The following is a 144,179-nucleotide window of genomic DNA, read 5'->3' as shown; positions in this document are numbered from 1 at the left end:
ACCGGGTCACAGGTCAACGGACCGAATCTGGGCCGAAAACCGGCCCATGACCATGTCTACATATGTGGTCGAAGAATTACTTGGTCTATGATTTATTAATAATATTTATGCGCTATGTGTATTTGTATATAGATCTACGGTAATCGTAGGTGTACTCCCTTCGGGTTGTGGAAGCTCATGATCAATTTGTTTACTATCTATGATATTAGTATAATATAATACGAGATAAAAACCGAGAGAAAATGAAACTTCCTGTGTGATCAAACTTGTGATTGTTTGATTTATTATATATATGAAGGTTATGTGTTCTTATGTGAATATTACTGTATTCGGTTCCCTAACATCATTTTCCAGTGAAGAAACTCGCATAATCAAATCCCTAATTGTGTTGCTTGTTCGGGGTTCTGTTTTAACGTCAATAGGAGAAATAGGTTTCTGACCAATATATGGCCTTTTGCTAAATTTCAAGTTTCCAAGATATAAAAAATATTGCAGTGGAAAAAAAATCTACAAGTGGAGCAAAAAAAAAGTGGTCAGAAGGATCTCTAATAATATCAAAGCATTTGAATGCCAAAGTAAAATCTACAAGTGGATGAACATTTGGTAGTTGTAACTGGCGTTGAGTCTCGACAAGTTCTAACATGTCGAAGGATTCACCAATGTCATGTTCCTCCTCCTTACAATTAGTAATTAATTTAGAAAGATAGTACCTGATCTAAACTCTCAAGTTGTTTATCCATCTTTGTTTAGAGGCTGAAATATGCTATTCAGATATGTAATTATCCATAAGTATATGAGCATCCAAAGATAGCAGGTAAGTAGCATTAATGCAGTTCATGGTTCGATGCACATTTTTGTTGTGAGAGATATATAAACAACTTATTTTTTGTTGTACCAAATCAACAAATTTACCGTAAAGCATCTCACAGAAACTCAAAAGAAATAGTGATATGATACAGGAGAAGAAATACTGAATTAATTAAAGTAATCAAATATACTATTCTATTAGCCGTTTTACCTCCTCAACATTACAGACACTATCCATTTCATCTTGGTTGACACTAGATCCTTCAAACAAGGATTCATCATCATCATCATCATCATTATCACACAGGTCAGCAATACAAGAAATTTCTTGAGGACCAACCTAATATAAACAAATATATTACAAAGGGGAAAAAACAAAAAGAAAAATGATATTTTATAAGGCCTGAAGAATAATTATCGTGGGTATCATGCCATTATAGCCAACGTAACTTCTACATCACCATCTCCCACACCTGTGATGATCCCGACCCAAAATAAATCTAAAAACTCAGTTGACATGTCATGAGTAGAAGTGTTTCGGAATGAACCATATAAGTTTGTTTCGGTGGCAGCACACTAAACACTACATCTCCATAATGCTCACCATCTCCAACACACTAGGGTCATCTACGCCAATCAACCATATGACATAGACTATCTAACTTTTTGCATCGACATTTTTTATCACACCAAATTTCTCAACGGAAGCATCACTATCATGAGAATCCTTCTCCACTACATATTGTCTAGCAAGAAATTCATGGTCCCCAACACTATCAATCAGAATTAAAGATGTTGAATCGAGACCATGTTCTATTGTCCCATCGTGCCAGGCAACACCGATTCTCTGCTTCAGATCCATGATTGAAAGAGCACTTTCCGTATCGTCTAATATTTTGTCCCTCGCTGATGACATCTGTCCACAATAATAATAATAATAATAATAATAATAATAATAATAATAATAATAATAATAATAATAATAATAATAATAATAATAATAATAATAATAATAATAATAATAATAATAATAATAATAATAATAACAATAATAATAATAACAATAATAATAATAACAATAATAATAATAACAATAATAATAATAACAATAATAATAATAATAATAATAATAATAATAATAATAATAATAATAATAATAATAATAATAATAATAATAATAATAATAATAATAATAATAATAATAATAATAATAATAATAATAATAATAATAATAATAATAATAATAATAATAATAACAATAATAATAATAACAATAATAATAATAATAATAATAATAATAATAATAATAATAATAACAATAAGAATAATAATAATAAGAATAATAATAATAATAATAATAATAATAATAATAATAATAATAATAATAATAATAATAATAATAATAATAATAATAATAATAATAATAATAATAATAATAATAATAATAATAATAAGAATAATAATACTAATAGTACTAATAGTAATAATAATAATAATACTAATAATAATAATAGTATTAGTACTAATAGTAATAATACTAATCTTATATATAAAAGAAAGAAACGCTAGGGCAACCCTAAGAAACCCTAATGTCATATTTGTAATTTTTTTCAATTTTTATCAACTTTTTATCTCCTTAATATTATTTTAAATATTATTTTCAAATTTTATCATATTTGTATCCCCTAAATATTATTTTTTATTTTTATCAGATTTTTGTCTCCTAAATATTATTTTTTATTTTTATCGATTTTTTATCTCCTAAATATTATTATAAATAATATTTTTTAATTTTATCAAATTTATATCTCCTAACTATAATTTTAAATATAATTTTCAACTTTTAGCAGATTTTTATCTCCTAACTATTATTTTCGAATTTTATCAAATTTATATCTCCTAAATAATATTTTAAATATTTTTTTCGAGTTTTATCATGTTTTTATTAGTTTTTTATCTCTTAAATATTATTTTCGTTTTTTATCAGATTATTGTCTCCTAAATATTATTTTCGATTTTTATCAAATTTTTATCTCCTAAATATTATTTTAAATAATAATTTTGATTTTAATCATATTTTATCTCCTAAATATTATTCTAATTATTATTTTCATATTTTATCAACTTTTATCTCATTAACATTATTTGAAATATTATTTTTGATTTTTTATCAAATTTTTATCTCCTAACTATTATTTTAAATTTTATTTTTGATTTTTATCAGATTTTTATCTCCTAAATATTATTATTTGATTTTTTTATCAAATTTTATCTCCTAAATATTATTTTAAATATTCTTATCGATTTCATCAAATTCTCCTAGATATTATTTATAATAATCTGATTTTCGATTTTTACAGAAAAGGGTAAATAAATCTGATTTTTTCATCCCCAGCGAATTTTGTGACATCGTTTTACAGAATGTCTGCAACATTTGAATTTTATTTCTTCCCTACCTAAGGCTTCTTCTTTTGGTAACCCGACTTTAGATTTTGTTTCTTATCTTCTTCTTCATCCTATTGACTGTGTGGCAATTAGTTTACATCTTTTTCCATCATGGCTTATAGGTAATTTCATTTTGTTAAATTATGTGTTTCATTAATTTATACCAAAGTTTTCAAATTTTATGTATAACAATTATTTCATTTTATATGTTATTGGACATGTTATTAAAATGGATGATTTGAGAAAATTAACCAAAAATGGGCGGAGCCACAAGCTATTGGAAGTCGACCTTCAAGACTTATTGTTTGTATGCGATATTTAATTTATTGTTTATATTTATTTTTGTTTCTTAATTTTGCAATTGTTAATTCCAGTGGCAAAACAGCCTTAAAATGAGGCAGTGGAGAAGGGCTTAGTTCCGATGCAAGATGTATAGATGGTCTTTTACGAAGGTATGTTGTCGATAGTTTAGTTTTGATTATGTTAATTTAGTTATTAAATCTAATTACTTTTAAGCTCAACATGAAAGATATAATTGATGATGTTTTTCCTGGTTCAAATTTTCAATCTACTAGTATTAGCTGATTCAATTCATTAGGAAAATTATTCAACAGTAAAGTTATGTCCTTTTTTTTTGTGTGTAGTATACTTAATAATGTTCCAGTATAATAGAATTTTGATCATACGATACATCAAACATTTGTTTATATTCTTACAACATCAAAACAATGCAATTTGTTGTCCCGTGCATCGCACGGGTACAATTACTAGTAGTACTAATAGTAATAATAGTAATACTAATACTAGTAATAGTAATAATAGTAATAATAATACTAGTAATAGTAATAATAGTAATAATAATACTAGTAATAATAGTAATAGTAATAATAGTAATAGTAATAATAGTAATAGTAATAATAGTAATAATAATAATAATAATAATAATAATAATAATACTAATAATAATAATAATAATAATAATAATAGTAATAGTAATATTAATAATAATAATAATAATAATAATAGTAATAGTAATAATAATAATAATAATATAATAGTAATAATAGTAATAATAGTAATAATAGTAATAGTAATAATAATAATAATAATATAATAGTAATAATAGTAATAATAGTAATACTAATAATAATAATAATAATAATAATAATAATAATAATAATAATAATAATAATAATAATAATAATAATAATAATAATAATAATAATAATAATAATAATAATAATAATAATAATAATAATAATAATAATAATAATAATAATAATAATAATAATAATAATAATAATAATAATAATAATAATAATAATAATAATAATAATAATAATAATAATAATAATAATAATAATAATAATAATAATAATAATAATAATAATAATAATAATAATAATAATAATAATAATAATAATAATAATAATAATAATAATAATAATAATAATAATAATAATAATAATAATAATAATAATAATAATAATAATAATAATAATAATAATAATAATAATAATAATAATAATAATAATAATAATAATAATAATAATAATAATAATAATAATAATAATAATAATAATAATAATAATAATAATAATAATAATAATAATAATAATAATAATAATAATAATAATAATAATAATAATAATAATAATAATAATAATAATAATAATAATAATAATAATAATAATAATAATAATAATAATAATAATAATAATAATAATAATAATAATAATAATAATAATAATAATAATAATAATAATAATAATAATAATAATAATAATAATAATAATAATAATAATAATAATAATAATAATAATAATAATAATAATAATAATAATAATAATAATAATAATAATAATAATAATAATAATAATAATAATAATAATAATAATAATAATAATAATAATAATAATAATAATAATAATAATAATAATAATAATAATAATAATAATAATAATAATAATAATAATAATAATAATAATAATAATAATAATAATAATAATAATAATAATAATAATAATAATAATAATAATAATAATAATAATAATAATAATAATAATAATAATAATAATAATAATAATAATAATAATAATAATAATAATAATAATAATAATAATAATAATAATAATAATAATAATAATAATAATAATAATAATAATAATAATAATAATAATAATAATAATAATAATAATAATAATAATAATAATAATAATAATAATAATAATAATAATAATAATAATAATAATAATAATAATAATAATAATAATAATAATAATAATAATAATAATAATAATAATAATAATAATAATAATAATAATAATAATAATAATAATAATAATAATAATAATAATAATAATAATAATAATAATAATAATAATAATAATAATAATAATAATAATAATAATAATAATAATAATAATAATAATAATAATAATAATAATAATAATAATAATAATAATAATAATAATAATAATAATAATAATAATAATAATAATAATAATAATAATAATAATAATAATAATAATAATAATAATAATAATAATAATAATAATAATAATAATAATAATAATAATAATAATAATAATAATAATAATTCATCACAAGAAAACTGTGTTGAATAATATCACTCTACCAAGATCATAATACCATGGCTCTGATACCATATACAAATTAACAACAAATTAACAGGACCTTTATTTTATTTAACTATAATAAAATTCAAGAATCTTTCTATTAAAACTCTTAATAATGAGTTTGAAAGTGATATGAGTAATAATGATAATTATCAAAACATTGTCCAAGAAGAGATTAATAAACTCTCAAAATATGCTGATAAGCCTACCCAAAGGATGTATTATTATCCTAGGCCTACTCCCCAGGATGTTCTTTTTGAAGAACAAGAGTATATTGTTAATAATTCTTATAGTGGTAAAAATATTTACGAATGGAATATTGATGGTTTTACTGAAAGACAGATTTATAATGTTGTTCATAGGATGCTCATGTATAGCACTATTTGCAAGAATAATACTAATTCTGATAGGGCTATAGCTAATATGATTATAGAAGGTTTCACAGGACAACTTAAAGGTTGGTGGGATAATTATCTTACCCTGAGTAATAAAAGTGATATTTTAAATATGGTTAAAGATGAAAATGGTAGACAGGTTGAAAATTCTGTCTATACTCTAATCATTAATATTATTGAACATTTTACTGGAAGATGGTCTGATAATAGTGATAATCTTAGGACTTTACTCCAGAATCTACGATGCCGAACCCTTACATCTTTTAGGTGGTACAAAGACACTTTTCTTAGTAGGGTTATGGAACTTCCGGAGTCTAAAAGTCCTCACTGGAAATCCAAATTTATTGATGGAACCAGAAAACAATGGTATGGTGGTTTATGAGGGTGAAGAACACAATGAAATATGTTTTAACCGTTTATTTTTCCTTTTGGGTTGTTCTTTTTTTTTTGGGAAAAAAATTCGACAATACTAAAAATCGGTCTGCAAATACCGATTTTTGTTACTAAAGTCGGTAACCACATTCCAATTTTTTTAATAAAAATCGTTACTCAAAAACCGATTTTTGTAGTACAAATTGGCATGACAATACCGATTTGTTTTTGTATTATCGGCATTGTCATGCCCACTTGTACAACAAAAATCGGTTTTTGAGTACCGATTTTATTATCTGTGTTTTTTTAAGACCGTTTACCCATACTTTCGTGCATCAACCTAAGGGATTGATGGAGGATTATTCAAATGAATTATCTAACGAATAAATATTTGAGACACGGAAAACTCTACTCGATTGGATTAAAGGAGTTGGTAGACGCCACCGAATGGTGTTAAACATTTTCGTTTCAAATATTTAAAAAATATCAATTAACCAAATATATGTATTATTTAAAAAAAATCCGAAAAATATCGGTATCCGAAAACCGATTTTGTACTCAATAATCGACATTAAAACGTCGATTTTGACTTGTAAAATCGACGTTGTGTCGCCGATTTGGTTAACAAAAATCGGCATTATGACCCCAATTTTCATGTACAAAATCGGTCTGGGTAAACCGATTTGGGAAACCAACGAAAAACAAACCAATTTCAATCTCAATTTTTTTTTTCCCGAAATCGGCCAAAGCATTGCAACCCAACAAGAAATAAGCATAGATTAATGTTCATTCATACATATTAATTAAGAATCAATGCTCGATTAATGTTTTTGAATTTACAAGCAAAAGTTTAGTAAAAAGGACATCGATGCTCGATTAATGTTTTCGAATTTACAAACAAAAATTTAGTAAAAATGACTTGTTGGTGGTGGTGCCGTGGTGGTAATGGTGCGGTGGGTGGGCTGCTGGTCATCGCCGGTGCGGTGGAAGTCTCGCTGGTCGGCATCGCGGCGGTCTGGCGGCGGCAATCGTGATATTTTTTTTTTTTGGTCTTGAACAAATTAAAAATAGGATTTATTTGTATTTGAGTATTATTTGTGGATAAGGGTATATTTGTCCTCTTTGGTCTTGATGTAATAAAATTAGGTTAATTTACGGGCTTGAACTAATAAATTTCTTTATTTGGGTTTGAACTAATAAAAAAATGAGCTTGCATATAACCGTCGCCTTAATTTTTTTATTAAAAAATGTCTATAGCTGCTAGAATATGCCCTAAAAATAGAGATAAAATTAAAATTAAAAAAAATATCCTACATTTACCGGCCGGTCAGTACTTATCATTTCCCTTATATTTAATAATTAATATATATTTTTTGTATTGTAATATATATATCTATTACTTATGCACTAAGTTTTGCATGCTACGTGTCTCTCTCTTGTAACACAAACATGACAATGATTTTTTTAAATCTTGCACCAAAAGTTTTTTGTATTGTAATATATATCTATTACTTATGCGCTAAGTTTTGCATGCTACGTGTCTCTCTCTTGTAAGATAAACATGATAATGATTTTTTTAAATCTTGCACAAAAAGTTGAAATTCCTCGCCCCAGGGCCCCCCATCTCTTGGTCCGACAAAGATTGATGGTGAAATGTAATTATGGTAACTCAACGGCCCGTTAAGGTAGTGGACCCGGACCTAGTGCCCACAAGGAACCAACCGTCATTGCAGTTGAAATTCCCACACTGCGGCTGCCAGGATTCGATCCTAGGACTTTGCACCAACTTACCACCTCCGGAATCAATTGAGCTCTACACCCATGCGGGCATGATTTTTTTAAATCTTATATAAATAGCCCCAAAGACTAAATGAACATGATTACTTTTGTTTGCATACGCTTATTGTTCAGTTTCTTTTTAGGGTGAATGGCAAAAAGTCCCATCACATGGGACTTAAATGCATTTTAGTTCACAAAAAAAACAGTCTCTCAATTAAACCCATCCCCATGTCTTTAGTCCTCAATAATATAATTCTTATCAATTCCACCCATTATGCTCTAACTTCCTTAATATTACACATTGACCCCGGATTTAAACAAATATATCACATTAACCCCCAAAACTTTTTTTTTCAGCAAATAATTTTTTTTCTGAAATATTTTTTTTCCGGCCAGTTTCCGGCGTTGACTTTTTTTTTTTTTTTTGAAAACTTTTTTTTTTTCTGAAATTTTTTTCCGGCCGGTCAACCACCGTTGACCGCCGGTCTCCGGCGTTGACTTTTTTTTTTTTTTTTCTTTTTTTAGAAAAAAAATATTTTAATTAATATTACTGTTTTGGCTACTAAATTACTGTCTCGGACATTAATATTACTGTTTGGGACAATAATATTATGAATATTATTTTCCCGAACAGTAATATTATTAATATTATTGTCTAAGACAGTTAAATTACTGTTTGAGACAGTAATTTAGCATCTAAGGCAGTAATATTAATAAAAAAAAAAATTTAAGAAAAAAAATAGAAAAAAAACAAAAAATCAATTAACAGTTAAATTACTGTCCCCGACAGTTAAATAACGGCTGGAGACAGTAATTTAGCAACGAATAGAGTAATATTAATTAAAAATACTTTTTTTAAGAATAAAAAAGTCAATTAACAATTAAATTACTGTCCCCGACAGTTAAATAACGGCTGGAGACAGTAATTTAGCAACGAATACAGTAATATTAATTAAAAATATTTTTTTAAGAATAAAAAAGTCAATTAACAGTTAAATAACTGTTGGAGACAGTAATTTAGCAACGAATACAGTAATATTAATTATAATAGTTTTGAAGGAAAAAAAAAGTCAATTAACAGTTAAATTACTGTCTCCGATAGTTAAATAACTGTCGGAGACAGTAATTTAGTAGCCAAGACAGTAATATTAATTAAAATATTTTTTTAAGAAAAAACAAAATTAAAAAAAAAAGTCAACGCCGGAGACCCGGCGGTCAACGACAGTTGACCGGCCGGAAAAAAATTTCAGGAAAAAAAAAGTTTTGTTAAAAAAATAATAATAAATAATAAAAAAAGTCAACGTCGGAGACCGTCGGTCTCCGACGGTCAACGGCGGCGACCGGCGGCGACCAATGGTGGTGGGTCAAAATTGGGGTCAAAATTGGTTAATCGATGAAATTGGGCTAAATTGGGGTGTAAATCATGAAATTGAAGTTGAATTGGGTTTCATTGAAATTGGGTTGGGGTAATTTTGATATATATAAAGAGGTTTTCATTATTTGCAAATAAGTTTGAATGGGGTGGATTTATTTGAAAGACAAAAAAAGTTAGATGTCCCTCTTTTAATTAAGTGCCCTTGTCATGGGCCTATTTGCCATTACCCCTTCTTTTTATGCATACGAAAAAAATTAATTACAAATAGTACTCCACATTTATAATAATTTTCTAGCCCCAAAACAATTTTTAATTTTAGTTTTGACCCCAAACGTAAAACACGAGGGGGTGAAAAGTGTAATTCTCCCGATATAGGTAACGTGTAGAGTAAGCATAAACAGTACCCCCACTTAGATTTCACACACACTGTCCCGAATTCCGATCAGTCCTACATACATTTATTTCCACTCTTGTATGAATGATCACACACTCTTCCCCAAAATTGAAATCTGTAACCAACAATTTTTGTGAAAACCTAGAAGAAGAAGAAGAAAATTAAGCAAAATAAAAATAAAATAAAATAATGGATGCTTCTCCTTCGCCTTCGGCTTCTGGTAATGAAGAAATTGTTCGTTTACCAGAAGCAGTAGAGAGGTGCATAAAGAGAATTCGCGACGAAAAGAATCAGCCACCACTCGCTAAGTCAGCCAGAAAGATGCTGCTACAAATTGGGGAACAATCTTCACTCAGGATACTCTCTACCATTTTATCATCAAATAAACCCATTTACAGCTTCACCGGTTTCGTCTCTCATTTGGTCAACAAAGATAACCCTAATCTTCTCACTACTCACTCTTCCCCCAGGCTTTCGTCGCCTCCCTCCACCTCTACTTCTCCCCACGCGCCACTGTCGAGTAAGTCAAATTTCCATTCCTTCTTCTTTTATTTTTAATTTTTCTTTTTTTTTTTTGTTTATATAAATAAATGTTGATTGGTTACGGTGGCGAGTCGAGGAATTTGTTACACTTTAATTTTCGGGCTTCGGGACAGCGTCCTAGAATTTTTTTTGAGCTTTTTTTTTTTTTTTTTTTGCATGAATTTGAATTTTGGGTGGGTTAATTAATAAAAAAGGGGGATTTTTCTTGCATTAATTTAGATATTGGGTGGGCTAATTAATTAATAAAAATTAGTTGGCTAAATAGATATATAGGTTTAATATAGGGAAAAATTTATCAATTGGGGTGGGCTCCCTTGATTGGTTATGATTTGGACATTTGTTTCTGTAACTTATCTACTCTTTGCCTGATATTTTTGGGGAAAACATTTCCCTGGAATGAATAGAATCAACCATGAATAGGGGTGAAAGTCAGATGGATCGGATCGGAATTAGCTTTTTCGGAAAATTTCCTAGAAATTTTGGTAGTACAAAATCAATTATAATTCCAATTCCAAAATTTTCAAAATCTAAAAAATGATTCCAATTCCAAAAGATCCGGAAATTTTGGAATGATGAAATTTTTTCGGAAATCACCTAAGTTTCAAAATTTTAAAACTTGTCGGAAATTTTCTGAAAATTTCATAATTTTCCAAAAATAAGAACATCCACGTCGATAAAAATAAAACTAATAACTACTAAATTTCAATTAAAAAAATAAATGAAAGTAAACCACATCATAGTATCCAATAAAACTTCTACACAGTTCAAAATCCTAAAACAAAACTTAAATCAAATCACTGTTTCAGAGATAGGAAAAAAAAAACTTAAAAGAAGTATTATATACTATATATTATTTACTGGTGTATTTTTCGGAAAAAAATCGGAATGTTTCGGAATTAATTTTGGAAATTAAATGGGATTAGAAATCGGAAATTCCAATTTTTTTTTTTTTAAATATAACTCCAATTCCAATCCATCGGAAATCGGAATTTCGGAAGTCGGAATGAAAAAAGTTGTTCCAAGATCCGAACATTTCGGATCGGAACCTGCGGAAATTGGAATTTCCGCCGCAACTTGCATCCCTAACCATGAACATGCGAGTTATGCTTTTAGTTACGGTTCTATGGCACCATAGTTCATTGAAATCCTTGCTTCTCAATTAGCACAATTATTGGTTGTTGATTAGTATCTAAATAATTTTATTTGTACTTCTTGATTCCTTCTTCTTTTTCGTGCTCTCGTGAAGTACAAGTTGACTTAAACAAGTCTTTCAGTGTAATGTTGTTACTCATCGAATTTGCATAACACAGGCCTTAAAAGTATCCGTTCACAGCTATCTTTTGAAGATGAAACTCAAGAAAAGACGACCCCTTGCGTCAGAAGTCAACTATCACTTACCGGTCAACATAGAGAGATAGAACATTCTGCCACGATCAGTCAGCAGTTGATGGTCCTGAGCAAACTTGAATACAGGCAGTTATTTTTGGTTCTAAGTTACATCAGGAGGTTAGGTTTACCTTTTCCTGTTCTTTAATGTAGTTTTATTTACGTTATTTGGTTCAAAGTAAAAACAAAACCAATTTTTGCATCGTAGGCAAAAGCTGGAAGCTGTAATTACTCCAGATGGCGCTCGTGATATCTCTAGTATGAAAGGCATTCCTATGGATGTTTTCGAGAGCGAAATTTGGAACAAATATGGCCAGCGTTTCTGTGACAAAGCAGATCGTATACAGGTAAGCAGATCGTATCCAGGTAAGCTGTACAACCTTAATAATTGGTCTTTCCGTTACGGTGCGTTGGGCTCGCATTCTTTTATCAGTTTTACGTTTTACGTTTGTTTTATCAATATTACTGGCTTTGGTAATTAGTTTTCCTTTTTCTATATTTTGTTAAATTTTGTTACATGAATCTATAAATCACCGTGTTATACACACGTAAGGTATATAGTACGACAATTTGTTTTGTGCAGTATCTCGATTGGGATTCAGGGAAAACCCATATCTACTACTGTCATGTTTGCCAAGACGGAGGTTATTATTTCAAGGTCAGTGCTAACCTCAAACTCCATGTACACCATGTACAGTAAAACCTCGATAAATAATAACCTTGCTTAAATAATAGTTTCTTCTGGTTCCGACTCGGTCAAAACCAACTTAATTATTAGTTCGATAATTTAATATTTCGCTAAATCAATAGAACTTTGCTAGTCCCGAATGTATTGGCCTTTTATAATTTCCTTCTCCTGTCCAATTTTTATCAGCTTCCGATTTTTTCAGTAGATTTTCGATAGCAGTGTTTTTTCAACTTTATATTGTTTTGTAGTTTTCCTAGTCCACGGGTTGCGCCTGTTATGATTTCTCGTCAGCTTGATATTTCTCCTTTCTTGTTTTTTGTTTAAGTAGTATAATCATTTTCAGTATCGTTGCCCGTTTGGATAATACAGGGTCCTATTCTGAATAATACGAGAACTCACCTGCAACGGTCGTTAGGAGATGACAACATATTAATAGTCAAGTTTCTAGAAGATGGGGCAGCTTTGACTGGCAATATTGTTAAAGAAGGAATTCATGTTGGCCTTAGGCGCTATCAATTTTTCGGTATTTATTCTACTTCTTTCCGAATTTTCCGAAATTCATGTTATTTCCGAATTTTCCGAAATTCCGCCGTTCCCGACGCATTCCAAAATCGGAATGCATTTTTGAGTTCCGGTTTTTTTGGAACGGAAATCGGAACCTATTTATAACTTCCGAAAAAAGTTAGAAAATTTCCGAAAAAGCCATTTCTAATCCATTACTTCCGATTACCACCCCTACTTTTAAATGAACGAATACAACCGTGTAGTTACAGACTCCTTTTCAGAAACAACGGAAATTCTCCATTGTCAGAAAATAGGTGGTAGCATGAATTGACTCTTTAACTTGTTAACAACATTCAACGACTAACGATATATGTTGTGTTATTGTATAGTATTTAAAGATGAGCGCATAAAAGTGAAGAAAAAACAAATGGAGAAGGAGAAAAAGGCTATTTATTCTGCTGTGAAGTGCTATTTTGTCCGTATCGACTCGATTTCTCCTTATCAAGAAGATTATGTTTTATCAAGAAAAACAATCAATGAAGCAAGGCGGCTGTTTATGCACATACACACTCTCTCGACCATAGAAAAGTACATGGCCAGGTTGAAAAATCAGCACATCATTCCTCTTTAATTATTGGGTATATTACAACCACCGAGGTATGGTCAAATTACGAAAACACCCCTCATGTTTGGATAATTATATTTACCCCTCAACTTCTTACATCTCCACCGTTATGGTGTCAAATTCAACATAATCATCTAGATTTCGTGGAATATTCTCTAGTTTGTACTCGTTTTGTGTAAAAATACAGTTTCTGATGCACCACAATCTGATATATACACGCCAAAAAACACATCCTATGATCATCTAGCTACAATTTCAAAATGTGGAGCTCGAATGGGATAAAACAGGTCCAAAAAGTGAGAATATTCCATATAATCCAGAAGATTCCACTAAATTTGAAACCGTAAGGGTGGACGTGTAAGGAGATTTATAGTTGAGGGTGGGTTGTAATTCCCCTAACAGGGGTGGGGTTTTCGTAATTTGACCATACCTCAGGGGTGGTTGTAATTTACCCTTAACTATAACATCCATTGAATACCCATTGTGAAAATTTTATTTTTTTAACCATTTTGATGTCAACTCAGATTTGCCCTGATCCTATCAAAGACGATAAAGCTTGATCTTAATTTTGCTGCTGTTACAATTGAAAGAATTGAAGATATACCTTTCCAAGTATAATACAGTGTTTTAATCAATATTCTTATTTTAGCTCATTGTAGAAGACACAAAATAATATATGTTATGTTTCTTGTTCCATAATTTTAGGATGAAAATGGCTCTATTGTCTATGATGAAGATGGGAAGCCTATTTTACATACAGATGGAACAGGATATATATCCGAAGACTTAGCAAAGAAGTGTCCGAAAGATTTTACAACCGCGAAATATATCACAAATAATAATTTTGAGGTGAGAAATTTGATTGCTTTTATTAGAATATTTTCGTAGTAGTAATGTTTAATTTTTGACTCTAGATTATCTTCATTTTTTTTTTCTATTTCCAACTCTAGAAATGTAACAGAGTTCCGTTGAATTTGAGCAGATAACCTGTCATAAAAGAGAAGCAGAAGAGAGGAATAAGGAGCCGGTAGTCGTTTAATTATTTCCGCTGTTTGTTAGTGTTAACAGATTTTTGACTTGCTATACTTTATTCTTAAATTGTTAGCTAAAATATCTTATGTTTCGTTACTCTATTCAAGCCATTATTGATGCAGTGCCGTTTGTTCCATGACGGTGTTGCTGTTAAGGGAACTCTTCTTATCAATAAAAAGGTAAACTCATACTTAATTGCAACTTTTTTTTGTATGTCAAGGTTATCGATTTGATGTACGGGTTTATAAGTGTAATTGTATGGCAAGCTAATCTGCGGTAAAAATAATCCATTAGATATAGCAGAAATGAAATTTTCTTAAGTTTAGATTCTGGAATACACATCTTCTTGTAATCAAAATCTTCTTATTGCAAATAAAGTTATTAGGGATGGGAATTTAACCCGCCCAGCCCCAAATTTACCGGGTAATCCCCGCCCCGTTAGCTAATGGAGGGGGGGTTACGGGTTTTAAAAATTTCACCCGTAGCGGGTACGGGTTTTGAACATATGCACCCTTACCCGCTCCGTATCCAACCCATTTATATATTTTTTTAATATCATAAAATACTGATTTTTAAAGATATTTTTATTCAATAAATTATAAATATAAAAAACAAATATATAATTTTTTCCGTGTCCGGGGCGGGGGCGGGTTTAATAAAATCCAACACACGCACCCAAAGGGATTGCCCCGGCCTCTTACCAAACACCACAATGGAAGAGGCTCCAATACCCCACTAGGCTAATCCTTAGTTAGAATTTAAAATACTCATAATTTCTACAAGTGTAGTATAAAAATAGATATAGATATAGATTGATATAGATACTGCGAACATCCAAGATTTACTGTCGTAGTCCAATATATGAATAATTTGTTCATAAATATATGTCAAACATCACGTTCTTGATTTAGATTTTATTAGTCTGACAAAGTAAATTTTAGTTACATCATTAGAAAAATATGAACCAATCTTCAGAGTTCCGGCTTCTAGTTTCTCTTTATCCCTCCCGTATGATAGTTATATAATAATAATATGAGTTGTAGGATGATCAGCCGGTTTCAGTAAGAGCTGAGTTGTCGCTAATGGGAAGCATTAAAATTAGTTTTCCGTTTCTTGCATTAGTGATTCAGTGTTTGCTTAACACCAAGACCACTTTAGCTTAAACCAGGAACCATTCAAGTTAGACCTTCCATGATTAAAGTTGACAAGGACCCGACATTGCCAAACAACGAAACCTTTAACTCACTGGAGATCGTCGCCATTAGGTATCTTCCATTATAATTCACTCTTCCCAAATTTTCTTGCATTAGATCTTTCTTTATTCTGACATCCATATGCTAATAATGCATGTGCTTTTTTGCTATAATAAATTATATTAACATATTTTATTTTTTTGTGATTGAGTAATGAGTTTTTAGTAAAACGGAGTCGTTTAGCACCTCGATGTAAAGAAAAAGATAAATTATTTTTTAATAATTTTGTCAATATTCAAAAGTTGATTTTAAATATAACACCAACGGAATTTAATGAAAATATATATTCTTAAAGAGTAATATGTTACAAATATGTATATAAGAATTCTTTTGAAAAACTTTTTGTCTTGCTTCTCGCGTTACTAGTGCTGTTGTTTCGAGACTTGTCCACATTCTATGCAACTAACACATAAAATGAGCTCATGAAAAAAAAATACAGTGAATGCATCCAATTTCTTCCCTTTGGGCAACATTTACTAACTCCGGGCTTCGTATTTCAGTCATAGACCAGGCAGAAACAATCTTTCCAAATATTTGATTTCTCTTCTGAGCTATGGAGGAGTTCCTCGACAATTCTTTCTCGATTTGCTGACAAATGCTTTGGACGAGGCTCGACATGTCTTCTCCAATAAACGAGCAGCTCTCAGAGGTATTTTAATTGTCACTATCAGCACCCTACCGTTAATTTCTTAAAAGTTGATGCTTCCTAATATGGTCCTAAAACTTTCCAACAAACAACTGTTATACCCACTAGATTCCGGCTCCGCTTTCTTCTTTTCTTAGAGGGTGTTTGGCTAAGTTTATGAGATGTTAAAAGGAGCTTATAAGATGTTTTAGAGCTTATAAGTTCTTCCAAAGTGTTTGGTAAATTTTTTTAAAAAAAGATCTTATTTTTTCTTTAATATAAGCGTTGGAGAGCAAATAAGATCTTTTTAAAAAAGTACTTCTACCCCACCTTTTTTATTGAGGTATGGTCAATTTACGAAAAAAACCCTCTTGTTTGGATAATTACATCTACCCCTCAACTATGATTTTTTCTTACCACCCTTATGGTGTCAAATTCAACATAATCATTTAGATTTCGTGGAATGTGCTCTAGTTTGTACTCGTTTTGTGTAAAAATACAGTTTTTGATGCACCACAATTTGATATATACAAACCAAAAAACACATCATTCTTCAAAATGTGGAGTTCGAATGGGATAAAGCGGGTACAAAAGTAATAATATTCCATATAATCTCGAAGATTCCACTAAATTTGAAACCACAAGGGTGGACGTGTAAGAAGATTTATAGTTGAGGGGTGGTTGTAATTACCCAAACAAGAGGGGTTTTTTGTAATTTAACCACATCTTAGGGGTGGTTGTAATTTACCGTTTTATTTAAGATCTTATAATGAGTAAAAATAAGAAATAAGCTCATTTATCCAAACACTTAAAAAATTAATTTAAAAAATAAGATGTAACAGCTTAGCCAAACGAGCCCTTAGCATAGCTTATATAAGTGTACTTAAATACGTACTTGTTCTTGCAGTTGCTTCGAACAATGATGGACTAGATTTTGGTTTTATGGCACAGAGAATGATTTCTTCCGGGATACCTCTTAACGAACCGTATCTCCAGCTTTGTCTGTCGAACTTAGAAAGTGGCGAGAGAACTAAACTAAAGGAAGCAAGGATACCAGTTGGTGACAGCTTTTACCTTATGGGGACAGCTGATCCTACCGGTCTATTAAATAACGACGAAGTCTGTGTAATCCTGTATGTATATAACTACCATGAAGAAGTTTTTATCGAGTGTCTACAAAAAATTACAATTTTGCCATGCTTAAATCTTGTTGATTGCTTCCTTTTTTTTGGATGTGCAGTGCGAACGGTCAAGTTTCGGGGAAGGTATTGGTGTACCGGAATCCCGGGATGCATTTTGGAGATATTCACATTATGGAGGCTGTTTATGTTAATGAAATGGAAGAGTTTATTGGCGATGCGAAATACGGTATTTTCTTTTCGACCAAAGGCTGCCAGTCAGCTGCTTACGAGATGGCGACTGGGGATTTTGATGGTGACATGTACTGGGTTTCAAGAAACACCGAGGTTTGCATCTACAGCGTTTTCAGTTCATTAACCGATAGAATTATATATATATATATATATATATATATATATATATATATATATATATATATATATATATATATATATATATATACACTTTGCACCCGTGAAGTATAGCCTATGTAACACTTACCCCCTAAAGTATCATTTCTTACACTTACCCCACTCAAAATCAATTATTTTATATTTTAAAATTTAAAAACTAATAAACATAACAATCTAATAATTATTGGATCATAAAAAGTTGAGAAGTAACTAAAAAAATAAATTATTGGAAAAAAATAAAAAGTAATATATATTGTATAATAATGAATGGAAATATAATTTCTGAAATTAATGAACTAAAATATATTTGAATACTTAAGATTACTATTAGTTATTTATTGATTTCTTAAAATTTATCGATATGAATATATTTTATTACTTGTTCCAATAATAATTAGATGTTATTTATTAAATATGTACCCACCCAACGCAAGATAACATTTTTCAATAGATATTTTTATTTGTATAATTTAATTATTCGTTAGTTATTTCTTTAAATAAAAAAGAAAATTTTAATGGATTAGGATTTAAAATACAAATTATATATATATATATATATATATATATATATATATATATATATATATATATATATATATATATATATATATATATATATATATTAATTACAAGCACTTGTCACGAATTTCAGCTTTTGAAATATTTCAAATCAAATGAACCATGGAGCCGAGTTTACTCAATACCAGATTCAGAGAAGAGAAATCCGCAGAAGCTTTCGGACTTGGAGTTGGAACACGAACTTTTTCAACTACTCCTACAAGCTAGGAGACCAAGGTACTCTCTATTAGTAATTTTGGTCATGTATTGTAGTAACTCGTATGATGTATGCTTGTTCTAACATTAGTATTTTTTACTTGCCAGCTTCGGCATGTCAACAGCAGCCGATAGCTGGCTCACATTTATGGATCGTCTGTTGACTTTAGGTGACGATCGTGCCACTGAAAAAGATTCTTTGAAGAGAAAGATTATTCAATTGATCGACATCTACTACGATGCACTCGACGCACCTAAAAGTGGAAAAAAGGTAATTTTCGTCTATGCGTTCAATTTTGTTAGAGTGGTACTATTTCCACCTCCAAAGTATCTCAATTCACCACCAAAAATATATAAAATTTCATAAATACCCTCAAATTTATAATCCACCACCCTTCCTTATATTCGCTTAATCCTTACATGTTCTAGTTTATTTATATTTCTATTTTATTTTTTTAACTTTTTTATTTTTTTTTAATTCCTGCTCTTTTTTACCTTGGGAAATATTTTTCTCTGTCGAAAGTATTATTCACTTAAGGTGGAGAGGGTGAGATTTTGCGGTAAAAATTCCAATGGAAATTGTGAGGGTTTTTTTTTATAAATATTTTAATTAGTTTAGTGGTGGACGGTTTATAAATTTGTTAAAAATATAGATGAAAGTAGAAGAAATGGGTAAAATGAGACATACATTTAATTTGGTGGTGAAATAAGATATTTTAAGGGTGGAAATAGCACTGTCTTTTGTTATATATGAGATTTATTTTCTTAATATTGACCCCTCTTCCATTCTCCATATGCTACTGTTTTTTGCACGACTACAGTTATTTAGTTAGTTATGTGTGCACTTTATACATAGTTTTTCAAAAAAGGGCAAATTACAGTCACCCCCCGAGGTATGGCCAAATTACGAAAAAACCCTTTTGTTTGGATAATTACAACCACCCCCTCCTTTTACATATTTTTACATAAAATTTATGTAATTCGGTTATTTACCGAAGCAAATCGTGTATTCAGTTCGGTAAACGGTATGAAATGTTGGCGTACTGAAATTTCGGTTCGGTTTTACCGATTTAATATCCCTAAATTTGGAAGGGTTTTTACATAGTTGAGGGGGGTGCCCGTAATTACCCAAACATCATAACTCAGGGTGGCCGTAATTTGCCCTTAAAAAAAATACAAATAATTTTATGTGGTGTTCCATCAGATTGATTTCACTGGATTATATAAGATGATGTTAGAAATTGTGTCATCGGTTGTAGGAAAATTGTGACTGCTTTCATAAGGCTTGTCGAGCTCCAATTTTGTACGGATACATCAAATAGTCGCATTTAAATATTGGCAACGTGCTTCACTTATATGATATTTCTTTTTTTTTTTTCTTTTTCGTGGCAAACAGGTCGAAGTTCCGAACGAGTTGAGAGCTGAGATGTTTCCGCATCACATGGAAAAGGGAATCAACTTTAGCTATCACTCGTCCTCTATATTGGGTCAAATATACGATCGAGTGAAGGCATTTAAAAATGAGTCTGAGCTGACAAAAGGTCAATCTCTCTTGAACACATACAATTGTGTGAAGATATTACCCAATACCTTAGGATGTATATTTTCAAGGGCAAATTACGGCCACCCCTGAGTTATGGTCAAATTACGAAAATCCCTTTTGGGTAATTACAGCCACTCCTTACTTCTCAACTATGTATTATCTTACGAAAAGACCCCTCCAGAAGTAAATTTAGGGATGTTAATTCCGTAAAACCGAACTGAAATCCCGGTACGCCAACATTTCATATAGTTTACCGAACTAAATATACGATTAGATTCGGTAAATAACCTAATTACATAAATTTTATGTAAAAATATTTAAAAGGAGGGGGTGGCTGTAATTACCCAAACAAAGAGGTTTTTTTTCGTAATTTGGCCATACCTCAGGGGACTGGCCGTAATTTGCCCTATTTTCAATGATTGCATATTATCCTGGACAATAGAATCCTAACCAATTCAATCGATAAACGAGGCCCAAGTATATAGATACATTTAGCTGGGGGTGCTAACTCGATTGTTTTTCAATTTGTGCAGAAATCTGGAAATTGCCATGCTTTGATACTCCAATTCCCGAGATGTATATCACCGATTGGAAAGATAGGTACGAAAACTACCGCAAAGAAATGACGCAAATCCTACAATCCAGCTACGAATCAAAAAACGATGCCGCGGCCGACTTGATCAAAAAGTACAAGCAGGTAAGGAACTTCTGTGTCGAAAAAAATAAATAAATAAATATATATATATATAATCCTGACCTTTTTCATAAATATTTAAAAACAGAGTTATTTTTCTTAACGAGCTTGAAAATTAATAAAATAATGCAGTTGTTGTACGATGCTCCTGACATGGAAGAAAGCGCGAAGGATACCGAAGTGATATACAAGGAAGCGATTGCTATATATCACGTTACGTACGATTATGCAACGAGTCATGGTGTTGAGAAATGCAGTTTTGCATGGAGAGTTGCAGGTTCCGCACTATGTAACCTGTATGCATGGTCGTTTGCCGGTCCCAGACGGAAGCCGTTAACTATCTCACAAAGTGTTCTTCGGGAACTGTTGAACTAGGAAGCCCGGTTGTATCTTATTAATAAAAGTAAGGTTGTTCTGGTGAAACCCTAGGGTTTTTTTCCCGCTCATTTTATGGCTATATTTGTTATTTAATTATTTTTTTACTTTTATTTTTTGTCATTTAATTATTTTTTACTTTTATTATTTTATTATTATAATTTTCATTTAATTAAAGTAAGGTTGTTCTGGTGAAACCCTAGGGTTTTTTTCCCGCTCATTTTATGGCTATATTTGTTATTTAATTATTTTTTTACTTTTATTTTTTGTCATTTAATTATTTTTTACTTTTATTATTTTATTATTACAATTTTCATTTAATTAGTTCTAAGCTTTAATGTGTCTAATATTTTTTCGTTGTTTATTGTTTTACCTCTTCTTCCCCATGACTTCCACTTTTCATCTCTCTCCTCTCCCACTTCATCTCCTTCACGATTCTCTCCCACCCACCCCCACCCCCCTCCCCCCCCCCCCCCCCCCCTTTTTTTTTTTTTTTTTTTTTCTTTACTTCTTTACAAATCTAGCATCTATATCCATATTCTTCATTTTTGTGTAAACTCCCCCTTTCATTATTTCACAATTTCTTCTTATTAATAAAAGTAAGGTTGTTCTGGTGAAACCCTAGGGTTTTTTTGCCGCTCATTTTATGGCTATATTTGTTATTTAATTATTTTTTTACTTTTATTTTTTGTCATTTAATTATTTTTTACTTTTATTATTTTATTATTATAATTTTCATTTAATTAAAGTAAGGTTGTTCTGGTGAAACCCTAGGGTTTTTTTCCCGCTCATTTTATGGCTATATTTGTTATTTAATTATTTTTTTACTTTTATTTTTTGTCATTTAATTATTTTTTACTTTTATTATTTTATTATTACAATTTTCATTTAATTAGTTCTAAGCTTTAATGTGTCTAATATTTTTTCGTTGTTTATTGTTTTACCTCTTCTTCCCCATGACTTCCACTTTTCATCTCTCTCCTCTCCCACTTCATCTCCTTCACGATTCTCTCCCACCCCCCCACCCCCCCCCCCCCCCCCCCCCCCCCCCCCCCCCCCCCCCTTTTTTTTTTTTTTTTTTTCTTTACTTCTTTACAAATCTAGCATCTATATCCATATTCTTCATTTTTGTGTAAACTCCCCCTTTCATTATTTCACAATTTCTTCTTTCCCAAATTTGGCAACCCACCATTCTTATTCCACCACCACCACCGGATCCGGCCAACCCCAACCAACTCCGCCAAAATCTGCGCAAATCCAGCCACACATAACTAATCCCACGGCGATTTGTGCTCCACCCACTCCACTTCATCTTACGGCTCTTCATACTCCGAATTATCCACATCTTTTCTTTACACCGAATCTATGTATCCATCTTCAAGTCAAGTTCTCTTAATTTCTCCAGATTTCTACCCCAAATCTACATCTCTCTAAAATCCTACCCGCCTCTCCTACTTCTTTTCTCATATTTTTCTCCCTAAATCTAACTATGTATACATATTTTGAATCTCTTCAATCTCAAATTTTATGGATTTAATTCGATCCAATAAATTTCATCCGTTTTTTCTCAATTTTATGTGATTTGTCGAAACGGGATATGATGAATGTGTTAATGTTTATATATCTGGAGTTTTCCGGAGGTTTGTTTAGTTTTTTATTTTTCTCCATTCTAAAAACAATAGGGGCAGAGATCGTTCCACTGCGCTAGATATCATCTCCATTCGTCGGATAATTTAGATTCAATATTTTTTTGAACATTTTTTTGTGTTCTTTATCAGAATACAATTCCTTTTTTTTAATATTTTTTGCCGGATTAATGTACAATTCCTCTTTCTTTGTTTGATTCTTCCAAAGTATTAGATTAATTCCTTTATATATATATATATATATATATATATATATATATATATATATATATATATATATATATATATTATATATTTTTTTTGTTCTTTATAATAATTCTTTTTATAATAATTTTTTTTTTAATCTTATTAATCAAAGTAAGGCTGCTCATGTTAAACCCTAGGAAATTTTTCCCATTGATATATAGTCACAATTTTCATTTATTTATTTTATTTTATTTAATATAATCAAGGTTAATAAATCCACTAACCACGTATCTTATTAATAAAAGTAAGGTTACTCCCGCTATATATTATAATTGTCATTTATTTAATTAACTAATTTTATTGTTTTATTATATTTATTATAATCAAGTATAATAAGTCTGTCTAGACTTGATGGCCCCAAATCTACATATATTTTCTTACTAAAATTATCATTTTACTTAATATTAATTTGATGGAAAATTATTTAATTGTTTAGATAAACATTTGGTTCTTATTTTATTAATAAAAATAATATTTTCCCACTAAATTTGTCGTTTTACTTAATATTAATTTGATGGGAAAATTATTTATTTTTTTAGAAAAACATTTGGTTCTTACCACTCATTTGATAGTTATAAATTATAATTGTCATTTATTTGATTAATTAATTTTATTGTTATACTATATTTAATATAATCAAGTTTAATAAATCCGTTTAGTATCCAGACTTTTTCGCCCCAATTTTACTTATCTTTTCCCACCAAAATAGTCATTTTTACTTAATATTAATTTGATGGAAAAATTATTTAATTGTTTAGAAAAATATTTGGTTCTTATCTTATTAATAAAAGTAAAATTGCTCCTGATAAACTCTTAAAATTTAATGGCATCATTGATTTACAGTAAATTTACTGAGGCCTATTATGGGTGATAAAGAAGAATATTCGTTAAACTTCAACATTAATTGAGATAAGATAAATATACAACCATATTACATAAAAAATATAAAGTTAAATTAATAAATATGGCAAAAAAAATTTATGGATGAGGGATTATCATGAATATATATAGCAAAATATCAAAATGAATTGAAACTTAATTTTGTCGTTTAAATTGAACTTTACTTTTTATTAATTTTACTTCAATCCCGTGCATCGCACGGGCCAAAAATCTAGTATATATAATATGGAGGTAATTGTACGTATTAGGTCAATATAGTAATATGTATTGATTATTATCATGTAGTAGGATGAAATCCTAGTTGTAAAAATTATTATGTAATATTGAAGAATTGAAGCATTGTAGTTCTCATTTGTTGTGCTATATTCCTAGAATTTGCTAATCTGCAAGGTCTGTTGTATAAAAGTATGTCTATAATTCATATAATGTGTCTGTTTAATTGAAAGGGGGAAAGGGGCAGCTAAAACAAATACTTGTTTTTTCTCAATTCAATACACCTAGTTTAATATTATATTTTAGGGTAAATTATAACCACCACTGGTCAATTTACGAAAAAATCCCTCTTGTTTGGATAATTACATCTACTCACCTAAATTCAATATAATAATCTAGATTTTTTGTGGAATGTGCTCTAGTTTGTACTCGTTTTGTGTAAAAATACAGTTTCTGATGCACCACAATCTGATATATACAAGCCAAAAAACACATCTTATGATCATCGTGATTCAAAATGTGGAGTTTGAATGAGATAAAACGGGTACAAAAGTGATATATTCCACATAATCTTGAAAATTCCACTTAATTTGACACCGCAAGGGTGGACGTGTAAGAAGATTTATAGTTGAGGGGTGGTTGTAATTACCCAAACAGGAGGGGTTTTTTTGTAATTTGACCATACCTCAGGGGTGGTTGTAATTTACCCTATATTTCATCAAAGTTTTTAATTTTTTTTTTTGGATTAATACCGGAAAAAGAAAATTTTAATAGCAAAGTTCTAAAATACTCCTCATCAAACAAAATACAATTTATACAAACAATTTTTTCTTTTTCCTACTTCAAGACCAAAATTAGATTTTTTTTTTCTTTCTGTTTTTCTCCCTGAACCCGTTCAACCCTAGCCGCCACCACCGCCGAGCTCTGCCGTTGCTCCGCCATGCCCGGAGTAGAAAGTAAGTTTCCTCTTCTTTCCTCTTGCTATTTGGTAGTTTTGAACAATGAATTATTGTCTTTTGTGTATGGGTGCTTCTAATTTGGTCGTTTGAGCGTGTTTGTGAAATGAATTGTCGAAATGTTGATTTCGCCATGTGAGTGGCATTTTTTTTTTTGGAAAATTCGACACATGCCTATCGTTTTTTTTCTCTTTTTTTTTGTGGAAAAATCGACACAACCATGTCGTTTATCCATGAAAAACAACACATGCCTATCGTTTTTATGCAAGAAACGACGTGCTTGTGTCAATTTATCCAAAAAAAGAACATAAATTGTTAAAATGTGGTAAGTTGGAGGACATATTTCATGGATGAAAAAGTTTGAGGACATAAATCGTTTTAGTGGTAAAATTTAGTGACATAAACTGTAATTTTCCCGGAGAAACGCTATATACTTTTGACAAGATAATTATGGTTTTGGTCCTCCAAGTTTGCACATTTTTCACTTTTGGTTCGGCCCCATTTACCGTTGTCAACAAAATACACTCTAATGATGCCACATTTTGACACATTGAGTCACTCCATCTGTTTGGCCGTCAACAAGTAATGATCAACGGATGAATTAGGGTAGAATTTGGGATTTATCTTTGAAATTTTTTGAAATAAGACCCCTGTATTATTTCAAAACTTTCTAAAAAGTCATAAAATTTCATCCAATCCTAATTTAACCTCTTAACCAAATTTTACTACATATTTTACATCAATTTTTGTACGCCGATAATTTATTTATTGTTTTATTATTTTTTTTTTCCGGCGTTAGACTTTCTTATTAATTGGGTTAACTTTTTTTTTTTTCCTTATTTTTTTACATTGTTGAGGAGGAGTGGGAATAAAGATAATTTAAAAAAAAAAATCAAAGTTGATAACTAGCGGATAAAGTAATTTCATAAAGAAAATCAAAAAGAAAAAGTCAACAACATATGGGAAAAAGGTTTAGAAACACGTCAAAAAAAAAAAAATATCAATGGACGGTGTTGACCAAAAAAAAAACCGTTGTACTAGAGTGGTTGTTTTCTTTCCAAATTATTCAGATGCTTAATTCATGTGTTTCATAACTTTTTGGGAATATATTTGGGATGGGCAGGTGGTTCCACAAAGAGAAATTTGATTGGAAGAAATTAGGGATTTGTAGAAAATTGTTCTTTGGTCCCAAACAGGGGCGGAACCAGGATTAGAAAGTAGGGGGGGCGGACTAAAATTTTAGGGTTCGGGGCAGCGCCCCGAAAAAAAAAATTTAGGTTCACAATATTGCCCTAAATGGATTCGTGGCACCGTCTCATATTATTTTTAGAGACATTGATATAAAAAAATCAAAGATCGATAAGTAAATATTCATAAATTTTATTTAAAGTAGTACAAGTTTTAACCATTTTATTTTATATTTTTATAATCAATATGATATATATATATATATCTATAATTTATATAAAATTATGGAGAATAAACAAAAAAATTAAGGGTTAAGACACATATTTACAAAACATTTGGGGGGCCAAAAGTAATATTCAAAAAATATAATGCCAAAATAGCTAAAAAAAAAATTTTGGGGGGTCAACTCACCCCCCCCCCCCCCCCCCCCCCCCTGTAGCACCGCCTATGGTCCCAAACATTTTAACAAAACTTTGTTAGCAGTTTGAAATTTTAATATTACGATGCTAGACATTGTTTTATTGTGTTATGTAGTAGTGGCTATTAGTGAGAACCCCTCTAGTATTTTTTTAATAAAGATAGGTCCAGCCCCATTTCTTTTATTAGTGATAGGTCCAATTTTTTTTAACTCTCAAATTTACCCTTCTTTACTATTTTATCTCCACTATTTTAATATCATTTTTTTCTTTTAATTATAATATTTGTTTCTCAAATTTACCCTTCCTTACTATTCTCTCTCCACTACTTTAGTATCATTTTTTTTATTTTAATTATAATATTCGTTTATTTATTTAAAAACTAATACTTTTAAAAAATATCCTTTTTCCAATTTTATTATTTTTATTTTCCAGATTTTTGTTTTCATATCGATTATAAAATTCTGAAAACAGCTATAAAATTTTCGGAATCAACTATTCCCGAAATCAACTATTTCCGAAAACAACTATTTCCTAAATCAACTATTTCCGAAATCAACTATTTCCTGAATTAACTATAGGTTACTGAAAACAACTACATCTTTTGTTCGTTTATTTCTCGAACCAACAATCACAAAAAATAGTTATTTTTAATAGCACGTTTACTAAAATTATATCAACTACAAATTAACGAAAATGAACCATACAAAATTGAAATCAACTAAAAAATTATCAAATCAACTTTAAAATTATCGAAACCAACTATAAAAATCGAAAACAACTATAATTTATCTAAATCAACTATAAAATAAAAAATCTCAATTTAAGAGAAATTATAATCAACTATAGTTGAATCCAGATTCTCGACATTACAGTCGCATATCCATCGAGAAAGGGCTATTTCTCCACCGACCATGTGTTGAATCCGAAAGTTGTGAGGGTGATTTGTTCCATCGCCGCCGTCTCAACCACTCCCCAACTTCTACATGCCAATCACTCGCATGTGAAGAAATGACGCAAATCCCTTGCGTCAACTGCCAATTATCACTCTGCCTAAAATGGTTTCAGAGAAAATTAATATAAAAAATCAACTACACTCCACAATATATCGAAAATCAACTACAAACCACATTATTATCGAAAATCATGAATACAGATCTGAACCGAATCTGAAAATTCGATCTAGGGAAAAGATGGGATGAATTAACAGCTTTGCTCCTATGAGTTCTCGAAACATAAGTTGTCGGTGTTTTTTATTACCGGTTTCATCCTCGGGCTGAATGAATCGGCAAGAGCCGCGACTCGAGGCAATCGGAGAGCGATTGTTGCCTACTGAATGACGGCTTTTGGTATTTGGAGAGACTCGAAAAGAGTAAAGAATTAACGAGGGCACCGTCGGGCGGTGACGACGGCGGTGGACGGAGGGCAGCGACGGCGGTGGTGGACGGAGGGTGGCAGTGGGCATATGAGATCTGGTTTGGGGTTGGGGATAGAAACGAGAGAGAGGTAGTGGCTGCTGGAGAGAAAAGGGAGATGAATAAGAGAAATAGGGTTTGGTGATTTTATATAATAATTAAGGGTAATATAGGCACACCACTTATAATTTTAATTTATGTTAAATTAAAATATAAAATAAGGGGGGTTCTCACTAATATGTAAAATGAGGATATATCCATCCTAATATAATCAAATGTATTGGGGGGTTTTCACTAATTATCCCTATATAGTAATAATAATGTGTTTATCGGAAAAAAAATCAAGAGAAAAAAAAAGTCAACACCATTAAACGACAATTCAAAATCGTCGGTGAACGACGGCAAAGAAAATATTTAAAAAAAAAAAGTGGGATAATTACAGTTTAGATCCCTATATTATACACCATTTTTGAGTTTGGTCCTTCAACCTTTTCTGGCACGAAATTGCTTCTCAGATAACCAGTTTTTTTACAATTTTCGTCCATTGTCAGAAATTGGTGTTAGTTTGGACAGAAAAGTCACGTGCAAGGCACGTGACAATGCACACTAACCCCTTAATTTTACCTATATTGTTAATTTAACCTCAATACACTTTATTCTTACAATTTCATCCAAATAAAATTAAATTCGAAAAATGTACTAAAAATGTGAAATGACAAAAATACCATAGGAGGGTTTCTAGGAATTAGTACATTATACTTGAAGCAATTGTAAATACGAGATCCAGAAGCAAGGTAGACCCAACAAGATGAAGCCTCTCCATTGGTCTGCCCCGACAAACAACCACAAAAATCCGAAATTAAAATTAACCATCCACCCACTTGCAAAGTGGATTTGATTCTCGGAGAATCAAAACGCAATCTTCGAAGATGGGAAATTGTTTGGGTTTTGGTAATTTGAAGATGGAAAAAATGGATATTTATTATGTAGAAGAGGAATCATAGATTTGTTGTAGGGAGATGTGAGAGAAATAGAGAGAGAGAGAGACAATGAGGTGTCGTCTAACTCATCTTCCAGCTCAATTTTGACTGCCACATGTATATCACGTGTGGCGCACATGACAATTCCGTCTAAATTCACTGTGAAACTTGACGGTCGAACCAAAAGTGTCGACAATGGTAAGTTTGAGAACTAAATTCGTGGTGGCGAAATGTTTTGAGGACTAAAATCGTTTTAGGTTACAAGTATAAGGACGAAAAGTGTAACTATCCCAAATTTTAGGGGTTTTTAGAAAGTATTGAAATAATGCACGGGTCTTATTGCAAAATTTCAAAGAAAAAACCGTAATTCATCCTTTGACCGTTACTTGTTGACGGTCACAAACAGACGGAGGGACTCAATGTGTCACAATATGGCAACAATAGAGTGTAATTTATTGACGACGATAAATGAGGGACCAAAGGTGAAAGTGCAAACTTGAGGGACCAAAACTGTAATTATCCTTACTTTTGACTATAATAAGGTTCATAAGTACAAATATGGGCAAAATACACTATGTTTTTCTAAATACAGTAGCCGATCTTATTGATCAACAGACTGGAGAATGGAACCTCCTGGTTATTAACTCCTTTTTTTTGGATCGTTGATCGGCACCGTATTTTAACGGTTCCGATTGGAGGGGTTTCTACCAAAGACAAACTCGTGTGGTCTCTCTTGTCAACGGGATTGTTCACGGTGCGATGTTGTTACCTCACGATAATGGAATCGAGCCGTAACCCGCCTAACGGAACCTCGAGCGGTTTACCAATCAACAATTGGAAACAAATCTGGCATTTTGACATCCCACCGAAAATCAAGATTTTCTTGTGGCGCGCCTGCTCTAACTCTCTTCCGACAAACATGGAACTTTATCGGCGGAGAATCTCCACATCTCCTCTCTGCCGAAATTGTGGCAATAAAATTGACTCTACTCTACATGTCGGCGGGATGCATGGGTGTGAATCACATATGGGAGAGTGCACCTTTTCACGTTATGCCTGTAGCCGAGAATTTGTCGTTTTGGAATTGGCTTGATATTCTCAAGCGGGAACTGGATACGGAAAAATTGCACCTCGCCATCGTCGTTTGTTGAAAATTGTGGGAACGTAGGAATAAGATTATTCACCAAGAAGATTTCATTAATCTGGAGGACATGGTTGGGTGGTGCGCAGCGTATCTCCGGACATATGGCGACGCCCAATTACATAATATCAATGTCCGGCGGCCGGAATTCTCGCAAACATGGCTGCCGCCGCCTAGTGGGGTTCTTAAACTCAATGTAGATGCGGCCTTCCCACCAAACTCAGAATTTCACCGTGTCTCCTTATTGATAGCTCGAAATGCAACAGGAACATGTGTATGGTGGCAAGTCCGACGAGTACTGGGCATGGTTGAGCCCATCTGAACGTGAGGCCCATGCCATTCTTCAAGCTCTACGCACAGCTAAATTTCGGCAATGGAATGCTATCACGGTGGAAAGTTACTGTCTTCCAGTGATAAAAGCTCTTCAGAAACGGGAACCTAGTTTGCAGTCATATGGGGCCATCGTATACGAATGTTTTTCTTATTTGAGTTGTTTTTCGTTTTGCACCTTTTCGTTTGTAAAGAGACAAGGCAATAGCCTCGCTCATTGTCTAGCTTCGTCTTCATCTTTGGACTCCATGGAAGGAATTAGCCTTCCCACTATTTTGGCCGAGAGTGCCCGATGATATCCTTGTTTTCTCCTAAAAAGAAAAAGTACAAATATGGGCAAAATATAGTTTTGGTCCCTTAAGTTTGCACCGATTTCACATTTGGTCCACATGTTCACAAAAAACACATTTGGTCCCCTATGTTTCAAAATTTCAATACTTTTAGTCATTTCCATTAGTTTCCCGTTAAAACTAATGGAATTAAGCGTGTGCCCATAACTGCCTTAACTGACGGAGTAACGGTAAATTGACAAAAAAGACCAAAAGTGTTAAATTATTGAAACATTAGAGACCAAATGTGTTTTTTGTGAACATGGGGATCAAATATAAAATCGGTGCAAACTCGAGGGATGAAAACTGTAATTTCACGTACAAATATAATTAAACATTTAAGTAATTTTGCGGGGTCATTAGCAATACACCCCTCCTATAGATAAAATATAGTGATATGTCCATACCATAATTCTTCCTTTGTGAAAACCCCCTAAAATATTTATTTCCAATCTTACCCTTATACCACCCATTACGTTTTTTTTTTATAATAATTATCTAGTATTAACAAAATTCCTATTAATAAGGCAACTAAATCCCACGTTTTTTTTATAATAATTATCTACTATTTACAAAATTCCTATTAATGAGGACCTAAATCCCACTAATTAGGATTAATTAGTATAATTTATCTCAATTATTCCTTTTTTTCTCTCTTTCTATAATAACAATTTAATTCCTAAAAACCTGCTTCCAAATTCTTAAAAAATTGCTACCATATCAAAAAAAAAAATATTTCGGACTTTATTTTTTTTATTTTTTATTTTTATATTATTTTCGGACTTTATTTAGCCATTTTTTATTTATTTTATTTTAATATTTTTTAATAAAAATATATATTTTTTTTAATTTTTTTTAAACAAAAAATTGAAAAAAAAATTCTCCACAGGTTTGCAACGCCGAATATGACTATAATTGAATATGACTACTATATGTGACTATATTAATTGTAGTCATATTTTTCTTTATATTGTTGTTTTTTATATTTTGAACTTAAAAATTCCGATTATATGGCATAGTCATGTTTACCAAATCATATAAAACAACGAAGATTTCCTATTGTTTACGAAAACAATCCAATCAATATCCACACAAAAAATCATTTGAATCTACTTACTAGAAGTCAACTTGAAAACGAGAAGATAAATTATATTCAACAATAGTCAAATTCGAATATGACTACAGTCATATTCGAAAAATACATAAATATGACTATAGTCATATTCGAATATGACTATAGTCATGTTACTGCTGCTATTCAGATCTGGAAAAAATAATCGAAAAGTACATAAATAAAGATAGAAAAATAACGAGAGAGAGGGATGGGAGTCGAAGACAACGGCGGGGGCGGTGGTGAAGGAAAGAGAGTGAAAGAGGCGACTACGGTGGTGGTGGAGGCATCTGGAAAAAAAACTGAGAAAACGAGAAAGATAACGAAAAATAGAGAAAAAGCCTTACATGGAAACAAAGGATGAGGCGGCGGTAACGAGCGGCGACGGTGGTGGTGGTGTACAAATCTATATGTGGAGACGATGGTGGTGTAAAGAGAGAGAAATCGATAGAGACAACGAACACGAGAAATTGATAAATCACTAACCGAGTGAATCAGCAATAGTCATATTCGAACCAGACTATAGTCACGTTGATGCTTCTGCTCCAGATCTGGAGAAAAAAAAATCGAAAATAACGAAAGAGAAGGAGGGGGATGCGACGACAACGACGGCGAGTGAAAGAGAGAGTGGGGAACAAACAAGAAATTCATAAAATCACTAATCGAGTGAATCAACAATAGTCATAATTATTAACAGAACAGTGAGAATATGACTATTATGTGACTACTCTGTAAATCGAAATAAAATGAAATCAGATACAACTCGGACGACACAAACCCCATACATTTTGCTCCGAACAAAACAAACGTTCGTAAATTGCGAACCAAATATTATAATCCATAGGCTAAATTAAAAAAAAAAAAAAAAAAACCAATTCCAAACAATTTCTTTTCACGCAACTCTTCTTCAACACCATGCACATAGCTCCTCTTCCACGTGGATTTTTAGAGCACTTATTTATGCAATACATAAATAAGCACAAACACCGTTAACTTTAATTCACACCTTCAAAAGTATACACACAGTTACATATACATATAGACAATAAGATTAGGAAAAAAAACAGTGATCCAATTTTCGGTGATCGGATCTTCTAATCGAAACAATATTCTCCAGTCTCAGGTCCAAAAAAGAAAAAAAAAAAAAAAAGAGGAGATGAGAAGAGATTGAGAACGTGAGAGAGAGGGAGAGTGAAAGAGTGAAAAAAATTATATCACGTTAAAAACCTAATCATATAAGGGCACTTTAGTCTTATCAAGTATGGTTAGGGGTGTCTCACTAATTAAGAATGAAACTTGGGTGTAGGCAAAAGTCTTTAAGGGTGCATTTGGATGGAGGGATTTGGGGGAGGGATTTCAAATCCATAACAACAAATCACTCGGACTTGTTTGGATTGAGGGATTTGGAGATGGATTTCAAATCCCCACCCTCCCTTTTAGTTGATTTTGGAGCAATAGTGATGGATTTCAAATGACTCCGAAATTGGAGTCATTTCAAATCCATTTCCCAAATCAAATCCCTCCCCAAATCCCTCCATCCAAATGGACCCTAATAGTCAATTGGATTTAGTTCAAAATATTTTCCATTTGAGGGGGCTATTGCATATTTCCCCTTAAAATAAATCAAAATTTTATGGGTGTAGTTTTAGGAAAACTGAAAATATTACGAAAATTAAAATTTCATCGATAATTGGAATTTCACTTATATATATATATATATATATATATATATATATATATATATATATATATATATATATATATATATATATATATATATATATTTCCAAAAAAAATATCAAAAATCGAAGTTTTTGAAAATCTGAAGAAAAAAAAAATCATTGTTCCAAAATTTCTTATTGAAATAAGCGAAAATTGGAAATTCCATCTCATCATTCACCCCTAATTCAAATGTTTCAAATTATAACTCACATGGGCGGAAAACCTATTTCTTCTAAAAAAAAACAATAAATAAAAAATTAAGGACACTATTTTCCTTCTTTTATTCCCGCCAAACTTTAAGAAAGAGTTTTCATGATTTTGGAAATAAGGGCGCGCGCCAAAAAAGAGAGTCCTTTGTAGCATCTACTTCTTCATCATTGGTTGAAATTAAATTTTGCATCTCTCTACTAGGTTTTGGTTTCTCTCTCCTGTCCGTCTCTTCTCTCTCTCTCTCTACTAGGTTTTGGGTTATAAAGTTCAGCCTTCAGGTGTGTGTGTGTGTGTGTGTGTATTTTTAGCAAGGTGAGAGAGAAGATGAAGTAGCATATAAATTGTATGTTGATGAAAAAGGAAGAAGAGTAATTTCACCTCCTCAGGTTCTTCGTTTCATCTCTTTTTCCTTCTCTTTTTTTTTCCATAGAGATTTATGTTTCGTTACATGATCAGTATGGTTCACATTAGTCGTTGATCTATCAAGAAAACCATAAATAAAAAGTTTCAAAATTCACCGAAAGAATCAGGTTGTTACATTTTTTGTTTTTTGTTTTTGTTTTTGTTGGCAAATAGTAATACATAAATATCAACGCTTTTCACATGTTATGCAGCTCGTTGTTTATCATGTTTCATCGAATATGTTTTTCGTGTTTTCTGTTTTGGTATGTAAAAATATTAAGTTTGGTTTGTGGGAGCAGTTTGTAGTGCCGTTCCAGTTCCATTGCAATATTGCGATGATTTCGCATTTGGAACGGACAAGTTTTGAGAAATCTAGCAATATAATAATAAAATAAATTCTTTTTCAAATTAAAATATTAAAATGAGTATTATACTTTTTTCTAAAAATATTATAATGAATGACTTATATGTAACATATAAGTTTCTAAAACAATGTTTACAAATTTCAGCAAATAAGTATTTATAAAATTCATATAAAAGGCTAAAGCTATAGAATTATGCTAATTGATACAAATTTATAATTAAAGTATTTATAATAATTCAATATTTTTATAAATTTTATGTATCTTATACATATTTTTTGATATATGAATATATATAAAATAATACGTTTGTTGCGGAGACCATTATTCCAGATAAAATGTAACATCACTGGGATTTAGCGGCCGTAACGGACACATTTTAATTAAAATGCTAAAAATATATTTAAAATTATAATAAGTTACTGGGGGCCGGGGATTGGTCGGGGTTGGACAATTATCGACCAATTACCTACCTGATCAGACCAACTGATTTTGCTAAATATTGAAAACCATTACAGACCCGACCTTTATGGGTTGGATAATGGTTGACAACAATTTTGTCGGGTAAACATTGGGTCCGTTGTTTGGTATTATCGACCATCTATTTATTGATTTATTTTTTAATTTTAAGTGATTTTTCAGAAGATATTCAAAATTTTGCGAAAGTTTTATGTTGCAAAAATTGTAACTTTAATTTTTTTAATTTAACTTATACAAACAGTAAATATATAGTAAAGAATATGAAATAATAAAATAGAAATATTACAAAGAGGTTTATAAATTTATGTTTTCAGTTTTTGAGTTTTGACTTATTTTATATATATTTATTGAACATTAAGTAAATAAGAATTACAATTAAATATTTATAATAAATTTTTATTATTAAAAAACTCGGCATGCTGATATTACTCGACTAACCGACTAAATATGAAACCATTGACTAACCTATTTATATATGGATCGGTTAAAATTACCGGTCCAATAAAACAATTATCGGCTAAAAAAAGTGGATTGAAAGTGGGTTAGGTTAACCGATAAAACCCACTCGCTCAACCCTAAAGTTAGTAATATTGTAATTGTAATATAATAATTTACAAAACAATATTACAATAAAAAAAACAATGTTATATCAATGTTACAACAATCCCCTTAAAACTTATAAATTTGCAAAAGGTGAAAAAAATGCAGAAAATTCCAATTTAGTGGTTAAAGTGTAAGTTCTGAATACATCTCTTTTATTTTAATAGAAATCATAAAATTTAGGGACTAAGTTGAAATATTTGAAAACTTAAGTGAAATCAGAACTAATATAAAATCGTCTGCCGCCACCAGCCCTAATTATTCCATTTCTGCCCGGCTGATAAACCGTTTCTTTTAGATTTTAGAACACGCCACAGCCGCTATATTGCCGGAACTTTGTCGCCGGCGGCCGGCGTTCCGGTGAACCGTGGACTTTGTAGTATTATCGGCGACAAAATAAAAACACGCTATTGAGTTGTGAAAATTTAAATAATATTTATTCTTAGGGTGATATTGATCGTATGAATTGTGAATAATTCCAAGAAATTCCGATAGATTTGCGAATTGTTTATTTTTTAATGTTTCGATTTGTGAAATTCTGATCAGAAAACGAAAAATGGCTATTTTTCCGCAAAGGAGATGGCGCGTGGGGTTGACGCTGGTCAAAACACCATCATTTGAGTCTTCTTTGCCTGAAACAAAGTTTTTATCTAAACAACCTTTGCTTCATGAGAAATTAAAGGCCTCGAGTTTCCGTATAGCCTCCTTAAAAATCGGAGATTGGCGTAGGGTTTCGGTTCACGACGGACATTTGGTCGCCAAATTGTACTACGCCAAGCAGCAAATAATATGGGAGATTCTCGAGGGCCCGTTGAAGCAGAAGATGCAAATACAGTGGAACGATATTACCTCTATTCATGCCGTCATGCATCCGAATCAGCCCGGGATTTTGAAAATCGAGGTCGATTTCTTTTTACAGCATTTAATTAATTTTTTCTGAAAAAAAAAATTGTTTTTTCATCATGTTGCCGATTTGTGCAGTTGGATAAGCCGCCTTTGTTCTTCAATGAAACGAATCCTCAGGCGAGAAAGCATACCATTTGGCTACGGGGTGATGATTTCACCGGCGGTAATGCCACTACTTGGAGGTATATATATATATGTACATACATACATATATACATTCAAACATCTATAAATTAATACAGTCCGGGACTAACAAAATTCTATTAATTTAGCGAAATATTAAATTATCGAACTAATATTTTAGTTGGTTTTTACCGAGTCGGGACCAGAAGAAACTATTATTTAAGCGAGGTTATTAATATGTCGAGATTCTACTGTATATATATTTGTTTGGTGTTTCGTTTTTCTTTCGTCGTCAATTAATATATGTGAGATTGTTCGTTCGGGTTAGTTTTTGATTCAATGTTTTGTTTTGTTGTTTTCGATTAATTGATTAGGACACATAGTGTGTGTTTTCCACCGGGAGTACTTGAGATACACTACGAAAAGCTCTTACAATGTCATAAGAAGCTCGTTGATTTGAGTCGAAAACCGTTCCCAAGCCATGATAGTCCTATTTTCAGATCAGAAGACTTGCAGTGCTTTGCAATTTCAAGATCGCATTTCAATTGCAACGAGTTTCAGCCGCGGGCGCACTATACTTATCCTGCACCACATCCGCAGGCGCACTATACTTATCCCGCACCACCAAGCGGAGGACCTCCTCATATTTGCCCAAATCTAGCTGCAACTGGTATGTATGTATATATCAAAGTTAAAGCCACAATTTAATATCCATTTCAATTAATTGTAATATAATAGAATAAATCAAATTTAAGTAATTAGAGAACTTAATAGATAAACAAATTTGTAATATTATAAATCATTGAAACCACATATAATTAGATATTAATGTCATATGCATGTAGAATCTGGATATTTGATTTACATAAATCGACCTCAAAATACCAATTCGAAATCGTAAGTTGCGGTTGACCAAAGTCAAAATCAAATGACGTTGTATCACTGTTTCTTGATTTTGTAACAGCTAACCTCCAATGCACAAACACGGGAGCAAGAAACCATGAATTGGACGACGAAATAGCTCCCCTAACGGAAGAGCAACTGGAAATCATGTCTGCGTTCTTGAATCCCGACAGCAACGACAATCCTAATCGTAATATTATTAATCAATCGCAAATGATTGATTACTGTACGGATGGTTTCGACAGTCTCGTTCCACAATCTTCCAACCGGCTGTCTCGCAGTGACGACATTGCAACGGCACTTGCGAAGCTGGACAGCTTTGTCAAATTTATGTCTGGCTCGTCCGATAGTCACGCTTACGCAGATGGAGCTCCATTTCAGAATCAACAACACCCGTTGCCCGACAATGATCTGACGCGTATCGTAAATTACCATCTCTACCAAAATCAGCGCGTCTTTTCGGATAGCGCAGCTCTAGTTCCAGATTCTCGTTTCTTGCCCGGTAATAATAATAGTAATCAGACTGCTTACGGACCTTCGTTTCAGAACCAACATCCGATGCTCGACAATGATCTGACGACGCCTCTTATTAATCATCATCTCTACGGAAATCAAAACGTCATTTCGGATAATCCGATGGCTCATGTAAATCATCAACACGTCATTTCGGATAATCCGATGGCTCATGTAAATCATCAACACGTCATTTTGGATAATCCGATGGCTCATGTAAATCATCAACACGTCATTTCTGATAATCCGATGGCTCATGAAAATCATCAACACGTCTTTTCGGATAACCTGATGGCTCATGTAAATCATCAACACGTCTTTTCGGATAACCTGATGGCTCATGTAAATCATCAACACGTCTTTTCGGATAATCCGATGGCTCATGAAAATCATCAACACGTCTTTTCGGATAATCTGATGGCTCATGTAAATCATCAACACGTCGTTCTGGATAATGATCTGACTGCTGCTGTAGATCGTCTTTTGTATGACGACGACGGAAATTTGTTCCCTGATGATCTCGATTTCAGCCCTGGAAATCTGTAAGTAAGATCCAAATACGCTGGTGCATGGAAATCGTTATCCTCTACTCAAAAGTGTTTATGAAAATAGATTTCCAATATATATATATATATATATATATATATATATATATATATATATATATATATATATATATTATTGTGATGACTAGTTTTTAGCTTTTAGTTTGATGTTTTTTTTATATTGCATAGACCATTGATAATTTGTTATGGTTTATTATTCCATTGACTGAATGTTTTACTATTCCTAATTAATGCTTGAATTCTCATAATATTTCTTGGAATAATTAATGTTTTTTGATCTAGATTAATTCTTTTGGGATATTCGCATACTCGCATCTAATTGCAAATTATAAATTCACTTTTAGATCTGTACGTTAAAAGTTGTTGTGTTGTTTTATAAATTGATTATTGAAACTTTGTATTTATAATTAGATTTATTTGGATTATATTTGATTGGTTAAAACATCACTTTCCTTTATTTAAAAAAAAAATCCTAATAATTTTATTTTGAAAAATCCCAATAAAATTGAAGTTCACCCTAATTTGTATCTAGAATTATATGTTTCAGTTCAGATATATCGAAGTAAAACAACTTTTGGGTCAAAACTCAAAATATTAAAGACATTCTGCTACTGATTTTTTTTTTGGTGACTAAAATTTATTTAGTATAATCAATTTCTTCACAAAATACTACTGATTCATAAATTATTAACATAATTAACAGAAATATTTTAGATTAGGTAGATGTACTTATGATCCAATTGTGGGAATCATTACAGTTTTAGTCTTCACACTTTACATCAAAATTGATATTAGTCCCCATATTATTTTTGTCACGATTTTGGTCTTCACATTTTACATATGTTGCCTCATTTTTCGACATCGTTCCGCTGTCTAAACCTAAGGTTAGTTTGGATGAAAAAGAAACAAAAAAAATTGATGTAAAATAGGTTTCTCGTGTAACTATGAGGTAATATACCAAGGCCTCTAAGATTATGCAAGATATGACTAAATAATCTAATGAAACTTAATTGTTTTATTGGACATTAGAAGGTCCAACAAAAAAATATGCTTAGAAGGTAAGATAAGTCATGATAACACAATATTTGCCGGTCGACCCGACAAGTTATTCGGATACCAAAAGTCAAACAAAGTCCAACTATTTAGTTAGTCATGGCTAATCTTCCAAACCAAACGAGGCCTAAGTAAAATGATTTGTTGAAAAGTGAATATTTTTAGCTTAAACGAAGAAAATACCTTTACCTCAAAAAACGTAAAGATAATTGATAGTTTGATACTTGCACCTAAAATGATTTTGTGATGCAGTTCAAATGTCGATTAAGCAACCCAAGAGTTTGTAAGCCCACAAGTGAAGAGAATGCCGAGAGAGTCACTGCCATGCTGGTAATCAATGGGTCGCCCAACAGTCTTTGAGCCCAAGTGAAGAGAATGCCGAGAGTCACTGTCATGCGTCTGAGGTAGTCAAAGGGTCGGCTCGACTCATTAATCTACAAAACAATTGAAAACACTAAATGACATGTCGGGGTGGCCCGCCATTATCCTCCGACGCTCAAGTTAAAAAACTATCACAATATATAAAATAATATTAATTAATAGGCTAAATAGCGCGTACCTTATTATGTGGATGATGACACATATGTATAAGTGGAGCATAATGTGGTTTTCTTTTTGTAAACCAGTGTGGGACACAATAAACATTAGGTTTCTTCTCATATGTTTATCAAAGCTTTTAATCAAGAGCATTTGTTGGGTTTTTCTGATTAATTAGCTTCTTGGGTTAAAGCCCAACTAGTTACATCATTTTGGTTTTCACAATTTCTTTTTTATCACGATAGTCCTTAAACTGCCACTTTTTACACTTCCCTTTTTGTCGTCAAATTTTTGGTTGAAATGGATGGATTAGTCACGGGAGGTGCATGTGCAAGCGTGGAAATTGGAATGGAATTTTTGAAGTCCTCCAATTCCGATTCGAAAATATCCAAATTTGAAACCGTATTTTTCAATCTGATTTCCGAGCTTTTGATTTCCGATTCTTTCAAATTTATTTGGAACGGAATTGGAATGGTATATAAAATTACCGGAAATTCTGATTTCTGGTCCAATTTTAGTTCCGAATAATTATATGTTTTTTCGTAATATATAATACTCCATCCTTCCCATTTTATTTGTCGTTTTGAGCTCATGCACACGTATTAAGAAAATCAACAAATGTGCATGTATTCTAGAAAAATCATAATAAAATTACTAAAAACCCACTCTTACTAGTTGCTTCATCATTAATTCTCTAAATAGTAAGACAAATTTGAGAAAACACAATAAATGTTCCATTGGAATTATAAAATGACAATCATTTACTCCCTTCTCTCTCTTGGGCCCAACCTATTATCCCTTCCCTCTCTCTTTTGGGCCCAACTCATTCTCCCTTCTCTCTCTCATTGGGCCCAACCCACTCTACCTCTTTCTTTCGTGGGCACCCGCCCCAACTCAAGAAGGGGTTAAAGAGAGGGGGCTGACATAAAAGAAAGGGGACTTTCGGCTGACGACAAAAAACGGGAGAGACGAATCAGAGAGAAAACACACACACACACACATACACCCTACACACACACACACCCTACAAACACACATAAACCAGAAGAAATGCACACACACCATAAACATACTCACACAATAGTAATTTAATTGATGCGGCCAAATTGGCCCAATCACCACCCAAAGTCGGGTATGTGACCTTGTATGATGTTCTACCTTTCGGACGCGTGAACATGATAGATCCATTGACGAGATCAACCCGTGCGGAACATTCTGAATTCATTCGAACTGTCGCATAACATGATCAGGAATATACAACTCTACGACCCACATGTACTGGATCATACCATGATAAAGCATACGCGGGATGCTCTCATGTATACCCAAACCATACGACAGCCAATCGACCTAAACAGTTAAAATATTGGTTATTTATCGCATAATTCAAATAAATCGTAAAAATATTTGTACATAAATAAATAAATAAGTAACTTACATCATCACGCTCATATTGTCGAGTATCCCTCGAACATATTGCACCGTGCACATTTTTTTGTGCGCCTTCCACCGGCTGCATCAAAGCTAGAACTCACGATACCGTGGATTCTCCTCCTTCGAACAAAACTCTAGAAAGTACTTGCACTGCGAAAAGAATAAGTTAAGAAAATTAAAATACATAAACAATAGAAAAAAATAATTAAAACAATTAAAAAAAACTAGATAGTGTACTTCAATTTACCTGGAACAGTTTAGTATACGCATGGCCACGGGTCGGGTCGGGTCCGGGTCCAGATCCGACCTGCTGGATCTGGGTCCAACATTTTGGGGACCCGAAACCGACCCGTGATGAGGCGGGCCTGGTCCGGGTCGAGTCCACTCGGGTCCGGATCCAAACCGGATTTTTTTTTGTTTTGTTAATAGTAAATTACAATAAAGAAAACAAAACGTAAATTGAAACTTGAAAGCACTTGAGCTTAACTTTAAATTCACAATTACCAAAAACAATATATTAAATTTTATTATTTTTTAAGGTTTGATTCAAAATTATCTACTATTTGATTCTTACAATTTTTACAAATTGAGTTTTATTATTTTTTTATAATAAAAATCAATTAAAAAGATACTATTTAACTTATATTATGAATAGTTAATTTCATTAATACGTTATTGTCAGTAGTTGAGCTTAATCAATTTAAATCCTTGAATAAAGCTTACGGATTGAAAGAACTTGAGCTTAACCGATTCAAATCTTACGATTAAAAGATTTATTCTTACGATTTTTACAAATTATAGGTTAATCGATTTAATTAATTGAAATGAGTTATAATCTATTTTTTTAAATAAACATCTTATTTTATAAGTGAAAATAATAATTGAGAGATTTTTTAAAATTTAAAATAATTCAAAATTCAATCTTTCTTTTAAATTACACCGGATGAACCATAATTCTTTATATTTTTCAAAATTAAATATATATGCATTTGTTATTAGTGGAGATTTTAATATTAATAATAGTGAATATGAAAATTAATAATTTATTAAACATTAGCTATACAATTATTATAATGATTTTGTGTTAATTGCAAATACCACCCCTGTGTTATCTCTAATTGTCAAATACCCCCATGGAGAAAAAACTCACCAACACCCCCTTGTGTTATCAAAGTCAGAGCATCGAGACCCCTAGAGGCAAATCGTGTCACTCACTCGCGGATTGTGCGATTTTTAATAGTATTTTTAGGGTGAAATGTCATAAATACCCCTTTATAAAATAAAAAATAACATTGTTGGTTAAATTATGAATAACCTAAATTTATAGGACCAAATTGTAATTTTCAGAATTCAAAATAATAATTTGACAAATATTATATGTCATTAAAAAAAAAAAGAAAAAAAAAAGAAAAGAAAGAAAAATTACTGTCTTCTTCCCGATCCCGATCCCCACCCCCAAACCCCAACCCCAACCTACAGTTCAACAACATCACCAACTCGGCCCGTGGCCGTGTCTAGTGTGGTGCACTCGGACAAGCTCTTCGACTGCATTCGGCTGCATATCCCCAGTTCAATGTACAAATAGGCTAGGTTTGTTGAACCCCACGAATAGGTGCCGACATTCTCAAGTCCGGCATCCTCGAGCATGTGCATGTACCACGACTTAACTCGATCACATGTATTATCGCGGAATAAAATCAACCCGATAAGAAACGTCAGATAGATATGCACCCGGCGTCGGCTGGTCTGCTCGGGCATAAAAAACTGTTGTTGTAGCATCCACCATGTGGGGCAACCCCTCTTCCGTACATCATCCACCTCGTCCACGCCGAGGCCCGTAATCTCAGCTAAGGCATGTACATAGTGAGCACGCTTTGTATCCTCCTTGAACTTAGGAGCGACCACCCGTCCCTCCATCGGAGAACCCAATATCATTTGAACATCGTGGACAGTGATAGTCATCTCTCCCCACGGCATATGTGAAGTTGTTCGTTTCAGGCTATCACCGCTCCACGAACGCGTACAACGACGGACCATCAATGCCGAAACGAAGGAGCATGCTAAGGGAGATAAGCCGGTCAACTGCAAAAACTGAGTGTCCTCGGTCACATCTTTGCTTGGCCAAATCTTCTGCTATTTTGTAGTGCGTGATCTTGTTTAGGGAGTTGATGCGGGACTCCACTCTTCCAAACGGACGCTCCTGCAATTGGTCATTTAGTACTAAATTCATATAAAAACAGTAACTAACTTGCGATACGTCTCAAATGTATGCCGTTATGTGCGACTTGAAACTCAGAATCAATGAGTGATCAAACGGGCAACCCAACAATGGACATGTTAACACATGCGGATCTAACGATGCACGATCTTGACTACCACGAGGTACATTAACATCCATCTCCGTAACGGGCTCCGTCACCTCCTCCTGAAAATGGGAAGGACCGACATCAGCATCGGCATGAGCAGCCGACTCCCCAGCTCCTGCAACTCTCTTGGCAGTTCTCCGTAGTCGCCCCGATATAGTCATAGGCTCTCGTTCCCGGTGCTCAGCCTCAGAAGCAGCTGCTTGCATAAGGGCCTTCGACTTGTCTGCCATATGTGGAATAAGACATTACACAAATTAATTTAACATATAAATAATAATAAGTAATTACAAAAAAAAAAAAAAAAAAAAGGGTGCTATTTCGTGTAAAATTTCACGAAACAAAAGCTCTGTTTTGTGTAAATCTACACAAAATGGGGTATATGTAAATAAATTATCTATTTCATGCAACTAAGCACGAAGCAGAGTGTATTTCGAAATTATTGGTTCATTTCGTGTAGTTCTACACGAAACAAAAGCTTACGTTTCGTGTAGATCTACACAAACTGTACCTATAATTTCAAAATATACTCTATTTCGTGCTACAAAATACGAAACAAACCCTGTATGTCGTGCTTTGTAGCACGTTTTATTATTTGATCGATCCAACAAAAAATTTAAACTAATCGATGGAATTAGTAAATTAAACAGCAATAAAAAGTTAAATTTACGTAATAAAGTAATTTTTTATGTGAAATTGTTGTCGAAATTGCTCGTTAATTTTCGAGAGTTTGGATAGGGTTTGAGAGGATTTTGTATTTTTTTAATAAAAATTGCAAATGAATTATTTCAGACTGTAAGAGCATGTACAATGGACTAGCTAAAAATCCCTCTCCAAACAGTAGGGTCCACATGCCACATACTCATTTTCATTCACTTTAATCACCTCTCTAAAAATGGGTCACATATTTCTCACTCTCCAAATTAAAATTACTCCAACGAGTATATTTTGTTGCTCTCCAAAATACTCTCCAAATATTAAACTATAATAAAATATTCGTTGTTAATATAAAAAAATACATATTAAATTTTCAAGATTTTATGTTTAATTAATAAAATTGATATAATTAACTTGACTTTGAAATTAAGCTAGTTTACGTAAAAAATTACTGTGTAATCATGTTCTGATTTATGTTACTTTATTTTATTTTTATTTTTTATTTTCTATAATATATAAAAACTAATTAATAATATGAAAATTTAACAACTAATATAAAATTGACATAAATATTGATAACAAAAAGGATTGCATAAGAGTTGAATAACATTGTTGGAACGTCTCTCCAACTAATAGAAGAAATCAATAAAAATTACGAGAAAGCTAGTAAACTAATAATTAGGTCCCGTAAACGTTGACTTATTTTTCCGTGCACAACTTATGATATCTCTTTGTTGTTTCATGATCCAAGCTTGTTGTTCAAAAATCCAAATTTTACCTTCATTTGTAGGAGCTGAATTGGGATCCATCATCATTATTTCTTTCTCAAATTGGTTTTGTTCTTGTTCTTTTATTGCTTCAATTTAATTTTACTCGGCGCTTGTAACTTTTGTTGTTCTATTGCATGTTTTCTATTCCCTTCCTCTTGAAACCGACTTGATGTTTCTTTTCTCATATTAGAAAACTCTTCTGCGAATAAGTCTATGGAATTAAAAGTTTTCTTTTTTTTAGCACTTTTCGCACATTTGTTACCAGGTGGACGTGCTAGACCAGTTGAAGTATTATTAGATACTCCATCTTCATCGTCAAGACTAATTGACGTTGGAGTCCCGCTAGGTGTGGATTGCTCACTTGACGGAGTCTCGTCATTGGAGGAATCTCCAATATCATCTTCATCCAAATTAATATATGCCCTCTTTTTTTGAGACATCCTTTTCTTCTTCTCTTGTACATCATTGATATATGATTGTACCATTTTGGTGTGTCTTTTAGAATAAACCAACAAGTCTCCCACTTAAAAATATGGTTCTCTTTCTTGTAATATAATTGTTTTGTTGTTAAGATTCAAATAATTTATTTAAATAACATCTACATATATACATATATATATAAATATAAATATATATAAAAGCTATTGTAACATAATTTTATATTTACTTACATTATCTTCTGCACTCTGTCCACTTATTGGAGCTCGTTCAATCATATTGACATATCCAGAAAATTTAGTGACGTTTAATTGAAGGGTTGACCACCGATTCATTAGCCCACATGAGGGTCTACCCGGATCGTCTTTTAGAATTTTTACAAATTGCGCGCCAATTTGATCCCACAACTTACCACTTCGTTGATTCATACCAACTGTTGGATCTTCTGAAATATGTAACCAGACTTTGCATAAAGCTTCATCTTCTTTCACACTCCAGTTTGGTTGTCTAGCTCTTTGCGCGCATCCTCTAGAACTCTTCTTACCTGATGTATTTGGAGTATGCATTTGCTGTTGCGTTGGAATCTGAGATGAACCTGCAAAAATGAAAAGATTGTATGCAAACTGAGAAAATGGTTGAAATTGCGAATTCATGGAATGAGGAGTAAATTTTTGAGAATCATTTTGTAGTGGTGGCTAAGAATTATATTGTGGATTAATATTAGGATTGAAATTATTGTACGGATCCATAATATCACTGTAAAATGAAGGTGAATTGGTGAGTTATAACATCAATATATGACTATTATTTATAGTGGAGCAAAACTATATTTGCACTTCCCCAAAACAATATCATAATATATTTAATTTCTTCTTGTCATGTCTTTTCCTTCGATAGATTTTTCATGGCACCCTTTCCGAAATAAAGTATTATAATAGTTTCTTAACGTTTTGCTAAAAAAAAAATCAACTGTTTGATGGCACATCTTGTCATCTGAAGATATTAGTCCTGCACTTTTCTCAAAAAATAATATCATAACATTTTTTTTCAAATCTTGTTAGCTGGTTAGATTACCCATGGCACAATTCGCGAAAAACAATATCATAACATTTTTGTAAAAGAAAAAAAAAATTGTTCGATGAAATATCTTATCATCTGAAGAGACTATTCATGGCCCTTATCTCAAAAAATCAATATCAAAATTATTTAGCTAAAAGAAAACGGAAATGGACGAATAGATTATTCATGGCATTTTTTCCTAAAATACAACATCTTAACATTTTGCTAAAGAAAAAGAAATGATTGATTGATGGTATATCTTATCTTCTGAAAAAATTATTCAGGACACTTTCTTATATCCTGTGTAACAATATACTATCACCCATAACCTACATTTTTTCCAAGAAATAATTCACATGTAATCTTATCACCCCACAAATATTTTGAATCACATATTTGTGTATAAATAGTTTCTTCCTTTGACACAAATATACCAACTCACAAAATATACAAATTACATTTTTCATACCACAAATTTATATGGATTCATCATCTGAATGGTTTCCACAAGATGAGTTAAAATATTTTCAATCATCAAGTTCTTCATCCACATCTTCAGAGAATGAAGAGCTTCTTTCCATTCGTATCGTGAAAGAGACTCAAGAGATGCTTAATTTTATTCCTCGAATATATCAAGCACACGCAGAACAATCATCGCAACGACGATATAGTAATCGTGACCGTGAAAGAAATCACCAACAATTGTGGGATGATTATTTTTCTGATAATTGTACCTATCATGATGATTATGTTTCCAGACGTTTTAGGATGCGCAAAGAGTTATTGTTTTGTGTCTTGAATGATGTTCAAAATCATAACTCATACTTCATCCAAACAAAAGATGTATGTGGCCGCCTTGGCCTATCATCTATTCAAAAAATAACTGTTGCACTTCGTATACTTGCTTATGGGTTGTCTGCAGATAATGGTGATGAATATCTAAAGATTGGAGTGACAACTGCAATAATGAGCTTAAAGACTTTTTGTTCCTCGATAATTGAATTGTACGAGGAACAATACATGCGATCGCCAAATCAACACGATATTGTACGTTTACTTTAAGAAAGTGAATCACGAGTATTTCCAGGTATGCTTGGTTCTTTAGATTGTATGCATTGGGAGTGAAAAATTGTCCAACTGGTTGGCACGGCACACACAGATGTCACCATCACAAACCAACTCTAATTTTAGAAACAGTTGCATCACATGAGCTTTGGATGTGGTATTCATTTTTTGGCATGGCGGGTGCAAATAATGATACTAATGTCTTAGATCATTCGCCATTATTCGACAAATTTATATATGGAAGAATGCATCCAATAAATTATACAGTTAATGAGCATTCTTATACAATGGATATTACCTAACCGATGGTATTTTCCCAAAATATGCAACTCTCATTCAAACCATTCCTTATCCGACCACTGCAAAAGAAAAAATATTTGCTACAAAACAAGAGGATGTCCGAAAAGATGCAGAACGTGCATTTGGTGTTTTACAAATCAGGTGGAGCATAACACAAGGACCCGTATGATATTGGTCAAAAGAAAATCTCTGCTAGATAATGAAAACTTGCATTATCCTTCATAATATGATTATAGAAGATGAACAGGAAACAGAATACGACTTATGGGAACCTTTACCTGAAGATAATATTTCTCCTCCCGAATATGGTCGAGATCCATCAATTCTTGCGTCTTACATTTCAGCACGTCTTGGTGTTAAGTGTATATTTTTACACTTTATCGTACCTTTTTATTTGAGCTTTTGGTGTGTTTTAACGATAATTGGTGCTTAAAAAGTTGATTTATTGTATTTTAGGTACAAATTGAAGAATTGGAAAAGTATGGGGTCAAAACTGTAATTTTGGCAAAAATATGGGTCAAAAGTGAAAATATCAAAATTCAGAAGATTTAAAGCTCGGACCCCGTCCCAGTTTTAGTGCAAATTGTGGGACCCCCGTCCGAGACTCCGAAGTTGCGCAGTAAAGGGATTTTAATTGCACAAGGAAACTGCCTTCTTCCCCAAGTTCTTCACCCTATATAAGACCAAACCAAGCACACAATTGATGATCTTTTTTGACGAAATTGGACACCAAAAAACGCGAGGAACGAAGATCAACGAAGACTCAAGCATAGTTTTTCTTATTTAATTTATTTATTTTATTTTCTTTATCATAAGAATCACGAGTAGCTAAGTCTTTATTTCTAGGATTTTATTTGGAACCCTATGTGGGATTTATGAACCCTTTTCTATGATTTTATGCAAGTTTTAATTCCGGATTATTTCTTCTACTTGTTTTATTAAGTGCATGAACTTGATCAACTTATGTGCTTTTATGTTATTGTTAATCGCATGAATCGGAAGATCGGGTTAATAATTAGAACTGTGGTAGAAGAGCCTTTGTGGTATTAACATAGGAATATAGTTAATCTCTTAGGTAGCCATTATTGAGATTTATGCTTAATGCTGTGTTCTAGAATTAATTGCATAGGAATATAGTAATTGAATCTAGAGTATTAGAATCGTAATACACGCGGAAGCGGGTTATGATTATTTTAGCATATCAGGTTAATAATCCGGGTTAATTGCTTGCATAATTGAAGGAATTGGGGGAGTAATAATCACACATAGGGGGAAGAATAAAATCCTAGGCTTGTCTACTTTGATTAATCTTCGTGTTTAAATTGCTTTCTTGTTTTTATCTTTTTAATTGCTTTAATTTAGTTAATCTTTTCCAAATTCGACTGTGTAAGGTGGGCTTGAAAACAATTGGTAGAATTTAGCGTCTAGGATTAGATAATTAAATATTCCCTGTGGGTTCGATATCCGGACTTTTAGTCCACTATATTACTTGTACGATACGTGCACTTGCGTGTAGGTTTTCGACCAACAAGTTTTTGGCGCCGTTGCCGGGGAATATTTTAATTATTTATTTTATTCTAGCTCTAAATTTGAACAATTTTCACGATTCACCCAAATTAATTTTTTTAATATATTTTTTTTTTTCTTTTCTTTGGTTACATGTCAGGTTACAATTTTCGCGCACCTCAAACGGGATATGAATGGCTTCCGTCTGGCGAATACCTCCAAAATACCTATGATATGCCGTCACTTTGTTCAATATGTGGTGGAGATCATTACACTAACCAATGTTGGTATGCACCGAAAGCGAATAATTTCATAGATAACACCAACGGCGGTTATTGGAACACATACACCAACACGCCACGAGAACCCACTGTTCAGGAGTGTTATTTGAACTCCGTCCTTGAAGAATTTATGAAATCCACTCAAGCATCTATCCGAAGACTGGAGATACAGTTAGAAGAATTCAAGCGCCAGAGGTCTCTTGAAAATATTTCAGACGATATCGAAAATGGTTGCAACAAAGAAAATCCGTCTGAAACTTGTAGTGAGAAAAATTCTTTAGACCTAGAAAATAGTGTCGATGAGAGGGAAAAAGAAATTACGAAGACGCTTAAGGATGATGAATATGAGAATGCAATCGAGCTAAACTACAAAGATGTCTCGGAACAAGAGAAGAAGGAGATGGATGTGGTTAGTGCAAATATTCAAATTGCGGATCTTATCATTGTTCCTGACGTGGCTTTGAAGGCATCAATAGAGGTTGATGAGAAGACGAATGTGTTTGAAGTGGAGGTTATACGCGGACGTGAGGTTTTTGTGTACCAATTTGAGGGAGCGGGTGATGAAGATCCCATCTTGGCTTCGTACCGATTGATTACAACCAAGAAAGATTACAAGTTAAAGTGGACCCTGACATATTGCAGTTATATCCCTATATCGGTTGCAATTGAAGTGACAAAGCTCATGGATGGATGCGCAATCTACAAGGCTTTGGATTGGACATAACAATTTCAAGAAGCAAAGTCCGGCTGAAGACTTTAAACTTAGCGCTTCTCGGGAGGCAACCCGAGCTTTACTGTTTTTTATATTTTTCTTTAATTTTATGTTTTATTTTTATTTTCATAGGCATGCATTCTAATTAATTTATTTGATTTCTTATTTTTAAGGTCGGAATTGCGATCGGGACGGTCATCCGAGAGACAGAGAGGGCATCTTCGCAAGAGGAAAATCAAATTGCTTTCCCACAAATTCTCACACCCCGAAGACATCGACTCCGACTAAATCAGGTGTTTTCTATCCTTAAACTTTGAGCTAATTTCGTTGAGGGCAACGAAAATTTTAAGTTTGGGGGTGAAAAACATGCTTATTTTTTTAGTTTGCATGCATTAGGTTTTATTTGTTTTTAGTGTTTTTCTCGTTTTTCCGGAGCATAAAAAAAAAAAATTGCTTGAGTCGAATGCATCGATGATTTATGATGATGAGAGATGATCAATGTTTGATGATGAGATTGCTTGTTTTGTGTGATAAGGATTTGATGTTTATTTAGCTTTCGATTCAACGGGACTTAGAAGCGAATTATTGCTAGGAATCACATTTTGTGCATTGCTTTGGTTGAATGTTTTGTATTTTAAATTTGGAATTAATTTGTGCTAGATCATGCTATGTTATGTTTTAAGACTCACCTTAGGAAATTTATGATACGAAGTATTGAGTAGTGAGTGATTTGGGATATGATTTGGGCCTTCTTTGAACCGTTTGAGCCTTTCAAGCCGACTTTTTTATCGAAATTATCCTTAGAACCTTGTTTTGAGCCTCGGAGAAAAGGTGTTCTTTCTTTTAGTCAATGTGTGAGGTAGAATTGGTGGAGATTCTTGAAAATTACCCCTTGGAGTTCGGTCGAAAATTTTATAAGGTCCTTCTTCTTCGAAAAAAAAAAAAGAAAAAAAAAACGAAAAGAACACAAATATGTAACACCCCACCTTTCCAAAACCCGAAAAACCCTAAAACCCGGGACTAATATTCCTAACTCGAAAACCCTTAGGAAATATTATTACGTGATTATATGCATTACGTGGATTTAAGTATGTTTCTTACGTGAATAATTACGTGCGCTATTATATATGTGATTTATATGATTTAAATTTCCGTAAATTAAAATACTATGAAATTTCGTGAATTACGGGGTTTATGTGAATAATTGCGTATTCTTATTTATTTGATAAATTATTTGAAACTTGGTAAATTATTTGAATTGTATACATATAAATACACGTACATACATGCATGCATACGTGTACATACATATATACTTGCATTATACATTTGAATATATATATATATATATATATATATATATATATATATATATGTCCGAAATTGTGTGTGTGTGTTCGGATGTGTGTGTGTGTGTTAAGATGCAAGTTGTGATTTAAATTAAATAAATAAATTATGTGTAATTAGGCATGCACTTACACTTGGCAAATGCTAATCATTTTAGCTAAGCCTACACTCTACCTTCATTAGTAAGATGAAGAGACACCTTCATCTCTTTTCCTTCCAACACCTCCATACTTACTTGTCTTCCTCTCCTCCTTCCACCGAAGCCATCACCACCATCATCGGCCCCCCTCTCTCCACCTCATTTCTCATTTTCAAAGAAACCCCAAAATAAAAATGAAGGTTCCTTATTTAACTCTTGCCATAGACTACTCCAAAAACACCATCAAAACCACTTGCCTCCTTACGGGAGATCACAACTCCTCCCTCCTTGAAGCTCACACCATCTCCTTCACAATCAAGGTGGCTTGGTTGGACTTTGGTGCTTGAAAGCTTTCCTCCCTTTCGGCTATTTTCTTTCTTCGATTTTAAGGTAAGAAATTTCGATTTCTTGCTGCAATTAAGGGACATCAATAGTATTGAAAAGATTTTCATGAAATTTTAAAAGATTGGGGAAGATTTCGAAAATTTATGAGTTTTTGAAGAAAAATGGAAAAATGAGTGTTCTTGTTAAATTCTTGTTCTTGCATGCATCATCTGTGTTGATAGTGGTTAGATACAGCATATATTGGCCAAAAGCCTCAAAAATTTCAGATTTCAAAAAGGGATTTTCAAGAAAATGAGATTTTTAACTTTTTGTGGTTGCATGTGTAGATCTTCGAAAGTTTGGGCCAAATCTGTAATTTTTGTAAAGTCTGTCCGAAAAATGTTTTCAGAACTGTTTTCCAGCATTTCTTGAACTAAAATTTCGGATTTAAAGAATTTTTGTAAGAAAAAGTTGAGTTTGAAATTCTAGTAGGCTTGCATGTGTAGATCTAGAAATTTTGGGGCAAATTATGTAATTTCCGAAATTTCTGCATAAAGTGACTTTTCAACTTCGATTTCTGCATCTAATAAAATATAATTTCAGATTGTTAGGGGTTTTTCATGAAAAAGTGGAATTTGAACTTTTAGTGTGGTTGCATGTATAAATTTCGAAACTTTTGGGTCAAAACTGCAATTTCCGAAAATCTCTCATTTTTAAAGTTTGGATCTGTTTTTCAGCAAGTATTAGATAGGAAAAATTTTTATTTAATAAGTTTTTAAATCAATTAGAGTTATATTAGAGTTTTGGATTTTTAAATTGAAAAAGGGATTTTCCTAGTGTTTAATTCCAAAAAAATTCGAAACTTTGTAGAACTTAAAAATAATTTCAGAATCTGAGAATTGAGTCAGTTAGGAGTTCTAGGATTTAATTTGAGAGTTTTTGGAATTAGTTTGCTAATATTTCGAAATTAGGACAATTTGCATACCATTTAACATGTTTTGTGCTTTAATGTTTATGTTCTTGATTGAATGGTGATGAGTGATGAACTTTGGTATTTTGGTACTTTAATTGCTGTTGGATGTGTTTAATGGCTGTGGGAAATTGATTGAAATGGATTATTACCTAGATGTGGTAATAAGTCCATTAAATGAAGGTAAAAAGGTATTTGTTCTTGAGCTTGCTTTGATGAGTAATTAGTAATGTTTAATGTGTTGAATGTGCACGTGTGTGTGCTGAAAATGTGTGAAGGTGTGTGCTGATTGTGCATGGTGTGTGTGTCGTGTGTGGTTGTGTGTGTGAAGTTGGGATTTTTGCCTAAATTACAAATATGTGGTAAATTGTGATAATTGTGTAAATTTGTGGTACTTGATTGATATTTGTGATGTCATGTGTGGCTTATAGCATTATTTCGAAAAGTTGCATTAAATGATTTTTTTTGAAAGATTAATGGAATATCGGGTAATAAACAACTCGGATATAGTGGGCCGGTATCCAACTAGGATGATGTGGTAGTGGTTTGATTCCACTTAGTGAAAACGGGCTCGTAACAGGTTTATTATCCGGTACAGAAATTAATCTTTCACGGATCCGATTAACCGAAAAATGTGTTTTTCATGATTTTCACAAAAAGGGCATTCTAGACATTTTGCATAATTACGTGATCTTATTAAATGATGTGTTTTCGCGAGATATGTGATTTGACCGATTGCCTTGTGTTGTTGTGCGAAACGTGGGTAAGAACGGGTATACAGTATTGTATATTACATATATAACGTATTTCCAAAGTTTGATAATACTCGGATTTCTTACTGAGCTTCATAGCTCATATAGATGTCTTTTAATTGCAGGTAGTAGTAATCCTCAACCGGGATGGATCGAGTAGCGGATCGAGGTCTTGCCCGGGATTTTGGAAGACGTACGAGGACCTATGAACGATGCTAGACTTTTGGTTATTTTCTTTTGGTGGTGTAACCCTAAACCGTAATATTTCCCTTTTCGTACTTTTGAACTCATTTTCGTTATGAATCGTACTTAATTCCTACTTTAATATAGTAAGTTTCGTAATTTGCTATTCTCATGCCTTCGTTAGAAATTTTCGAATTATTCACCAAAATAACCCTTTCGAACTCTGATTTATTCTCGAACCGAAAATCGATAGTGATCTTGTAGCACTCGAACGAAACCTCCCCTCGAAACTTATTTCCAAACCAAGCTTTGTATTCGGCTAAAGTAACCTAAGCAAGTTTTCGAAAATGCAAAGTCTTCAATACCCAAAAGAATATATTTTTTTTATAATTGCATTTTCACCCCATTCCAATGTTTCAAAAATTACAAAGAGATCCTTTGCTTCCGCTAGTTTAATGAATATTCCGATAAACCGGTTCGATTTATCGCCCGTCTAGAAGGGGGGTGCTACAAAATATCTATGCTTCTATATATATATAAAAGGAAAAAAAACAAAAAAAAAAGAGAGAAAAAGAAAAAGAAGAAGAGACTAGAAGGGAGAATTAAGGACTAGTTGTTGAATTATCTTTAAAAACTCGATCCCTTGCCTCAAAAGCAAAAGTGGAGACTTTTGAATTTTGAGAATCGAGTTTACTAAAGTTCGTAGAGGTGAATTCATTGTTTCAAACGCCTATCTTCCAAATTTTGGCGTAATCACCTAAATTCAAGAAAAATAGCCACATATACCCATACTTCCTACCCCGAACCAAAGAGCCTAACAATTGAAAGCCACAAAGCCCCAATGATCCCAATAGCTTAATGTTCGATATTAGTAGAGTAGAATAATTTGGTGAGTATTTGGAGTCAAGCATATGCATGTAAGTATAAATTCTTTCTATCTTTAATTTGCAAATATTGGATGCTTTAAGCAATTGTATGAATTGTGGTTTTTGGTAATGATGAGTGACTAAGTGTTGTTGAATTTTGAGCTTGCGAATGCCTAAGAATTGTCATTATAAGTACAAGTTCTGAAAACGTGAAGTTGATCATTGATCTATGTGATGAGATGTTATCGTTGAGTTATTTGCTTACTGGTAGATTTTGCTTGAGGACAAACAAAAGTTCAAGTTTGGGGGTGTGTTAAGTGTATATTTTTACACTTTATCGTACCTTTTTATTTGAGCTTTTAGTGTGTTTTAACGATAATTGGTGCTTAAAAAGTTGATTTATTGTATTTTAGGTACAAATTGAAGAATTGGAAAAGTATGGGGTCAAAACTGCAATTTTGGCAAAAATATGGGTCAAAAGTGAAAATATCAAAATTCAGAAGATTTAAAGCTCGGACCCCGTCCCAGTTTTAGTGCAAATTGTGGGACCCCCGTCCGAGACTCCGAAGTTGCGCAGTAAAGGAATTTTAATTGCACAAGGAAACTGCCTTCTTCCCCAAGTTCTTCACCCTATATAAGACCAAACCAAGCACACAATTGAGGATCTTTTTTGACGAAATTGGACACCAAAAAACGCGAGGAACGAAGATCAACGAAGACTCAAGCATAGTTTTTCTTATTTAATTTATTTATTTTATTTTCTTTATCATAAGAATCACGAGTAGCTAAGTCTTTATTTCTAGGATTTTATTTGGAACACTATGTGGGATTTATGAACCCTTTTCTATGATTTTATGCAAGTTTTAATTCCGGATTATTTCTTCTACTTGTTTTATTAAGTGCATGAACTTGATCAACTTATGTGATTTTATGTTATTGTTAATCGCATAAATCGGAAGATCAGGTTAATAATTAGAACTGTGGTAGAAGAGCCTTTGTGGTATTAACATAGGAATATAGTTAATCTCTTAGGTAGCCATTATTGAGATTTATGCTTAATGTTGTGTTCTAGAATTAATTGCATAGGAATATAGTAATTGAATCTAGAGTATTAGAATCGTAATACACGCGGAAGCGGGTTATGATTATTTTAGCATCTCAGGTTATTAATCCGGGTTAATTGCTTGCATAATTGAAGGAATTGGGGGAGTAATAATCACATAGGGGGAAGAATAAAATCCTAGGTTTGTCTACTTTGATTAATCTTCGTGTTTAAATTGCTTTCTTGTTTTTATCTTTTTAATTGCTTTAATTTAGTTTAATTTAGTTAATCTTTTCCAAATTCGACTGTGTAGGGTGGGCTTGAAAACAATTGGTAGAATTTAGCGTCTAGGATTAGATAATTAAATATTCCATGTGGGTTCGATATCCGGACTTTTAGTCCACTATATTACTTGTACGATACGTGCACTTGCATGTAGGTTTTCGACCAACACTTCGTCGAATTCGCAATCGGGGAACTAATGAAGTCTTGCGATCCGATCTTAAGAATCATTTATAGAGTATCTTTGGAGATGAGGAGGGTTAAATAATATTATTTTTCTGTGTTGTTTTATTTTCGTATTTGAGTTGTAATTTCTTTATTTTTGTAATTTTGTATCGTAGTTTATATTGGGGAAAATTACAGTTTATGTTCCTAAACTTTACCACTAAAACGATTTATGTCCCCAAACATTTCAATCCACGAAATATGTCCTCAGCCACTTTTGATCACTTTATGTTCTGTCATTAACGTCGGCAGCTAACTTCGACGGAAATTGCACGCGTGGCTCACGTGACGTCTATGTGGCCGTTTAATGTGACGTGGAATAATATATTGAATATTAAATATTGACGTGGCACAATAATATACTAATTTCCTCTAACTCATTCTCACAAATCCCAAATCACGTTTCATTCCCATAAACCCTAATTTTCCCACACTTCACAATTTGAATCACCTCAACCCATTCCCAAATTTTCAATCCAATCTGCATTCTTGCTCTAACCCATACTAAAATCGAAGTCATAAACCCATAAAAAAATTCAAACATTCTCACATTTGAAGAGTTTTTTCCTTCTCAGAAACTACTCTGCTTTGGGTGACTTCTGGAGAAGAAAATGTCAAGAAGGAGTGAATCCAGCCTTCAGTGGACTCCAAACTACAGTAAGTATCCTTAACTTTTTAGCTATGTTGTTAAATTATGTGAAAATGTGATTTTTGTTTTGTCTAATTTCTGTTTTTTTTTTTTTTGTTTTGTTTTGTTTTGTTTTTTTTTTTGTTTTTTTGTTTTTTTTGTTTTTTTTGTTTTTTATTTTTTTATTTTTTTTTTGCTTCCTCAAACACCTTAGTTGAAATGGGTGAACCTACATGTTTTAGCATAAAATTTTTTATGGTTGAATTATGAGGCATGAACCAACTAGAACATATATAGGAGGGCAGGTAGAATGCTTTGATTTTTTGGATATTGACCAATTTGGTATATTAGATATGTGGGATTTTGTAAATACTTTAGGGTACACTGAGAAGGGAAGTTTCAAATTTTGACTAAAACATGTGAATTGTTTTGGGCCAATTGAAACCGATGTTGATGTTCTTAGCATAGCTGACTGTATTCCTTCAAACTTTGAAGTTAAGATGTTCATTGAAAAGGTTAATAACTAAGAGGGGGGGTACTGAATCTGTCATAAACGATGAAATTGGGATAGATGAAACTGGGGTAGAGTTAAGTGATGAGGGTGATGACAATGAAGATGGTGACATTTTTTATGAGTCTGAGTATGATATGTAGGATGATGATAAGCTATTTGAAGCTTATGTTGATCCTGAAGCTGAGTTTGGTGGTTTAGACAAGGGCAAGGGTAAGATAGATGAGGGTAGTGAATTCATAAGTGGTGGGATGTTTGATAAGCTATATAATGAAGAAGGGGAGGAAAAACTTGTTGCTAGTGATGATGACTTTGTCAGTGGTGGTAGTGATGAAGAAAGTGTTGGAGTGAAATACCCTAAGTTCAATCCTAGGACTGAAAAAATAAATCCATAACTTAAACTAGGATTAATTTTCAGTAGCAGGGATGAGGCTAAGTTTGCCATTGAGAGTCATTGCTTTAGGAGAGGTATGATGATAAAATTTCAGAAGGTTGACAAGATTAGGTTGAGGGCAGTTTGTAAAAAAGATGGATGTGAGTGGTTTTCTTATGTGGGAAAAATGCAGGGGGATGGTGCTTGGCAAATTAAGAGCTATAATCCAAATCATAACAAATTCTCTTGGAATTATAACAACACAAGCATTAAATCGGGATGGATTGGGAAGACTTTTGTGAAAAAATTGAAAGAAAATCCAAAATTGGGTACAAGTGAATTTAGAAATGAAGTTTGTACCACCTTAAAGGCCAATGTATCTAGATCACAGGCCTATAGGGCAAAGCAAAAGGCCCTGAAACTGATTCAGGGGACTTTAGAGGAACAATTTAGCAAAATAAGGGATTATTGTCAAGAGTTAGATATGAGAATGCAATTGAATGATGAAAACAGGTTTAAAAGATTTTATATGTGTTTTAATGCATGTAAAATTGGGTTTAGGAATGGCTGCAGACCAGTGGTTGGGGTAGATGGATGTTGGTTAAAGGGTAATCAGGGGGTCAGTTGCTTAGTGCAGTTGGATTACATCCAAACAATAACATCTATCCAATTGCATATGCAATAGTTGAGAGTGAGACAAAGGAGAGTTGGATGTGGTTTTTGAATATGCTGAATATTGATCTCAACTTTAGTGAAAATGGACACACATGGACATTCATGTGTGACAAGCAAAAGGGCTTGATTCCAGCCTTTGAAACCTTGTTCCCAACTGCTGAAAATAAGTACTGTGTGAGGCATCTTCACAGTAACATGAAAAGGGATGGTTTCACTGGATTGGCCGTTAAATCAGCATTATGGGCTGCAACAAGGGCAACTAGAGTTGAGGAATTTTAGAAGAGAATGCAAGAGTTGAAGGAGATAGATGAAAATGCCTATATTTGGCTAGCCAAAAAACCTCCACAAAACTGGTCTAGGTCTCATTTCACTAACTATCCCAAGTGTGATATTTTGTTGAATAATATGTGTTAGTGTTTCAATAGCTTCATACTGGATGCAAGAGAAAAACCAATTATTTCTTTGCTTGAATCTATTAGAAACATTTTGATGACAAGAATTCAGATAAATAGAGAAAAAACACTTAAGTGGGATGGTCCTCTTTGTCCTAAGATTAAGCAAGTGTTGGTAAAGACAATGAAAGAAGCTGGAGAGTGCATTCCAATAAGGTCAGATGAGTGGAATTTCCAAATTATGGGACCTTCAACTCAGCACAGTGTTGATGTAAGAGAGAGGAGATGCAGCTGTAGGAAATGGGATCTCACTGGAATCCCTTGTAAACATGCATGTTCTGCTATCTGGTGCAGAAATGAAGATCCTGAGTCTTATGTGCACAATTGTTACAAAGTGGAGACCTATCTGAAATGCTATGAAACTCCTATATTTCCTTTAAATGGACCTGAATTGTGGCCTGCCAGTACAATAGAGCCTCCATTACCACCCAATTACACTGAGAAAGTAGGTAGGCCTCAAAGAATTAGGAGGAGAGAAGCAGATGAGCCACCTGTTGCAAAAAATCCTCATAGGCTGGTTGGAGTTAAAAGATCAAACAAGTGCAGAACATGTGGAGGCACAAACCACAACTCTAAAACATGCAAAAAGAGGAAGTTTTCACAGGTTCAAGAAGGGAGCAAGGGTGCTGGTATGAGTGCTGAGCAAGGAAACCAAAGGAATGAAGTTGAAGCTTCAACTCAAGCTTCAGTTTCAACTCCACAAGTACCACAACCACCAATTCACATTGCAAAAAATAAAGAAAAATTACAGGTTTATAATTGTATTATTTTTTTTTTTAATTTCATTATCTCAATGTATATAATATACATATATAAAATTTCAGTTATGCAAGCTATTTGTTCAAAATTGCAGTTTAGAAGACCTCAGAAGAAAATGACAATAATAGGCAGAAGGAACATAATTGGATCCTTTAAGGTATTTAAATTAATATTTTCATAATTATGTTTTTTAATAAATATTTATATTAATTTATTTTTATTTGTATTAATTACAACCAAGTCAATCTTCTCCAACAATCCAGGCTCCAATAATTGTAAAAGGAGGTGTTAATTTCATAACACTATCCAATTTAGCATCATCAGTAACCAATCAACTTAAGGGAAACTCAGGCTCTGAAATTGGTGCAAGTTCTTCTTAGTCAGCCTATGCATCCATCACAAATTCCAAGGCATCTTCCAAGTCAGTAGTTGCTTCCAAGTTAGCACCTGTTTCTAAGTCAGCCCCTGGTTCCAAGTCAGCCTCCAAGATGAAGAAGTGATCAAGTTTGAACAAGATTGTACTTTTGTTATTTTGTATGTTTGTTAGCTAGTTTGATGTTTGTTTGAATGTTTGAATGTTGAATATTTGGTTGTTTAATGTTTGATGGTTTGTTAGGATTTGAACACAGTTGGTTTATATGAGATGTTTTGTATGAGATGTTTTGATTTGTTTGGATTTGAACACAGTTGGTTTGTATGGGATGTTTGATGACTCTTTTAAGTTATTGAATGTTTGATATTTGAATTTCTATTTGAATTTCAAGTTAATGAATAAGCTTCTGTTTTTGAATGATGTATATCTAAGTTCTATAATTGATCAATACATACAAGGTACTTGATAGAAACCAACCAACATAATAACTAGCAAATGAAATGACTAATACAAGAGTCACTACCAAATTCACCAAATTCAAGAATTATTGGAAATTCAAGAATTATTTCCAAATTACCAAATTCACCATTACAAGAACTTCTAACAACTGAAAATTGATCATTCAAGAACTACTACCAAATTCACCAAATTCAAGAACTACAACCAAATTACCAAATCCACCATTACAAGAACTCCTAACAACTGAAAATTAACCATAAACAAAACATTACAAACAACATCCACATACAAACAAAACATTACATAGACCCCCTTTCTATGCCAATTTTCATGACATATATGGCAATGAACAGAAGTATGACCATAAAGACTCCAACTTGCAACTTCATCCTCTTATTGTATATTGCAATCAAACCCTCCAGTTTCTTGGCTCTTTTCTGAATAATCCTTCTTTCATTTGCAAGTTCACCTTCTAGCTTGTTCAATTTTTCTTTTTTCTCTTTGTAACAAGCCACTTCACGTTCAACTTGGTTCAATATTCCTTCTTTCTCTTTGAAGCAAGCTAATTCACCCTCTAGTTTGTTCACTTTCCTAAGCAGTCCGGGGATAATCATCTTGGATCTACCACATATTTCAGGATCCAACCACTTGAATACACCACAATAGGTTGATTTCTGTAACGAATACCAAAACTTGAATCAAAAGAACGCATTTTACCCAATAATTTGGGCAAGCTTGAAATAACAAATCCAATATACAGTAATGATCAAATAAAAGGAAAGCATTTTACCCCATAATTTGGGCAAGCTTGGTATCTTCTCGCTGGATTGTCTGGCGTCCATGACGTAATCACTGGCAAACGAAATCCACATTTACAATTGATTGTGTAAAATGTTGAATGAGCGTCAGAGCTCGTTGAGGATGAGCTCCGACAGCCATAATTAGATCCTTTACTCATATTTTATGCTCCATCGAAAACATTGCGGTGAAATCAACACTACAAGTACACTAATTACCAAAATCGAAAATTGTTCAAAGATAACAACTTTGAGGAAACTTACCAAATTGAAAATTGTTTTGCAATTGTGACGCTTTAACTACTCAGACATTCAAAAACTTGAGAAGACAATTCTGCTATTTTCGAATTTCACCTCAATTGAAGGATTCGAAATGGGGTTTTAGAGCTTGGATTTACGGGTTAATTGGGGATATGGAGAATTAGGGATTTTAGAATAGAAATAGGGGAGGAGAATGACGTGTCGCTCCACATCACGTTTCGTCGGCCAAATAGGCACTGGGTGTTGAACAGCTCGACATTTAACGGCCACATAGACGTCACGTGAGCCACGCGTGCAATTTCCGTCGAAGTTAGCTGCCGACGTTAACGGCAGAACATAAAGTGATCAAAAGTGGCAAGTTTGAGGACATATTTCGTGGATTGAAATGTTTGGGGACATAAATCATTTTAGTGGTAAGTTAGGGACATAAACTGTAATTTCCCCTTTATATTGTAATAGGTTATATTCATGTTCAATTTCAAGTTACTTTGATTTTATTATTATTGATTAAAATTTGTTGAAATACTTAATTATTATTAGAAAAATAATTACGAATATGAAATTAACAAATAACATAAAATTGAATTTTATTTATTAAATATATTGTTTTTCGTTTATTTGCTTCGATAAGAAAAAAAAATTAAATTTAAATTTAATTAGTATTTAAAATTTATAATATTTCACTTATCATTTAAATATATAAATAAATTAAAGTTAAAAAAATAGATCTAGAAGAATAGATAAATGATACAAACAAATATTGGTAAAAAATGGACCAAATGAAACAGGAATAAAAATAAGCTGCAATTTTTTTAGAGCAGGGGTGTGAATGAGCCGAGCTCGCCTGTTTTGGCAGGCTCGAGCTCGAGTTCATTATGTCGAGCTCAAGCTCGAGTCCATTTTGCCGAGCTCCAGCTTGAGTCCAAGCTCATTTTCTTTTTTTGTTTTTTTTGAACAATTAATTTTTTATGATTAAAAATTACTTAAATTATAATAAAAATGTCTCAAAATGAAGAATAAACTGTGTACTTATATATATATATATATATATATATATATATATATATATATATATATATATATATATATATATATATATATATATTTTAATATTTATATGTTCTTTTTATATTATTTCTATAATATTTTTTATTATTATACACTATTTAAAAATATATATACATTGGAAAAAAAATACGGTTCACGAGTCGGCTTGTGAGCTCACGAACAACTAAAAAAAGTTCGAGCTCAAAAAACTCAAGTTTGAGTTTTTTTCAAGCCGACTTATCGAGCTCACGATTCGGCTCTGCTCGCTTACCACCCCTACATTAGAGTGAAGAGAAATTTATAGTGAGGGGTCAAGTTCTACCTTGTTCATCTACATCTAATTCCATATATGAACTTGAAGGTAGCAAACTAGCAATTATGCCTCATCGTATATTCTATACTTAGAGTATTTTTTGGGGGGTTTTATGAGAACGTCTCGACCACCAACCTTTATTAATTTAGGTTTAGGTGTTCTTTCCATTTCAAATTAACATGTATTACAGACGAAGGCAAACCTAATATTTACAAAAAGATTACCCTTAACCCAATTCTTAAATGTAAAACTCTAATTTAACTCTAATTTCACCTATGACTCAAAAAATTCAATTTTGACTTTTTTATTTAGGGGTTTTTTTTTTTTTTTTTGCTGAAAACTCTTTTTGTTTCCATGGAGACCGCATTGATATTTTTTGGGAAAAAAATGATTTTTTTTTGTCGCCGCTTATTAGCGGTCAATGCAGGTCTTTGGCGAAAAAAAACAATTTCAGAAAAAGAAATTCAAAAAAACAAAAAAGGTCAACTCCGGAGACCCAGTGTGGATCGCCGGTAAAAGGCGGAAAATAAATTTTACAAAAAAATATCATCAAAAATAATTGGCGAAATTGTGTTAAATTGAGGTTAAATTGGAGTTAACGGAATGAAATGAGAGTATATTGAAATTTACAAAATAATAAAATAATTAGTTACATTGGTGTTAAATGGATGAAATTGAAGTATATTAAAATTTGAAAGATCATTTAGTCTTTTATACAAAGGCTTATTTGAAATTGTTTGTAAATTTGAAAAATAATAATAATAATAATAATAACACCAAGATCCAATTTTTTTTTTTTCATTTTCTACGGCATTTTTAGATCAGAAAAAACTGCAGCCAACCAATTAATATAAGCATAGCCAAATTTTATGAAAAATAAAAAATAAAGCAATTCTTCTCTTCATTTATTATTGAAAAAAAAAAGAAGTTAATAAGGTATGAGCATCTTTAATGGAAGATCAATCAGTCGCTACATCGATGTAGTTCGTGTATCAATGAATGAGGCTACCTCTCCTCTCGACATAACTTAATAGTATACATATTGCGCAATGCAAAATATATCGTACTTAGATGCCGAAGTAAAAAAAATTAAAACTAACAAATTATAAATTTATGGAGGGAGGTGTGTGTATTACTGTGCCTTGTCCGTACAGTCGAAAGCCAAATCATAAATCTGACTGTAGTCGTCGACAAAATGAACCTCGATGCCTTCCTTGACATTAGGTGCAAGCTCGTCGAAATCTCTCCTGTTTGCTGAAGGAAATATTATTGTCTTCACATCACTCCGTCGAGCAGCAATTGTCTTTTCCTTCACCTGATTATTATTACACGAAAACCAAATGTATGATGGATCAGATGGGATTCACGATGTTAACTGCATAATTGTCATTCATAACATAATTTAAATTATTATAAAAAAAATAAAAAAATAAAAAATAAAATAAATAAAAGGGTGCCTGCCTGGCTGTGATGGATCAACGAAAACAGTTAGTAAAATACAGAATAATTTACATGCATTTTCACTTTTCCTCATTCAAAAATCTTTGATCCAATCACAGCCCTAGTATGCACAGATACAGGTAACAAAACCTGAACAACTATTTTGCTAGGTAATAAATAATACATCATACAGAAAATGCAGTTAGCCACAAAAAATAAGAAAAAAAAAAAAAAAAAGGTAAAGCATAGACAATGATGACTTAATAGAGTATTTGGCTAAGCTTATAAGCTTTTAAAAACAACTTATAAGATGGTTAAGAGCTTATAAGCTCTTCTAGAGTGGTGTTTTTTTCCAAAATGATTTTAAGTATTAAAAAATAAGCTATTTGAAGAGCTTAAATGATCTTTTTTTTAAAGTACCTATACCCCAATAAAGAACTTAATAACAGTAAAAATAACTTATAAGCTTATTACCCAAAAACCCTTAAAAATTATTCTAAAAATAATATATAACAGCTTATACAGCTTATTAGATGTAATAGCCTACCCGTTGTTTAAAATAAGTTTAGCCAAATGGGCTCTAAATCATGCGCCACAATCACTCAACTTGATTTCAAGACGAAACAAACAAAACAAAGCGATATAGTAAATACAGAATAGCCAAACGCGCCCTAATAAAGTCAAAGTTAGATTCACATACCCCGCCGATAGGAAGAATCTTTCTAGTCAAAGTGACTTCACCGGTCATAGCAAGGTCCTTCTTAACAGGCTTATTCATAGCAAGAGACAACAAAGAAGTGATCATTGTGCAACCAGCACTCGGACCATCTTTAGGAGTAGCACCTGCAGGTACATGAAGATGAACCTTTGTATTCGCAAAGTAAAGATTCTCGGGATCTTTATCGAGCAATATTGCTCTCGCAACCGTGTGAGCAATCTGAGCACTTTCTTTCATTACGTCTCCGAGTTGTCCGGTTAGATTAAGTGCCCCTTTGCCTTCGCCTTGTTCGATTTGAGATGTCTCTATGTACAGCGTGGACCCACCCATTGCTGTCCAAGCAAGACCCATTACTACTCCAATTGGAGTCTGTTCGTATATCCGATCTGCGTGGAAAACTGGCTTTCCGACGAAATCAACAAGGTTCGATGAGTCGACCAAAACCTTCTCCACTTTTTCGGCTTCTTTTTCCACGATTTTCTCTGCTTCTACCATTTCCTGCAAAGACGGCATTCACAGTACAGATATAAAAACTCAGTCAATATGGTACTGTAGAAATATTCGTATAAAAATTACTCCCATGTTACTTTTAAGTGTCTCTTAAGCCGTAAAAAAAAACACCCATGTTAATGAAAAATTAATGAAGTTATAAAGAGAATAGGAAAAGCCACAAAGGGTAATTTTGTAAAATAAGAACTTTTTCCTATCTAAAATCGAAGTTATTTAATAATTTTATTAATTGGTGCATCAACCTTAAACGACACTTGCACAAAAAAAAAAAAAAAAGAAAACAGGAGGGAGTAGAAGATTACAAGTAGGAATTGATAATTCTGTAAGCTGGTTCAATTCATAAGGTACAAAGCTAAGGCTATTCAACATTACTTGGAGACAAAATAGATTACTTATAATATCAGATAAGCAAATAAGATGGATCATATGTATGATATATTTGGAATAGAAGAAGTTGGAACCTTATTAGATGAGTCCACTATTTCAGCTTCCATAGCAGACTCGTTTACATCGGTACTACCCTCTAATGATTCGGCTTCTGCTCCTTCAATCAAACTTCCATCGGACACAGAATTTGATTCCGCCTTTACCTCATCAAACAGGGGCCCAATATATCCTCCTTGTCGCACAAGTTGTAGAGCAATCTGTCAATGTTCATAAGAGATGCTTAGTAAATGTAACAATAACTAACACTAGAGTCACTGTCTATGACTTTCAAAGATGTTTACGTTCAGCTCAAGTCTTTGTGGCACCCTAATAAACCAAAACTAAGTGAGTACCTTTCGATATATCTTCTCAATTTGCTTTTGAAGATTTCGAACTCCTGCCTCTCTGCAATAATTTTCTATTAAAGCAAGAAGAGCTGAATCTGTGACCTCAACCTGGACCAAAAAAGTAATGGAAACGATTAAGTGATCTCTGCAGAGAAGGCACGTATGTGAACATGCATCAACAATGTATCAACAGTATGCATATTTTTGCAAGTTATTTGCGTGATAAATCAGCTGAAAAAGCACAATGGCATTCGGTTAATAAAAACTCAAAGTTAAACTAACCCAGAACATGAGAAGAGAACTTCAATATGAAACTCGTTAACTCGGCCAGCGGATTTTATGACACTTAAACTTACTTTAACAAATCTAATCTACCATTTTTCCAAACTCCAAAATACCTTTTTGTGCATTACAACAGATTTTCCACCATATCTTTTGTCTACTACGAAATTTTGTAAACTAACAGCAATGGGTTTCAGGCGTATGAAAAAATGTAGTTGTAAGTTCTAAACACTGAGAATATTCAAGAAGTACGCGCATGTGTCTGCTCGGGCACGTGCATTGCTTACGCGCGTGTGTTGTGTGTGTGTGAGAGAGAGAGAAACAGAATGAGGGAGTTAGGGAGGTAAAAAAACCTGTTCAGGCTTGATACCACATGCTTCTCGAGTGGTTTTCTCTAAGTAATCTCTGGCGATGTGCATTTTCTCGTCAGTAATATACCCAGCAATGGAGATCACCTCCATTCTGTCCAAAAGGGGGTTTGGTATCATTTCAATTACATTTGCTGTACATACAAACAAAACCTGCAGGATAGTGTAAGAAAATTCAATGACCTTGAAAATGCAACTTGCAACATTTGCTGTATTGAATTTTCAGAAAATGTAATTTAAAAATGACCGTGGTTAGGTCTTATCACGCCTCAAATCACATCCAATACCCACATCATAGATAGCTTAGTCACAAGATTCTAAAATTTCAGCAAAAATGAGCATTTAATTGATTTCCTATTCTCCATTGTGCACAGACCGAGTATCCGACATTATTTTCCATTCGTTTTTTCCTATTTGCTAAAATGAGAAGAACCATGTCTGATTATTTCTCATTATTTAGGCATGTGGTTAAAATGGGAGATATATTTTACATCACAGAAAGGTCATAAGATAATCCAGGCCTTTTAAGCAGAGAATAGTTTGCAATGAAAAGTTGGAATATTCACAGACAAACATTAGCAATTAGATATCTAAGAGACGACGTAAAATTGCAGTGCTTAGACATGGTGCTGAGTATTTTTTTTCTCCAAAACTTGTGAATGCATAATAGCAAAAACCCATAAATGTATCTCCCCGATAACCAAACTAACAAAATATTTCATAAATATATTTTTATAACCCCAAGGAAAATATAATTTCATTTGTGTAACACACGCTAACCTTGGACAAATCAATTGGAACATCAAGGTAATGGTCTAGAAAATTAGCATTCTGCTCAGGGTCAAGAAGTTCCAGCATTGCACTAGCAGGATCACCAGCATGCCCCCTTCCCAACTGCCACAAGATATATACGTGCATTATTATAAGTAATAAACATGTCGAATACAGGTTCATCAACAATCCAACTAAATATAGTAATAGAATAAATACCTTGTCGATTTCATCAATCAGAACAAGCGGGTTAGCTGTTCCCACACTTTTTAAACATTGCACCATCTTTCCTGGCATGGCACCAATATAGGTTCGGCGATGCCCCTAAAATATTTATAAAAACTAAATTAGTAAAAAAGAAAAAAAAAAAAAAAGAAGATTCATAATCAATCTAATTGTTTCAAGAGTTACTCACCTTGATTTCAGCGACATCAGATAAACCTCCCACGGAGAACCGGTAAAATTTACGGTTTAAGGCACGAGCAATGGAACGACCAATACTTGTTTTTCCCACTCCAGGAGGACCAGAGAGGCATATGATTTTACCTGTAAGTAATTGAATAAAAAATAACCAAGAAGTTCAATACTCTACAGCATAAGTTCAGATTTTGATTTTGCATTTTTTAGGGGTGGTAGAGGTGACTGACTATATTTCACTTCTTTTATATTCCTAATGAAACCTAAATACAGTTTCCTTTTCTATTTCACTTGTTTTATATTTCTTGATTTTTTACTGGAGAAATTTGTATCTGAAATTGGTCAAATAATGCAACTTCTTTTCTATGCCTAAGTGAAATTGGTCATGCAACTTTATTAACTACAGGTAAACAAATACAACTGAAATTTTCATACACTAGGACAAAAAACTTAATAAGATCTGATGATAAAATAAATACAAAAAAAATATCAAGGCGACCAATTTTCCATGTAATCGGCCATAACATCTTCATAGAGGATAAAAATAAAGTAAATGAGTCTCACATAAATGAACATAGTTTTATCTAGGACTATATATGTTGAATATTGATTTTAGTGATGAAAAGCAGAAGGGAAGCAAAATCATTAAGTTGTATGGTATTGTTTGAAGTCAGGAAATCTTTTCTTAAAGTTCCCCTCACCCAAATTCCAAGATCCAAGTATATCTCAAGAAAACTTGGGACTGGATTCACAGGAAAACTATAATAACCTAGATGAAAGTAGCTGAATGAACGTTAATAAACTGCTAAACTATAAAAAAGAAGAAAGAAAATTTAAGAATTGTCAAACCTTGTGATGTTCCTCTCAGCTTCCCTACTGCTATGAACTCCAATATCCTTTCCTTAACATCCGTCAGTCCATAATGGTCTTCATCTAAAATCTTTTGTGCTTGAATTACATCAAAATTCTCATCGCTGAACAATAAGAAACGAAATAAATAACGAGTTTCAAACAAGGAAAATTCCAGAAGTCATTGAAAATGCCAGCAAGGATAACGAGAATAGCAATCTTAGATGTATACCATTTGCAAACACACGAAATCAAAATAGTATTTCTAGTCAAATTGCTGTCTTATTTGCATTTATTTAAAACCAGAAAGAAATACGCATTGGTCTCCAAAATGCTTCAACTAAATTCAACTATATACATTTTCTTCCCGTAGAGAAGTGATCTTTAAGAAAAAATTAAAGAAAATAGAGCTATTTGGCACTTGATAAATACAACCATGAAGCACAACAAGGCAAAACATGCTTCAGTTCAATATTTACACATACTTCAGTTCAATATTTACAGATTTTTTCAGCCACAACAGTTGCAAGGGAAAGTTTTCATGAGCCAATCATTAGCATTTTAATCCAAAGAATCAGTACCAGAAAGATGGCACACCTGTCATCATACTAATTTCACTGAAATTGGTATTCCAATTATCATTAAGCATCATGTCAGTAAAAAACTCGGAACTAATTCAAACAGCACAAGAATGCATCTGAGTTTTGGATACTTTCAGAGGGGCATGGAGGAAAAATGTTAAAAATGCAGCAGTAACCATATGATATGATAATTGAACTACAAACCTGTATTCTCCCCAAGGCAATGCAGTCAACCAATCAAGATAATTACGTGTGACATTAAACTCGCTCGAACTGGCTTCCAACAGTTGTAATTTTGTCAGTTCTTCTTCTATGACTTGCAAAACATGAGGTGGGATTTTCTCTTTCTTTGGATCTAGCCTTTCTCTGAACTTTGCTGTAGTGAAAAAGTAAAGAGTTTTATTATATGCATATACTAATGATTATTTCTAAGATTTTCAAAATCCAATGATTAACCCAAATACACTCTCACATTCACAAACACTGTGCATAAGAATCATATGATCATATAAAATCTATATTCTACATCAGCTAAAAATGTCCAACCAAATACTATACAAGTAAGAGCACCATAATGGGGACTAAAAACGAAAGAGTAGATCTTCAGGTAGCTAACTGTTATCAATTAAGTTCCTTAGCCATTCTCTACACAGAGAATGCAATATTTACCAAGAGCCCAATGTACCTATTCCCACCTATAACCCTCAAGCCTGTACGGCAGTCGTCAACCAACGAACCCAAAGATATAAAGCAGCATACACTACAGATCTAAAGCTAGCTTGTGTGTAAAAAATAAATGATAAGCATCTTAACAGACATGCTTATATCATCATGATATCTCAAAATAGAACGAAAAAATGACATTCTCCCCCTTAGATCAGTTTCAATTATGTCGCATCATTTTTTAAATAATAATATTTCATTGCAGAAAAATAAGAGAGATTACAAGGAAAACAAGAAGTACTAGAATGCACATAAATTACTTCCCAATCTCTTTCCAAGTCAAACGTAGACCTTCAAATAGTCCTAATCTCTGACACCAAAGAAAGGCAAGGTGGTGATCTGTCACTGTATGTCGGCTTCCTAAAGACAATACTTTCTTTCTACCCAGATACAGCACAGCGACTCAGTGATTTTTATTTTTGTTTTTTATTATTTTATTTTTTGGGGGGTGTGGGGGCTTAGATCCCTTTAAACCGCATCAAGAGGGTCTATTGGCAAGTCAAAAACTCTCTATGAAAATGCAACTGAAGAAAAAGGAAAAAGATATCCATGACTCTCCTTGTGATATTTACGTATGACAGGTCACGATACTTGGACGGTGTGATCCTCAATGTCACTAGATTGTCTATTATTTAACACACCTAAGAAATAAAAGCTCAGTGAAACAAGATCTATATAAAAGCAAGAGAATAAGGCTTCACCAAGTAGTGGGAAAACAAGGTTAACTACTCTATGTTAGATTATTTCATACATGTAATGTATGGAGCACCCAAATTCCGATTAATACTTAAGCAGGTTTCAAATGTAATACATTTATATCACACACCTTCTGCAGTAGACAGAAGGGCAGTCAGAGAAGGGACTAGCACAACATACAGACATTGACTGAATCAACTCTAAGTACAAATAAAATTGACGAAAGAGAATGAACCTGAAAGAGCAGTTTTGTCATCAGTCTCTAATCCCAGTTCCTGCATAAAACATATTCGGAATAAGTTATCCCTAAATCAAGCATCTAGCATATCAGACGCTGATTCAAGCAGAAACTATATAAAGAGATCTATGAAGTTCAAGTAAGAGGAACTGATAATGACTCAGATTCTTCTAGTAATTACATGCAAAGAGGTCAATGAAATTCAAGTAACATAACTGAAAACGACTCAGACTCTACTAATAAATTCATGCCTTCTTTATGGCCTTAAGCTGTTCATTCAACAAGTAGCGGCGCTGCTCCCCACTTATCTTCTCTTCAATGGCCTTGGCTATAGATTCCTGGATACAGCAAAAAACAGGGAAAACTGATAAATAAAATAAATAAATAGTAAAGAGGATATCATGATTCTTGAATTGAATTATCCATCAGTTTGTACCTGGATCTTGCTAATCTCCATCTCTTTCTTCACTAACTCCAAGGTAAGTTTTAGTCGTTTATGCACCTGAATTAGGAGATTCGATAGCATGAGAAATGTGAAGCTAAACTTTTATGCATGAAATACAGAAAAACATAAGCGCAAACATGACAATACAACATAGGCTCGGATACTAATTATTTTTCTTTTTCTTCAACATTTTGAGCAGATAACAAAAGAGCAAGCTTTTGCCCGAAGAGTGTCAGGGTGGGGAGGGTAGTATTAGGTCAAGGGTTCTATTCCTTTTGGGTTTGGTTGTACGCCATTTATAAGACAAAAAACAATTAAAAAAAGAGCAAGCTTTTAGTATCGGTTACACAAGAAATGTACTTTAAGATCTTCCTCAGATAATACACTTTTAAGAGGTGAGACTTTTTTGTCTATTACTACGTTGAACACGACATCCATCAAATAGACTGCAGAGCAGTGACACGTTATTCAAACCGATTACTTTTACAAAATGCATTAAGGTTGTTCCAGACACCAGACAAAAGAAATGTACCGTAACTGTGGAAGTTTTTGTTTTCCATATTCAATTATAAATAGGCTGACACATTGAAGTTACTCTAGTAACCAATAGATCATAAAACAACAAAAATAATTCGATATCTAGTGTTAATTCTCAAGAAGGCGATATATGGGTTAGACAGTGTGTTATATAATCTACTTACATCTAATTCTTCAAGCACTTGCTGGCACTGTGACTTATTTGCACCTGATATCGCTGCTCCAAAATCTGCCACTCTTGGATAAGTAAAATCACCTATATGCTGCAGGTATTGCAAGTTAGGACATAAAATGAATCATAATCCTCACTTTTAGTTTAATGCAGTTAAATCAAGCCATAAAGTCGCCAATTACATTAAGCATAGAGCATTCATGTTATTACAAATGTTAATCTAATGACTTCCAAGTATTAAACTAAAATGTTTCAGCTACAAATCTACAAGAAACAAATATCTCAACACAATTTTTCATGTGATCATATTAACATTACATCAGATCTTTTAAAACCATAAATCAATTTGGCCAAGTATAGTAAAAGCAAGGACTAAATATTATTTAAGATGAACTAGGGCATGCAAGTTCCATATGAATATGTGTATGATAACTTCCACTTTATCATGAACTAGATTGATAACAAATCTAAACTGCTTCAGAAATAATTACCTAACAGCACCATTCTAAATGTACAAGAAAAAAAGGCTGAATTCTAGTTACCGAAAAATCATACCTGAGTATAAGTTTGTGCATGATCTCGCCAGAGTGGACTTGTTTTCAAAACATCTCTCAGAGTGGATATAACTTCAAAAGATGTAGCCTTGAGAATGTCATCGTCCTTATCAAATGATTTTTCCTGAAAGATACGTCAAAAAATCTATCACCTAAACTGGACTTGTAAGTTCTACAATAGCATTCAAATCAGAATAGAACATATACCTTGAGATGATCAACCTTGACTGTAAGAGGATCTTCACTGACCTGCATAAAACAAATAACTTAAATGAGCAAAGTTTGTACGTATGCAAATAATAACTTAGCATAATAAGTCCAGCTCCAACTCTAATACATAACGTGTATGTAAATACACAAATGAAAAATAAATTGTCGCGGGCCCAACAAGATAATATTGATATTTACAAGATTTATTAGTGCATGAGATAATGTATCCCTAATAATTTTACTGAAAAACGAGAAAAGATGAAAACACAGTACCACTCACCATCTCTGTGATTCGAAGTCTTCTGTGACCAATGAGGACAACCTGATCTCCTTGGATGCTTGTAATCTATGTCATGAAGACAGCTTTATCAATTCACAACATTTATTATACAGCTAGGAATTCTTACAACAGCTTGACCTATATATGTATATATATAAAAAAAAAAAAAAAAAAAAAAAAAAAAAAAGGATAAGACATTACCTGAGCTAATGTACCAACATCGTGAAGGCGATTCAGTAAATCTTTTCCTTTGAGGTCATATACATTCTTCTCAGAATCTGAACCTTCAGTCCCTTCCTCCTCTTTAATAAGGAAGGCACCAGTATAGGGGGCTTGCCTTTTCCTACTCTCTACCAAAGCTGCTAACAGTTTCGGGTCCTACAAAAGCAATCTAAAGTTATCTCTTTCGTCTAAGAAGAGAAGAGTATATTTTTACCTAACAGCGAACTGAAGACCCTAGTAATTTAACGTCAGAGAAGATTTGGAAAGAAAGGGAAATGCATATAACAGTCAACTTTATCAGGGTGGCTAATTCTCCTAAATAAATCGATAAAGGATTTTAACCTTCAACACCTTTTGAACATGTCATGCCAGATTGTAAGGCTGTGGTAATACTATTTGTAATAATAAAGCACCACGAGCTCAATAAAGAACAATAGAGATAAGAGACATAAAAAATTAGCAATTACAAATTTTCAGTGTTGAGATTAGAATTCATTTACTGATTCCATTAAAGATAACTGGTACATGCATTTGACCATGTTTAGACATTTATCAGTACCAAAGATTGGATGCAGAGAAATATATAACAGAATAAATCCAATTACAGTGCAGCCATGTGGTAATACTCCAATGCCCACAAAGACAAATATAGGAGTTGTGCAACAATATAAAAACAAGTATACGACCAGAAGCAACCATACCTTGACATATATGGGCATATAGAATCCAGGAAATAGTGGTCTATGTGGCAGTGGCAGTGCTATAACCTGCACAATAAACAAAAATCTGCATTGTTGTATAACTATCAGAATAATGTGGAACAAATAACTACAATTCGGGAAACAATGGTCGATTGGGCAGCGGCAGAGCTATAACCTGCACAACGGGAAAAGAAAAAAAAGAAAAAAAATGCATGGTGGTATAACTATAAGGACAAGTTCTTTGAACAAACAACTAGAAGTGAAAATTGTTCTTTCAATTTATACCATTCATAAAATTAATATAATGTTACATAAAAGGGAGACTTGATAAAGCTGCTCAGGGATTAACTTTACAACTTCTACCCAAGTAACTTTACCACTTACGCCTTCTCCTCCCAAAACAATGCACTAACCCTTGTCAACAAACTAAAAGAAGATTTTTATCGAAGTAGAACAATGGTTTTTACACTGACTGAATAACATAGCTAAAATATGTACATAGACAAATCAGACAAGTCCTAGCAATGAATTCCGTGCATAATATCCTAAAACAAATCCAAAAACTTCTTCTAGCATAGCTCACACAGCCACATGTCAGACACAAGCAAATTCAAAGAAGTTGAACCAGGTTGCATTCGGTTCCACTTGTTCAACTGCTGAAGTTAAGTTGTATGCAGAAAGAGTAGAACTTAAGAAATACTAAAGGATCTAATCCGTTAACTTGTTAAACATCCTATCAGTAAACGATTAAATATAACATTCTACCAGTAATAAACAATTACATATAACAACCACACCTTACTTAAAGTTTACCAGTCATTTGAATAGAAAAAACAAATGGCAAAAATCTTGCACAAATAGTTACTTTCTATACCAAATTTATCAATTGGAACGCAGTTAGATATGAATGTGTAAGCATAAAGCAAAGAAAAATCAAATAAAATGGTTTTAGGTCACTTAATTGCAATAAAATCACACACCAGACTGATTTTTTTTTTTCCTCACATGAAGTATCAATTCTAATGCAATGAAGACACCTGAATTCCAATAGAAAAAACCTACCGTCAAACAATCTTCCGGTCTAACTACGGTGGTTACAATAGCCGAAGACTTGGATTCCGCCGCCTCTTCACCCGAATCGACCCGTTTCGCTTCCAACCCGGCAGTATCAACAGGGTCGGATCCATCGGTGGAGTCGGAGCAGAAGAACCGCCGGAAAAGGTAGGGGCTTCTCCTATTTTGACCTCGAAGAACGCGGAGGAGTGGGGATGCGGGCTCTCCGGCGGGCACGTGCCGGCGGAGTTGAGCCCCGAACGCGGCGTGCGCACTGCACCTGGTGGTGAGGGCCTTCAACATGGGGAATTAATTGAGGGAGGCGGGGGATTTTGAATGAATTGGGGGTATTCTGTTGGGGGTGATGCTGGGCTGGGGTTTCAGAGATGGGGGCAAATTTGAACCGCCATTGTAGAGTGATGAGAAACCTTTTTTTTTTATGCTTGGGGAAGAAGCAGCAGTAGGAATTTTATGAGTTTCTTTTATTTTCTTATTTATATATTTTGTTTAAGCCCTCCATAAACCCTTGGCCTTTTATTCTGTTGACGAAACTACCCTTGAATTTTTTTTACTTTTCACAAGTTAAAAAAAAAAAAACAATTAGGTGGTTCTAATTAAAATTTGAAATTATTTTTTTCCCCTACGTTGTGATGTTTGGCGCAAGTTAAACTTGAACTATTAGCATATAAAATTAAATTGTTAGTTTTTTTTAAGATATCTAATTTTTTTTTTTTTTTGAGAAAAAGTTATCTAATTTACTAAAGTGATCTTTGGATATTATGATGACAAGGATGAAAATGTCAAATATTTTTTAAATTTCGATGGTGTTTGCAAAAACTTTTGAACCAATTTTTACTTCTATTTCTCCAAAAATAAGTTACTACATATAATCTCAACAGTACGGATGGGGTAGCTTTTATGGTTTAAAATCCTTTCGGTAAAAAATACCAATGGTATTTGAAATGTATACTCTTATTGGTTTTATCTAAAAATTATTATTGATATTTTAAATATTTCACCAAAATAAGCTAAAAATTAGAGTTAATTTGCAAACACCTACAACTTATTAAAATACAGTTTAAAGTTAATTCTTCTAAAGATATGGAAACATCCCAACTTTGAATAAGTTTTTACTTTCATTTTTTTACCATAATCTCTAACTTCTACCTAAACAAAAACTTTTGCAGTCACCCCTTAGTTACACAAGTGTTATTAAATTAGAGATGTACCTCCAATGGTGCTTCTTAAACTATACGGCTTAGAATGTTTATTTTAGAAAGGTATAAGCAGAACTAGCATTTGTAAACATTAAAAAACTGATATTGAGCCGGGAAAAAAATAATTATCAATTGTCCAATTTTTTTTGTAAATACTCTTTAAATGTGAAATTTCGTTGATGACATAGTACTCATTGCGAATGATGTGCGAATAAAAGCATTGTTATCTACGCGTTCCTTGCTTGATCAACTTTTTGATTGCGATCTTAAGTTGAATGCACTCTTCAGTGGTATACCCTTTGTCCTTGTGGAAATGGCAATAGCGATCGGACTTATGTCGTTTTGCGTTGGCATGCGTAGGTCGTGGAGGCTTTGCTTAAACCTTCTGTTCTATGACCTGAAGGATTTCAGTTAGAGGGGCGTTGAGTTGAGGGAACGCCCATAGGAAGAAAAGGATTGGCCTCGAGATGTCGGTGGTGGCCGTCGATCATCCCGTCGTCAGGTGTCGGGGCGATCATCTTCTCTCTTCCTCTTGGAAGGAGCGAGGGACGAGGCCTCCTCAACGCACACATGTTTCTCAGCTGGGCTTAATAGCTCCACTAGAGTGGCAAGAGGTCTTCCTGCGATAGATTCTTTGAATCTACTTTGCTTCAAATTTTGCTACATGGTTCCCGATAGCATCCTCTCCCATGTTGGGAACTTCATAAACTCCCTCCACAGACCGTTATATGTAACTGTGAAGCGCTTCGCCTTCTCTCTGGGTGATGGTGAAGAGATATTTGGGAGTTTTAGCGTACTTCTTGTTGATGGCAACTTGGTTGGTGATGCGATCCGAGAGTCGGGAGAAAGCTTCGATTGATCCTGTCGGGAGGGAATTGAACCAACTTAAAGCTCGTTTGAAGAGCGTTGTGCGGAAAATTTTGCAAAGTGCTGCATCAGTGGAGCCATGTAGTTATGCCATGGCGTAGAATTTTTCAATGTATTTATGTGGATCACTAGTTCCATCGAATTGTCGTAGACCCGAGGCCTTTACCCCTGGGGGCAATATCTCATTGAGTATGGCAACAATGAAGGGACTGCGCCTTACTGGAGCCATGGCTACTCCACCACTAGGGTTGCCTATGTGGGAACAGGATTCGAGCGGGATACTCGATTGTTAACTTCATCATCTCCACAATTGCGTGGAGGAGCTCGCTGAAGAGAGGCATTGCCCATTGGAGGTGAACGTGCGCGCTGTTGATCGGGCTATGCCCCTCGTCAATGAGTGGACTGAAGTTGATGTCGATGACGAACTTATTCGAGGTTCATTGTCTTGTGGTGATGGTTGTGCCACGGGTGCGGTTATAGGAGGAGCGCTGGCTTCCGTTGTGGCAATGTATTGGGCCACTGCTTCAGCAATAGCACGAGTAGAAGCTTCCGTAATCATACATTGAAGGGCCTCCTCGGTTATCTGAACCGTTCGAGGAGCAGGGAGTTGCTAGGGATTTATCTGGACAGTTGAATCAAAGATGAGTGTTGCTCAGAAGGATTATAAGCTGTTGTTCAGTAGACACCAAGTGTATAGGGATTTACAGTTTGAAAACAATGCTGAGAGTGATTGCAGATTGACCTTGATTTAATTGATGAAGTGTAAACTGAATTGAAAATGCCTCCAGTAAGTGTATGCTGAATTGTAAAATAAGATGATTTTGACTACATGATTTTGACTTATTGTATATTTTTGCAGGCTGAAAACAATGATGTGAATAAAATGCAAAATGAGAGTGAAGTGCAGATTGAAAGCAATGTTGAGATTGAAGAGAATGCTCCAACTAAAAGAACATGCAAGAAGAACAATCACAACCACCTACAAAAGTGCCCAACAAGAGTCTGGGGATACCCAAAGCAAGAATACCAAGGAGACCATTTTTTTTCTCAAAGAATGCAAAAGACAAAGCCCCAAGTACACTTGGAAGCAGTCAACAATCACAGCCACCTGTTCAATCAAAAAATGCAAGTGACAAAGGCAAGGCTGTAGTTGGAAGCACTCAACAATCAAGAAATTCAAATGTTACAGATAAGAGTGCAGTTGGAAGCAATTTCAAGCACTCAACAATCTTGTCAAGTAGCCAACAGTCTTATCCATTGACTCATTTTCAGCCCATGAAGGCAATGATGATAGACATATACAACAAGAAGCTCACAATGCCAAGCACCCAGCAATCAAACACCTAAACCAAAAAATATCCATTGATTTTGTCTGATTTGTTTTTTTGAATTAAACTTGCTTTTTGTGGATCCACTAGGTGGATGAAACTTGCATCGTTTGGATTAAACTTGTGTTATTTTGTAGTCATCATGATTTGTGGAATTTTTGTATGGATTAAACTTGTGTTATTTTGTATGGATTAAACTTGTTTTCCTCTATTAAATTATGTTGATGTTTCTGAATTGAGTACATAGCAACACAAAGAAGTCAATTTTTTTAAGAACAAAACAAACATACAAATAGAGTGCTCAATTTGACAACTAAATTTCATTAATTCATTATAAACAACCATTACATCAAAACTAACCATTTTCTAACAGAACAACAGAGTACTCCAAACACTTTTTAAGCTTCATTGTTTATTAAAATAACATAACAACCCAAATACATAACCACTATATCACTTTACAGAAAAACAGTACACAATCAACGATGAAACAAACATTCCAACCCACAACCATTTTTTTCATTTCTTGTTTCTTCTTCAGGTCCTCTTCAAGCTTGTTGATCCTACGAAGCAAACCAGGTGATATGCCTAATTGGGCCAACCCAATGGGCCTACAATTTCTTTACCTACTGGGCTACGAGCCCAATATCGAAGACTAATATCACCGAGGCCCAAACACCTTCAAGTAAGGTTTGGGCCCAACAAAGCAAACCCAACCCAATAAACGACATATAAATAGATGTTTTACTCATTTTATTAAGGTACGTCCTATTATCTGAGCAATACTACTAATGGTATTCTCTGGACTATTTCTATGATCAGCACGTCTGACTTGAGCGTCGGAGGGGTTTCCGCCGGATCAACCCCCGGCTTAGCTTATGTGTTCTATGATCGCAGGTACCTCAGGATCATCAAGTTGTCAAGCTACTGATCTGCTTTGCTCTCCCAGTTCGCTTTCTACACCACCCTAGGTGAGCTAGTAATTAGCATCATCACCAGGTATGATCTGACGAGCTCTTTCACACATAAGTGGATCAATCCAAGCAAAATAGTAACAACCCCCAACTTGCTAAAAAAAGAGAACAAATTCAGAAGAAAAAAGAATGAATATAGTTGACTTGCGAAATCAAAATCAGAAGAAAAAAGAAGAAACTTTACCTGATATTTTTCACACGTGGAGTATCTCCTTCCTAGGTTGAGGTCAGTCCATGAAGTTTTCATGGTTAGCTTTCTTCCACAGTGGTATGTCAAATCCATTGAAGAATTGAGAGTCAAATCGCGTGCGAGAAGGGGGAAAAGGGGGAAGAAGGGAGATGCAGGTTCTTAATTTAGGGCAAAATTGTGTTAAAAGAGGGGGGGGGGGGGGGGGGGGGGGGGAGAGAATTGAAGGGAAAATAAGAAGAAGAATTAGCGGGAGATAGAAAAGGGGGGTTGAGGGGAAAATACTAATTTACCCCAACTATATTCACGTGCAAGGCACGTGATTTTGATTCCGGTCAGAAATGGCCAAAAATGGACTAAATCGGTGTTAAAAATACGTAAGTTCAGGTATGCCCGTGCAACTTTTTTCCGTTCAGGGAGTAAAGCGCAAAAACGTCCAAAATTTAGGGGATTTTTGGCAGTTAACCCTTTTATATATTGGTAAAATAAAATGTAAAGTGATAATAAATCTAAATATTTCAAAATATTAAATATAGTATTAATTGCGATTTCATTATTATTAAATAATATTAAATAAATTATTAACAAATTTACTATAATAAAATTTGAAAAATATAAAGAAACGTGGTTCAATACCCCAAACATCTATCATTAATTATATAATATTGAAAATATTCATCAACTCCACTATTGAAAAATATAAAGAATGCTCAATTAAATATAGACAAATACATAACTTAATACAAGCTCGCTTACTTTATTAAATCGATAGTGTGAAAAATCTGAATAATAAATAAAATAATATGTTTATTTAGAAAAAAAATAGATTATAACTCATTCCAATTAGTTTTCCTATTTTAAAATAAAAATATATACACAAAATATTATATTGTGATTTTTTTCTTTTAATATTTTATTTAATCAAATAGTAAGATTTGAATTGATTAAGCTCAAATCATTTCAATTAGTAAACACTATTCAAATGTTTGAATCGATTAAACTTAAATAGTGACAAAAACATATTAATTAAAGTAACTATTTATAATTAAAGTTTAATATCTTTTTAAGTCATTTTTATCATAAAAAATAATAAATTTAATTCATAACATAAGTAAGAATCAAATCGTAAATCGTAAGATTTTATCAAAGCATAAGATTTGAACCAATTAAGCTCAAGTCCTTTTCATTCGTAAATATTATTCAAAGATTTAAAAGCTCAACTATTGACAATAACATTTAAATCCAATTAACTATTATTAATTAAAGTGTAACATATTTTTAATTCAATTTTATCATAAAAAAATCAAAAATAAATCCTAAAATACGTAAGAATCAAATCATAAGATTTAATAAAAGCGTATGATTTGAATCAATTAAGCGCAAGTTCTTTTAATTTGTAAATATTATTCAAAGATTCGAATGGATTAAGTTCAACCATTGACAAGAACGTATTAATCGAGTTAAGTATTTATAAATAAACTCTAATATAATTTTAATTCAATTTTAACAAAAAGATAAAAATAATTTTAATTTATAAAAATTGTAAGAATCAAATCGTAAATCGTAAGATTTAATCTAACCGTAATATTTGAATCGATTAAGTGTTACAATTTAGGATTTAATTCTTACGTTTTTTTTTTTTGAATTAACTTTTATTATTTTCCTATAATAAAATTCAATAAAACAAGATACTAAACTTTAACTTTACATAGTTAATTCTATTACTACGCTCTTGTAAATTGTTGAGCTTAACAGTACCAATTCAAATCATTGAATATTGTTTACAAATTGAAAGACTTGAGCTCAATCGATTCAAATCTTTGAATATTGTTTTCGAATTGAAATAACTTGACCTTAATTGATTCAAATCTTAAGATTTACGATTTGATTCAAACTTCATATTATTATTAAATTCATTTTTTAAATTACACGAGTTAATATGCAATTTTTTATTTTTTAAAATTTATTATATATAGATTTGTTAATAGTGGAAATTTTTAATATATAATAATAATTATATGAGATTCATAATTTATTTACCATTATTTATAGAAGTAGTATAATCATTATACATTGTAGTTTTAATATATATGCTATATGCCCTCGCCCCATGGCCCCTATGCCTTTACCCAACAAGTATTTGTTTGATGGAGGAATATAAATTCATGGTGACTCAACGGTCCGTTTGGGTAGCGGACCTGGACCTGGTGCCTACAAGGAACCAAACCTCACTGGAATTGAAATTCTCACACTACGGCTGCCAGGATTCGATCCTAGGACTGTGTACCAACTTACCACCACAGAACCAATTGAGCTATACACATGCGGGCTAATTTGCAATAATTATCCATGCTTTAAAAGGTCACACGTTCGAATGCAACAATATACATTTTTGGATGAGTGGTTTAATGATTTTCGAAATAATGGTATGATCGACTTTCACGAATTCAGTAGTAAATAGATTTCAAATCTATAAAAATACAAGGGGTACAAAAGTTATTTCGCATAAAATTTATTATTTATATTTTTAATATAAATATTTGTTATAAGACTTGTTTAGGAAAATACATAAATCATTAAAAATTCAATTATGTTGTTGGGACTAGCTCGATTCTAGAGGCATGTCTCATGTGAGTTGTGTTGCGGGGATCGCATCATAGAAGGTACATATTTTACAACCAGTGAATAAAGAAATGCATGAATGAACGATGCAACTTTGTCCCGTCCCCTAAAAAATGGCACTAAAAACAATTTGAGAGTGGACATAGAAAATCAAGAAACAACTGACTCTCTCCTTTGCCAACACACACTATTTGACACCATCTATATATATAGGGGCGACTAAAATTAATACCAACTTTTTTCACTTTAATACCACCAAGTTTAATACCATATTTTATAGAAATTTTTACATTTTTTTCTTGGATTAATACCATAAATAAGTTTTTTAATAGCAAAGTACTCAAATACCCTCATTAAACAAAATACAACTTGTACAAAAAATGTTTGTTTTCCTCTTTCAATACCAAAATTAAAAAACTCTCTTCTTCTCCCACAAACCCAAACCCTCTCTTCTTCTCCATCTTCTTACAAACCCTTCAAAAAATCTCAAAATTCAAAAAAATCAAAACCTCACAAAACTTATAAAATGCAGTCACAAGATAATAAAATGGTAGTTTACATGGAAGGAGAACCCATTAAAGTATGTATTCATACATTTTTCGAGCATCAAAGTCGATATTTTATTTTTTTGAAATCCGCCTACAATTTTCATCACATACATGTCGAATTTTTGGTCATTTTTTTACACCAAGTTGTCGAAAATTTTATTTAAAAAAAAAAAAACCAAATTCGCCACATACACGTCGAAATTTCTCAAAATTTGGACATTTATGTGTCGAAAAAACATTGCTGCAATTTTTTTTTAAGCAGCAGTGTTTTTTTGACACATACATGACGAAATTATAAGAAATTGCGACATGTATGTGGCGATTTTTTTTTTAATAAAAATTTCGCCAAATTGGTATCAAATTGACAAAAACTTCACCTTATATGTCGAAAGCAGTAGTCGGGTTTAAAAAAAACTTCAAAATCGACTTTGAAGCTCAAAAAAGACATGGGTACATATCTTAACGGGTTCTCCCTTGCAGTAAACTACCATTTTGTTGTCATTTAACTCCGTTTTGCTAGTTGTGTGAAGTTTTGATTTCTTTACTTTTGAGTTTTTTAGAAGGGTTTATTGTGAGGGAGAAGAAGGAGGAGGTGAGGGGTTTGTGAAGAAGGAGAGGGTTTTGTGTGTTGGTATTGAAAAAAGAAAAAACAAATTTTTAATGTTTTTGTGGCATCGATTTTCATTAACAGTATTTATGTCATTAAGTGAAAAAAATTTGGTATTAATTTTAACTGTCCCCATATATATATATATATATATATATATATATATATATATATATATATATATATATATATATATATAATATTATCACGTGGCAAACATATATATGCACTTCGAATTCTACTTTCACAGATTGTTGAGAATATGGTTTGCGTGAAGAAATCGATCCTCTTGTCCGAAAAATCTGCGAATTGCACGACAAAATCTTAAAGCTCGAAAGCATTCCATATATTTTAATATCATATTAATTTGAATTTATTTTAACTCCTTGCAAATATAGTATATTTATACTGATGTTTGACAATTCGAATTCAAATTAATATATCAATTTTAATATATTATCAAATTTATATTATTGAAAAAAGGTCTGTGCATAGAATACCAATATATAATGGTATATTGCATTGAAAGACAACAAGTTGATATGGCCGAGTTGGTCTAAGGCGCCAGATTAAGGTTCTGGTCCGAAAGGGCGTGGGTTCGAATCCCACTGTCAACATTTATGTTTTTGTTTTTTTTCTAGTATATTTTTAAAAGGGCAAATTGCACATGACCCCCTATAAATTTATATTTTTCGCACTTTACCCCTCAAAATTTTAAAAAGTGAATGCTCCCCTTGAAAATGTTTTTCTTGTTTCACATTGCCCCATAGCAAAACTCCGATTGTTTGCATATGACCCTCTATAAATTTATATTTTTCGCCCTTTACCCCTCAAAATTTAAAAAAGTGAATGCTCCCCTTGAAAGGGCAAATTGCACATGACCCCCTATAAATTTATATTTTTCGCACTTTACCCCTCAAAATTTTAAAAAGTGAATGCTCCCCTTGAAAATGTTTTTCTTGTTTCACACTGCTCCCATAGCAAAACTTCGATTGTTTGCACATGACTCCCTATAAATTTATATTTTTCGCACTTTACCCCTCAAAATTTTAAAAAGTGAATGCTCCACTTGAAAATGTTTTTCTTGTTTCACATTGCCCCCATAGCAAAACTCTGATTTTTTTTTTCTAGTATATTTTTAAAAGGGCAAATTGCACATAAACCCCTATAAATTTATAATTTTCGCACTTTACTCCCTCAAAATTTTAAAAAGTGAATGCTCCCTCGTGAAAATGTTTTTCTTGTTTCACATTGCCCCCATAGCAAAACTCCGATTGCTTATTCATCGGAATTGAATATCTTTGTTGCAAGTTGCCCCTTTAAATGTAATTTTTGTTACACATTGTGTTTTTTTCCTACTATATTTTTAAAAGGGCAAATTGCACATGACCCCCTATAAATTTATAATTTCGCACTTTACCCCCTCAAAACTTAAAAAAGTGAATGCTCCCCTTGAAAATATTTTTCTTGTTTCACATTGCCCCCATAGCAAAACTCCGATTGCTTATTCATCGGAATTGAGTATTTTTGTTCAAGTTGCCCCTTTAAATGTAATTTTTGTTACACATTGTTTTTTTTTCCTAATATATTTTTAAAAGGGCAAATTGCACATGACCCTCTATAAATTTATAATTTTTGTACTTTACCCCCTCAAAATTTAAAAAAGTGAATGCTCCCCTAGAAAATGTTTTTCTTGTTTCACATTGCCCCCATAGCAAAACTCCGATTGCTTTTTCATCAGAATTGAGTATTTTTGTTGCAAGTTGCCCCTTTAAATGTAAATTTGTTACACATTGCCCCTTAAAAACTCCGCTTCTTTGCACGTTGAGCTCTTAAAATGTTAGTTTTGTTGCACAATGCCCTCTAGAAAATGGTTTTTGGGGCAAAGTGCAACCAAAATAATATTTCAAAGGGGGATACCTCTTTTTTAAATTTTTAGGAGGGAAAGTATGAGGGGAATATCTATTTTTTAAATTTTTAGGCGGAAAGTATTGAATTGAGGAGAGTTTTGATGGTTCTGTAGAGAAACAGTTACAAACAGTTTGCAGACTCTATTCTAGAGAGTATGTTGAGAGAGAGAGAGGAGCATTTGCTGATGTTTCCTTTTCTTTTTTTTTCTTTGTTTTTATAACTTTTTTCTTAATTTTTTTAATGATTTGTTGATTTAATTTTTTATGGTATTTTTATAGTGTAAAAACTGAAATATTATCGACCAATTAGTAAAATACACACACACACACACACACACACACACATATATATATATATATATATATATATATATATATATATATATATATATATATTATTAGCGTATCTATCTATATTATACTTATTATTATTCTTATTTATTAGGTTACCTTGTATATTAGGTTTTCTTGTATATTAGGTTACCTTGTGTAGTAGGTTAGGGTTTCCTACATGTACCTATATATATGATTAATATACGTAAGAGATATCATTCTCTCTTTTCTCCAAATATATTTCTCCTATATGGTATCAGACACTAGGTTAACCTAGCCATCACCACCTCTTCTTCTCTTTTTCTGCATAGCCGTGCCCTACCCCCTTCTTCTCCATGGCCGGCGAATCTTCATCTTCTTCTCCCTCCACCGCCCCTCTCAATCCTTTTCACCTTGCTCACGCCATCTCTAATATCAAATCCCTTATCCCCGTTACTCTAGATCTAAAAAATCCTAATTATCAAAAGTGGAGCCACTTTTTCACGATTACCGTCGGTCGTTTCTGCATCTCCGATCTTCTCCATGGCAAACCTCGACCGGATTCGATTTCCGCCGACGAATGGCAGCGCGCCGACTATCTCCTCCAATCTTGGATCTACGGCACCATCTCCGACGATCTATCCAGCATGGTTCTCTCAAAAACCTCCACCGCCAGTGATCTATGGAACGCCATCTCTTCTCTCTTCACCGATAACGAAGACTATCGAGCCATTCAACTTGAAGAAAAATTCAAGTCCCTCAAGAAAGGCGCTCTCTCCATTCACGATTATTGCCAAATAATCAAGACCACGGCGGACAGCTTGGCCGATGTCGGAAATCCAATCTCCGACAAACAACTCGTTCTACAAACCCTACACGGCCTTCCAAAAAATTAAGGGACCGTCGCCAATCTCATCTCCTTTCAAAATCCCCTTCCCACCTTTCTACAGACTCGTTCGCTCCTTCAGATGGAAGAAACAAGAATTTCTGAACCGGAGCAGATCGCTGCTGTTTTCTACGCCTCCAACGCGAACTGTCCATCCAACAGTTGCAACAGTTCCTGCAACAGTTCCCGCGGAGGTAGTTCTTCGCGCTATCAGCGCGGGGGTGGCCGATCCAACCGTCGCGGAGGTCGCAGCACTAACCGTCACCCCATGCAGCACTACGGCTATCATAGTGCTCATGGCGCATCTCAACTTTGGCGCGCACCTTACCCACAACAGTCAATTCTGGGATCCGCTCAAAATACATCGGGCCACCCAGCGGCTCAAGCCTACTTTAATGGACCACCTGAACCCTACACCGGTCACTCGGCTCCTACTCAGGCTCATCCGCAGCAGCAACCGTGCCACAGCTCCAGCAGTTCCATCAACAATTGCAACAGTTCCTGCAACTGTGCCAGCGTGGTGGATCTCGCAAACCGTTTGAATACGGTGACACTTCAGCAGCCTACCGAGTCAAGTGGTTCATGGACAGCGGGGCGACCTCTCATATGGCACCACACTCAGGTAATTTCAATTTTGTTTTTAATCCTGGCAGTAAATTCCCCAAACATGTCGTCGTCGGTAATGGTTCCACCCTCCCCATAACCCACATAGGCCACACAATTCTTCCCACCACTCCTTTCCGCCTCACAAATGTCTATGTCACACCCAATATCGTCAAACACCTTATATCTGTTCGAAAGTTCACCCGTGATAACTCATGTTCGGTTGAATTTGATCCGTTTGGTTTTTCTGTGAAGGATCTTCGGAGTCGAGTCGAGATTTTCAGATGCAATAGCTCCGGTGACCTATATCCATTTAGCGTCCCTCCCCCCACCTCACCTTCCGCTGCTTTCCTCACTGTCGCAACACCTTCGTCTCGCACTCTTTGGCATCGGCGTCTAGGCCATCCCGGAAAACACGTCATGTCTCGTTTATTTTCTAGCACTTTTCTTTCCCATAATAAAGACCCTAGGGAGTCTCTTTGTAATGCCTGTCAATTAGGCAAGCATTTTCGTCTACCATTTTTTTCTCAAAACTCTACTACTGTTGCTCCATTTCAAATTAGTCATGCTGATTTATGGACTTCTCCGGTTTCTAGTTTTACGGGTTTCAAATATTATCTTGTGTTATTTGATGATTTTACCCATTATTTATGGACTTTTCCCCTTCGAAATAAATCTGATGCTTTTACAACCTTTGTCAATTTTCATACACTTCTCAAAACTCAATTCCAACATCCCCTGAAAGCCTTACAAAGTGATAATGGTCGTGAATTAAAAAATACGGATTTTCAAAACTACTTCACTAAACACGGCATCCTAAATCGTTTTTCGTGTCCCCACACCTCCCCTCAAAATGGACACGCAGAACGAATGATCCGCACTATAACTAACATGATTCGATCCCTCATCTTTCAAGCCCATCTTCCTCCTACTTATTGGGTCGAAGCCCTTCATATGGCCACACACCTACTCAATATCTTACCTACCAAAACCACACAAAACCGGACTCCTCACGAAGCTCTTTACCTCATCAAACCTACATACTCTCATCTTCGAGTATTCGGCTGTCTCTGTTATCCCAACCTCACCGCCACCACACCACATAAACTCGCCCCCCGTTCTACTCCTTGTGTCTATCTCGGTCACCCTTCCTCTCACAAAGGCTATCGTTGCCTTGATAGATCCACTGGCCGGATCATAATTTCTCGTCATGTTATCTTCGACGAAACTAACTTTCCTTTTGCTGAGTCCACTCCCCCCAAAAACACACTTCCCCCTTCTGCCTTGGACGAAAACACACCCTCCCTGTTCCTCCTCCCTCAGACTTCGTCTAACTGTTGCAACAGTTGCCCCAACTGTTCCAATAGTGAACCACCCTGTTCCAACAGTCCGTCCAACAGTCCTATAACACAGCCAACACCTATTTCTTCTGCAGCACCACCTGTCGACCACAACCAGCTCACAACCCCTTCTTCTACTCCCCCACCTCCCCCACCTCCCATTGCTCACCCTATGGTGACTCGCAGTAAAGTGGGCATCCACAAACCCAAAGTCCATTTCTCTCTCGTTGCATCCTCTACCTCTCCCATTCCCACCAACTATCGCCAAGCTCTTCTTGACCAAAACTGGCGAAACGCCATGATTGAGGAATATACTGTTTTAATTAAAAACAATACTTGGAATGTTGTGCCCCGCCCCCCGTCCACTAATGTTATTTCTGGTAAGTGGATATACAAACAGAAACTCAAGTCCGATGGCTCCCTTGAGCGATACAAAGCACGGTGGGTTGTTCGTGGGTTTCACCAGCAGGCTGGCATCGACTTTGACGAGACTTTCAGCCCAGTTGTCAAACCAGCCACTGTTCGAACATGGCCAATCCACCAGCTTGACGTGAAAAATGCCTTCTTACATGGCAATCTCTCTGAAACTGTCTACTGCGAGCAACCTCCCGGATTCGTCGATCCATCTCGCCCCACTCACGTGTGTCGTCTCAACAAAGCACTCTACGGCCTCAAGCAGGCACCACGTGCTTGGTACAAGCGTTTTGCATCTCACATTACTACCATGGGGTTCAGAGAATGCAAGTCCGACACTTCACTCTTTGTGTACTGTCGCAACAGTTCACGCGACTGTCGCAGCAGTTCACGCGACTGTCGCAACAGTTCATGCGCCTACCTTCTGCTGTATGTCGATGACATTGTACTTACGGCCTCCACACCAGAATTGCTCCGCTCTATCATCGCTGCCCTTAATCAAGAGTTCGCAATGAAGGATCTTGGCGATCTTCACTATTTTCTCGGCATCTCAGTCACTCGCTCGTCGAATGGGCTATTTCTCTCTCAACGCAAGTACGCGGACGAGATCCTAGAGCGTGCACACATGGCTTCATGCAACCCTTGTCTTACGCCGGCTGACACAAAGAGCAAGTTGTCTTCGACCACTGGACCCCCCGTTGCTGACCCTACTCTTTATCGCAGCCTTGCCGGTGCACTGCAATACCTCACGTTTACTCGTCCTGACATCTGCTATGTTGTGCAACAAATATGTCTATTCATGCATGATCCGAGGGAACCTCATATGGCTGCTCTCAAGCGTATCCTTCGCTACATTCGTGGGACTCTCGATCACGGCCTTCAGCTCTCCCCCAATCCAGACCTCTCCCTTATCGCTTACTCCGACGCCGATTGGGGTGGCTGCCCTGACACTCGTCGTTCGACATCGGGCTATTGTGTTTTCCTCGGCAACAACCTCATCTCTTGGTCCTCCAAACGACAGGTCACTACCTCTCGATCGAGTGCGGAGGCCGAATACCGAGCTGTCGCAAATGCCGTCGCCGAAACGACTTGGTTACGCAACCTACTTTCTGAGTTGCTCTGCCCACTTTCGAAAGCCACTATTGTCTACTGTGACAACGTCAGTGCCGTCTACCTATCGAGCAATCCTATTCAACACTCTCGTACGAAACATGTGGAGATCGATATCCATTTTGTCCGAGACAAAGTTGCTTTGGGCCACGTTCGAGTCCTTCACGTCCCATCCGCCTACCAGTTTGCCGGTATCTTCACGAAAGGACTCCCTACTCAACTGTTCCAACAGTTTGTCTCCAGTCTCCACGTCCTCTCCTTTCCCGTTTCGACTGCGGGGGTGTATTAGCGTATCTATCTATATTATACCTATTATTATTCTTATTTATTAGGTTATCTTGTATATTAGGTTTCCTTGTAGGTTACCTTGTGTAGTAGGTTAGGGTTTCCTACATGTACCTATATATATGATTAATATACGTAAGAGATATCATTCTCTCTTTTCTCCAAATATATTTCTCATATATATATATATATATATATATATATATATATATATATATATATATATATATATATATATATATATATATATATATATATATATATATATATATATATATATATATATATATATATATATTATAGGACATATTGAGGGGTAAAAACAACAAATTATAAAAAAAATCAATTATAAGTAAGATATTCAACATGCCACATCATCATCAATTACTAACAAACTGTAAACGGGGGTCATTTTATTACGTTTCGTAGTGTAAGGGGGTGTTTGTGACAAATCTTATAGTTCACAGATGCAAACTGTATTTTCCCTCATTTAAAATTTAAAACTATACTAACTTACTAAGTGTACAGTACTCAATTAAAAACCAAAGGACTTTTTCTTATGTGATTACTTAATTTAATATCACAATCGGAGATCTCTAGAAATACATTTTTTTTAAATGAAATTTTAATATACAATTAATTGAGAATAAAAAAAGATGTTGTAAAATTCAAAAAAATTGTTACAAACTTTATCCTTACCTTTAGGTTTTTTTTTTTTTTTTTTTTATTTTTTTTTTTATGTTGAAATTGTATATATGTATTTGATTTAATTTAATTTTTTTTTATATATAAATAAAATACTTTTGCATAAATCCCTCTAACATAGAAGAAAACATGCACCAAAACTCCTTGTGCTACTAAAGCATTGCATGGAATCCCCTCAATACTTAAGGGTGTTAAATTTTAAAGGAATAGGGGATTCCATACAAGATAAAATTAAACATAGAGAGATTCTATGCAATAAAAACAATACAGAGAATTTAGTGCAGGTTTTCCGTAACAAAGGGGTTTTATGCAGTTTAGATATGAACAATGGAAATGTATTTAATCGAATAGAAATGCATGAATGAACGATGCAACTTTGTCCCGCCCCCCAAAATTAGCATTAAAAGCAACTCAAGAGTGACCACTATTTAACACCATCTATTCTCACATTATAACATATACATTTCTAAATCTACCTCATACAGAATGGTTTGCGTGAGAGAAATTGATCCTCTTGTCCGAAAAATCTGCGAATTGCATGACAAAATCTCAAAGCTCGAAAACCTCAGCCCTTCGAAAGAAGTCGACTCTTCTTCACGCAGCTCGTGACCACATGCATCCCGCCGCACCCCATCGGTGTCACCAAACTCTGCACCAAAATCCAACGCATCAGAAACAACCTCATTCTCCTCTGCGGCAAAGCGGAATCTCTCCTCGAGAAACACTACTCAACTATCCTAATATCCCTCGAAAACCCCATAGCCAACCACCTCCACTTATTCCCTTAATACTCCAACTACCTCAAACTCTCCCAACTCGAATTCAACCTCCTCACCCGCCACCTCAACCCGAATTCAAGCCCGAACCGTTTAGCTTTCGTGGGCTCCGGCCCACTCCTTCTCACCTCCATCATCTTAGCCACGTACCACCTCAAATCCGCTATTTTCCACAACTACGACATCGACCGATCCGCAAACTCCGTGGCCGAGAAGCTCGTCAGTTTGAATCCCGACTTGTCAGAAAGGATGGTGTTCCACACGAAAGATATCATGGGCACTAATTCCGATGAGTTGAGGCAGTACGAGGTTGTCTTTCTGGCGGCGCTTGTAGGGATGGAGAGTGACGAGAAGGTGCGCGTGATCGAGCACTTGTCAGTGAATATGGCGGATGGAGCTATTCTAGTGGTGAGGAGCGCAAAGGGTGCCCGTGCTTTTCCTTATCCGGTCATGGGGCCCGATTGTCTACGTGGGTATGAGGTTCTCTCGGTTTACCATGCGACCGATGATGTCATCAATTCGGTTGTTGTTGCAAGAAAGTGTCGGGAATTTAGCGGCGAGAATATTAATCAAGGGTTCGATATACTCTCAGCGAGATGAATATAATATGATTGAAGAGTTGGCTTGTGACCATTATCTTTGCTAAAAGTACGAATAAAAATCGGAGATTCTGATGATCATATCTAAATAATGTGTAAAATAAAAAAAATAAAAAAATAAAATATTGGGCAATTCATTGCCAGAAGCTTGTTAGAATTAGTTGGTATCTAAATGGTGTTTGATATGCCTAATTATTGGGCCAACCCAATGGGCCTACAATTTCTTTACCTACTGGGCTATGAGCCCAATATCGAAGACCAATATCACCGAGGCCCAAACACCTTCAAGTAAGGCTTGGGCCCAACAAAGCAAACCCAACCCAATAAACGACATATAAATAGAGGTTTTACTCATTTTATTAAGGTACGTCCTATTAACTGAGCAATACTACAATACGTATTCTCTGGACTATTTCTATGATCAGCACGTCTGACTTGAGCGTTGGAGGGGTTTCCGCCGGATCAACCCCCGGCGTAGTTCACGTGTGTTCATTTCGCAGGTACCTCAGGATCATCAAGTTGTCAAGCTACTGATCTGCTTTGCTCTCCCAGTTCATTTTCTACACTACCCCAGGTGATCTAAGTAATTAGCATCATCATTTTGGCGCCGTCTGTGGGAACGATGCAAACCAGATCACGTAGCCAACAAGATCCTCCTGAGGCGTCTGCTCGGAGAGAAAATGACACAGCTAACGACCTCCCACCTCGTGGAGGCTCTGGCCTGCCACCTCCTCCACATCCCATGGATCCGCCTCGCGAGGTTCAGGCGATCCCCCTCGGGACCCACCACTCGCCGATCCACCACTCCCTACTCCTCAAATGGTTCAAATAACCGAGGATGCGCTTCAACACATGATAGCAGAAGCTTCAACTCGCGCTGCCACAGAGGCCGTGACCCAATATATCGCCACGATGGGAGCAGATGCTCCCAACGCGATACCAGCACCTGCTCCACATGTGGAGCCCCCTATAGCACCACCGCCATCGACTCCCTGGGGGCTTACATAGCCACCTATGGCACCACCGCCATCGACTCCCTGGGGGCTTACATAGCCACCTATGGCACCACCGCCATCGACTCCCTGGGGGATTACATCTGCCCCCAAAATATTTCGCTCGCCAAGGGTTATCGACTCCCTTTGGGCTTACATCGCCCCCAAAATATTTCGTTCGCCAAGGGTTATCTACTCCCTGGGGGCTTACATATTCCCCCAAAATATTTCGCTCGCCAAGGGTTATCGACTCCCTGGGGCTTACATCGCCCCCAAAATATTTCGTTCGCCAAGGGTTATCGACTCCTTGGAGGCTTACATCTGCCCCCAAAATATTTCGTTCGCCAAGGGTTATCGACTCCCTGGGGGTTCACATCGCCCCCAAAACATTTCATTCGTCATAGCAGGAGCCAACGCTCCTCCTCGTGAGGCCCCACTGGGTCCTCAACATGATCAATTTCTACTTACTTCTCGAACGCTTCAGATAACCGAAGAAGACCTTCAGCGTATGATCACGGAAGATTCAACTCGTGCTGCCACTGAATCAGTGGCACCATATATCGCCAAGGTGGGGCGGCATCTCACCCCAGTGGTTCGTGATCGCCTCATCCTAACTGGGGGGCTATCCCATCCTAAAGTTGGGCATCTCATCTCAAGGGTGGTACATCCACTTACCTTTCAACCCCAAGGGGTTTCACATCCCACCAAGTGTTTCAAAAGGGTCTGACGCGCACGCACGAACCAATGGCACAACCGTGCGCATCAACCTCAGACCATAGGTCTCGAGCGCCTCATCCTACAGTGGGCAGTTATCCCCATCCTAAGGTTGGGCATCACCCTTACCTTTCAACCCTAAGTGGGTTCACATCACTTCTCAAGAAACGAGTATAATCTCCCTACTTAAAAAATAGAACATCCCCAAGGGGGTGCACATCCCATCTCAAGGAACGAGGATAATCTCCCTACTAAAAAAATAGAACATCCCCAAGGGGGTGCATATCCCATCTCAAGGAACGAGGATAATCTCCCTATTCAAAAAATAGAACATCCCCAAGGGGGTGAATATCAGCCAAGCCGCGCGCGCGCGGCTCCATTCAAAAAAAAAAAAAAAAAAAAGGGTACAGGAGGCGCGCGTGCACAGCACGCGCGCGTGGCATAGACGCGCGCGCGTGCACTGCACGCGCGACAGCAAAAAAAAAAAAAAAAGACAGAAGGCGCGCGTGCACTGCACGCGCGCCAGCAGCAAAAAAAGAAAAAAAAAAAAAAGGCGCGCGCCTTCCCATGCACGCGCGCGCGCCTCCCAAGGCAACCTTGGAGCGCGCGCTCCCATTTAATTGGGCACAACTTTTACTACACTCCACCAAATTGAGCGTAGATTTCACCCCGCTTCACCAAATCGCGCGAGAATTTCAACGCGCTCAACCAAATTGCGCGAGCTCTCCCGCACGCCTCACCATAACGCGCACGCTCTCACACGGATAAATACAAATTATTATTTCTCCACACCACGCCAGCAATTAACGGTACACCACAACACCGATCTACATTCGACACGATCCGGTACTCTTTTCAACGTGGCTCCCACATCCTCTCGAGAGTGGGGGGCTTGCGAGACAACTCCCACGAGGAGCCAACTCGCTCAATAATACAACCCGCAGCGAGACAACTGTTAGAGTAGGTGACCAACAAGCCAACATGTGGCTGTGGTCTTTCGTATTTATTATTGTAATAAACGAACCTTTATTCGTATTAATGATAAAACACCTTGGCATTCTATATCTTTGTCCCTTTGTCACAAGCATAGATATAGTCCTTACAGTTATTACAAGTACTAGTAATTGATCGTTAGGATCGTGAGATATTTACTTAAGTATTATAACTGTTAAACGTGTTCCTAGTCGAAGGGTTACGCCACTAATGAGGATATCGGCCTTTCCCATTAAGACTAGCACTTAGTGTATGTGTACTGCATCTCATCAGTAAACGGTATTGTGATATCGGCATGCATAAGTGGGTGCTCGTAAGTAGACGAGTTCACTGAACTCCCTCACCCTAGAAATCTCTAAGTGGTTCCCAATAATCGAGTAGAGATATCTATGGTATAATTGTACACCATTAGTCCTTATGACCTAGACATCACCGTGACTTCACTAGAGGACCAGCTGTATCGTGACCTGTCCCTGAGTTCCACCGAGGACCATCCCAAGGGCCAGTGTTCGTGCAGTCCGAAATCTAGTGAGAGGTCTGTGCATTGTAGTCGGGGATTCGATCGCTAGAATAGTCTTGGATGTCCTGTGTGTTCTGAAAGTTTGTAATCATTCTAAGTCTCTGGCCAGAGCTGACTAAGTGATGATTAGAGAATTCGATTCTCTAAGTCATGCACGTGTCGATTACAACACTTGGAACGATCGCACCGTCATCGAACATATAAAGAGGTCTCGATGAACCAATGCCTCTAGTTCGATCAGGACATATGCATCGAAGGGACCGTACTGTACGTTAACTATATCTGAAGGTTCTTGCAGGCACTTCATTTGTATCTAGGGAATCATGACGCGTAGTTGCTAGACGCCAATCTTGATTCGTTGGGTGATTAAGGTGAAACGAGCTTCATCTTAATCGTAACTCTAAGGGACGAGTTTTGACCACAAAGAGTTGTGGGCCCACGGCTAGCTTACACCTGAACCATCGAGGGTCACACTGCTCGTGCACATGAGATCTTTGAATAAACGGTCAGAGATAAAATAGTTTATCTTTGCATAATTGGAAGTCAATGCGATTGAGTCCAACATTCGTAATTTGGAATTACGAATGAGAATAAGAAAAGGAAAAGAATAGGCGAGCGTTGTAGTGGACTTTCTAAATCGGGAAGTTTCCAAATTTAGAAAGTGCACTGAACTAGGGTTTCCACTTTTAGAAAGTTGGAAAATGAGAATTGACACTCGTAATGACGAGGACTTTATAATGATTCCGAAAATGTAATCGTTGCAATTTTTCGGTCATTGGATTGAGAGAAACGAGCGAGTAAAAGTACTAGCGAACTTAAGCTCTTGGGCCCGGTCCAACTTAAGCCCGCTAGGGTTTTATGCAAGACACTATAAATACAAGATTTATAGGTCCTGCACACACAAGTGAAAACCCTAACCCTAGCAGCCGTTACCTCTCTCTCTCTCGCCCTCTCTCCCGCGGCCGTCACCGGCGCCGTCGCTGGAACTTCACCGGAATCGGCCGTTCATCGGTCGATCGCTTCGGTAGTTTCTTTCCTTCTCTTTTTCTTCCGTTTTTCTAACTATTACGTGTCTAGTGCCACGTGTTTAGTAGATCAAAGTATACGAGGTGAAATCCGAGAGGAGGAAGATCGAAGATCGAAGAATCGAGGAGCAGCGCACAAGCCGAAGCCGCACGCTACCCCACGCGCCGCCCCGGAAGACCGCGCGTGAGATTCACGCGCCGCCGTGGCCGTCTTGCCGCTGCTGCCGCTGCACCGCTGCTGCCCCGGATTGTACGGATTGGTTTCCGTAGCAATCTCGACTTGCTTAGCGTTCCTACCTCACGCTTCAAGAGGTAAACACACGAACTCAATGTTCTTGATTCGTTTACGTTTAAACACTATATATTCATGTTTGCTTTCGTATGATTTTATGTGATTATGTGTAATCGTGTTAATCATTGCGAGCATGTTATTTGGTTTAAACGCGAGCATGTTAATTGATTTAAATTCGGTTAAATAAATTAGCATGTATGTTGTTATTTAATTTCGCTGGAAGCGCAAAGGTACGCAATTAATTGATTTATATTATCGGGCATGTGCTTATGTGATTTAAAACTCGTTTAATTCGCATAAAATTTTTTGTTTTCCACTACGTATGCGTGCCCGAAACCCAACAACAACTCCCACGAGGAGACAACTCGCTCGGTCCTACAACCCCTTACAAAGCAACTCCCACGAGGAGTTAACCCCCTCTAGTCTCAAAACTACAGCGAGATAACTCCCACGAGGAGTCCACTCGCTCAACCCTACAACCCGTTGCGAGGCAACTCCCACGAGGAGCCAACTCCCTCAGGTCTACGAAACCATATCGAGATACCTTCCACGTGGAGACCACTCGATCCGTCCTATAGCCCGTTGTGGGACAACTCCCACGAGGAGCTAACCCCCTCTAGTCTCAAAACTACAGCGAGATAACTCCCACGAAGAGTCCACTTGCTCTATTCCACAACCCGTTGCGAGACAACTCCCACGAGGAGCCACCTCGCTCGGCACTACAAATCCGTTGCAAGGCAACTCCCACGAAGAGCTACCTCGCTCGGTAATAGGACTCGCCGCGAAACAACTCCCACGAGGAGACAACTCGCTCAGAGCGACCTCGATACGCAAGCTCCTCAGTCGCGCGTCATCCAATGCTTCTACAACTTCGTTGCGAGACAACTCCCATGAGGAGACAACTCGCCCGAAATTCAATATATAATCGCAAGCTCAAGATAGCACGATTACGACCCTAGAAACACTTAGAAATATTATGGGAATCTATATAGCCTGGCCAGCTTGATTACTCAAATTCATCTACTTGTTTTCGATGGGTCCTTCATTAAAACGTGGCCACGGTCCAAACATACTTACGACCCACGAGGTCTAACAAAGGGCACGATCCCCATATAAAAATCTTGAGAGCCTGATCCCCTCCTCAAGTACATCACGCAGAAGGTTATATGTAAACACATACAAGCAACGCGTCAAAACATTGAAAATGTCGAAAAATAACAACTCCCACGAGGAGAATACTAGCTCCGTGCTACTACATTATCGTGAGACAACTTTCACGAGGACGTAACTCGATCAACTCGATTACCCCAGAGACAACTCCCACGAGGAGATTACTTGATCCGTGCTACTACATTATCGCGAGACAACTCCCACGAGGCGATAACTCGATCAACACTATTACCCCGCGACAAGACAACTCCGACGAGGAGATAATTCGCTACTACATCGTCGCGGGACAAAACCGACGACTCAATTAACTTATATCGCGACAACTTTGTCGCGCTATGCGCCAACGCGCATTCACACCCCTCCGACACACGCTCCAACGCGTTTTCGCATACCATTAGGCCATACGCCAACGATCGACTTCTACAATTTTTACTCTCGACACGATCTGAGACCCATCACAACATGGCCCCCACATCGACTCGAGAGTGGGGGGCTTAATGATATGCCTGATTGGGCCAACCCAATGGGCCTACAATTTCTTTACCTACTGGGCTACGAGCCCAATATCGAAGACCAATATCACCGAGGCCCAAACACCTTCAAGTAAGGCTTGGGCCCAACAAAGCAAACCCAACCCAATAAACGACATATAAATAGAGGTTTTACTCATTTTATTAAGGTACGTCCCATTAACTGAGCAATACTACAATACGTATTCTCTGGACTATTTCTATGATCAGCACGTCTGACTTGAGCGTCGGAGGGGTTTTCGCCGGATCAACCCCCGGCGTAGTTCACGTGTGTTCATTTCGCAGGTACCTCAGGATCATCAAGTTGTCAAGCTACTGATCTGCTTTGCTCTCCCAGTTCGTTTTCTACACTACCCCAGGTGATCTAAGTAATTAGCATCATCAGTGTTGTATTTTTTTCTTTTAATTTTTATTGTTTTGCTTTACTTTCTAAATCATGTTGTGTTTCGGTATGCATTTGGTTTATGCATGTCTTATTACTTATGCTACATGAATTTGTCTGTGATTCATTCTTCCTTGCTCCGAGAAATTTGTTTACCGAACTGAATATACAATTTGGTTCGGTAAATAACTGAATTACATAAATTTTATGTAAATATATTTAAAAGGAGGGGTGACTATAATTATACAAACATGAGGGTACCTGAAATTCCTTCAGCAATTTCGGATAAACGTACCCATAAGTGCTATAATTTGTTTTTTCAAACTTTTGAGTATATTTACCTGACTGAAGGAGGAGTTCTCGGTTAATGTACTCAAAATTCGATATTTTATGCGAGAAAAAAAAAAGAACTAAAAATATCAAAATATTAGGTGGACCTACAAAAACTAATTAGTGTTACGAAATGCACATATACCTCGCTAATTAGGCTATCTCCAACAGTGGTTTAAAACACGATTGTCTACATCGATAATATAAGAGGTGAATCGTGTTGTACAACACCACTTATAACCTCACACTTAAACAAAATTGTTTATATTTTACACGATTATCATATTTTATTTATTTTACAAAAATTTAGTTTTAAATTAGATTTTTTAACAACTATATTTCAACAAGCTAACTCAAACGACCATATTGTAACGACCATTTAACAAAAATATTCAAAATAATAGTATTATTAATAAAAAAAATAATATTTTAAAAGGCTAAATTCCAAAAACTTATAAATTCCAAACAATTTCAAACACACATATATATATATATATATATATATATATATATATATATATATATATATATATATATATATATATATATATATATATATATATATATATAGACACACACACCCAATTTGTTAAATTGTAACTTTGGTTTCTCAAATTTGAGAAATGAAAGTTCAAATTAAACAAGTTTTGCATTTTCCCGTTTTGTCTATTTTTTGGCCAAGAAAAGACAATCCTAAGTTTTGTCGACATCTCGGAGTTTGCATAACGTACAAGAAAGTGCAGTTTTATTTTATTTATTTTATTTTTTTGAGTAAATTCAAGTCCATTACAAGGGGAAGTAGGGGAGGGGGGACTCGAACCCTAAACCGTTACCCTATTGGTAAAGGCTAGGTACCAAGTCTCCTAATGAGGGTTGGTAGAGAAAGTGCAATTTTATTCGAAGAGATAATTATTTATTTATAAAACAAGGCCTACTTTGTTGCGGCAGTTATATCCACACATATCTTCCAATAATTCTTTTGTTTTTAGCTGTGAGAGTGAAATGAGATTTCTCTACATTTTGGAGAAAGACCCAAAAGGTAACCATCACATATTCAGTCATCTTTCAATTAGCTAAAAAGACTGTTTTCATGCCCGTTTTCGTAGTTACCACTTACCACTAATTTAACAGCAGATATTGAATATACAAACTCATTTGTTTACGTCATTATTAAGATTTAAGTTTTGATGCTTCACCTTGAGGTTCCCATGAAAGAAAATTGTAGACACAACTGAATTGACGAAGAAATATTAAAAAAAAAATGACATGGATGGTTATGTTTATAGTTTTATTGCAAAAACGTCCTAGTGTAATCTCTAATTGCGGGGGAAACCCGTGTTAAAAAAACTGACAAGGACCCCTCTATGAGGTATAGTCAAAGGCGAAAAAGCCGTGACAGCTTATCGCGTGTTGCACACTCGAATTTTGCAACTGGGAACGTATTCTTTGACATAAAAGGATTGAATTGTGCTTTATCACAAATTTTTAAAAAAAAAAACGATCCATCTCCAAATATATTATATGCCCCAAAGTGAAGTTTTTAAAATTTTGACTCAAGTCCCTTGCATCTTCAGAAAAACCCTCTCCTACATCACACCCAAAACCACCGGATCGTGGGCAACTCAAAAAACTCTGAACTCGCTGCTCAACTCTCTTACCACCACGGCTCCGCCGCACACCTCACCACCTCCCCTACCGTCTACGACCACTCTCCTTCCACCATGTCCCCGTCGATCCCACCAAAACACTCGCCCCCTTTCCTCCGTTCCATCTCTCCTGAGGAACGTTGTTGGTGATTTTCCACATATGCAAGTGCACGTATCGTCGTTAACAAGTAGTAAAGTGGCCCCGTGAGAGTCGGGATATCATACCCATGGGGAAAAAAATATTTTCTACTTCTAAATATCTAAACTGTCACTATTTATCTTTATCCAAGCAATAAAATTGATTTTTCGGATTACTAATCCTAAAATTTAACCGTATAAAATAATTAAATAATAAAACTCAAATAATGTGGGATTTGATCAAATTGGGAAAATCTTATGATCTCGTCTTTCCCCCATATCTGTACTTGTTGGAATGAAAACCTCGAATCATCAAAGCTAATGAATTAATTTATTAACCAATAGTACAAGATTAATTATAAACACCATTCACAATATATTATAATCCTAACATGCATAACCAATCTACGATATCAATCCTCATTAAGAGAGTTGGGACTAGCATTACCAATATAGTAAAAGTATAGGGTTCGAGACTCCCCCTCCCCTACTTACTCTTGTAATGGACTTGAATTTACTCAAAAAAGGAAAAAAAAAAAAAAAAATAAACAAAACAAAACAAAACCAATCTATGATACATCTATGCAAATCGATTAAAACATGCAGCATAAAGCATAAAGAATAAATATAAATTCCGATTGCAGTTACTCAAGGAATAAATATATATTTTTATCATAAATTCATGCCAAGAACACCAACTAAATGTATATTTATATCCTATACTCATGCCAGGAACACCAATTAATTAGATGAAATTAACTCGAGAGCTCTTCTACCCACATTTATAAATAATTAAAGCAATTGGTCAATCACTTCAATAAAACAATATCACAAATTGATCAAGTTCATGAATAAATTAATCCCAATGTGAATAAATAAATAATTCATAAAACTTGAATGATAGATAAACTTTATCAAACAAATCCCACGTAGGGTTCTAACGAAATTCGAGATTATGAGTTTAACTACTCATGTTGTTCAAAGAAAATAAAAATGATAAAGATAAATGGTTTCAGGAAAAAAAACAAAAAAAAAAAAAGAAAAAGAAAAAGGAATAAAAGAGGAACTATGATGAAGAATCGTTAAATATTTCTCGTTGTTTTCCATGCTCATAAAGTTTCATAGTTTTCTGAGTAGAACTGAAACATAAAGCCTATTTTGAAAGTTCAAATCATAACATATAATTATGAATCCGAAAAGCGTTACACGCAGTGGCGAATCCAGGATTTTTGCCAAAAAAAAAGGGATGAGGAATCGAATCTGAGACCTATTAATGGATGAAGAATATCTTTACCACCTCAACCAATAGCCTTTTATGCGAACTTATGTATAACATTACTATTTGTTTAAAATCAAGGGTGTGCAACTGCACACCCTAGTACATAACCAGATCCGCCACTGGTTACACGCACAGCAGTTAGACCGATATCGATACTCTTAATTAAGAAGTAGGTTGAATAGTATTGAGTGTACATTTTACACTCAATTTATAATTTCTTACGAGATTTTTTGTGGAATTTTATCGATATAATGGTGCTTATGTTTATGTTTATATATATATATATATATATATATATATATATATATATATATATATATATATATATATATATATATATATATATAGTGATTGATTTATCGTATTTTAGGTACAATCTGAAGATTTGGGAGTTTCGAGGATGAAACGAGCAAAAATGGGTCAAAACCGAGCAATAAAGAAACAAAACATGTCGGAGGCTCATAATTGGCTTGAGCCAGCCGTGTGAGATTTGACCTATTTCTGACATGGCCGTGAAAAATGCTGAATTTAGCAGAAAGCTTCAAAATCTGAGACGGGAGTGTGAGATTTGTACTGATTCTCACGTGGCCGAACATGCGAAAGAGCAGTTTTAGAGTTTTAATTTCACAAGGAAACCCAGATTTTCTACCAAGTTGGACCACCTATTTAAATGCAAATACAACCACGAATTAGACACTTCATTACACAATGTAGGATTTTGTTGGAACCTTGTGTGGTGATTTTGTACTTATTTTACTAATATTAAGCAAGTTTAATTCCCTAATTATTTCTTCTTTCTAATCTATTTAGTGCATGAATCTGGCCAATTTATGTTGCTATGTGTTATTGTTAAAATTGAGTCGACAGATCGTTTTAATAATTAGAACATGGAAAGAAGAGTCTTCGAGTAGTTTCCACCGGATTAGTGTATTAATTGTATATGGTGTCGTAGACTACAGATACCACCTTAGGTAGCCGTTTGCGAGACTTGTTAGTTACTGTTTTGTTGATAATTGGTTTGCATAGATATATAGTGAGCTGTTATGAATAATAGACTTATAATACAGGAGACAGCGGGTTGAAAGTAACTGAGCGTCTCGGGTTAATTATCAGAAGTTTAATTTGCATAATAGATGTTTAATTGGATGAAGAATTATTGCACAGGGGGAAGATAAAATTCTAGGTATTTTTAATTGATATTTTCATGTGTTTATTTGCTTTCGTATTTAGTTTAATATTTTGGATCGTAAAATCTTGACAAACTTGCATATGTTGGATTAAAATCATGGGTCCATTTGATATACACCCCTCATATGGAAAATATATAGGGATAGGTCCACCCCTAAAAATCTTCCTTTGAGATAACCCCCTAGAGAGGCAAAAGTACAATTGAGCCCTTATTTGTAATTTTCGCCCAACTGCATTCAGCATTTTCACCTACTGCATTTATCATTTTGGACCTGCATTTCGTATTTTATACTGCATATATCATCATTTTTATTTTTAATTATTTTTTTATTATTGTATATATATTATACTTTTTTTATTATCATTGTATTTTTTTATAAAATATTTTTTTTAATATTTTGATTTTTTTTAATTTTTCAATTTTTTTAATTTTTTCGATTTTGTTAATTTTTTTTAATTTTTTAATTTTTTTTAATTTTTAATTTTGATTTTTTTTTTTTTTAATTCAAATTTTGGTAAAATTACTGAACTGAAAGTATACTACACATGACTACAGTTTGCTACAAGTTCAATAGTCCTGTATAGTTAGTTATATGTAGAGATGTACTGTCTTTTTACCCCAAAATTCATATACACCAACAAAAAAATTCACAATTTATCTTGATATTATAAATCAACTAACAAACAAAAAATGAAAAAATACAATCACATGCATATATATTCTTCAAACATGAACAAGTATTACTGTACATTAAAAACCTATAGCATACATATAACTGTATGTTACTACAAGTGACTATAGTTATTTACAAATTCTATAGTTATATATAATGACATAAAGTCTCGATTACTGTAGCATGAATCCAACTTCACAAAGGCACTTCATCGAATCTTATTCTCTGCATGTCATAAAATTATAATAATAGTAAAACCTGCGACAAAAAAACACGAGTTAAATTGCAAAATGGAACATGCGAGTTAGATTACATGAAAAATACAAAAAAACATGATTTTTTTTTGTTGATAAATTTACTGAACTGAAATCGACTACAAATGACTATAGTATACTACAAGTCCTATAGTCATTTATATGTAGCCATGACTATACGTGACTACATATGACTGACTATATATGACTGTATATGACTAAATATAACTGTATATTTACCTGACTCAAATCACCCATGTAAGTAACCACTACTGGTTAAATTTCTATTACAGACAAACAAAGCTCTCACACATTAGGCATTTCAAATCATCTTCAAATAAATACAAAAAATAAATTACATATGATTTATAATAAAAAAATCAAATTACATGAAAAATACAAAAAAAAAACATGATTTTTTTTTTGTTGATAAATTTACTGAACTAAAATCAACTACAAATGACTATATTATACTACAAGTCATATATATAGTCATGTATAGTTACATGTAGTCATGACTATACATGACTACATGTGACTGACTATATATGACTGTATATGACTAAATATAACTCTATATTCACCTGATTCAAATCACCCATGTAAGTAACCACTATTGGTTAAATTTTCATTACAGACAAACAAAGCTCTCACACTTTAGGCATTTTGAATCATCTTCAAATAAATACAAAAAACAAATTACATATGATTTATAATAAAAAAATCAAATTAATCCAAAGAAAAATATTTTAATATTAATTGTCACAGATCTTAAAAAACATAGTAGATCTGGTTTTTTTTTTTTTTTTTTATATATAAATGAAGTAAATATATACAATCGAACACCACCAATTCCAGATCTGAAATTCACCATTAAATCTGACTACACATCACAATTTAAATTTTTTGAATTCAGTTGGTTTTTATAAAAAAAAATTAAAAAAATTAGGTGAAATAGTGATAAGAATTCATACCTTAAAAAAATAAATTAAAAATGGTGTGGCATTCATAAATTAAAAAGTGAAGTGAATGGTTTAGTACCGAGTTCAAAGCGGTGGGAGGAGCAACGACGACCGGCACAAGGCCATGGCGGCGCAAGGCTTTGGTGGCAAAGCAGCGGAGCAGGTGCGGAGCAGCGGAGCACGGCGGAGCAGCGGAAAACGACGGAGCACGACGGAGCAGCGGAAAACGACGGAGCTCGGCGGAGCGACGGAGCGGCGGAGCAACGGAGAAGGCGGTGCGACGGAGAAGGCGGGGAAGTGAAGAAACGGAGAAGCGGAGAAGGCGGGGAAGCGGAGCGAAGAGAGAGAAGAGAACAAAAATTTTGAAAGAGAGAGAAGAGAGAAAACGTTGGAAGAGGGAGAGAGAAGAGAAAGCGGCTGGGAGAATGAAGAGAGAAATTAACGTGAGTTGGTGAGGGTTAGGGTTTTAAATTGTAACTAAAAGGTCAAAACTGGAATTTCAATTTGTCTAGGGGGTCTATCAAATTAAGATTAGAATTTGAGTTTTTAACTAGGAAAGAAACATTCATAGGACCTATCCCTAGATATTTTCAAAACTAGGGGGTTATCCCTCATTTCCCCTAAAATCATTGTTGCTAGAAATTAGTACTTAGGATTAGATAATTTAAGTATTCCCTGTGGGATCGACATCCGACTCTACAGAGTCCTATTCACTCAACATCTCTGCGCCCGAACGTCTATATCAATTCTTTTTGGTTTACATTTACAATATTACAACTAAAAAAAGTTTACATTATGCTACTCGACTGTCCCTTGCAAATCATTAAGTTCTTTTCCTTTACTTTCACTTTCCATTTGAATTACATGTGCTATTTTCTCATTCTATTTACATGTGCTATTTTCTCATTCTATTTGTTCCTATCAAGAATTAGAATTCCCCTATACTATATAGGATTCGAGTTCTTTTCAATGCTGTCTTTGTCTAACCTCCGTGGTTCTTTTTAAACTTCCTTTCACTTTTACTACTTGTTTGTGATTCGTGCACTTGCGTGTTAGTATTTATACCAACAAATTGCAAAGCAACATAATTAGATTAAGAAATAAGAACAACAAGATCCACATTGAACTATTCTTCGATTCACAAACTCGACTTCAACCTTATGCATGGGGTTCCAAATTAAGTATACCTACAAACATACAACACCTATATGAATCATTGAGGTCTACATGAGAACCATGAAGTATAGCAAATATACATAGCATTTAATCTAACCTGATTAATTTCTTCAACTTGAAAATTCTCGAAACCTTTAAACCAACGAGGAAGTTGTAAACCACATCACTATGTGAAACTTCATAAGAAAAAAATTGCGATAACTGAATGGGGTAGTGGTTATGATAATTGATCATAGATTTAGATTTAGAGAAAATAAAATTTTTTTTACCTTCTCATTCTATGATGGATTCACCGGTTTGTTGGTGAACATCAAAAACAGACGTGATTACATCTCATCTGCGCTTTTTTGTTTTAAAATAAAGTTTTGTTGAGATGGGAATGAATATATAAGCGATGGATGGTAGTTTTACGAATGCATTGGTTACTTATAAAATACTATTGACTATAGTGTTTACAATTTCATTACCTAGACCTTACCTCTGATAGATCATGAACCAGTGAGTTGGCTATTGATCTTTTGGTGCCGTGAGAAGGTGAATTTTTCGAATCAACAATATTTCGATTCAAACAATCGGTACAAATTAAAATCAATATGCTTAAAGAATGAAATAAAAGAAGATAAGGATGTATATCAATCAATAAAACATTGTGACGAAAAATTGCTAATTTCCATGAATTAGACCAATTCACAACAACTATTAATTCAAAAACAAAAAAAAAAAAAAAAAAAAAAAAAGAGAAAAGAAACAAATAAAAATCTTGAAGAAGATGAATCAAACTGATTTATGTATTAAAAGACAGAATCCAAATGGCATAACGTTGGACCTCCGGTCATAATCCCTTTCGTCGCGTTCGGCAAGAAATCGACCGTCATATTGTTGCACGTAACGTCTAGCCTATGATCATGATGGTACATAACCTGTAACCTCACCTTGAAATCCAACCGAGGTAGATTAGTAGTGTAATTATGCAACAATGTATTTACAGTTGCATTAAATAAAACAGGGACTAAATCCCGATATTTCCCGGCTTTAAAAACAGTTCCGGTCCAATTCTGCGTCACGCACATAAAAAAAACACTGATTTCTCTGATCTCTTGGTTTGTATAATCCAACATGCTCTCTGAGTCGTCAATCGAAAACCCTAAATTCCACTCCGATGCAGTTATTACGACAGCATGGGAAGAATCATTGGATCCGAGGTTGTCGAATAAAGAAACCGAAACGGATTCCACGTTGAATTTGGGATATTCGCTCTTCATGTTTGAGATTAGGAGAAAAAGTAATATAAGAATATTAAAGCCAAGTAACCCGCAACAGATTTCAACCCCTAAATCATTGTCGGTGGGCGAGCAACAGCGCCGCCGTTCAGGAGCTGGTGGCTGTATTTCAGCGGCGGCGGCGGCGGGGTGGACTTTTGCCGCCGAGGGCAGACCGAAGCGTACTCCGTAGGGTTTTGGTTGACTCATCGTAGCAGCGTAGGGGTTTGTTTGTTTTGTTTACGACAAAACTTGGCAGCGTAAGTTTGTGTCAGTATATATATAAGGAATTTAGATTTACGAATCGTAACGAATATACGATTAGGAAAATAGTATCCCTATCCATTCCCACTTATTATTTCGAATCATATCAAAATAATTTTTATTTATACAAAAAATTTCGATTTAATTTTTTGGACTTTAAGTTGGACAAATAGCTTACGTCGTTGATAGAGAAATATTTAATGGGGTAATTTGCTATAGGTCCTTCTGTAGTAGATTTTTGTGTATAAATCCAACCAATAAATTTCTATTTTTATTAAGTTTATTGTTTTTTGTCAAAAATACCCCTAACAATATATGGGAAAAAAAACCCAAAATAAAAGCCTATTTTTATAAAACTTTTTAGTTCTGATTTATATTCAAAAGATCCGTAATCAACTCTTCCGCAAAATCCCCATAATCCCAAAACCCCCGAAATTTTCAATTCTCTCCCAAAAAACCACCGCAATCTACTAACGCTCCCGGAATTCGCTGCAAATTGCGAACCCTAGCTACGAATTTAACCCATAAACCGTCTGTTGTTTGCGAACCCAAAAACTGTTTGTTGTTTGCTAACCCAGAAATCGTTTAATGTTGCTTTAATTTTCGTTCTTTATTTGGTGTTAAAGAGGATTGTATCTACGTTTTGATGTTCGATTTTTCAATTGCCTCATAACACCAACAACGAAGGACCTCAATAGCAAAAAAATGGTGCAAAAGCATAAAAGGCTTGGTGAGTATTTTTGCATTTATACCAGATATTTTACAAGAAACAATGTTATAGGTTTTTTCAGTGTTTTTTGTTTTGTTTTTCCGATGTTTTTGAGGTCTGAATGTTGAGTTCTTGTGTTGAAACGTATTATTTATGATAATTGGGTTTGTAGATTATTGTAGTATGTAACGTTTAGGAAGTAATGCTAGTTGTTCTGTAATTCGATACAGATTCGTAACTACAGTTTGCACTTTGTATTTCTTGATTGTAATTGAAGTTGTTATTTGTTGTTTGTAAATGGCAGTTTATGTTTGCATTTGATTTGCTTGTGTGATGCATTTTGTTTGCTATTAGTTTGGTCTGAAATTTATTGTATCAAACATGAGATGGACATTTTAGAAAAAAATCTCTTCATTTTGTTACCTGTAAAGCAAAAAGTACTTGTTTGCAACTTCAATTTGCACTTTGCAAGTATTTGTAAGGCCAATTCTTGTTTGCACGGGTCATGTTCTTGTGTTATGCATTATATTGATGTCGTTTTGGTATGCATTTTTTTGTAGTCCTTATACTATGGGCATTTACATTAATTTTTTTTGTTGTTTCTACATGTTCGTAAGAAGTACATGTTTTCAGTTTGCACTTTGCAGTTATTGTTTTGAAATTGCAGTTATTGTTTAATGTTTGCAATGACATTTCTTGTTTGATATTCAATTTTATGTTTGCAATTGATAAATTGTTGTTGAAGTTTGCAATTTATTGTATGTAATTTATTATATTCAATTGTTGTTCTAATTATTTTTCTTTTATTGTGCATTCAACAGTCACATCAAAAAAAAGGAACATGTCACAAAATTGTTGTTTAACATCATCCAAAAAAAGGAACACGTCATTATTTTTATGATGTTGTTTTTCTTGATGTTCTTATGATATTCATGTTGCTTTTGTTTGTATTATGGATTTTGTGGGTATTCATTTGGTCTGCATTTTATTGTAGCATGCACTATTATTGAAGTTTGAATAGTTTATGCATTTTTGCTAGTTGTTTTGTTATTGTTCCTTGCATTTTGTTTGCTACGTAGTAAACTATTTTTTTTTTGGCAATGTGGTTTGAGAGTTGCATTTAGTGTTGCTTATTTGTACCGCATTGCATTTTGCATTCTAAATTTGCAAATTGATGTATACTTGTTTTTAAGTTAACTTGGTGTGTTGTATTTGTTCATTCAACAGTCACTTCGAAAGGAGAGGATAGGGAAGTAAATAAGTCGTCTTCAAAAAGGAAAACCAAGATTGAATCAACTCGAGGTTGCATACCAGCAGCCATCGAATAAAATTGTAGAAGAAGTGACAAAACATAGAGAATTTGAAACAAAAATATTAATCAAATCATTTTTTGGTTAATTACACCATTACAATTTTCAATTTGTTGTTTTTAGATTGTTGTTTCACATTGTACAATTATTTTACAATTTAACTTTCAGTTAGAACTTGTAATTTGCAATTTTCTATTTTATGTTGTAAATTTATTTGTTGTTCAATTTTTGTTTTTGTTAATGTTTGTAGAAGTAAAACCTGTTAAAAAATGCAATGTCGTCTAATACATATGAAATGAGAATTAAAATCCAAAATATATGATCACAAGAAAGTTATGATTGAAGATTGCGAATAAGATACTTTTGGAAACAAAATTAAAGATTTTTTTTACAAGAAATGAAGAATATTTTTTTACAATAGTTAGAGAGAGAGAGAGAGAGAGAGAGAGAGAGAGAGAGAGAGAGAGATAAGAGTATGACGCGTGGGGAGAGAGAAAGGAGGGATGACCGTGTGAGAGAGGAGAAAGAGAGAGATGGGGGAGTGATTTGTGAGATTTGTTCCCTCAATTTCCAAAATAACTATTTATATATAAATATTAATTGAGGGTATTTGTGTCTATATACTAATAATTTATTTTAATTTCTATTAATTTTATTGATCTAGGACATATGTCTATATTCATCTAATAGAATGGATCTCTATCTATATAAGTCCATAATAAGGGGTGTCTAGCTAATTTCCCTATATCTAATACTAATTTAGAACAACTAAGGTACATATTTAGTTGATATTTCGTTAATTGTCCAAAAAATTTAAGGCACTTTACAAATAAGTCCAACAATGGGTACTTATTCATAAAGGGGTCAAGACAATAATTTTTTTTACAAAAAAATCCACACATGGTCCAGAGGTTTGTAAAAGACTAAAATAGCCCGTCACACTTTAATATGCTCCAATTTCATCCTTTAAATTTAATATAACCTCAATTTGACCCCAAATTTCACAAATTATTCAATTTTGACCCAAAACACAATTTTACGGACAATTTCGTCCGTCACCGCCGTTGAACGTCAGTCTCCAGCGTTGACTTTTTCTTTTTTTTTTTTTCTTCCTGGTTTTTCTGTCACCGGTTTCTGGCGTTGACTAGAAAAAAAATTCGAAAAAGTCAACACCAGAAATCGGCGGCCGAAAAAAAAAATTCAAAAAGTCAACGCCGGAAATTGGCGGCAAAAAAGTAATCTCTCAATTTTTTTTAAAAAAAGTCAAAATTGGATATTTGTAGTCAAAATTGATTAAATTGGGGTTACAATTAAGAATTAAGGGTAATTTTGTCATATACATTAATTTTTCCTTTATTTATAATACATATTAAATGGATATGCTTATTGGCGAAAGAGATATAGCCCCTGAACCTAGAATAATAAAGATGATTGGTCAGGGGCTTATGCACAGACATCCCAAAATTTAAATCCAACGCAAAATAAATTTAAGAAGAAAGGTGATAAGGATGTACGGATCCTTGATGCTGGTATCTAGCCCCCTATGCACATTAATTAGATGAAAGTCGAATTAGGGATGATTTAGGTTTGATCAAGCATGTATCTCTAACACGGAAAGAGCCGACACACGATGAAGAGGCGTTGTCACCACATGCAACGCAATTACCTCTGACTGTCATGAATGAAACAGACCTGGGGATCATCAATCTAATGACCAAGGTAGAATTGCTCAAGCAGATAGAGAAGACCGAACACCAAGAGCACATAATCGGCGAACTCACAACTTCTCTACAAGAAAGACCACCAGATGCAAAAAGTGAAGAATCAGAAGATCAACTTGACAGAAATGCCGCCATCGTCGAGTTTATTGAAAATATTTAACCCACGTGCAGCTGTACCCAATGTAATATTAAGGATTGATGACATGACAAACGTCTCATGCTATTGTCCTAGTTCCTTTTTTTTTAGCTCTAAAACAAAAGTGGTACAACTTAGTTTCTAAGTGTAACAAAATATTATAGTTTGCGACTTATTATATATCGTTTTATATTGTTTCGATCAATTATATTTGTTACCATAATTCAACTCCAATTTCATGATTTACACCACAATTTCATAAATTAACTTTTCAACAATTACTTTTTGGGATAGTAATATTAGTAATACTAGTTAGTACCACGTGCAATGCACGTGATTCTTGCTATTTTAGTCAATGATTTATACTATTTAAGATTTAATTGATAAAAATTGCACATTATTAATTGCTTTACAAATTAAAAAAAAAAAAGTTATGTATGATGAATTTTATGTAAAATAAGTTGCTAATTATTGTGTAATATGAATGATCAAATAAAATATTGTAACAAAATTCAATAAAATATTAAATGTTTAGCCACTAATATAATCTTTGTATGGGTTCTTGTCCACGTTTATAGTTAGAATGATCTTGTTTTTCTTAACTCTTATGTATACGATAGAAAATTTCTAGATATGAATAAATTAATAAGTTTAAATAACAAAAAAAAAGAAGAAAAAAAGAAAAAAAATATAATTAAAAAAAACAAACGTGAAAAAAAAATTCAAAGTTGGACGTGTTTAGTGTGGAGGAAAAAAAACAATAAAAAAAGAAAAACAAAATAATTAAAAAAACGTGTCCTATAAAAAAAAGAGTAAATTTAGTGCTGGAAAAGAAAAAAAAAAAGAAAAAAGAAAAAGGAAAATATTTTTTTAAAACAAACGAAAGAAAAACGTAAAAAAAATTGATTGTGTTTAGTGGGGAAGGGAAATAAAAAGAAGAAGAAAAAAAAGAAAAAAAAAATAATTAAAAAAAAAAGAATCGAAATGCGTTCTATAAAAAAAGGAAGAAAAAACAAATAATTTTGAATGTGCTATAAAAAAGAAGAAAATGAAGGAAACAAATATTTCCCAAAAATATTTAAAAATACTCATTTTAGGGTTTCGGGACAAACCTTTCTTTTATATATAAAGATAAAGATTTAATTATAATATGTTTAAATTTTCTTTAATGCTACCCGTGCATCGTACTGGAAAAATTGCTAGTGTTTATAAAATGGATTCTACATATGAGTGGAAATCGGATGGAGTGTATCGGAAATGGTTTTTTTGGAAAATTTTCTTTTTTTTTCGGAAGTAAAAAATGGGTTTCAATTTCCGTTCAAAATTTTGGAATGCAAAAATTCATTAATATTTCGGAGTACCTCGGAATCGGCGAAATATCGGAACTTTCGGAAATTACATTAATTTATAATTTTTTATTCCAAACTCGGACATATTTGAAATTCTCACAATATTTTTCTATACTTTTCTAAATTTTGCAAGAGAATGCAAGAAAATCCAAAAGAGAGCAAAATACCATAAATTTCCTATCGGGCTGCAGGTCCATTCGCGCTGGAATACACCGATTATGGATCTCTCTATCCACGTAATTTCGGAATGTCTGAAGTACTCCTAGGTGTTATCTAGATCAAGGTCTAAAAACTCCGCAAGCTGCAGCTCACACTACTCTCTCTCTCGCAAAATCGTCGCCTACTAAAAGCCCGTCGATACGCAACAAGACCAACTAAACATCATAGAGTTTTATCGTCATCTCGCCCCACAACATGTGAAAATTGTTCGTCTCGGGCTGCCAACTCTCGATGAACGCCAACGGAAGTCCACAATCCACATTGCGTACGTAGCAATGTTGTGACCTGTCAAGCTTAGATGCCTCCAACAGCTCAACATCGTCCTCGCCCCATTGGGCCAATGTGATCCGTGAGCCTCTGAATAGTAAAATTATCTAGAGAAGTAATCCGATCGAGACTCGCATTGTGCCTCACGGCGCTCCTACACAACTTTAATTTGAAATTATATTAAAATATATTAAAAAAAAACCATATTAATAAAATATACTAAAAATAAAATAAAATTACAAATTCATTCTAAACATAGGCGTCAATACAAGCTGGAAATCAAATCGAGCACGACGACAAATCAAGGAAAGAAGGTACCCCAATTAATTCTTATTACACAAATTGCGATCACATGTTAATAAACTTATTCCGTCTCCACCGAAATAGTATAGTGCTTGTCACATGAAGATTCTCGAGCTTTCTTAGCAGCAAAATTAGGCAGTTGATTATGTTATCGAAAACAAGTTTTTTTGATATTCTATCAAAGTTTACGAACGCATGCCCGAACACATTCTGTTGTTTCCATTGCCATTCATCATGTTAACCAACCACCATCTCAGAATCAGATTCAATGAGTATGTGAGAATATCCCGATTTATTGTGTAAATCAGGTCGTACAACGTTAAATATTTGGTGTATGATTTATCAAGTGTTAATTATAAACATTTTTCTACTAAAATAGTTGAAAATCTTATATATATAAAAACAAGAACTTTTGACATATCAATTTAGATATATTAAAACAAGAACTTTTGGTGTATGATTTTGTGTTCACATTTAATTTGAATTTTCAATATTTTTACTGCTTTTGAGTTTTCTCCTCAAACCTAGAATAATATATCATCAAGAATAAACATACATTACTTCTGTTCCTACATTCTTCACCATAACATCATGTTCAGAAAGACAAATATACATAGGCATCAAAAAGCTTCCCAAGTAAATTTTTGTGCATTAGTATATAGCTACTATGCTCATAAATTTCAAATCGATGTCTAGCTAGAAGTTTCCTAAATCGATATTTTATCATGTAGTTATTTCTATTTCAATGTCGTTTTAACACAAATACCTTATAACGAGTTCCTTATATATTTTTCTAGATGACGCATAATCAAGAAAACAGTATCCATATTAAACAACGAATGAAATCAAACCGGATATATGACTTTAAAGTTTCGGTGAAAACGAAGAATACACAAAAGAGAGCACTAGTGACTCGAACATGGTTTTCAACTTTGTGAAGATGCTATATTACAACTCTACCACTTACAACAAGCTAAGGGAATCAATCAATCAGGTCCTTCAATCGCCCATATGGAACTTCATATCGGAACATTAATTTTTCAGGGGGGAAAATAAACATAGGCTTGATTATGAAATTCAATCAGTGGGAAACAAAATTCAACAGCATGTCTGCTAATCGATCAGAATCTTTTACGAGAGCTCCAACACAATACCTCCATCACATAATACTATCTTTGTATCAGCCTGAGTAGCAAGTAAAAAAAAATAAAAAAAAATTATTAACCTCACTAGCTCGTACAAGAATCAAGTTCATGCGAACTAAAACTATAAATGCGGAATCGTGACACCATATTTTCAGTTTAACGCTAACCAGGGGTAACAAGAGATGGGTGGTTGGTTCAGTTCAAAGTTATGGCAACGAGAGGATATTTGATCAACACCGAAACTCAAATTTGAAATACTATTAATGATGCATTTGATGCCTTCACACATCTACAATTACACGCTTGTATACATAATCTATAAAAAATGATGAAGTCTTGAAAGTTTACATCACTTAATAACTTGAAGGCTCACCAGCATGCACCCTGCGATGAACAGTAGAACATGAATTCATGGATTTCATCAATTCTGGTGTTGTATTTCCGTCGGTTTTCTTTCTCTTTTCTGAAGAGCCTAGAGAACCTTCAACTGTCACGAGAGAGAGAGAGAGAGAGAGAGAGAGAGAGAGAGAGAGAGAGAGAGAGAGAGAGAGAGACATAGTCAAACTTCAGGGAATCTTTAACCGAAAACTGAAGCAGCAGATAATATGGAATTCAAAGATTTGAACCGTCATTTTTTGACTAATTTTCTTATAGCAACATCATATCTTGGGAGCTGAACTTACAAAGTTGTCACAGTCACTATGCGGAATTCAATCTTTAAGTACAAGAATAACGACAGGCACTTCTTACAACTCCTAAAATATTTGAACCTTCTCTTGACAATACATGATATAAGTTAAAATCCTTAAGACATTCGGTAATTATATAATATTGAAGTACTTGCAATATATCTTGAAAGTGCTATTTTGACCTTCTTATACCTTCGTTGTCATTGATGAATATCGGAACCAAGCTCTACGATGTTAAACACAAAAACTGCAATGCACTTTGCTGAAAAAATGCAGCAACTAACATATTTTTCTGTTAGAGGTTCTCGACAGTTAGTTGCTTAGTACTGCACTAAGTCAGTGTGCTTTTATGTTTAGATCTGGGTAGTTATTTACAGGTGTCGCTTCTTTGTTATAGTAGAGGTTATTATTGCTATAGTAAGGGTTCAGATCAATCAATTCAAGTTCGGTTATTGCTTTAGCCTTTGCTTAAATGTTTTCTGGAGCTCAAAAAAGAGGAGATAGTTGCACAGTTAACCGCAGAAGCAGAGTTCGTGTTACTTACTGCAGCAGAAAAACAAAACATGTGGCGTATTTTTCACACCATACGATATGCACTAAAAGTTCTTTTAGAAGACATGTGCGGCGTTGAGATTTTTCATCTTCCTAAACAATCTATATGTTTTGTGCATAATCTTATGATTGTATTCGTACCTTGCCACTCCCATACAACCTTCGATTCGCCCTTTAGTAACTTTGGGTACTGGTCTATACGGGAATCTTCTTGAATCAACTCCTCAACCTACAAGAACAAACAGCAGCAGAAATGACAATCATGTGATTTTTTTTAATTAACAAAAAATAGTGGATCCTTTCTACATGGAGCCTAACAGAGAACCGGAACGTAAACAGGTCAAGTAAACAAATATCTAATTAAAAGAGAAATAATCAGAAGGTTGAAGTCACTCCGACTATGACCTAAACCACATATGCTACTTATGTCACAAAATTTTCAATATAGTTTGACCTCATACAATATTTAGCTGATAGCAAAGATAACTTTTAACTGTAACGCTTGGATAAATTCACACTTGGTATTATAGGCCTTAACTCGGCCTTTTGTATCTTTTTTCTTATCAATAAGTGAAGTTATCTTAAAAAATAAAAATAAAGTATAATTTTTTAACTGATAATCAAATCATTAATTAGATGGCAAACATTAATTGGATCTCAATACCTTTCTCCACAAAAGCGGATCCTTTCTTTCTTTCGGTGAGAGAAGATGATCTCGCAACCAGGAGGCAACGATCCAGGGTTCACATTCACCATTTACTCTCCTGGACTCCAACGGCTTCTCTTCAAGTATATCACAAACCTAAAATAATTACCATCTCAATTAATAGTAGTCTTTGAGCATGTTAAAAATGCAACAGCCAGAGAGAATCAGTCAATTTTTAACTCCGAAAAATCCAGCTAGTCTCTGTAGTGTAATAAGACTCTTAAGGAAATTAAAAAACCTCAGCATCTAGCAATAGATTAAGATTACATCATCTGAAACGACAGACCATATACAGATAAAGATATCAACAGATATTTAAATCTTTTCATCATTCAAAACCATTAATCAGAACATGTATATTCCTGGAAATTTCTTTCTCATACAATAGTGGGAGTGAGAGGACAACATCTAGCATTATCAATTATTAATTTGCTGAGCAAATTTTAATCAAGTCTATTACTTTGTTGAGAACTATGTTTGCATTAGAGATAGAGATCATGAAATACATATTTAATATTTATTCATTCATTTATTCACATAAAATAAGAAAATGCATGCTCGTATATTTACAGACATACATATCTTGATTGTTCGTTGAGAATACGTAAGAGCAGTCTAAAAAACTCAGTCGTGACGGAAGAATAAAGTAATTAAGCTACATAAATAAGATTAACAGTGCGCTCCTGTACTGTGTGCATAACATTTTTGAGAAAGTTGACTAATTCATATTTAGTAATGCACAGTTAATGCATCCATATTGTTTAGATTTCACGTTATTTACAAACAATATATATAAGAACAGGGATTCATACCAGCTAATAGTTTATCCTTAAAAATCAGGGATTCATTCCTAGATATTTCCTAATTTGTTCTATAGGCTTATGGATTCAGTTATGACTCTTACGTTTGTACTTGTGCTGTTCGAATCTTCTACTTCGTGAATTCATTTACAGGGGTGAGATTTTTGCTACCTCCCTCGAACAGGTACTAATATTTGAATCCCCATCAATAAGACACCAGAAAAGAAACAAAATATTTTAAATTTTTTTACATTTATTAAAAGGCTACCAAGGAATTCCAGTTCAGCATAAGAAAGACTTCAAAAGACTTTAATTGAGAATGGAATTTTCCAGCCTCTTATACCATACACCAGAAAGTTCTATTTCAAACACGGTAACGATTTAGGCCTATAAGTTAACTACGCATATCAAACAAAGCAATGACTTCATACCTCATGGTAAAGATGTTCGGCTCGGACAGACAAGTGATGCCTTTGATAGGCCCTGTTCGCTATGAATATGCATCCCACAAGCTGTAAACTTCAATATGGTCAACAATCTTTAACATGCAGGTGCTATAACATAAGCTTGTACAGCTGTATTCTGTATCGAAATACCAAATAGCTGCATTATATAGTGAAATACCGACAGAAAAGTGAGCATTGAAAGTAAAGCATGCTTCATAAGCCACTGTTGCACGACACAGGAGAGTGGTTTATAATGGTTCACAAGCAACTCTGGGCACTTGAATTCTTCAATCCTAAAACAGCATTTATGTAAATCAAATCAAAAGGATGAAGAAGTTAAATTATTTTTCAGAAAAAATGCCACACTTCCTTACTTAAATACTAAAAGGAGCTTACCCATAATCGTCTCTTTTAGTCTCCAATAAACTGTGGATGTTTTGGATGGCTCTTTGTTTTGCTGGCGCGTAAATGGACTCATCCACTCTGCGATTATCTCCCAAATTGTAGTTATCCAATTCATTAAAGAGCTCATCCTTTGAAACCTAAAATATAAAATTTAAGAAATCATAATGCATATAGCTACGATAAGTTGGTTATCTATGTTGCCTTCATTGCATGAGATAAGTTTCTGAAAACAGCTAATGTTTAAAAGAATCTAAATATCACAAACCCAACATTTTCCAGTTCCACTGCACAAAAGTTGAGCATAAGCTTCACACAGACGAACTTCTACCCATTTTGACTGCAATATCATCAGTTCATACTAGTGAGATTTTACTCGTGGAAATAAAGGTGAGTGTGGATAAATAAAATAATTTAAAGAGAAAGTACAAGACAGATATAACGCACGAGTTTCATAGCTGCTTTGTCAACATCTCCATCCCGAACACATAAATTTACATGCTTTCTATAGCCGTCGATACATTTCAACTTGCCATCATAACATTCTCCATTTTCCGGACAGGGTTCACAGTAATCTGACGCAAAAGCAACAATCAGTAAAATGCATAATGCTGGTAACATGCAGTACGGCTGACTCAACTGTTAAGACTACATAACTACATAAAGCAACGACCAATGTAGTCAAAATCGAGATCTAAATCGTAAAATCGTAACAATTTAAGATTTTACACACTGAAAAGGAGTAAGATCGCACTAAAATCGCAAGTGCCTTAAAATCGTGTGAAATCACGTTCGAAATCGTTAAAAACACGATTTTATTGCGACTTTGGTTTTTGTCAAGAATTTGGCTGAAACTTTGGATTCTAGCATCACAAATTCAGTTTTTTAACTAAAAAAATCAGCCAATTACCAAATAATCCAGAATATATAAAAGCTCAGCCTAAATTTGACCTAAAATAACAATCTATCATGACGAGAAGAAAATACTTCTCTTCTGTTAAAAAAAACATCCAGCGGCTGTGAGTGTCAGTTTCAGTTATCTCCTAACACTGCTATGTTTAACTAATGTTAAAACATGTTTTGTTAGTGTGGGGATGTTTTCTTAGTAGTAAGTAATAAATATATTTATTTTACAATACATGTAAAACCTTACGATTTTACGATTCGATTTTACGTTTCCGATTTTACTACCCCTCTCCGATTTCACTTAAAATCCCGATTTTAACTACCTTGGCAACGACTATCTTTAGAAACGAAGAATTCATCAAATCTCTTTTAAGTGGTAATGAAATGTTAGTTGGAAAATGGTTCAATAACAAAAACCCTCCCAGCCTCCTAGCTTCATAAAGTGCTTGTGTGATAGATTCTCAGTCATGATATAAACAATATATTTGAAAGGAAGGCAATTTATAAAATGTGTGATATGAGAAATGTGTAGATGACATCAGAAAATATTAGGGCAACAATGTGAACTAGTGAGGTCAACGCAGTGGAGACAAACATATAATTTCGTAAGTACTTCTTCAGGGAAACATTATCACTGGTGGTTAGGATTGCTAATACTACTCCTATGTTGTATCTTCGTCTGCAGCTCCAACAAGTAACCTACCTTACATGCCAGTTAGATTCAGGCAGTTCATTAAATATCTATAGTTGTCGACATAGGTCCCTAATGCAGAAAACAAAGGATTAATGAGAATAATGTAAAAAGTATTATTTTATTCAACAGTGCTGTTTCATTCAAAGAAATCTGGTGTAAAATCCAGTTTGGTTGTTTACATGATTGTAATTTAAGTTGTAGAGTTTTTTTCTAAGTCCCATAATAGTTTGGAGTCAAGTTAGACGTCAAATTTGAGTGTAACTAGGACTGAACTAACGCTAAAAAAAACCTGGTTGAAACATAATCCATCTTGAGGAAAGAAAATAGGAATATAACCTTTACTATTTCAATTGAATATATATTTTGAGTTCCCCACATTATACGAGTTTTCTTGTGGTTATCCTTTCTCACGCATCCCGACTTTTTTATACATCATTTCATGTTCGTGCCTCGCATGCCTTTTACTCTAATAGTAGATATATGCTCCAAATAACTTTAGAATTAAGACATTTGGCGACCGGGTAGGTTTATTGACGAACATTAAAAAAGGTAAAAAAAAAAAAAAAAAAAAAAAAAAAAAAAAAGAATTTCATTCGATTTTGAAAGACGATTCATGATTTTCTGCAAGTTAGTGGGTGTCTAAGTCCAAACATTCTTTTGATGTGTGTAGTTATAATAGAAGCAGTATTCCTTGTGCATAGGTGAACAGCACAACCAGAACCAGCTCTTACTTCAGGACTTTTAGCTTCTCAATTTTGAGCCTGAACAAGATTCTCAGAAAAACTAGAGCTTTAAATTCTTTCATTATATTTTTATATTTTACATTTCAAGTAACGTTTTATCATTTAAGTATAAGTGAAAGTCTAGTTATAGCATAATACTAAATAAATTTCCCCTCTTTGCTGAACTCGATTCTCATTCTTCAGTGTTTTGGTTGCCTAAGTGGATGTCTATACATCATTATGTTTGTTCTAAATCTTCAAGAGAATGAAAAGGAAGGTTACTGCATGTTAGCTAAAAGCAAAGAGTTGTAAGTTAACAGATTTTAAGGAGCCGAAGTCGAGCTCGACGATTTTGGGTTGTTGATCATTCTAGAGCCTAAAGTTATAAACAGCATGGCACATGTGAATTTAATAAGGCAAACTCTACTAAGAGTTTGAGGCCATTTCAGAAACCTCAATTCGATTCCAATGAACTAATTTGCAAACCTGACTATGCTTATAAAGATAAAGCTCGAAACTGGACTTAGAACTCAACCAAATGAAGACAAGTACCGAATCCTATATACGTGTGTACCATAAGTTCTTTCAACAACTACCTTTTGTTTGGAGTCCTTAATAAAATTGGACGAGTCTCGAGTAATTCGAAAATAATTTTCTTAATTTGACCACAGCAGTATCCTTTTTCTTACATAAAAAAGGTCTTAATTCATTTGCCTGTATACTAGCATGAAGAAATATTTTTCTCCTTGTCTTTTACTTTGATTTCTCACAGTTCAGTGTTTCTATGTTTACTTTCAGAACTCTTTGTTGTTTTATAACTAACAAGCAGAAATATAAAAGCAATATTAACAGTAGAACGGAAACTTCTTCACGCATAAAAACACACACACACACACACACACACACACACACACACAGTGTAATTAGCATTATCAAATGTGACCTTCGTTCCATAAACTATAAATAAAATCAATAAAAAACTAGGGCACCAAAATTGAATAGGACGAGAAGAAATTAGAAACATTACCGAAGGGCGAACCATCGGGATCGGAAGTAGTATCGCAGAATGGTTTGGGCGGCTGACTGAAAGAGGTGGCGACGAAGTTACAAGCCACCGCCACCGTCGCGGCGATGGAAACAACGGCGATCAACCGGCAGAAATCGGGCTTCGACGACGGCAGTGAATTTAAAAATAGTTCGACGGGAAACTGAGTCTCGTAGGGCTTAGGCCTTTTTCTCTTCTTACCGTTGGAACTCATTCGAAATTCAGGGGAACACAATTAATTGATCAGGTTCGCCATATGAGTTTATACTTTTATGTAACAAGCTGAAATTGGGTGAAGGTCCTTACAAATAGCTTTAATTAAAGGATAAATAGCACTTAACCCCCTTGTGGTTTGGACATTTTGCACATGGCCCCCTTACGGTATGAATTTAGGCACATAACCCCCTTGTGGTTTTGATTTTTTGCACATGACCCCCTTATGTTATGAAATTAGGCACATAACCCCCTTGTGGTTTTGAAATTTTGCTCACGACCCCCTTATGGTATGAAATTAGCACATAACCCCCTTGAATAGAAAACTGGAAAAGACTAAATTACCCCTATCAAGTCATAAATTCTTGCTTTAATTTAAAAATAATTATTCTATAAAATGAAAAGCTTAATGTATTTTTTTGTAAAATGAGAAATATAATATATTATTGTGTTTTTTTCTAATTTCACAGCACAGAAGGTATTAAATACTAGTTATTGTACGATTGACAATTTATTCGATTTTAAAAATCAATTTGAAAATCTTTAACATTATCATTAATTATGATTATTATATTATATTACTATTTTCTATATACTATATTATATTATAGCTGTTATCGAACTTTAATTTTTTTAAGAAATAAAGTCTTTATTTATTTTTATTCATTTGGAAAAATCTAAAAAAAACATTTCTCTAAAGTTGAAATGAAAATTAAATTTAAAAATAAATATATGTGCGGTAAAATCGAAAAAACACAATAATATATTATATTTCTCATTTTACAAAAAAGTACATTAAGCTTTTCATTTTATAGAATAATTATTTTTAACTTAAAACAAGAACTTTTGACTTGATAGGGGTAATTGAGTCTTTTTCAGTTTTCTATTCAAGGGGGTTATGTGCTAATTTCATATCATAAGGGGGTCATGTGCAAAATTTCAAAACCATAAGGGGGTTATGTGCCTAATTTCATACCATAAAGGGGTCATGTGCAAAAAATCAAAACCACAAGGGGGTTATGTGCCTAAATTCATACCATAAGGGGGTCATGTGCAAAATGTCCAAACCACAAGGGGGTTAAGTGCTATTTACCCTTAATTAAAATAAGGGACTTACAAATAAATAGCTTTAATTAAACTATGTTTCGTGTTGTCGAGCACTAAACCGTGACAAATTAAGTTCGAGGAGGTTTTTATTTATTAAGCATAATTACGCAGATTAAATTCTCATGATGCGGAATTAAATCTAATCTAAGATTTGCTTATGGATTTCAAAAGTCCTTGTGAGTGCCTTTTTTGTTTTTAGTTTCGGCGCACGAACGGGAATCCACGCCAAGCTTTATATTCTTGTAAAATTGTTAGTCCAAAAATTTTCATCCCTCTTTCTTCACCAATTTCTCTATGATTATCGGTCTGATGGAAAAAAACCCTTTGGACGAATTGTATAACTATGGGTTAGGAAGCTAATGTAAACTTTTCAAGTCATTCGGATAAATGGTTGATTTATTATGAATTTCCTCGCGGAACTGCTCAGCAAATTCGAGAATGAACCTAAGCTCAGGAGACCTCCAATTTTCTATTGAGCTTGTCTCCAATCCTTCTATTGGGTTTGTACTTCAATAAATCTAAGGGTGTCTTTGGATGGAGAGATTTGGGGGAGGGATTTAAAATCCATAATAACAAATTTAATTCTTGAACTTTTTGGATTGAGGAATTTGGAGATAAATTTCAAATCCACACCCCTCATTTTTAGTTGTTTTTTGAGCAATAGAGGTGAATTTCAAATGACTCAAAATTAGAGTCATTTCAAATCCCTTCATCCAAACGCACTCTAAATCTATAATTGACAAATCGAGAGAGAAAAGAAGAGGAGAAAAACTCTCTAAATCCTTCTTCCACAAGTAATATGGTCCTACAAAAACGATTCTAATTTTCAACTCTTTCTACAAAAAAATATATTATTGGTTGAATTTCATTTTTTCGATTAATTAAAAAAATCTATGGACATACACTAGGGACTTCAGGGCCCGTTTGGCCATACTTATTTTAAACAACTCATAAGATGGTTTAAGAGCTGATAAGGTGTTACTTTTTATTCTTACAATTAATTTTTAAAGTCTTTGGATAATGATCTTATAAGCTATTTTTACTCATTATTGGGATAATGATCTTATATCCTCCTGCCCAGGATTTGGAATAAACAAATCTTATAAGTTATTAAAGGGTTATTACCAATTTCATATTTCAGGATGTGGATTCATTTGAATAATTAATTATCACCTATTAATTTTTAATGTCTCTACCCAATGCGCTGATGTTCATTTGATTCAATATAGATATTTCTCCAATTGTGAATCACAATAGAGATCACCAATTAAATGTGTACATTAATTATCTAGGGATTAAAAGATTAAGTAATTCACTGTCAACTAGAAATAATACAGTTTCATTATGAACAGTGGTGACGATTATTTCACTTTGTTCAGTTCAACTTATGTCGAGTGTGCTAGCACAATAAGTTAAACAATAACGACAAAAGTTATTCTCTATTTACCGTGATCAAGACCAATCATTCAATTATTGTGCTACACTCTTTTACCCATGGTTAGTCCAATTCCTTCTACATTCTGAACGATTACCTTTGTATTCTAAACAAAATTTCAAATTGATGTTTATGTGCGCCATAGTACACCATTTTAAAAAAATATTAGAATATTAGACTTATGCATTTAATTAATTGACAAAAATCAATATCTTATTATATGCACTTTACAAACTTCTTCTAAAGCACAGAATACCTGAGTTTTTTTTTTCATGTTTTATTTATTTTTAAACAAACTTCTTCTAAAGCACAGAATACCTGGTTTTTTTTTTCATGTTTTGTTTATATTTAAATTATTTTGTTTAACTTTTATAGGTAGAAGATGATGATGATGAGGATGATGATGGCGACTTGTGTTATGATGTTTCGCTGGACAAGTTCGAAGTTCAAATATGGTAATTTCTTTGTTGTGGATATTGTGTTCGAAACTAGGGAAACATTAATTATGTAGATTAATTGTGTGGGTCGGTAGATATGTGCGTCTTAAGACACCAAGTATCAGTTATTGACGTGCATGGACGGCGAAAATAAATTGATGTGGAGAATTCTTGAAATATTGGGACAAAGAAATGTAGTTGTCCGTTCTCGTTTTACGGTAAGGGCTATTTTGGTTGGATGGATCCAGGCAGATTGATTTTCTAAACTGGGTGGATCTCAGATATGGTTCGTTACAACCAGATCCAGGATGGATCATGACCCCAGGTTACAATCCACCGATCACGTGATACCGGATCCGACTGCTGGAGATGTGATCAGGTAGTCCGATCTTTTTTCTCAAATAACTTGTAAAGTGCTATTATCATATTACCCTCAAAGTCCATTTGCAATTACAGTTTTACCTGGTATATATACGTATTATCTCCCCTACTTAACCGATATTGACCTCATTAATTTAATCAGGGACGTCGGTCTCTCTTCGGATTTCGAGTTAGTCTTTCCCTAGCCTCTGGTCGTTCCCACATGCCCCATCCTGGTTATAGTACTTGGTTTTCTGAACAATTTTATTACGGTCTTTCATTACCAGTCTCCCCTAATTATTTTACCGAGATAGCCCAAACTTGCGAGGCCTCTTTAAACCAGTTTCATCCCAACTTGATCGTAATGATGATTGATTTTTGAATGCTTTGTGCCTGGTCTGGGGTCATTCCTTCTCCAGCCCACTTTAGGAGTATTATGGTCCTAAAAAACTACCCATACCATGTCTCCATCTCTTCTCGTATGCCTCCGAACAAAATGGACGGGTGGCAAGGTCATTATTTCTTCGCAAAAAATTCAGATTCATCATATCCCCGCCCTTGGACTGTTACCTTACCCGATGAGAGGAGAAGAAAATCTATTCCCATTGACGACTGGGAGTTACAACTTATAACTCATTTTCGGCGAAGTTTTGGCTTGCCGAGATACTTGTTAAATACTGTGGTTATTACGTCACTTTTACTTCTACAATAATAAGACCCAACCCATGTCGCAACGATGCACTAGGTAGGCTTCCTGACATATGTACATATGGCTTCCCAGTTTATTCTTCCTTGATATATTGTATTCTCATACTGCCTCTTCTCTTGTTCTATTGCAGATATAAGGATGTAAGGCTTGTCCCGAGGTGAGAAAGCCACCACTCGGCTGACGGAAGTCGATAGCCCAACTTTTATATATGCTTCTGATTTCCAGCGTCCTTTGGAGTCGAATCCTGGAAAACGGATCTCGGAAGACCGGGGTCCTAAATCCAAAATCACCGCGAAGAAACTGATTGGCCTGATCCGCTCCCGATGTGGGATCAGACTTTGCGAGCCTGGTTCTGAGCCTGTTTCTCCGTTGTTGCATGCGCCGACAACCAGCCCCCTTCGACTTACTTTGCCTGGTGAAAATGAACATTCTCTATATGAGTGATACGCGTAAAACCTACGTATGAATTACCGCAAGGGTACATTATCGCGCTTTGTAGAATAGTGAATTACAGATATCGATCCACAGGGAATGAAGTGCCTAAATTTACCAAGTACCGTAATTATACTATCCTAAACTTTATCTAGACGAACAAAAGGGTGGGGGATGAAGCTAAAAAGAAAAAAAAAACACTAATAAAAACAACAGTCCGCCAGTACAAGCAAGGAATTCCGACGTGTGATGACTTATAGGGTGAAATCCATCAGTGTACTATAGATAAGGATCTACAGATCCAAATCTAATGTCAATTATATACTCGCTAACCCAGACACTAAAATACCCTAACCCCCATCTCCAGTGTAGTTAGAGTTTACCCACAGGTCCGATGTCTCCGTTCAGAACCTGATATTAAGAGAGCATTTAGGTCAAGTCCTTAAGGGTTTACTCGAGGTGCATCACGTCTCCTTTTCCACAACCCGAGCAATGTTTTCCTAAAATCAAACGAGAAATCATCTCTCGAGTTCATTCCCATTTACAATCAATTCAACTGTTGGCCAAACAATCAAAAGCATTAAATACAGGAAAACATAAACAAAATCAAATAACGACAAATAGATCACAGATCTGGAAATCAAAATCAATGTATACAAGGTTCCATTTCCCTAGAAGAAAATGCTTAGTTCATCACAAACATAGCATCAAAATTAAAAATAAGAGAAATCACAAACTAATACGTAAATAAAAGCTTATGAAAAACCCGAGTCGAAACCCTCCTCGAAACTTCCCGCGAAGAACTTGCGAAAATCGAAGAAAAACAGAAGAAGTCAAGATCTCTAAAAATGACAAAGAGACCTTCTATTTATAGTAAGGAAACAAAGAAAAATATGTGGTCTCAATTTATGTGCCCAGATCGCGATCTGGCACCCTAAAAAACTGCGCACCGCCTTGCCAGATCGCGATATGGGAATGGTGGATCGCGATCTGGTTCTTGATAAAAAATGTTCTGTGAGACCCCCCAAATCGCGATAAAGAAAGGCTGGATCGCGATCTGGTTGCTGATAAAAAAAAACCTTTGTAAGACTCCCCAGATCGCGTTACAGGAAGGCTGGATTGCGATCTGGCCTGTGTGTCAACTTCAAACACTGTTTTGACCCTTTTGTAGCCCAAATTGACAATTTTGCATTCACGCAAATTGTAGACCTTGAAGTTAGCTTTCTGAGGACACTTGAATCAGATCAATCGGAGGTTGTATGCAAAAGTCATGATTGAAATACGAAACAGTGCCACAACCCGCGAGAATGCACTTTTGCACGTGTTTTGTTTGATCCTCGGCTTCGCTTCCAAATCGTTTCAAATCGGCGAAAATAGCTTTTCTTTACCTTATATATAAATAAAACAAAAACAACAAAATATATACAAATAAAGCCGAAAACTCGAACGAACAAAGACCAAAACTCAAAGATTCGATAAGTAAAAATTGTGCAAAACGAACACTTATCAATGATGAGAACAAAAGGAGGCGCCTAGACAATCCTCTTGGTCCCATCGGGTCATATCCTCTTCCCAATTTTGTTCTTCACCGCTGTCAAAATGCGGGAAATGCCATAGAGGCTTGTTGGGCTGTGGCATTTACTCTAAATGTGGAGTTTTTTTACCCAAATGGATGACGTGCTCGTCTCAATCTATTACTTCATAATATAACCCAGGTTTAGTCTTCGTGTTCTCACTCATTTTATTTCAGGCGGAAAGAGGGTTTCTCTTTCTTATGCGCTTATTGTTTTATGTTTTATTTGCAGCAATTTTCTATTGCCTTTTCGGGCCCGCTCAGTCGAGGTGGAGTTCTCCAGGAGGCATATGACAATCAAAAAAAAGGAAGTTATCCAACTTCGAAAGGAGGTTCAAGCATTGAAGATGAGAATGACCTTAAGCAAATCTTCGGGAAGTGCTCTTTTTTAGGACGAGAAGAGAGAACATGAGGAGAAGGGGGTAACATATGCATGTATTTCCAGCTATAGTCGACTATAGACTACATACATTACTACACATTATTGCACAATACCATAATTATATGTAGTACTATATGCATGTGATTGTGTATTTTTCGATCTCTGTTTGTTCGTTACGAGATGAATTATAATGTAAATATTTCAATTTTGTTAGTTTTGTTGTTGGTGTGGACAATATTTCATTTTTTTTGTATATAATTGGTGATATCGGTGTATGTACATAAAAGAAACAATATTACTACGAATGACTATAATTGACTATAGTTACATGTAGTCATTTTCGGTACATTAAACATATTGAAATTGAAAAAAAAAGTAAAAAGAAAATTTAAAAATGAAAAAATAATGAAAAACTTAAAAATGATAGAAACAAAATATATGTATAAAATAATAATAAAATAAAGAAAAAAAATTTTAATTAAAAAAAATCAAAAAAAATGATAAATGGAGATCCAAATATAAAATGCATATGGTAAAAATGTTGAATATACTTGGGCCAAAATTGCATGTGAATGTAATATAGTACTTTTACTTCTCCCGTTATATGTCGAAAGATAATTTGGGGTTGAATTTTGCTAATTTACTAGCACTCCGGGTATCTCAAATGAGCCATAAAATTTTCTTTGTATTGAAATATGCAATAAACTATTACAATATTGCACCCAATGAAATTTGTTTTCTTCTTTTTTTTTTTTTTTTTTTCTTTTTTTTTTACAATACCCTATGGAAATTCGTTGTACCGAAATATGGTAATCTAATTGAGTTTTGCTATATTGCCCAAAATGGCTTCATACTTTTGAAACTATTTTTTTAAAATATGATAATGTTGGGCTAAATACATACACGCAAGTGCACGTGTCCAACAAGTAATATAGTTGACAATTAAGTTCGAATATCGATTCCACGAGAAATATTCAATTATTTAATTCTAAGGGCTAGATTATCCCAACTAGGTTCAAGCTCACCCTACACAGTCGAATTTGGAGGCGATCAACTAAATTAAACAAAATTAATAAAAAAAAAACAAATAAGAGCAAGCAAGAGCAAATAACACGAAGATTAATCAAATTAAAAAGTCATAGGATTTTATCTTCCCCTCTGTATTTATTGATCCCCCAATTCCCTCAAATATGCAAGCAAATAATTTGGATTACTAACCTGAGAAATGCTAATTTAATCATAACCAGCTTCCGCGTGTATTACGATTTTTTTATCCAGGACTAAAATTACTGTATTCCTACGCAATTCAATCAAGAACAAAGCATCAAGTACAAATTTCAATAATGACTACCTAAGAGGTTACCTATATTCCTATGCTAACACGACAAATGCTCTTCTACCACAGTTCTAATTATTAAACCGGTCTTCCGATTCATGCATTCAACAATCACAATAAAGCACATAAAGTGATCAAGTTCATGCAATTAATAAAACAAGTAGAAGAAATAATCTGAAATAAATATTTGCATAAAATCATAGAATTGGGTTCACAAATCCCACACAGGGTTTGAATAAAATCCTATAAACTAAAGACTTAGCTACTCGTGATTCTTATGATAAGCAAAATATAATTAATAAAAGAAATAAAAAAAAACTATGATTGAGTCTTCGATATTCATTCTTCGCATTTTGCGGTGCAAAATTTTGTCTTCATTGGATCCCATTGAATTGTGTTTATATAGTGGTTAAGACTTGATCAAAATGAAAGAGCTTCCTTGTGCAATTAAACCTTTCAAACTGTGCAGAATCGAGGTCTCTCGGACGACCGTCTCAGATTTTGGGATGGCCATCTCAATTTCCGTAGCCTACTGCTCAACTTCGCATGACGGTACAGCTGTCCCCGATTTTAGTACAAAACTGGGACGGGCGCCCGAAGCTTTGTCTGCACTTCAGTCGGTTTTGAATCCGATTTTGACCATGTTGGAGTCCGAATTTTGGAATGTTGCATGAAATACAAATTGTAGCCCATTAAGGTAGATTTACAATGCCACGTGAATCAGCTAAATGGAGTTCGTATGAGTGAGATATGCTCAAAATAGTGGAGATTGTTAAAGCTGCTGCGAGATTCCTTCTTGCAATTTGATTTACTTCCTTATTGCAAATTTTTCCTTTCTTTTTGATCATTTATCCTTCATGCACACCTAATTTTCGTTTTTCATCTATAAAACACAAAATAAATCAATTAAAGCACAAATATAACTAAATCTAAACAAAAGATCCACGTAAAGTAAATGTATTTCGTGTAAAATCTACACTCAACACACCCCAAAACTTGAACTTTTGCTTGTCCTCAAGCAATATCTAGCAACTTTCAAAGCAACAAAATCAATAAATGCATCTCATCACATAGATTAATATGGTCAACTTCACGTGTTCAAAACTTGCAATTGTTATGACACTTCGAAGAAATTGACAAGCTTAAAATCAAAAAAACTTAATTGCTTACCATAGCCAAGAACCAAAAATCATGTTATCGCTTCAAGCATCCATTATTTGTAATATAAAAATAGAGAACAATTATACTTACATAATAATATTAGACTCCAAAGACTCACCAAATTTCTCTACTCCGCTAATATCGAATAATTGAGTTATTAGGATCATTGGGACTTTTTGGCTTTCAATTGTTGGGCTCTTTGGTGCGAGGTAGGAAATATGGGTACAAGTGGCTACTCTTCTCCTTTTGATCTTGTCATTATTGAATAACGAGTTGCACTAAGCAAGATGCTTATATTTTTTTCTTCTTGAATCGAGGTGTTTTAGCTGAGATTTGAATATTAGGCTTTTTGAATTATTGTTTCAACTCTAAGGACTTATTACCCTACTCGATTCTCAAGAGTTCAAAAGTATATCTCCACTTTTGCTCTTGGGGTATGGTTCGAGTTTTTATTCGAATATTTGCGCATGTCCTCCTTTTCCATTCTAGTTCTCTTTTTTTTTTCTCTTTGGTTACATGTCTTGTTACAATTTTCGCGCACCTCAAACGGGATATGAATGGCTTCCGTCTAACGAATACTTCCAAAACACCTATGATATGCCTCTATTTTGGTCAACATGTGGTGGAAATTATTACACTAACCAATGTTGGGAAGCACCGAAAGCGAATAATATCATCGATAATACCAACAGAGGTTATTGGAACACATACATCAACTCGTACGAGCAGAGCGTTCCGAGCCAAGATTTCAGTGATTTTCAACATCGAGAGCCGCAATTTGATGATTTTAAAACATGTTATACAATACCACGGAACCCCACTATTCAGGAGTTTTATTTAAAATCCATCATTAAAGAATTTATTAAATCCATTCAAGCATCTTTCCGAAGACTGGAGTACAATCGGAAGAGATCAAGTTCAAGAGGTCTCTTGAAAATATTCCGGACGATATCGAAAATGGTTGTAGCAATGAAAATCCGAGTGTAACTTCTAGTGAGAAAAATCCTTTAGACCTAAAAAATAGTGTCGATGAGAGGGAAAAAGAAATTACGTAGACGCTTAAGGATGATGAATCTGAGAATGCAATCGAGCTAAACCCTAAAGATGTCTCGGAACAAGAGAAGAAGGAGATGGATGTGGTTAGTGCAAATATTCAAATTGAGGATCTTATCATTGTTCCTGATGTGGTTGTGAAGGCATCACTAGAGGTTGATGAGAAGGCAAATGAGTTTGAGGTGGAGGTTATACGCGGAGTTGAGGTTTTTGTGTAACGATTTGAGGCAGCAGCTGATGAGCATCCCATCTTGGCTTCGTACCGGTTGATTACTACCAAAAAAGACTACAAGCTAAGGTGGACCATGGCATATTGTAATCCTATCATTGCATCGGTTGCAATTGAAGTTGTAGATCCCATGGATGGATGTGCAATTTACAAGGCTTTGGATTGGATATAAAAATTTTAAGAAGCAAAGTATGGCCGAAGACTTAAAACTTAGCGCTTCCCGGGAGCCAACCCGAGCATTTATTGTGTTTTTCGTAAATTTTCGTATTTTTAGTTGTTTTTAATTTTGTTAGAATATATATATAAGGTTGCAATCTAATAATTTAATCATATTTGAATTTTCAAGTCAAAAAACGGACACAAAAAGACCAGACAACCGTCAGAAAATTAAGCCAAAACTCCAGACGGTCGTCCGGAGAAGTTACGACAAGTTGTGCACCTTCGGAAATGGAGAAGGCTGTCCCAAAATCAAGGCATTGATGATGAAACAAAATGTTTGAGTTGAATGCATTGATGAATTTTGATGATGAAAGGTGGTCAATGTTTGATGATGATATTACTTGCTTTGTTGTAGCTATACTTGAATTTTGGTGAGCTTTCGATTCAAAGTAATTTAGGAGTGAGTCATTGTTTAGAATCATGATTTACGTCGTTGTAGTATAGTGCTAAGTATTCTCGTCTGTCACACGGGTGACCCGGGTTCGATCCCGGGCAACGACGCCAAAAAGTTGTTGGGACTAAATACCTACACGCAAGTGCACGTATCGAACAAGTAATACAATGGACAATTAAGTCCGAATATCGATCCCACGAGAAATATTCAACTATCTAATTCTAAGTGCTAGATTATCCCAACTATGTTCAAACTCACCCTACACAGTCGAATTTGGAGAAGGTTAACTAGATTAATAAAAAAAATAACAAATAAGAGCAAGCAAGAGCAAATAACACGAAGATTAATCAAATTAAAAAGCCCTAGGATTTTATCTTCCTCCTGTGTGTTTATTGATTCCCCAATTCCATCAATTATACAAGCAAATAATTTGGATACTAACTTGAGATGCAAATTTAATTTTTTTTAATCATAACACGCTTCCGATCCTCGTGTATTACGATTTTATTATTCAAGACTAAATTATTGTATTCGTACGCAATTTAATCAAGAACAGAGCATTAAGCACAAATTTCAATAATGGCTACCTAAGAGATTAACTATATTCGTATGCTAACACGGCAAAGGCTCTTCTACCACATTTCTAATTATTAAACCGATCTTCAGATCCGTGCATTCAACAATAACAATAAAGCACATAAAGTGATCAAGTTCATGTACTTAATAAATCAAGTAGAAGAAATAATCCGAAATAAATACTTGCATAAAATCATAGAATTGGGTTCACAAATCCCACATAGGGTTTGAATAAAATCCTAGAAACTAAAGACTTAGCTACTCGTGATTCTTATGATAAGCAAAATATAATTAATAAAAGAAATAAGAAAAAATATGCTTGAGTTTTCGATATTCGTTCTTCGCATTTTGCGGTGTAAATTTCCGTCGTCCTTGGATCCCATTGAATTGTGTTTATATAGTGGTTAAGACTTGATCAAAAGGAAAGATATTCCTTTTGCAATTAAACTTACAAACTGTGCAGAATCGGGGTCTAGGATGGCCGTCTACGATTTCAGGCCATTTTGGGACGGCCATCTCAATTTTCGTAGCCTACTTACTGCTCAACTTCGCATGACGGGACGGTTGTCCCAGATTTTAGTACAAAATTGGGACGGCTGTCCGAAGCTTTGTCTGCACTTTGGTCGATTTTGAATCCAATTTTGACCATGTTGGAGTCCAAATTTTGGAATGTTGTGCCAAATACAAATTGTAGCCCTTTAAGCTAGGTTTCCAATGTCGTTTGAATCAAGTGATTTGGAGTTCGTATAAGTGAGATATGTCCGAAATGATGAACACTGTCAAAGCTGCTGCGAGATTCCTTCTTGCAATTTGATTTACTTCCTGGTTGTAACTTTTTCCTTACTTTTTGATCATTTTTTTTTTCATGGATACCTAATTCTAATTTTTCACCTATTAAAACATCCACGTAAAGTAAATGTATTAAATATAAAATCTACACTCAACAGGTACTAACATGCCCTTTCTTGATTTCTGTCCGGAAAACATCCAACAAATAATTGAATCACATGTAATGTGATGCCTTTTAAATCTAAAAAGTTCGATTGGCACCAAGCTGTTTCTACGTGAACATGCATGTGGTTGTTTTCATTCAAACCTGTCACTCTCTCCAATAATTATATTAATATATAGTTTCAAATTAAATAATTTTGGGAGAAATGTTACAAGAAAAATAAAGTTTAATATATCTAACTTACAAGACTGAAGAGAGCAAATTTTAGGAATAATAAAAAATATTAAAAAAAAAAAAGTTATAAATGAAAGCCTATGGCAATTTCGTAATTATTATTGATGGCACCAAAATATCACAAAATGTTTCTCAAGTCCTGGTCACTTGTTCGTCGGAGAAGCACAATCGTTGTTGGATTTAGGGCCCGAGGCCGAGCGTATGAACAAGACGACGGAGAGATTGTAAAAGAGAGAAAGAGAGTTTTAGAGATACTATGAATTGTATTATCGATTAGGCCCGTGACCCTAATAGGGTTTTTGTACATTTGTTTATATAGGAAAGTATATATGGTTGCTTTTCTAATTGAGGACACTTGTATCTGTCCTTAGTTTACATCAATATGTCGATCAATCTTCAAATCATTAATTCATAGGATAAATTACAACCACCCCTTGAGATATGACCAAATTACAAAAAAAAACCCTCTCTTATTTGAGTAATTACAATCACCCCCTCAACTATGAATTTCCATACGCGTCTACCCTTGCGGTTTCAAATTTAGTGGAATCTTCAAGATTATATGGAATATTATCACTTTTGTACCCGTTTTCGAGCTCCACATTTTGAAGCAAGATGGTCATAATATGAGTTTCTTGGCTTGTATATATCAGATTCTGGTGCATCAAAACTGTATTTTTACACAAAACAAGTACAAACTAGAGCACATTCCACGAAATCTAGATGATTATGTTGAATTTGACATCATAAGGGTGGAGGTGTAAGGAAAAATCATAGTTGAGGGGTAGATGAAATTATCCAAACAATAGGGGTTTTTTCGTAAATTGACCATACCTTAGGGGTGGTTGTAATTTACCCTAATTTATATTTTATTTATTTGTTTACTGGAAATTACTCGAATCTTCCCCACATAATGCCCGCTTTCGAGGTCACCACCTACCCCCGGTCTTATCTTGCGAACTGACATTTTGTGAGGTGAAGTATACTAGCGATCTTCCAGTTGTGCGAGCTCTTTGTCCTCCTTTTCTTTGCGCTCTCTTTTCGACGAACACATCGGCTTATCTCGATTCTCTTTGTTCACCTAGATTTGGTTAGGCTTTAGCCTACTAGTCTTAAGTATGGGGTGCTCGGCTTAAAAGTGTTGAGCCGAATCTTCCCATCAATTATTATATTTAACTGAACAAAGGAGATGTTGGAAATTAATTAGGTGTGACAAATTAAAATCCAATATATTGGGTCTCTTGTCGCCCATATGAGATTCATTGTTGCTTTTCCCACACTTGGCCACACATATACTAGACTTCACGAAATGATCTCTCGTTTCCCTCCATATTTGCCTTGATATTTTATTGTTCAAAAATGCTGACATCATCATAACATGGGATTGCAAATAATTCCAATTCAGAAAATATAAAGAAATATTTAGATGGTGTGATTCTAATAGTACCGACCAAATTAATATATCATGAAATTAATGTGGGACTATTAGACTATAGTAATTAATACTTATACTTAATTTGAATGTTAATTAATACTAGTTGATTAATTAATTTATTTGGACTGTGGCCATGTGATGAAAAAACTCCATGCGCATCTAATTAATAATAGGCAAACAAGCACTTTTGTTTGAGTTGTGTAGTTTAATAATGTATAGTTGCGACAACTTTTGAAAAATGTACTAGTTTGGACATTTTATTAACTTGTGAAAAAGTCTAACCTATACAGTATAATGAACTAAACACTAAACAAAAGATTCCAAAACCATCGCTTTAAATAACATTGTCTATATATATATATATATATATATATATATATATATATATATATATATATATATATATATATATAGAGAGAGAGAGAGAGATGTGGGTAAATTACAACCACCCCTGAGGTCTAATCAAATTACGAAAACCTCTTCATGTTTAGGTAATTACAGCCACCCCCTCAACTATAAATTTTCTTATACGTCTACACTTGTGTTGTCAAATTTAGTGGAATCTTTTAGATTATATGGAATATTCTCAATTTTGTAACCGTTTTATCTCATTCGACCTCCACATTTTGAATTAAGTAAGATGCCCATAAGATGTGTTTTTTGGATATATATATATAAAAGATTATGGTGCATAAAAAGCTGCATTTTTGCACAAAATGAATACAAACTAGAGAACATTCCACGGAATCTAGAAGATTATGTTGAATTTGATACCATAAGGGTGGACGTGTAAGAATATTCATAGTTGAGGAGGTAGATGTAACTATCCAAACATGAGGGTTGTTTTCGTAATTTGACCATACCTTAGGGGGGTGGTTGTAATTTACTCTATATATATAGTAGAACCTCGATAATTTAATATCAGATAAATTAATAACATCGCTTAAATAATAAGATAATACATATTCAAATTTTGTAAGAAGTCCCATATAATATAAATTAATAATACTTAAAAATAATTCTTTAAATTATATAGTACAATACATATTTTATAGATCTATGAAGGCTGGATAACATTATGATTTAGTTGTCACTTATTTCTTGTTGAAGTTCACGTCATTATCAATCTCGTCCCTCGCTTTTTTTAACATGGTTAGAACTTTTGGTATAGTCTTCTCATAACTAAAAAAAATTGCTCACTTTCGTTATTGCTTTAAGAGCTAATGTTCGAGAAATGGGTTCTATGGTACATTGAACTAATAGTACAATGAGTAATATATATACGTAACAATTAAAAAATAAAATATATTTATTGAAAATAATAAAAAAAATTATTTCATAAATTAATAAGTTATTAACTAATGTATCAATTAATAATTCTTAATTATTTATTGATAAGTTCATATTTCGCTAAATTAATAGAATTTTGATGGTTTCAAATGTATTAATTTATAGAGATTTAACTATTATATAACAATTGAATTTCAAATATATTGAAATACGAGTCTTTTTTTATAACTATTATACTAATTGTTCATATTTAAAATTTGAGAAAATCATTGACTAAAAGTTTTATATGATGCTAAATACTACTATATATATTTCAACCAGTAATACTTTAAATACAGTAGTAATTAATAAATATTATTTTACCACAAATTGTTTTTCTTTTATATGAAAATTGTGTATCTATTTTTGAACTGATTAGAGTATTAATACAAGTTGTATAAAGTAATAAAGTTTGACATTTAAAAAATAAATAAAATATAAAATACAATTGGGGGCAAGGACGGTGATCGAATTCAGGTTGATTTAGTTGCCGCACTTTTCTTATCTCACCAACTAGGTCACTGTTGTGGTCAGTTGAAGGATATATTATTACATGATTAGTCACTATATGTACTTATAAACATGTATATACTATGGTCTCGTTTGGTTGGGGAGATTAACCATTATTAATTAATAATTGAACTTTGTTTGATGTTTGATATATCTCCTATAATTTGACGGATTGACCAGCAAATATATTATGTTATTATGATTTATCTTGCCTTCCAGTCATGTTTTTTATTGGACCTTTATACAACTGAATTTCGTTTGATTATTTAATTTTATCTTAATTAATCGTGTCTTAACAACTAAACGAGACTTATGTATTATTTATTTAAGGTCATAGTTGTTAAGTGTATATTTTCACACTCTATCGTATCTTTTTATTTGAGCTTTTGGTGTGTTTTAACGATAATTGGTGCTTAAAAAGTTGATTATTTGTATTTTAGGTACAAATTGAAGAATTGGAAAAGTATGGGGTCAAAACTGCAATTTTGGAGAAAATATGGGCCAAAAGTGAAAAAAGCAGAATTCTGGAGAATAGACCGCGCGGCCGTGCGGATTTTAGGCATAAATCTCACACGGCCGTCCGGATGGGCGAGTTGGCGCAGTGAAGGAATCTTAATTGTACAAGGAAACTGCCTTCTTCCCCAAGTTTTTCACCCTATATAAGACCAAGTCAAGCACACAATTAGGGATCCCTTTTTACGAAATTTCAAGAGCCACAAAGCAATAACAAAGACGAAGAATTCGAAGACTCCAAGCAAATATTTATCGTCTATGATTTATTTTATTTGCGTTTTTGATTTAATCATGAGTAGCTAAACTACTTATTTCTAGGATTTTATTTGGAACCCTATGTGGGATTTATGAACCCAATTCTATGATTTTATGCAAGTTTTAATTCCGGATTATTTCTTCTACTTGTTTTATTAAGTGCATGAACTTGATCACCTTATGTGCTTTTATGTTATTGTTAATCGCATGAATCGGAAGATCGGGTTAATAATTAGAACTGTGGTAGAAGAGCCTTTGTGGTATTAACATAGGAATATAGTTAATCTCTTAGGTAGCCATTATTGAGATTTGTGCTTAACGCTGTGTTCTAGAATTAATTGCATAGGAATATAGTAATTGAATCTAGAGTATTAGAATCGTAATACACGCGGAAGCGGGTTATGATTATTTTAGCATCTCAGGTTAGTAATCCGGGTTAATTGCTTGCATAATTGAAGGAATTGGGGGAGTAATAATCACATAGGGGGAAGAATAAAATCCTAGGCTTGTCTACTTTGATTAATCTTCGTTTTAAATTGTTTTCTTGTTTTTGCTTGCTTTTCGATTGCTTTAGTTTAATTTAATTTATTAATCATCTTTCGACTGTGTAGGGTGGGCTTGATAATAATTGGTAGAATTTAGCGTCTAGGATTAGATAATTAAATATTCCCTGTGGGTTCGATATCCGGACTTTTAGTCCACTATATTACTTGTACGATACGTGCACTTGCGTGTAGGTTTTCGATCAACAAGTTTTTGGCGCCGTTGCCGGGGAATATTTTAATTATTTATTTTATTCTAGCTCTATATTTGAACAATTTTCACGATTCACCCATTTAATTTTTGTTTTATTTTATTTTTGTTTTAGGTACGGTGTATGCCTAGGAGACTCGATCTTGCTAGAGAACCGTTTGATCCCGAAATCGAACGCACTTTTCGAGCCGCTAGGAGACGTCAACACGCCACCAATACAATGGAGGACGAAGAACGCATACGCGCAGAGGGTAATTTAATCAATGCCAATGGAAACCAAGTCCAAGACCCACCCCTTCAACTTCCATTACAGCCAGCAGCTAGGCCACGGGCACTTCAAGACTACATAATCCCGACTCATGACGGATTCCGCCCGAGCATCCAATATCCACCCATTGAGGCGCACAATTTTGAGATCAAGCAAGGCCTCTTGACGATGCTCCAAAATAACGGGTTATTTAGTGGATTGGCAGGTGAAGATCCCCATCTGCACATTGTCAATTTTCTAGATACCTGTAATTCCCACCGTCAAAACGGCGTTTCCCAAGAGGCGCTTCAATTAATTCTCTTCAAGCACTCCCTACAAGGAAGAGCTCGCCAGTGGTTGATGTCCCAAGCCCCCCACTCTATCTCGTCGTGGTCTCAACTCCTCAACCTCTTCATGAAAGTTTACAGCTCACCCGAGAAGGACGAGAGAATCCGACGAGAAATTCACAATTTTTTCCAAGAGCAAGGCGAGCAATTATACGAGGCATGGGAGAGATTTAAAACTCTTTTGCGGCAGTGTCCAACACATGGAGTCGAACAATGGCGGCAAATCCACATCTTCTACCAAGGGATTAACGAGAATGCACGAACGGTCTTAGATGCATCAACCGGGGGAAATTTTATGAGTCAATCGATACCGGATGCATTTATCATGTTAGATCAAATTGCTCAAAATCGGTTTGCCAAGTCAAGCGAGAGGACGGTTAGTGGATCCAAGAAAGTTCCCGGAGTGTTGGAGTTAGATGCAATTACGGCCCTTCAAGCTCAAGTGACCCAAATTGCTCAACAAAATCAACTCCTTCTGCAGCACATCAAAGCAAGTCCACCACAACAAGTCAAAGCAATTGAATCTCCATGTTGTGAAATTTGCGGTGGAAATCATTACACGCTCCAATGCCAACAAGATGTGGAGTCGCTCAACTACGTCAACAACGCGCCTCGCCAATTTCAAAATCAAGGGTGGAGATCACAAGGGCAATATGGAGGAAATCAACAAGGCCAAGGATATCAAAGACCTCAAGGTCAATTTCAAAATCAAGCCCCTCCTCAACAAAGCTATCAAGGCAACAATCCACCGGTCCAAAAATCAAACACGGATGAGATATTGGCCCAATTCATGACCGCTACCCAAGCCTCGTTGCGAAATTTGGAGAATCAACTCGCTCAATTAGCTTTGAAGCAAGAGAACCGCCCGCCGGGAGCATTGCCATCGAATACGGAAGATCCTCGAAATCAAAAATTCGAGACGTGCCAAGCTATCGATGTCAAGAGCGAAAAAAGGGAAGAAATTCAAATCAAGCCGCAAGCCACTGTAGCCGAATGGGTCGAGCCAATCCCATATCCACAAAGATTGCTAACGAAAAAGATCGAGGTCGAGACATGCCAAGCAGTCACCTTGAAGAACGGTAAGCAATTGGAGGAAGCCCCACGAAAAGAGAAGAGAAGCACGGTAATCGAGAAGCCGAAAAAGAATGAGGAAAAAGAATCATCTCATGACGAGCCACCATCGACGGTGCCTTCACAAGTCCCTCCAATTCCTTATCCTCAAAAATTCATTAAGAAGAAGCTCGATGCCGAATATCAAAATTTTTTGGACAAGTTGAAGGAAATTCGCATAAATATTCCTTTCATTGAAGCACTTCAAAAGATGCCAAAGTGGGTGAAGTTCCTCAAGGACCTCGTGAAGAAAAGTAAGAAATTGCAAGGGAACGAGATGATCCAACTCACGGAGCAAATTAGTGCAATTCTTACTCGACCTCTTCCACAAAAACTCGGCGATCCAGGTAAGTTTACTATTCCTTGTACCATAGGAGGTAAAAATTTTAGATCGCTCATTGATTTAGGTGCTAGCATTAATCTAATGCCATACTCTACTTTTAAAAATCTTGGGTTAGGAGAAATTGAACCGACGGCTATAACTCTTCAATTAGCCGATAGATCTTTAGTTTACCCAAAAGGTATTTTAGAGAATGTGCTAGTGAAAGTCAACAAATTTATCTTCCCTGTCGATTTTGTTATACTAGATATAGATGAGGATAGGGAGATACCTCTTATCGTAGGGAGACCGTTTTTAGCCACGTCGAAAACGCTAATTGATTGTGCTAGTGGTGATCTTACAATGACTGTGCATGATCAAACAATCAAATTTAATGTTTTTAGTGCTAATAAAAATCCATGTGATAAT

General features: G+C 34.1%; 5 protein-coding genes, 2 long non-coding RNA genes, 1 other non-coding gene and 1 pseudogene across 9 annotated transcripts; 6 read left to right on the top strand and 3 right to left on the bottom strand.

Moving 5' to 3' along the window:
• The first annotated feature begins 10,194 nt into the window (after positions 1-10,194).
• On the top strand, positions 10,195-24,996 carry LOC105954547 (putative RNA-dependent RNA polymerase 5). 2 transcript variants are annotated; one of them, XM_088813101.1, is made up of 20 exons: positions 10,195-10,726; positions 12,060-12,255; positions 12,344-12,482; positions 12,719-12,793; positions 13,193-13,346; positions 13,717-13,927; positions 14,477-14,564; positions 14,658-14,801; positions 14,935-14,979; positions 15,092-15,163; positions 16,143-16,249; positions 16,738-16,886; positions 17,770-17,995; positions 18,103-18,328; positions 19,047-19,189; positions 19,277-19,439; positions 20,565-20,709; positions 21,245-21,408; positions 21,538-21,791; positions 24,788-24,996. In XM_088813101.1, the coding sequence occupies exons 1-19, from the start codon at positions 10,396-10,398 to the stop codon at positions 21,778-21,780; spliced, it is 3,021 nt and encodes a 1,006-aa protein (XP_088669227.1). In that variant the 5' UTR covers positions 10,195-10,395; the 3' UTR covers positions 21,781-21,791; positions 24,788-24,996. The 2 variants fall into 2 exon arrangements, with proteins under 2 accessions (XP_088669227.1, XP_088669226.1); XM_088813100.1 differs by lacking the exon at positions 24,788-24,996 and having other exon boundaries at positions 21,538-21,977.
• Positions 24,997-36,710: 11,714 nt separating this feature from the next.
• Positions 36,711-39,484, top strand: LOC105954681 (uncharacterized). The gene is made up of 4 exons (XM_012978358.2): positions 36,711-37,328; positions 37,409-37,515; positions 37,831-38,126; positions 38,421-39,484. Exons 1-4 carry the CDS (start codon positions 36,984-36,986, stop codon positions 39,416-39,418), a joined length of 1,746 nt encoding a protein of 581 aa, XP_012833812.2. The 5' UTR covers positions 36,711-36,983; the 3' UTR covers positions 39,419-39,484.
• Positions 39,485-52,997: 13,513 nt separating this feature from the next.
• Positions 52,998-55,487, top strand: LOC148765154 (uncharacterized). Its single transcript, XR_016029691.1, has 2 exons — positions 52,998-53,489; positions 55,271-55,487. It is a non-coding gene; the product is annotated as an uncharacterized LOC148765154 (long non-coding RNA).
• A 5,004-nt stretch (positions 55,488-60,491) lies between these two features.
• Positions 60,492-61,641, top strand: LOC148765153 (uncharacterized). Its single transcript, XM_088812679.1, has 3 exons — positions 60,492-61,133; positions 61,236-61,298; positions 61,522-61,641. Exons 1-3 carry the CDS (start codon positions 60,507-60,509, stop codon positions 61,639-61,641), a joined length of 810 nt encoding a protein of 269 aa, XP_088668805.1. The 5' UTR covers positions 60,492-60,506.
• Positions 61,642-62,128: 487 nt separating this feature from the next.
• On the bottom strand, positions 62,129-62,927 carry LOC148765152 (uncharacterized). The gene is made up of 2 exons (XR_016029827.1): positions 62,764-62,927; positions 62,129-62,647 (listed from the first exon to the last, which is right to left on the bottom strand). It is a non-coding gene; the product is annotated as an uncharacterized LOC148765152 (long non-coding RNA).
• A 2,348-nt stretch (positions 62,928-65,275) lies between these two features.
• LON1 (lon protease 1) lies at positions 65,276-77,564 on the bottom strand. The gene is made up of 20 exons (XM_012978357.2): positions 76,941-77,564; positions 75,879-75,944; positions 75,157-75,333; positions 74,956-75,021; positions 74,673-74,714; positions 74,467-74,589; positions 73,904-74,002; positions 73,194-73,259; positions 73,009-73,095; positions 72,755-72,794; positions 71,305-71,476; positions 70,520-70,644; positions 69,669-69,799; positions 69,473-69,577; positions 69,263-69,376; positions 68,468-68,635; positions 67,839-67,940; positions 67,521-67,703; positions 66,532-67,047; positions 65,276-65,706 (listed from the first exon to the last, which is right to left on the bottom strand). Exons 1-20 carry the CDS (start codon positions 77,232-77,234, stop codon positions 65,524-65,526), a joined length of 2,859 nt encoding a protein of 952 aa, XP_012833811.2. The 5' UTR covers positions 77,235-77,564; the 3' UTR covers positions 65,276-65,523.
• Positions 77,565-85,817: 8,253 nt separating this feature from the next.
• TRNAL-AAG (transfer RNA leucine (anticodon AAG)) lies at positions 85,818-85,898 on the top strand. Its single transcript has one exon. It is a non-coding gene; the product is annotated as a tRNA-Leu (tRNA).
• A 7,358-nt stretch (positions 85,899-93,256) lies between these two features.
• Positions 93,257-94,308, top strand: LOC105954546 (nicotianamine synthase-like; annotated as a pseudogene).
• Positions 94,309-116,865: 22,557 nt separating this feature from the next.
• Positions 116,866-124,431, bottom strand: LOC105954678 (Man1-Src1p-carboxy-terminal domain protein). Its single transcript, XM_012978356.2, has 10 exons — positions 124,113-124,431; positions 121,211-121,338; positions 121,032-121,103; positions 120,758-120,903; positions 120,540-120,654; positions 120,347-120,427; positions 119,074-119,211; positions 118,551-118,638; positions 117,542-117,655; positions 116,866-117,208 (listed from the first exon to the last, which is right to left on the bottom strand). Exons 1-10 carry the CDS (start codon positions 124,342-124,344, stop codon positions 117,204-117,206), a joined length of 1,119 nt encoding a protein of 372 aa, XP_012833810.2. The 5' UTR covers positions 124,345-124,431; the 3' UTR covers positions 116,866-117,203.
• Between the last annotated feature and the right edge of the window lie 19,748 nt (positions 124,432-144,179).

Source organism: Erythranthe guttata, chromosome 14, assembly GCF_056151865.1.
Source record: "Erythranthe guttata isolate IM_541 chromosome 14, IM_541, whole genome shotgun sequence".
Classification (NCBI taxonomy): domain Eukaryota; kingdom Viridiplantae; phylum Streptophyta; class Magnoliopsida; order Lamiales; family Phrymaceae; genus Erythranthe; species Erythranthe guttata.
The sequence above is the reverse complement of the archived record's forward strand: the minus strand, read 5'-3'. Positions and strand labels throughout refer to the sequence as shown.

What these genes read in the sequence shown, in the direction of transcription:
- LOC105954678 (XM_012978356.2), bottom strand. Translation starts at nt 124,344, where the DNA reads ATGAGTTCCAACGGTAAGAAGAGAAAAAGGCCTAAGCCCTACGAGACT. An exon ending in ATCCGCTTTTGTGGAGAAAG is followed by an intron (nt 118,639 to 119,073) that starts GTATTGAGATCC and finishes TTGTTCTTGTAG; the next exon opens with GTTGAGGAGTTGATTCAAGA. An exon ending in GGTTGTATGGGAGTGGCAAG is followed by an intron (nt 117,656 to 118,550) that starts GTACGAATACAA and finishes CTCTCGTGACAG; the next exon opens with TTGAAGGTTCTCTAGGCTCT.
- LON1 (XM_012978357.2), bottom strand. Translation starts at nt 77,234, where the DNA reads ATGTTGAAGGCCCTCACCACCAGGTGCAGTGCGCACGCCGCGTTCGGG. An exon ending in TCAAGGTTGATCATCTCAAG is followed by an intron (nt 74,590 to 74,672) that starts GTATATGTTCTA and finishes CGTATCTTTCAG; the next exon opens with GAAAAATCATTTGATAAGGA. An exon ending in TTGCCTTGGGGAGAATACAG is followed by an intron (nt 70,645 to 71,304) that starts GTTTGTAGTTCA and finishes CTTATTGTTCAG; the next exon opens with CGATGAGAATTTTGATGTAA.
- LOC105954681 (XM_012978358.2), top strand. Translation starts at nt 36,984, where the DNA reads ATGGCTATTTTTCCGCAAAGGAGATGGCGCGTGGGGTTGACGCTGGTC. An exon ending in CCGGGATTTTGAAAATCGAG is followed by an intron (nt 37,329 to 37,408) that starts GTCGATTTCTTT and finishes CGATTTGTGCAG; the next exon opens with TTGGATAAGCCGCCTTTGTT. An exon ending in CCCAAATCTAGCTGCAACTG is followed by an intron (nt 38,127 to 38,420) that starts GTATGTATGTAT and finishes ATTTTGTAACAG; the next exon opens with CTAACCTCCAATGCACAAAC.
- LOC148765153 (XM_088812679.1), top strand. Translation starts at nt 60,507, where the DNA reads ATGAAAGAAGCTGGAGAGTGCATTCCAATAAGGTCAGATGAGTGGAAT. An exon ending in AAAATAAAGAAAAATTACAG is followed by an intron (nt 61,134 to 61,235) that starts GTTTATAATTGT and finishes TCAAAATTGCAG; the next exon opens with TTTAGAAGACCTCAGAAGAA. An exon ending in ACATAATTGGATCCTTTAAG is followed by an intron (nt 61,299 to 61,521) that starts GTATTTAAATTA and finishes AGTTCTTCTTAG; the next exon opens with TCAGCCTATGCATCCATCAC.
- LOC105954547 (XM_088813101.1), top strand. Translation starts at nt 10,396, where the DNA reads ATGGATGCTTCTCCTTCGCCTTCGGCTTCTGGTAATGAAGAAATTGTT. An exon ending in GTTCTAAGTTACATCAGGAG is followed by an intron (nt 12,256 to 12,343) that starts GTTAGGTTTACC and finishes TTTGCATCGTAG; the next exon opens with GCAAAAGCTGGAAGCTGTAA. An exon ending in TGATCAAAAAGTACAAGCAG is followed by an intron (nt 21,409 to 21,537) that starts GTAAGGAACTTC and finishes AAAATAATGCAG; the next exon opens with TTGTTGTACGATGCTCCTGA.